The sequence below is a fragment of the Tamandua tetradactyla genome, chromosome 15 (genome assembly GCF_023851605.1).
Source record: "Tamandua tetradactyla isolate mTamTet1 chromosome 15, mTamTet1.pri, whole genome shotgun sequence".
Classification (NCBI taxonomy): Eukaryota; Metazoa; Chordata; class Mammalia; order Pilosa; family Myrmecophagidae; genus Tamandua; species Tamandua tetradactyla.
In genome coordinates, this window is record NC_135341.1 from 11,133,547 (window position 1) to 11,245,943 (window position 112,397).

Sequence of the window (112,397 nt, forward strand, 5' to 3'; positions counted from 1 at the left end):
CCCACCCCAAATGCTCCAATTTATAAAGCCCAACAATTTTCTCGTATTATACATGCAAAGAAACAATGTTACAAGACTTAGGGAACCAAAGGCATACAGTTTTCACATTTTGAATTTTGAAAGTTACTGTCCAGGCATAAGAAAACGGCCTGATTAGTCTGAATCATTTTTGCTCCCAAATAATGACAGAACAGAGCCTGATTAAAATTTACTAAGCATTCAACATGTATTATCTTTGCTTCTTTCACGGAGTTATTAGAAGATTAACAATTTTACAGATGGGGAAACTGAGGTACAGAACAGTTAAGTAATTCGACCGGAGTCAGATAACTCATTTGATTCCAGAGCCTGGGTGCTTGGTCATTCCCCGTTTAGACTGAGGGAAGACCCCAAGGCTTCCCCATACCTAACCTTGCAAGGGAGTAGTCTGGGGGAAATGGTTGATTGGGAAGCCTAGGCAGCAAGGGCCCAAGAAAGTTCCATTGTGACACAGAGAACACGAGTGGGACATGGAAGCCTCAGGAGGGCTGCAGCCTCCCTGCCTCCTGTGCCTTGGTGGTCCTGAACACCCCGACATCTGCCCATACCCACTAGATTTTCAAATCACACTGATTCCTTCCGACTGTTTTACTTATCACAACAGCATAAACCATACCACGTAGTTATTGCATGTAACTCAAACATGAATGAACAATTCTCCACTCCTTGACAACTGAAATTAACATCCATATTAGATCCAGGATCTCCGAGGTGGCAGGAAAAAAATTCCCCATCCTGCCCTGAACTTGGATTCAACCTGGGGAAATGGTTTATGCTGTTGTGATGAGTAAAACAGTCAGAAGCAATCAGTGTGATTTGAAAATCTAGTATTTTTACCATGTCCCTGACACTGGGTTAGAACCCCAGCCCTGTCACTTTGTTGCTATGTGGTCTCAGTTTGAAGAACAGTGCCCTCACTCTTTGAACCTCAATTTCTTATCAACAAAGTAGGCATAGAAAGTACTAACAGTTCCTACCATATGGGATTGTGTAAAGATGAGATGCAACAATGCCTGTAGAATGCCCACCCCAGTGGCTGGCACTGGACTATTCCTCAACATATCATCACCTGTTTGTTGAAGAGTCTCCATTCATTGGTGGTATGAACAAATTTTTTTTTTATTGTTTCTAATAACTGCCTCCAACCCATCTATGTGACATTTTCCATTGGGGAACACATCCTTAATAGCAGTTGGGTTGGATTCCCTAATTTACCAGTCCCCTCTGTTACTAAAACCATCACTTCGGTTTTTTCATGTCTTTCCTGTTCATTTTAAGACTTGAATCTCACTTTGGATTGGAAGCTCTTTTTCTACTCTTACCCCAGGTCAGGACTGAGCCATAATTCTAGGGGCCTGTAGGGAAAGTGAGGATGTTCTGCTGTCACACTCCTTCCTTTCCCCCTCCCCTTCTTTGGTTAGTTCCTCAGGGATGGGGGCCAACAGGAAGGAGAGGAAAGGCCCCTTCATCTCATCTCGGGGCTAGACTTTCTCTCCGGTCGGCTAGAGCTGGTGTTGCTACAGGATTTTGTGGGTTTCGTGTGGTTGGTTGGAAGCTCTGGTGGCAACTTGTAGGAAGCTCATTCCACAGGATCTTGCTGGGCATGGTTGGTCCCTCCTGGATCTGACCATGCCTTCCAGGTAACTCCAACATGATCTGCTGTGTGGGGGCAGCTTGTTCAGTCCCTGTGCTGAGGTGGCCCTTGTTTATCAGCTTTCCATGGTCAACTTCAGGGCCTGTGGGCATGTATGAGATCCGTCTTCTGTACTTCTCAAAAACTTGGGATAGACGTGCTTCTGTTCCCCACTCTTTCCTAGTAGACCCCACCATGCCATTCTCTCCCAATTTTTTCATCCTCCTTTCTGGTCACAAAGGGAAAAGACAGGAAGAGTGCCAAGATGGTAACTTAGTGAGGTGTGGGATTTAGTTTGTCCCCCAGAGCAGCTAGTAAATAGCCAGGAACAGTACAGAACAACTGCTGGGGCCTCGCCAGTGACCCGACACACAGCTACCCCAGTCTGGACCAGCTGGACCAGCTACGAGCCCACTCAGAACCGTGAGTCCCCCAAACAGCCGTGGCCAGTGCCCCTCCCCCACAGGCTACTTCCCAGAGGGGTAAGAAAAGGGACTTTGCACTCAGCCCCTGCTGTTGGTAACCAAGCTCCAATTATGGAATTAACAAATTCTGACTACTAAAAATAATTCCCCAGCTCAGCTGAACCTTCAGTAAAAGAGGAGGTAGCTGGTTTTTGCCCCAGTGCAGAGGGGGGCAGGGCTGATGGGGGGCGGGGCAGGTTTTTTTGGATTTGGAAAGGTCTGGGCCCTGAAGGAAAGGAGGGAGCACACAGGACCTGGAGATACACAGAGCAACATACCAACTTAAGCTCTTAATTGGCAAACCCGAGGAATGGGGGCCCTGCTCTGAAAAGGATTTTTCTCTTTCATTTTTGTGGCTGTGTTTCTATGGCTTGACTACTCTTTGGATACAGCTGCAAGGCTTCTCGGACTCCACTGCCCCAGGCATAGGCAGAATTAAGCTTGTTTGAGAGCTTGTCTGGAGCCTGTGCCTTCCCCAGGAGAGGGTGGGGCCCAGCTCAGGTGGAATCCCTCCCTCAAGGAATTCAGACCCCAGGGTCTGGAAAAGTGAGCGATTAAAACCAGCCTACAACCTCTCCTGTCTCTACCACATCCCCAGCAGGGAGAGTCTGCTGAAGTTAAAGGTACCGCATTACCTTATACCGGTGGGACTCACAGGCAGAAAAGTGCCACATACTGGGCAGGACAGGAAAAACGCAGAGTCTAGAGGTTTCATAGGAAAGCCTTCCAACCTGCTGGATCTCACCCTCAGGGAAAACCGACGCAGGTGACTCTTTCCTAGGAGGTCAGTCAGGTCTGGGAAAGTCTGGCTGGGGTCTGTAATGCTTAAGTAGACCCTCCTAAGGGGGGATATAAAAGGCACCATACAGGTAGGGCAAGAAACAACAAGAAAAATTCTGATCTGTTAAACTAAACCTAAGCTAGAGGTCCAGAATAAGCTGAACTGAAAGTCAAAGAAGACATAGACAACAAAGTCATTCAGCAAGAAAATTCTAGGTAAAAAAAAGTGAAAATCTCCAGAATAAAACTAAGGAAATTAAATGCCTAGACACCAGCAAAAAATAACAAATCATACTAGGAAAATTGAAGATAGAGCCCAGTCAAAGGAACAAACCAACAATTCAAATGAGATACAGGAGTTGAAACAATTAATTCAGAATGCTGGAACAGACATGGAAAAACTCATCAAAAATCAAATCAATGAATTTAAGGAGGATATAAAGATGGTAATGAATGAACAGAAAGAAGAAATCGAACATCTGAAAAAGCAAATCACAGAACTTAGGGGAATGAAAAGCACAATAGAAGAGATTGAAAAAAAACAATGGAAACCTACAATGTCAGATTTCAAAAGGCACAAGATAGGATTAGTGAACTGGAGGATGAAACATTTGAAATCTGACAAGCAAAAAAAAAATATAGGGGAACAAAATGGAAAAAAAGATTCAGGGAATTGAATGACAACATGAAGCACACAAATATATATGTTATGGGTGTCCTAGAAGGAGAAGAGAAGGGAAAAGGAGAAAAACTAGTGGAGGAAATTATCACTGAACATTTCCCAACTCTTATGAAAGACTTGAAATTACAGATCCAAGAAGTGCAGCATACTCCAAGCAGAACAGATCCACATTGATGTACTCCAAGATACTTACTAATCAGAATGTCAGATGTCTAAGAGAAAGAATCTTGAAAGCAGTAAGAGAAAAGCAACCCATCATATACAAGGGAAGCCCAATAAGACTATGCGTAGATTTCTCAGCAGAAACCATGGAGGTGAGAAGACAGTGGGATGATATATTTAAATTACTAAAAGAGAAAAACTGCCAACCAAGAATTCCATATCCAGCAAAATCATCCTTCAAAATGAGGGAGAAAAAAAAAATCAGAATTTGTGACCAAGAGACTGGATCTGCAAGAAGTATTAAAAGGAGTACCAGAGACAGATAGGAAAAGACAGGAGAGAGAGGTGTGAAGAGTGTAGAAATGAAGACTATCAGTAAAGGTAAAAAGAAAAATGAGATATGACATATAAAATCCAAAAGGAAAAATGGTAGAAGAAAGTACTGCCCATACAGTAATACCACCAAATGTTAATGGATTAAACTCCCCAATCAAAAGACAAAGACTGGCAGAATGGATTAAAAAACAGGACCCATCTATATGCTATCTACAGGAAACACATCTTAGACCCAAGGATAAACACAGGTTAAAAGTGAAAGGTTGGGAAAAGACATTTCATGCATATAATCAGAAAAGAGCAGGAGTAGCTATACTAATATCCAACAAATTAGACTTCAAATGTAAAACAGTTAAAAGAGACAAAGAAGGACACTATGTATTAATAAAAGGAACAATTCAACAAGACATACTAATCATAAATATTTATGCGTCAAGCCAGAGTGCTCCAAAATACATGAGGCAAACACTGAAAAGAGAAATAGACACATCTACCATAATAGTTGGAGACTTCAATTCCCCACTCTCATCAATGGACAGAACATCTTAACAGAGGATCAATAAAGAAATAGAATTTGAATAGTAGAAAAAATGAGCTAGACTTAACAGACACTTATAGAACATTATACCCTACAACAGCAGGATACACCTTTTTCTCAAGTGCTCATGGATCATTCTCAAGGATAGACCATATGCTGGGTCACAAAGCAACTCTCAATAAATTTAAAAAGATTGAAATCATACAAAACACTTTCTCAGATCATAAAGCAATGAAGTTGGAAATCAATAATAGAGTGCCAGAAAATTCACAGATATGGACACTCAACAACACACTCCTAAATAACCAGTGGGTCAAGGAAGAAATTACAAGGGAAATCAGTAAATATCGTGAGGCAAATGAAAATGAAAACACAATCTATCAAAATTTATGGGATGCAGCAAAGACAGTGCTAAGAGGGAAATTTATTGCCCTAAATGCCTTTATCAAAAAAGAAGAAAGAGCAAAAATCGAGGAATTAACTGTCCACTTGCAAGAACTAGAGAAAGAACAGCAAACTAACCCAAAAGCAAGCAAAAGGAAAGAAATAATGAAGATTAGAGCAGAAATAAATGAAATCAAGGGCATGAAGACAATCGAGAAAATCAACAAAACCACAAGTTGGGTCTATGAGAAATTCGGTAAGATTGATGGACCCTTTGTGAGGTTGACAAAAAGAAGAAGAGAGAGGGTGCAAATAAAATCAGATGAAAGAGGAGACATAGTCACTGACCCCACAGAAGTAAAAGAAGTAATGAGAGGATGCCATGAACAACTTTGTGCTAATAAACTTGACAGTGGAGATGAAATGAACAAAGGGGGCAAGTCCTCCAATTAGAAAACAAAATTCCAGTCTCCCTTGTCTGTAGGTTATTGCCAGTCACAAGAGATATTCTCTCTGGGCCTCCTTCTCCTGTCTTTGGAGGTGGAACATAATTCTTTGCCAAAGGGAAAACAGGACAGGAAAGGGCCTCTCTTCACAAATGCTCTGCTGCCCCCAAAGGTGACTTCTCTCTACAGTGGTGGGAATGGGTTTGGCAGTACAGATGGTGGTGATGGTGGTGATGGCGGACGTGGTGGAAGTCTAGGTAGCGGTGGAATGGTGATTCTCTTCAAGAATTACCTCAAAGCAAGCCCTGAGGGAAGATGGCTGGTCCTTCTGACCCTCAAAGGTCAGATAAATGAATTTGGAAGATGGGCCACTAATATTTTTGTCCTTGAAAGCTGGAAAAAATGCCTACCCTAGCTGAGCTTAGCAGTCTACTCTTTGTCCTCTTTCCCAGAAGGACATTAATCAGACCCTCTCAGTTCTGCTTACAAGAATATGTAAACAGAGTAGCACCAAGTACATCCTGGGTCCAGTCCATCAGTGGGCTTTTTCCTCAAAAGCCGAAAGTTTGACATTCCTGAGGATCAGCTAAGAAAAGCATCATGAAGACCCTACATGTAAGAACTTGCACGTCAACATCTAAATCTAATCACTGAAGCTGAAGCAATAAGATGTGCTTGAGAGAACACAGGATTGAGAAATTTGCCCTGCCTTCTTCACAAAGATCCAAAGTCATTGCTGCCCTGACAAGAATAGATCATGTGGACATTACTTTAGTTTTTGACCCCTACTCCTTTTCCTTTACCTGTAAAAACCCTAACTCATATCCCCACTTTGAACTGGTTTGGGGAAGATTCTTCCAGTCCCTTGCTTGTAGACTTGCAATAAGCCAACTTCACATGGAGAGACATGCTTTTCCTTTGTAGCGCCAGGTCAGGCTGGCACTTCCACTGGAAAAAGCCATGCTTGCAGTGTCCTCCTCAGCTTTGGCCCTCAAAAGAAACTGCACAACAGGGAAAATCTCACTCAGCCATTAACACAATCCAGTCACCTTAGCTATAAGGCTAGCAATAAAAATAATTCTTTGCAAAGTGATACTGGAATTATGGTAGTTTCCCGTCATTTCCTCAGCTATCAGAAACCAAGCATACAACTGAGGACCCAATCATACCCAAGCCCCTTGGTGTGGCCAGAGCCGTAGAGGACTCAGAGACTCCAGACAGCAGAGAGAAGTGAAAGCACTTCCACACTCAGGCGGGGCCTCCATCCTTACCTGAATTCCTGCAGCAACAGAAATAAGTTCCAACTCTACCAGCCTTGGACTCGGCAGAGAAAAGAGCCTCAGGAGAAAACTCAGAGATAAAAATGGAGGAAATGACACTTCAGTCTAAAATTACTACAGCCCCCAGGAAGTAAAGGAGGAAGACAACACTCAGGAACCAGAAAAGCTCTCAGGCCAATTAAATACTCCTTGGAAATCAGGAGCATCATTCTGGAACAGGAATCCCTTGAGCATGTGGTGATTCCCAGACAAAAGACAAATCACATGCTGTTGAAATCAATTGCCCAGAGGCTTAGTAAGAGGGATACAAAGAAGAGCTGGCAAGAGTGTCTCCACACATTAAGTCTGATGGATTTATACTGGAGGAGGCCAACCAGAAGCCACGGACCAAACCCTTGTCTTGTCCTTTTGGAGAGGCCCTGCACAGGATAATGGACTATCACTGGGAGAACAGAGTCATCTCCATGCAGACATGGCCAGCCCTTCCCTCCTGAGTTCCAGCTCCAGGCCTGTACCATTCTCATGTCCCTTTGAAGAGCCGATTGTTCCTCCCCACATCTGATATGCATGGAGAGCCCTCAGGTACCAGCATGGACATCCTGGACCCTGAGCCCTCCCTGATCGCCTCTGCACCCCTATCCTGCCATTCTCCCAGAATACCCCACCCCCAGTAGCAGTGGTCAACCTCCTCTGATGCAGATCTTGGTTGTAACAACAACTTGAACCTGGATTCCAATTCTCTCTGAGATAGAACAATATCAAAGACCCATACATTCATCAGGATCCTTTTCCTTCACCAAATCCAATGTAATGAAATAACATTTGAAGTTGAATGAGAAAAAAAAAATATATATATATATACACACAACTAAGAAGGAAGGGACTTTTGGTGCATGGACCAGGAATCGAATCTGGTCTCCTGCATGGAAGGCAAGCATTCTACCACTGAATCACCTGTGCACCCACAATGGGTTCTTTATATCTGAAAAAAAATTGGAGCCAGTACCCTGATCAGGTAAGGCAACTGTTGAGCTTGGAGTTCAGGTTGTGATTTTAGAGAAAGCAGGTAAGAGACTAAAAGCAGACTCTTGGCAGTCTGGTCAATGGGATGAACCAAGCTGGAGGTGGATAAGTTGATGAAGAGGGAACTGAGGCTCCTGGTTTTCTTTACTAATGCACTGTGGTCACTTAATTTCTTTCTCCACAACTGGGACTTCCTATAGACCCAGGTTTCTTAACCTCAGTATTATTGACATTTTGGGCCAGATAATTCTTTGTGGTAGTGGTGGTGGGGCTGGTAGGGGGGGACATAGGGCTGTCCTGTGTGTGTTGCATGATGCTTAACAGCATCCTTGGCCTCTACCCACTAGATGCCAGTAGCACCCACCCCATACCCCATTGTGACAATTAATCTCTCCAGACATTGCTGAATGTCCCCTCAGATGGAAGGGGACATCCCCAGTTGAGAATGATGCTGTAGGCCTTACCATGTGGCCAAGGGGAAGCTATGATGTTTTGGAGTCATGAATTCAAGTTGTGTATTGAACAATTTACTTTATCTTTCTATTCTCCATTTGCCTGCATCGACTAAAGATTTAGGAGCTTAAATGCTATCATGATATTGTTTAGGGAAGGGTAGGAACCAATTTCTGTTGAGTGTGAGAGGCAGTACACAATAGAACCGATTTCTGTTCTATACCATTAACTTCTGAAGTGTATAATCCTCCTGGATGCATCCTTGCATGGGTCCCCAATGACAGCTATGTTGTCTGAACCAATGGTCGTGTTTCTTCTTATCTTATTTGACTCCAAGTCAAATAGCTTTTGACAATTGGTTCCTCTCTCCTCCTTTAACGACCTTACTCTCCCAGCTTCTCTGATGAGAGATAAAGACTGTGGGTCTTCCTCCCACTTCACTGCTACTCCTTCTTTGCCTCTGTGGCTAAACATCCCATCCTCTCACTTCAAAAGGTCAAAATGACCCCTTCTTATCTACATGAACATTCTCTTTAGATCCATGTTTTGATAATCCATGATTATCAAATCTCTGCCTCCAGCAGTCATTTGGCCTTACAACACCTCACCCTTATAGTCAGCAGCCCATCTGACATTCCCACTTGAATATCTCACCCTCAAAACTCAGCACAATCAAACTAACTCTTGTCTTTTCTCCAAATCTGCTCCTGTTCCCCAGTGTTTGCCATCTCAGGACAGCATGAGCATAGTTCCTCAAGTTAAAAATTGAGCAGTTATCCTCAATCAGTTATTTCTCTTCATTTCCCTTCCACAACCCACACTCCATCTGGCAGCCAGGTCTTTGGCCTCTACCTCCAAAACACAACCTACATCAGTTCAATGAGTTTTCTCTGCTTCCATCAGGGTCTAGTTTTCCATCATCTCTTGCTGATATTACCACAAATAGCCACCTAACTGTTGTCTCCTTGCTTCCATTCTCATTTGCCCCATCCTCCAATTCATTCACCACACAGCACAAGGATAAACTTTTAAAAAATACAAATCAGATCATTACTTCCCAGTTTAAGCTTTCCCATGGCTTCTGATCACACTTCAAATGAAATCCTGACTGCTTACCCTGGCTTCCAGGTCCAACTGACTCAGCCCTTGCCTAGCTCTCCAGCCTCACCCCCTCCGATGCCCTCTTTGCTCCACTTAACTCCAGTGACACTGCCTAATTTAATGTTCTACTGCTGCAAAACAAACCATCCTAAAGTTTAGTGGCTTGAAATGGCAACCACTGGTTATCTCTCACAAATCTGTGGATTGGCTGGGTTCAGCTGGAAGGTTCACCTGTGTTCCACTGTGGTATCAGTTGGGATTACCCTTGTGGCTGTATTTGGCTGGGGCATCATTCTGACCTTATTAGGTTTCTTTCATCATTTCTCTTTCCTCTAGAATGAAAGCTCCATGAGGGTGTTTTGTTCATACTGCATCTTTCGCTTCTAGAACACCTAGTACAGAGTAGGTGGAAGCCTGATGTCACTATCGGTTGAATAAACGAGTGTAAGAGGCAGTACACAATGGAGGTGAAGGACCCAACTTTGGAATCACACAGGCCTGGGATCTGCCCCTTTCTCGCCGTATGACCTAACTTCTCTGTGCTTCAGTTAATCATTTCCAAAACAGCGTGGGGCAAATGAGCACGATCTATATCTAACTTATCAAATGTCCTGGCACTTGATAAGCTCTCATGATTATTTTAATGGAAACTCTAATTTACCCCCTCCTCCTGACTTTTCCTCCTTGAGCTCCAACACCAGAACGGGAAAATTCCATGTGACACCAGAATAGAGGAATCACATGTCATTGCAATCTTTACAATGCTTTCAGGACGCTGCCTGCCTGGTCCCAGCTAACTGTGTTCTTCAGTCAGTCAGTAGAGGACAGGTTGGCCAAGGTCAGAGAAGGACCAGAGGGTCTGGGCTCCTCTCTCCCCTCACAGGAAGGTCCTGTGGCAAGATCTACCAGATCCCTGAGAAGTTACTCTCAGATTTGAATCATGCTAAAGGCCCAGCTGGACCCCGACCTCCTTATTATCATTCATTAAGCTGCTTGGTCCATCCCAATTAGAGCCTTTTGAAACCACTGTACTCAATTTACCACCTAATTACTCTTACCTTGTTTGTTTAATGAAGCTTATACAATGATTCTGGCGATCTTTATGGAACCTTACGTGAGATTTTACTTTTCACTTTATAATTTGTGATTTTTATATTAATGTTTTATAACCTTAGGTCCTTAATCCGAAAGTCATAAGGAACTTAATTGATTTGAAACTAACCATGCCCTGGAGTGTGTACATGTCAAATTGATTCAAATTGATCCAGTGAGTTTAAATAAAGCTTAGGCCATAGAGCATGATGGCAACCTGATAGAAATTTTCCTAAAGCACTTGACTTGGGTGACTTAATTATGCTTCCATCTTAGCCCATTAAATAATTGGATAAATACTTCTTTTTGCATGTGTCACAGACTTAAAAGATAGGACAGTTAAAAAAAAGAAACCTAGGAAGAGTTACACAAGTGCAAACTGTTCTATTTATAATCCTTCCTTCTGGAAGCTACAGAGAGCTCACATTTTGAGGGTATGCTGGTTTGAAATATATTTACATATATATATTTACATGTTTTGACTCAGAGCCCGACAGTCACCATCTCAGTCTAGTTGAAAATGGTTGGAAATTAAGTACTGATAGTAGAAACATTAGGAAAACACAGGGTCATTTGGGAGGCGTTTGCTTTTTTTTGATCTTTAAGGGATGATCAGCGCAAGCATTTTTCCATGCAGAACTTTCTCTGTGCAAATGATCTCAAGGGAGAAGTCCTCAGTTTTCCCAGACAGGGTTAAGTGAGCTCCTTAAGGCATTTCTGCCCAATGACAGGTCAATTTAGTTACAATTGGCCCTAATTGGCCCTCCTACCCCCAAGTGGCTGCATTCTTTTACCTGCTTTTCCCACAGCCCTCACTCACATAGGTGTGAAATACCTTTCTGACTTTAAAAAATATCCGACATCATCATTTCCCAGTGGACCCCTCTCAACCAAATGAAACTGATTGCTGGGCCCAGGAGATGAGCCTGACTCCAGGAAAGATGCAATTCCCAGGGCTCGAGACTCCCTGGTGTTCCAGTGGTGAAGCAGCCACACCAAATTTCCCTGTAATTGATCTCTTCAAAAGCATTTTCCTTTGTAAACAGTTTGGATGGCTCCTGACTTGCTCTCACATCTCTGGTTTCTGTTTCTTGTGAATCTATCATTTTGGCTTAACTCTCTTTTCAAGGTTCTTTGATGATGAAATGTTTCTTGGGCTGGACTGTGCCTGCAGACCATCTTGTGTGCCCCAAGCTCACTGTCACTAACCACCAACCTTAGCAGGAACACTGCAGTGGCTTCCTAACGAGCCACCCTGCCTCTGGCTTCATCTCCAGGCCTTTCTCCTCTTTGTATCCCCCAAGTGGCCAGGGCCCCCATCTGCCCCATTCACCCCTGCAAATCAAGGGCTGTCCCCACATTTGACATGCAGCACAAGCTCAGGAAAGACTTCTGGATTTCTTCTATGGAGGTTTGATAATCCTATAACTACATGTATAAATCTCAAGGTAACATCTCAAAAGATTTTTAACCCGTGCAATCACTGCCTACATCAAGATATTGAACATTTCCAGTCAACCCAGAAGACTTGCTCATGCCTTCTCTCTGTCAAGCACCCAACCCTACCTCATCCCAGAGGTAACCACCATTCTCACCATTCTAATCTCTATCACCATATTTGAGTTTTGCCTGCTTTTGAACTTCAAAGAAGAAACTGTTTGGTGTTGCGTTGGCCGTGATAATGTATCTCTCAGGGGCCTGATTTTGGGAATTGACTGATGGCTAATTCTGATGGGCTCTGAAATCCATCACTGTTTGTCCCTAGGCCATGCTTCCTACAGGCTGCTTCCACCATCGCTGAGTCTCGCGGGCGTGCCAGTGCAACCAGTTCTGGGAGATGGGGATGCCTCTGATGAGAGGCCTTGGCTCAAGGGCTCCCTGCAGGCCTTGCTTGCTGGACTCGTTTCAACTCCAAGGTAATGTAACATGTTTCCACACAATCTTCCTTCTTCCCCTCTCTCCTTCACAAGGGCCAGACCTGCCTCAGAGCCTGACTGTTCTCCCAACCTCTCCCAGCTCCCTCCCCAGGCTCCTGCACAGGTGTCTACCTCAGTACATCTAATCTTGGCATCTGCTTCTTGGAGGACCCAGATTAACACAAATGTGAACTAATTCCTGTAGACTTCTTTTGTTCATCATCATGCCTGTGATTGTCACCTATGTTGTTGTATATCACCATAATTTGTCCTTTCTCTTGATTGAGTTAGTATACCCACAAACTATTTAGCTCTCCCAAAATTGATAGACAGTTGGGTTGTCACCTATTTTGGCTATTCTGAAATAAACCTGCTCTTGTTTCTTGAACATATCTTTTGGTGGACACATGTACTCATGACTCTTGGATATGTACCTGGTTGGTGGATTGCAGGGGAATAGATGTTTAGCTTTATTAGCTACTTGAGAACTGTTTTCCAATGTGATTGTACCAATTTACTTTTCCAGACACAAAGTATTTACTGAATGAATGAACAAACTCAAGCTATAAGAGTCTTTCTAGAACTTAACGTTAGTTCAGTCACTCCCCTGATTAAAAACAAGGTGTTAGGTGACGACCCATTGTTATAGGCCATCCAAATTCTAAACTCACAAGATGTCCAAGGTCATGCATGGCATAGCCCCTGTGTGATTCTCCAAGTCATCTGCTCATCATGCCAGCACCCACCACCCATAGTAGCAGCATTTACTTTGATTACATTGAATCTCTCTTCTTCAAATACTCCGGTCTTTCTCCCCTCCAGCTTTTTGCACATTGGACCCTCTGTCTGGAACAGCTCCTCCTTCTTTGTAACCATCTTTCTCATTTTGTCTACTGTATGAGTCAAATGAATTTGATTTCAAGTAATGAAAAAAATGAATTTGACTCAAATAGTCATTCATTTTTTCATTTAACAAGTAATGTAAAGACAGGTTGCAGTTAGCATTGCTTCAGCAGCATGATGACGACAGAGCTGGTTCTGTGTCATTTTCTTAACCTTTGCCTCAACCTTATTTCCTCATGGTCATAAAATGGCTGTCATAGCTCCAGGTATCACATCCACATTTAAGGTAGGCAGAATAGAAAAGGGATGGAACCAGCCATTTCTCTTAAATGAGGAAAGAAAACTTTTCCCAGAAGATCTCCTGCAGACTCCATTGGAGTTACATTAGCTGAACTTGGTCACATAGACACCTATCTTCAAGGGAAGCTGAGAAGTTATTTAGTATTTCAAGCCTCCATAATGAAGGACAAGAAGGTAAAAAGGGGTTTGGAAATGGCTACTAAGCAAACCTAACTGCAATGTCTTCCATATTGAGCCAACTGTAACTCACCTTTCCAATCTCAGTTTAGTGTCTCTTCCTCCTGGAAGTCTTCCAGGACCCCACCCTTTTAGGTTTTTCACTCTCATGTTAATCTCTGAAGTTTTCATTAGTCTTGAATTTATTTGCTGGACCTCACCTTGAAGTATATTTTAAATTGTCTTTCAATTAAAAAAAACACGAAAATATACATGACCAGATAAAAATAGATACAGGGATACCACCCAAAGCCTCCCTAGCCTCACCTGTTTCACATGTTTTACCTGTTTATTATCAAGTCCATGTGCAACCACAAGCCTAAATGACTTCAAAAGGGATCCTCCAACTCACCCACCTTCCCCAATTGGATAAACTCCCAGGAAATGTTGGCGATTATGTCCCGACATTTATGTCTGTAAAAAAAAAGAAAGAAAACCTGATCCAGAAGAGTTATTCTCAGCCTTTTTGTTTTACTGCCACTTAAAAGTTTATAAAATTCCCTCTTTTGAGGTAAACCAGCTTAGGAGATAAGACCCTGGGCTCTGGACCCAGACTGTGTTCACCGCCTGCTCTCTACACTGACCAAATGTATGGCCCTGGGGAAGTCTTCCTGCTTCCCTGGGCCTCAGTTTCTTCATCTGTAAAATGGAGATAACAGTACCTCCCTTCCAGGGTTTAAAGGATTGAAGGGATAATCCTGGGTAGCCCTGTCACAGGGCAAGCACTCAGTCCATATTACCAGCCCTTATTCCCTCTGAGCCATGTTGCCTCTGCTGCCACACTAGCCCCCTCTCTCTGCTTTGGTTCTCTAAGCTCAGTTAGTGAAATGTCTAATCCTATCACTGCCTAAACCACCGGATTACACTCCCTTAGAGACTTTGCAGTCAGTTGAGGGAGCTCAAACACAGGCCCCAATAATGAGAAAAATAGTAGCTGACACATTCTGCGTGCTGTGCGCTGTCTCGTGGCTTGCTCACGTCAGGTCTTTTCGTTTTTCCCACTTTTGTAGGCAAGTGGAGAGTTGTGTAAATATCTGGTGTCCCAGCAAGAGATCAAATACAAATGTGTCTGGTTCCAAAGCTGGGGTGCCTGACCACCATACTAAGCTGCTTTTATGTGTGCAATGGGCTCAACAGCCCCAGAAAAACACAAGATGTCCTGGGGTTCAGCAATGGGAGAAATCCCAACCAATTTGGGAGGTCTGAAAAGACATCATGGAAATTTGTGACAGGGCTTGGAACACGGGGAAGATTTTTGGGAAGCAGCTGGAGGAAGGCCAGGAAGCCAAGGAAGGCTTTTTAGGAAGGCATAAGCAAAGACATGAATCTCAGAAGCACACGCTATTTGGAGGGAACTGATATTGGCAAAACCTTAATTCAAGTCCCAGCTCTGCCAACTAGTTTAAGTTGCTTCACCTCTGCTGGCCTCAGTTTCTTCATTTATAAGACGAGGGTAGTAACAGTACCTCCCCTGAAGTGAGTCTGGAAGGTTGGCACGAGGTGATGATGTTCAGGGCTTCGTACAGTGTAAGCGCTCAGAAAGTGTCACCTGCCTCCCAGGTGCCACATAGGGGGTCACCTGCTCCCAGGAGATCAGAATGATAAGGACAAAAGAAACAGCTTTTCAGATTTCTCTCTGCTTTAGGTTAAAAAAAAAGTTGGAAGTGCTTGTTCCTCTTGATTTCCTATCACAGTGAATGACAGCACGATCACACTGTATGCAGAGTCCCTCAGAGTCTGCCCCTTGCCACTTGCCCAGATGCCACAAAAGTGAGCAAAACGCCCAGAGAAACAGGACCATAAAGAGAAAAGAATGACACTCATCCTAAGTAACTGATGATGAATATTTGGCTTCAGCAGAAGTTTCAGGCCGTTTGTTCAAGGAGAAACTGGGAAGTTGCTTTTTTCCCATAAATTATACAGACTTAACATCAATCAGCTACCCTTTCCAGGCTGCTAACAAGTCCCCAAAGCGCTACCCTACAGGGGAGAGGAAACCGGAAGTAAAGAAACTGGAGTGATTAAAACAAACAAGACTTTCATACTTCCCTTTCTGTCACATCAGCTGGATTCAACAAATGGCCTCGAGGTCCCGGGACGTCTAGGGCCATCCTTCCTGGGTGATCTTTGTGTTTGTAGAAATAAGCGCTGGATCTGTGGCTACCCCTGCTCTCGCCCTGCTGCACCCCCCCCCCCCAATTTCCCCTGCAAGATCTAAGGAGAATTTGATTCATTTGGTTTTGATTCCCTCTCTCAACAAAATGCAGTTTTCCGAGAACTATTTGAGCTCCAAGATGCTATAAGTGTCTTTTTGTATTTTATTTTTTTCCCTTAGAAAGGGAAAGCTGGCAGCATGCCAAGAGACAACGGATCTCAAACCCTTTACATCTGCCCAGGGCTCATCTTCAGACCCCGGGGAACTGAGGGGGTAGGGGGCTGTTCAGTCAGGGGGTTCGAATTTTCTCCACTGTGCTGCCTTCAGCATCCAGGTAAATCCACAGAACAGGAGCATTTCTTTTGCTTTCCTTTCTCGTGTGTGTGTGTGTGTGTGTGTGTGTGTGTGTGTGTGTGTGTGTGTGTGTGTGTGTGTGTGTGTGTGTGTGCGCGCGCGCGCACGCGTGCATGTGCACTGGCCATCCTGCCTTAATAACTGAAGAACAACAACTCCTCCTGTGAACTAAGTACTTACAAAGTGCCAGGCCCTGTGCTTGGTGTTTTATGCGAATTCTCTAATCAAGGCTTGATAATAACCCTTTGAAGGGGTATGCTCCTTCCCTCTTCCCTCTCTCCCTCCCTTTTCTTCCTTCATTCATTTGTTCTCACATTAAAATACTTATTGAGCACCTATTATGTGTCAGGTCCTGTTCTAGGTTCAGGAGATAAAGTGATGAATAAGAACATTACCTTGTGTCGTGGAGCTGGCGTTCCAGTTTATATGCAATTAATCAAGCAGACAATAGTTCCAAGTAGTAATAAGCGTTCTGAGGAAAAGAAAGCAGAGAGGTGGTGAGATAAGTGGCTGGGAGCTGTTGAGCTGAGATGGATGGCCAGGGAGGGCCTCACTGACCAAGAGCTGGAGGATGGGAAGAATTAAGCTGCAGAGAGGTAGGACCTGAACACTGGGGCAAAGGGAAAAGCAAGGCCAAAGGTCCCGAGGTGGGGACTAGTTTGGGACATTCGGGGAGCAGGTGGGAGGCTAGGACGCTGGCATGGAGGGAAAGAGGTAGAAGTGCGGTGGGAGAAGAAGCTGGAGCCAGGTGTGGAGGGTTTGCAGCCAGAGGAGTGAAAACCACTGGAGGGTTTAGGCTCAAGCGGCCAGATAGGATGGCATGCTTACACCAGCCTCCCGGTGCTGGGTGGGGAAGAGGCTGGAAGGGCCGAGACAGGAAAAAGAATGCAAGGAAACCAGTCAGGAAGCTACTGCCGACCTCAGGGTATAAGGATCCCTCACTACACAAACTTAGGAGTCCAGCGGACTCAGACACATGTTTTGAGGATGTGGCTCTCTCTCCTGGTGCCACTACTGGCCGGGGACCCTCAGGAACCAAGTGACTGTGCACACCCAGGGGAACTATGTCCTGGTTAAAGGTGGCTCAGGCCACATACTAGCAGGAAAGCCAGAGAGCGGTAGATGGATTCCAGATCCACTTTAGCAAGTGGGCTGGCTGAGGGATTGCAGGATGGGGTGACAGGAAGAGATCAAGCATGGCTCCTAGGTTAGAGGCTTGGGCCATCTGGGCTGCTCATGGGGAGGTCTTCCCCATGGGATGATCTGGAGATGCCCCTCAGGGGACTGGAACAACCTGACCGAGATCTCGTGGTGCATGTCAGGGTCGAGATTTAAATCCAAGATTTTCTGTCTCAAGTCTGATCTCTTACCTGTGATTTCATAACTCATTGGTATGACTTTCATATTCAATAAAGATTCCAGCCTTAGACCATCCTGGGCATTTGTGCTTGTGGCAAACAACTAAACCTCCTGCTCATTTTTTCCCCCAGATTATCAACTGTGGATTTTTAGTCTTTTCCCCACTTGATTGTTTAACTACCTCACAAGCATACATATACAATGTATTTTTCTATTTTAAAACAGGCAGAATACCCAGGGCTTTTTTTATTATTATTTTTATTTTTGACAATTTGCTTCTATCTACTGTATACCCAATAGGAGTTTACTAAGTATTATTGATTAGCTAAATACCCAAATGAATGCTACATCTTTGTTCGACGGTGTGACAGAATTTTTTTCATCCATTCAGTATTTCTGAGTAAAAGGGAAATGTTAACCCTTGGGGAAGCTGAGAGGCGAACTCTTTATGTGAGATGGCTTCAGAGAGGAGGTGGCATTTGTAGCGAGTCTTGAAAGACAAGGGGAAGAGTTCTTCAGGAACAGAGTAGAAAACTGAAGAGGGCTATGTTGGGAGGCATGTGGATTCTTCCCCAGTGAAGGAGATAGGTGAAAACAGCTGGAGAGGTAGGGAGTGGGATTGACAGACCTTCCCAAATCCCGCTGGCTGTGGAAGTTCCCTGGGCTGTGTTGCTGGCTGTGGGATGGACAGGCATGCTGGCTCTGGGCTGCTTTTGCTCCCTACCATCCATCCCCTAGTTCTTTCACCGACAGCCCTGGTGCTTCTAAGGGCATCGAGTTTCCCCTCGTCTCAGTCCACACAGTGTAGGAGGGGACAACCCCAGCCGATCGGAATTAACAGTCCCTTGGTCCATGCAATGCCAATCATGGGCCAAGAAGAAACAAAAGTCTGCTTTTCTCCTGGATTTGATGCTGGCGGGGTGTGGCCCCAGGAGCTGGTGGCAACTACTTGACAGTCACTTGGGTCTTATAACACAGCCAACCCCGAGGAGGTACAATCAAGACCCAGAGACGAAAGCTGGGACTGGGTGGTATCCTTTGAGCCCTGAATAATCCATACCTGCAGCCAGCCTCATCCTTGAATATGAGCCAATCGATTTCCTCGTTAGCTCTAGCCAGTTAGAGTTGGATTTCCTGCAGCTTGCACCAATAGAAGCCAGATAATACCGAGGCCAATAATATGTGAAATATCATTGCTCCAGCAAAACCTTTTCTTTTTCTCCAAGAAAGTTTGACCTTGGAATGCAAAGGAGGGAGGAAAGTCAGGCTCCAGGCATGATGGCCAGGAGGGACAGAATAGAGTTGTCCCTGGTCTTAGATGAGCTGTGCTGATCCACTGATGTCATCTACCTCTGTGTCCCAACAGAAGGTTTGACTGCAGTGGTGTATTTCAATGGAAAGAGTTTTGTAATTTTAGCACAGCTTTTTTTTTGGGGGGGTGGGGGGCAATTTTTGTTGTGGTGGTGGTTTTGTTTTTACAAATCAAAAGTAATGGTTCAGGGGGTGCAAGGGTAGTTCAGTGATAGAATTCTCACCTGCCATGCAGGAGACCCGGGTTTGATTCCTGGCCCATGCACTTCCCAAAACAAACAAGTAAAGAAAGAAAAAATAAACAAAAACTCAACAAATGGTGCTGCAAGAATGGGATACCGACATAGAAAAAGAATGAGATGTGACCCCTGCAATACAGCATACAAAAATAATAATGGTTTAAATAATCACCAAATTAGAAACTACTGTAATTTTAAGGAGTTCTAGAGGTTGCCTGGTTCAAACTTTCATCTCTATCAAAGCTTCACCCACATGAAGCCTCCGTTTCTCCGACTGTGAAATAGACATTATCAGAGTATAGACCTCACAGGGTTGTGCGTTGTCGTGTGTATTAAATTCTTTATATGGATTTACATGTATTCGTCAATAGAAATAGTTTATTTTTAATAGCTTGGGTAGTAGAAACTCATCTCATTCTAGAGAATGTCCTTAGTGCTTCTTTAAAAATTATTTACATGTATTATAGATATTACATAAATGTATTCTTGCTCTCCCTACTTTGGGCCTTAGTTCCCTCACCTGTAAAGTGGGGTAATAATAGACCCTATTCCTAAGATGGTTACGAAGATTGAACGAATCAAGCACCTTGGCCCCGCCAGAGTCACTGTCCAGCTTTCTCAGCCTGCCTGTGCTTCGAGGCTGACCGGAACATGCCGCGTCCGGGGCTTCACCCCCCTCTGGCTTCTGACTGGTGTCAGCCTGTGGCAACGCTGGCGGGAGGCCGGAGCGAGGGGGCGGGAAGGTCAGGACTCCTGCTGCGTGTCAGCCGAGCTGGCTGTGTCCTGTCAGCAGAGGCCCCAGCTCCTGCCGGGCCGCCTGCTGCCCGGGATCTGGTAACCGCTCCGTCTCCTCGTCCCTTCAGGCATGGGAGGTGACAGCCCCCCTCTTGCTGACCCCCAGGTACCATGCTGTCCCTGTGACATTGCCCACTCCCTTGCAAACAGTCCCTCTATTAAGCTCTCGTTGAAGTACGCAACTTGAGCACGCCCCTCTGCTTCTGCCGGCCGCTGACGGCTTTGTCCCACCGGAAGCCCTGGTCCCGCGCCCGGCACGAAGCAGGCGCGCAATACCGACTGCGGCCGCTGCTGCTGTTTCATCTACAAAGCCGAGAATGAAATGCATGATGGATGTGTGGTCTGGCCATTGATTTCATTGTCCTAGGTCTTCTTTTCTTAATCAGATGATGCGGTTTTACTCTCATGAATTAGGAGTGGCCTTGATGAATGACCAGCCCTCCTACCTAAGTGCTGCCAGAAAAAATTATGGATTATGGGCACAGTTTCCAATCCCCTATCATCAGATTGGGCTCTCAGTCCTCCAGTATCCTGACCTCCCTTTATCATAAGCCTCAAGACTCTTCACTAGAACCCAGGATGTTTCCTGCTTATGCAAACCTACTGTAAGCAAACTCCATTTTATTTAAAGCTTTCATCAGGTCCACATAAGTATTTCAAGAGCATAAGGACAGAGTGGGCTCTTCTGCCCCAAGAGTGTGTGGTGGGCCTTGCAATGCGCTGGGTACTCTACATGAAATCATCTCTTTCAGCTTCCACAATAAAACTGGATAGCCACTTGCCTTCAGTTTCTAAAGCGAGGCCAGGAATAAGAGGAATTTTTAAAAATACTTACTTTCTCTCATATATGAAAGGAGCTTGGAGGGCAACAGACCAGGGTTATATGGTAATAGGTCCATAGTCATCAGGGTCCTTCAGGTTTTCTACTCCCTTCTTTAGTGTGACTTCCATCCTCACGTTTACCTTGGTTACCAGAGCTAACTCAGTTACCATCTTCATGGTTACCAGAGCTCAAAATGGCTGCTGTGATGCCAGCCATCATGTCTACATTCCTGATAGTGAAGGGAGAGGGGCCAAAAGATCCTTGTGCCAGCCAGCTAAGTCATCCCTTTAAGGCACTTTCCCCAAAGTCCCTCTCAACAACTCCCACTTACATTTCATGAGCAGAGATTACTCTCATAGTCACATGTAACTGCAAGGGAGGCTGGTCAAGGTCTTATTTTGGGATGGACTTGGGGCTCATTGTGGCCCTCAATAATTCCAGGGCTCTGTTGTAAGAAAGAGAATGCAAATCAACCAAAGGTAAGCAATCTCTGCCCCAGAACTTAACTGTTGTTGTCCTCATTGTACCAGTGGTGAAACTGAGGCTCAAAGAGTCAGGCAACTTGCCCAAGTCTGCATCGAAGGTAAGACAGAATTGGCACTTGGTTGGAGGTCTGCCCGACTCCACCACCTGTGCGCTTCAGCTCTCCACACTAGCTAATGCCCCTGATGGTTACGTTTGTCCAAGAAGAAAGGCAGGAGCCGAAGTGGACAGCATATACGTGCTCTGATGTCTCCACTGCCACTGTGTGGGTACAGACGGTTCTGGCTTAGGTTCAAACCTGACTCCCAGGAAGTTTGCCAGAGAGAGACCTTACATTGATGGGGGACCATCTCCACTCATTTACCTGCCTCTCTTTCCAGGAAGAGCGAAGGCTCTGGAAGGGACAGTCACATGCCCAGTGGCCAACACAGCTCCTGGCACAGAGGACACGGTGTTTGTTCAACAAATGAAGACAGTGAACGAGTCACCTAATGAACTTGTACATCACCAACCCCCTTAAAAGCCAGTCGATTTCTTTTTCCTGCACAGTATTTACCACCAGCTGACCAATTTTGTTGAAACCACACCCGTAGGAGGGAATTTTCCCTGAGAAAACTACCCATTGTTCACTGAAAGTCCCAAGAGTCTCTGTCTGGGAAAATTGGCATGTGTTGTTCTCCTGAGATCTCTCTCGGCTAGATTTCTGAATATACTGTTTTTCTGATTGGCCTATAAAAGTGCACTGAGGAATTATGCTAATGTTGGTATCTCTCCAACCACATCCTACCGAGGATTGAATCTATTTTTCAAAGACAAAACTGAGTTTTAATTTAGTGTCCCCTTGACATTTTCCCTTTCAAGCACATGAAGGATGCTTCTGCGAAGGGAGAGGTCTTGGGAAATCTTTCACGGATGGTTACGCTTCACGCCTGGGTGGAGTAACCCTCAGCATGCCAGCTTTCAATTAGAAGTGAATAAATGGAGACAGCTTTCCAGCATGGCCAGTGCACCAAAAAAAGTCTTGGGCCTGGATTTCCCCACTGCGGCTGGAAGTTTTTCATTTACTTTTTTTTTTTTTGATGTTTTCTGAGCAGCTTTAATGTGCAAGTTGTAACGTTTAAGACTTTCTCCCCCCAGCCTAAGTTTTAAGAAAGCTGTGAGCCTGGAGACACCTGTGGAGAACGGGGATGTGCTCTTTATCCATACGAGTGGATTCAGAACTGACTTTTCCAGATAGAGGTTTGGCACTCTTGAGCCCAAGCAATGGCATATCATTGCTCCCCTGTGTGGTTGTAATTCTGTCTGGAGTAAGGGCAGACAGGAGCATCTCTTCCCTCTCCTCTGCCCACCGCATCCTAAGGCACAGGTGGACTGACTGGTAGAAGCTATAGAACAGGGGTAGGACATAGTTTGGGGAAGGACTCCTCGCTGTGATATTTCCCAACATTCTGAGACCAGAGGGGAAGGTCAGGGCATCGTTTTGGGATTCCTCTTGTTAGAGGACTGTATTGGCTACTCCCAAAACTCAATGGACTACAACCACACAATTTGCTTAGCTCCCAGTTTGCAGGTTAGCAATTGGGAAGTTCACCTGACCTAGCCTGGTCATGGATGATCTCAGATGGCCATGGTCAGCTGATGGGTTGGTTTATGATGGTTAGGATAGTTGGGACTTCTCTCCACATGGTCTTGCATCATGCAACAGGCTAGCCTGGGCTTGCTCACCGGGTGATGGAAGGGTTCCAAGTTCAAGAGCAGAAGAATGCAAAGGCCCTTGAGGCTAGGCTCAGAATTGGCACAATGCCACTTCTACTACATGTTGTGCACTCTATGAACCAAAGCAAGGTCACAAAGCTAGTTCTAATTCTAGGGCTAGAGAAATAGACACTACCACTTGATGAGAAGAGCTGCAAATCACACATTAGTAATCGACAACAAGAAACAGTTTTCCAAACCTGCTCCTTCAGCCCTAGGGCTTCCACGCAAGGCCCTCAGAGGCCACTTGAGTGTTAAGATTCGAGTTTGGGCTGCGCCTCCCACCATCAACTAGAATCATTTACTTTTACCTACAGGATGTATTGGCCTTCTAAGTAAAGTTTCATCTGAACAGCGGTTGCCATGGTTAAAACACATTTGAAAACCAATTAGTTGGAAGTCATTGTCAGGAACTTCCCTGCCTCATTCTGCCCTCTGTGACTCATAGAATTACATTTCCTGATTTCTAGTGAAAGAGAACTAGTGCCAAGAAGTAGAATGATTCTAACCTTGGTCATTCACTGATGATTCTCCCCATCCCCCATCCATGCGCAGTCTCCGTTTTCTAATCTGTAAAACAAAGGGAGCAGGCAGTAAAGCACAGATCCAGATGCTGAAGCTAGACTTATGACGTTCAAGTCTCTTCTCTGTTGCTATGTGGCTTTAGGAAAGTTACTGCTTGGCCTTATTCATGCATAAAATGGGAATAAGGATAGCAGCACATATCTCATAAGGTTGAGACATGGATTCAATGGGATCCTAGAATTTGTATAACATGAGCATCAATACATGTTTATTATTATTATTATAGTCCCCAAGTTCCCATTTGGCTGAATGCATTACGGTGTTTTTATTTATTGATACTTCACATAAATAGGTTCATTCGATCCCTTTCTCCCATGAATATCAGACTGAATCCCAGGTACTGAGATCATGTGAATCTTGATGGAAAGCTTTTCAGAGGAGATGGAGAAGGGATAGGTCTGGCTGGCCATCTGGCCAGAGGGAGGAAGGAGCAAGATGCTGGGCCGGGGCCAGAGGGACTTTGCATGTGGAGCACAGGGAAGGGCACTACGTCCCCCAACTTCACATATTAGGATTCACAAGTGATTTCAGGTCACTCAAGCTGTGCAGGCATATTCCAAGCGATCAAGGCTGCCATCCAACAGGAAGGGACTCTGTGCCCTTGGGTGGTAGAAGAGCAGGGATTTTCCCAGACTCCTTTGGGGTCTGTAGCTTTAGTTTCCTCAGGGAGGAGAATCCGCCCTACCAAATAAGTTGGTCCTGCCCAACAGGACATACCGTAGTCACTCAACCATTGAGATTTCTGCTGGAGAAGGCCTGGGCTAACAGGCTGCAGCAGGCCAGGCTGGGCCCTGGGCCCGATGGCAAGGGTCAGGCAACATGGGCCCAAGCTGGGAGGCCTTGAGGATTGGTACCTCCTCTTGGGATGACAAGTGGTGACCAGGACGCTGGCCAGCACAGTAGCTTGGTCAATGAGTACTAGTAAATACCTGACTTCCTCCAGTAACAGGTAGAAGTGCTCCTGGCTATAAACAAACTGTATATGGAGATGCCCCATCCTCCTTTAAAAGTTTCTGTACCCAAGCTAAACTGGGGGTCACTTGACCCTCTTGGAGGGAGTCCTTGTGTTGTAGAAGGATTTGCCTTGGCATTCCTTTACTTGGCCAGTTCTCTAGTCACATTTAAGAGCTGCTCTTTGTTGTTGTTGCTTTTAATATCTCATTTTTATTAAACAAGTCATCTGTGCACATTAAGGAACAGAAACAGATAATCAGATTTTTGTTTGCCATGAAAATTTCTGATATCCCAGAGATAATTATTGAAATTGCATATAAACATACTTGTATACTATTCCATTCAATGCATATTCTATAATCTACTTTTATAACCCCTATTGTTGGCCATTTAGTGGTATGGTTTTTATAGGCTCCCAGGGTCCTCATGGGATTAAGCGCCAGTTTCCTCTAGGGTAGTGGACTTGCTAAGTCACCTTTGATTTAACTGCCTACCCTTCCCTGTAGCATTTCTTCACTTCTTGAACCCTCCCCAGGGGCTGCTTCTCAGGAAATCCCTACCAGTGCACCCATATATAACTTTGGATCTATAATATCCCTCTGTATGCCAGTATCTGACGTGTACACACTTTTCAGGAACAAGTCTCTTGCCTAATGCAGCGTTCCCAGAGGACAGGGCTCCACAGATTTAGTTATGCAACTCAACCTTTGGCCTCCAAGTTTCTCAGCCCTTATTTCTACTTAGTCTTATGCCAAGGCTGACCTATCACTAATGGCAAATCCTTGTTTTTCTCTTTGTCACTTTGTCCCCGAGTTAATACTCTCCTACAGTTCTGCTATCTCCTCTCTGGGCTTTTCTTACCAATAAATCTTTATCAGCCTCTGCTCCTCAGCTATAGCCTGCAAGCCAGGAGGTCTGAGGCCACACTGCAATGGAAGTGAAAGTTTTGCCTTGGGGTTCCCTTTACCCTGCTCTTTTTTCTTGCAATCCTCTCTGGAAAGAGTTTTCTATTAGGCTGTCCCATGAAGTGACATCTCATGCAGGTAGAAAGAAAGAATTTTTAAAGCATTATCAATATTCTTTAATTTTGCTTCCCCTTCAACCTCCCCAAACTTACCAGTTTGAGGGGTCACACTTTCAGAGTCCTGCCAAAGCATACTCTAACATGCACACCTGTTTGAGCAGATATGTGGGCATTGGCTAAGGTCTTGATGTGCCGGATATCACTTCGGTCCCCGTTCCTCCAGCTCTTTACCTAGCAACTCTTTACAGCATATTTCTAACCATCCCATTGGTCCTTCAAGTGAGGATGCAAAACCAGCCCTTCCTCTAAAACCCCCGCCTGAGCCTTCCATTTATAGCAATAAAACCCGTCCCAACCAATCAAACAATTGCTCTGAGCCCTTCTCGCTCACCCCTCCCCTAGAGGCTTCACCCTATATAAGCTGGTATACTTCCTCTAATAAACGTTCCATGTGTTCACCGCCACTCGTTCCTGCGACTCTTCCTTGAGCCTCGCGCGCCCTCCAGACCTTCGAGCCCCCGGGACCTCGGCCGGATCGCGACCGGCCCAGTTCCCCCGTCACTGAGAGGCAGACCCCAAGCGGGAGCCCAGCATCCGCAGCTGAGCCCCCCGCAGTTGGCACCCAACGTGGGGCGCTCTACTCGTCTCCTCTCCAGCCCCGTTCACCGCGCTCGACAGGTAAGGGCCCTGCTCCTAACGGCCCCCCGTTTTCTCTTTCTCGCCGCTCGCCACACTTAAACCTGGCAGCCAGCCCCAAAAAGCTGCATAACAGCCTTACCCAGTCGCTACCCCGTCTTTAACACCACATGATTTACCAGCTTCTACTTATTTTCTCCATAGCCTTAGTGTTTGCAGTAATACTAGCGGAAATTGCCCCAAAAGACTGGAATAAGCTTGAAAGGGTTTTGCTTGCCACAGTATTCCTGTGCGTCGTAGTGTGCATTACCCTGCTAATTTTTCTCCCTAAAAAGGAAAATGGGCAACCGCCTCCCGGCACGCCAAGCACCCCAGGTCCGCGCGTTAGCAGCCCTCCTAGACACTCATAAGTGTAAGGTCTCCGTCCGCCAGCTCCAGGTCTACTGGGACCTTCTACTACCTTTTAACCCATGGCTCACCACGAGCCCCCTCTGGGACACCGGTACCTATGATCGCCTAATCGATCGAGTCACCTTAGCCATGGAGCACGAAGGCAAATGCTTTCCCCCCGGTTTATTGCCCACGCTAATCACGATCCGCTCCTGCCTTCAGGGCTCGCGGCCCCCGTCTGGCAGCACCTCACGGGCGGCCATGTCTGCACAGCACCCGCATAGCGCAGGAGACGCTCATTCTGATTCCGATTCAGACGCCGAGTCTCTAGTCGAGCAGTTAAACAATGTCCTCGAACTCAATCCCCCTAAACTGAGCAACCTCGAGGCTGCCAAAGATGGCGAACTTCCGCCTTCTTCTTCGGCTAAAAACCTCAAGGCTGGCAAAGATGGCGAACTTCCGCCTTCTTCTTCGGCTAACAACAAAGACCGGAACCGCCTCTACCCCGCCATCCCGCCTTCTGAAGCGCCACGTCCCCTTCCTGCAACGGACATATCCGGGGACCTCCCTCCCCCCACCCTTGCTGGGGAAAGTCCCCGGCAGCCATTTTCCGTCTCTGCCCCGCCCTGTCCGCCATCTTATAATAACACCCCACCCACTTGCCCAAACCCATGGCCGCCATCCATACCAGCCGCGTGCGCCGCCGACCCCTGGAACCCCCCCCCCCGCAGTTCTGTGTGGGAAGCCAACCCCAAGCCCCTTGCCTGCACCAACCCCTTCGCACATGCACCGCCCGCTCCCCAGGTGCCAATCTCTTGCTTCCCAATGAACATCCAGGCCACCCCCCAATGCCCTCTCCCTTGGTACCCCTTTAATGCCGAAGTCAAGCGTCTTCGTAAGGCAGTTAAAGAGGATGGTCTTAACAGCCCATATGCTACTCACCTCCTAGAGGAGCTATTCCAACAATTATGTACTCCCTTTGACTGGATCTCGCTAGCGCGAGCCATTCTCACCCCTGGTCAATACATTGACTGGCGAGCTCATTTCCACTCAGAGGCAGAAAAACAAATCATCACCAACCAAGCCTCCGGAATTAACCTCCCGGCGGACGCCTACACTGGGACGGGCCCCTTCGCCCTCCCGGCTCACTACGCACAGGCCCTGGCGGGCTTCTGGCTCTAATTACGGGAGCTAGCTTTACAAGCCTTCCATACATGCTCCGCCGCTAAGCTGGAAAAATTTGCTAAACTTACTCAAAACCGAGACGAGGATTTCGCCTCCTTTGTCTCGCGGGTCACCCACACCTGCGAGCGAAAAGTTGCTGGCGAGCAAGCTCAAATGGCGCTTGCTAAGGAGCTTATCTTTGAAGGAGCGAGCCCCACTTGTAAGCAAACAATCATCCCTATAAAGGAAAAGGGGCTGCATGACTGGATCTTAGCGTGCAATAACATCGACCCTTCCGCCTCCTCTCTAGCCCAGGCCATCGCCACCGCCATGTCTCTCACCTCGGGTTGTTTCAAATGTGGCAAAACCGGCCATTTCGCTAAAGAGTGTCCGGCTGCAAACCCCCCTCCCCACAGGCCCCAGCGCAAACCTCCTGCGCCCTGCCCTCGCTGCAACAAGGGCTACCACTGGGCCCGAGACTGCCGTTCGTCCTCCCGGCAGCCGCCTTTAAACTCCAAAAGGGGCCTGCCTCAGCCCCGCCCCCAAGAGGCGCAGGCTCGGACCAAACCAGGTCCCAAGCCATAATGTGGGCAGTTCCCATTACCACAAACAAGCCTACACGCAAACTCAAAATACTCCACCGCTGGTATACAGGCACAACCGACTCTGGCGCCAAAATTTCGTGCCTGCCAGCACATCTGGCTACACAGTGGGAGCTAGAAGAAGGGCCCTCTGTCATCGGAGCCACGGGCTCCGCCCCCTCCCTGGCGCCGCTCTTCCCTTAAAATGGGAAGATGATGAAGGCCGTTCAGGTACCTTCCGGCCTCTCTTCTTAGCCACTATTGACCAAATCCTATGGGGCCGAGACATTCTAGCAGCCGCCGGGGTAGTTCTCACCACTCAGCCCCCCCAATAATTTGCGCCACTGCTCGCATAACAGCTCCTACACCCACTCCTCTGCAATGGGACACAGAGGAGCCCATCTGGGTGGAGCAGTGGCCTTTGCCTCCCCATAAGCTGGCTGCACTTAAAGCCCTCGTCCTAGAGTGTGGAGAGCCGCCACCCGGGTCAGGCCTAGTGGACGCGCTGCAGCCTGCTCCAGAGTTCCCCCCGCCCATCGAGTGAGCCAAGATGGCGCTCACATCCTGCTTCCGTGTATGACGTACATATCTGCCAACCGTGCCCACCTATCACCACTGTATACGTGGCGTCAGCCCATTGGACCCCGATTATGTATATAAGATGTTACCCGGATGAGGTGGGGAGAATAACCCACAAGGAGCCGTACCTGACGGCCGCATAGAGGTTGTTCCCCCGTGGGGTGTCTTCCCCCGCGTGGAACCTGTATTTGAGAAAGCACGCTTAACCCCAGTAAAGATCTGTACTCATAACCGCTGCGTGTTCCGGACTCGTGTCTTCACCAAGGTTAGTCTGTCTGCGTCTATCTCTCTCTCTCCTTTTTGTCTCCCTTCCTGGCTGGAGACCCTGAGCTGAGTGAGAAGTCACGGACAAGTGGTGGCCCGTACGGGGACCCGCTCTCTCCGAACTTCCGGAGTTCGCAGTGGACTTTCTGCGCCTGATCACCGCGGAAAGGTGAGTACCTATTATTAAGTGGGAGTTAAGGGCCGCGGGCTTTCAGGTAGCCCCGGTGACTCGGGAGAGCTCCCCGAGTGAATAAAAGACAGTACCGACTGCAATCATGGGGCAGTCTGAAAGTTCACCTCTGTTAGCTCCTAAACCGTCCAAGCCAAACAACAGTTCAGACACCTCTGATTCTGAGTCAGATAGTGATGGGACCGAAGGTGCGGATGCGCCTCCGTTAATCGATTGGGAGAGGCCCCCTGTCTCGCCCACGCAGCCCTCCGCCCCGCCAGTGGTCACTGTAGGGGCGCGGCAGTTTCCCAGTGATCCCGGCAAGAAACCTCACCGAGAGCTCCCCCTAGTGTCCGAATCTGGTAATTACGCTGGTCCGCCTTTGCGGAACCCGGAACCCCTTGCAGGCGGGTCGGGGGAGGGGCACCTACAGCTGTATCCCCCACCTGAATACTCAGGCCCTCAAGACCCCATATCATCAACAAGTGGAAGGAGGCATTTCTGGAAATGGGCCCCCTCTTTAACCTTTAGACCTTTCGGTATACTAGGTGCGTACCAACCGCTTAAGCCAGAGCCAGCCCCAGAAATGTACCCGGTTATCATTAATCCCCAGGGTAACAATCAGTATGAAGCGTATGATTACAAAGTATTAAAGGAGTTGAGGCAAGCCGTCCATCAGTATGGCCCCAATGCCCCTTTCACATTGAATTTGGTTGAGAATCTTTCTGCCCTGTGCCATACTCCCGCAGATATATACCAGCTGGCCCGTGCTTGTCTGCCACCGGGCCGATATATAGATTGGAAAGCATGGTTTGAGGAGTTAGCTGAAGAGCAAGCCGCAAAAAACGCGGCGGGGAGACGCGGCGGTTGGAGTGCAGATATGCTACTAGGGAAAGGTGCCCACTCACAAAACCAAACAGGGTTCCCTACAGAAGTCTATGGACAGATCTTTCGTTGCTTCATAGGCGCCTGGAAAAAGTTAGCAGGTCAGGGAGAAGCTCAAGCTTCACTTAGCAGCATACACCAGGGCCCCACTGAACCATTCGTAGACTTTGTAGCCAGGATGCAAACTGCAGCTGAGAGAATTTTCACAGACCCAGGAATAGCAGAGACTGTAGTTAAACAAATGATATTTGAGCAGTGCAATAAAGAATGCAAAGTAATTCTAGTACAAAACAAGGGAAAGAGCTTGACGGACTGGGTTCGGCTGTGCAGGGACGCTGGCAGCCCGTTAACTAGTGCAGGCCTAGCTGCCATGCTGGCCAGCTCCTTACGAATAAATGCAGTGCAAACCGAAAACCCAGGAGCAAAGCCTAGAGGATGCTACCAATGTGGCCGATCGGGACACATAAAAAGAAATTGCCCTAATAAGGACCAACCAACCACCGCCCAACAATTTAATAAGCCTCATGCGACAGCCAGACTCTGTGGCCGTTGCCATAAGGGACCCCATCGCGCAGAAGACTGTAGATCAGCCTTCGATGCGCAAGGTAAGCGCCTTTCTGGCCGTCCTGAGCAAATTCCAAAAAACGGGCAGAGGGGGTCCGCCTTTCCGGTGGGCCCCCTTACTGGCAGTGTGACGACGCAGCACCCGTCCAGCTCCGTGCCTCCCATGGATCAGCAGGACTGGACCTCTGTGCCACCTCCAGGCTCGTACTGACCCCATCTATGGGAGTCCAATCAGTGAGAACCTCCTTTAAAGGGCCCTTACCGCCAGGTACAGTGGGGCTCCTTTTAGGGAGAGCATCTACAGCCCTGAAGGGACTAACAGTGATACCAGGTATTGTGGACCCAGAGTCCACAGATGACACCCGGATTATGATACAATCTCAGCAAGGCACCTTAGTTATTGAAGAGGGTGATAGGATAGCACAGCTTCTACTCCTACCCAGCTTGCATGCACTCCTTCCAAGCAGAAACAAGCAGAGAAAAGATAAGGGAGTTAGGTTTACTGAAGGAGTTTTTGAGGGCCTTCATATGTCCTTAGAGAATCGACCCATGTTGACTCTTAAAGTGCAAGGCCGACCCTTCTTAGGCCTGCTAGATACCGGGGCCGATCGGTCGATTATAAGACAGCAAGAATGGCCCCCTGCCTGGCCGACGTGCAAGGCGGAAGAAACCATTAGAGGAATAGGCCATGTCTCAGCACCCATGCTGAGTGCAACTGCCCTTCATTGGGCAGATGAAGAGGGACATCAAGGTAATTTTCAACCCTATGTACTAGCCTTGCCCGTGTCCCTATGGGGAAGAGATATTCTAGCAAAAATGGACATTACCTTGACCAGTAACTGTTCTCCAACCTCAAAAAGTCTGTTAAAAGGAATGGGATACGTCCCTGGCAAAGGATTGGGAGTCTCATTGCAAGGGTATACAGCGTCCATACAGGCTGCCCCCAATTCTGATAGACGAGGCCTGGGTTTTTCCTAGGGGCCACTGAGGGGAGACTCCCACCCACGCCTATAAGACTCAGGTGGAAAACCAATACTCCGGTGTGGGTGCCTCAGTGGCCCTTACCAAAGGAAAAACTTTCAGCACTCCACGCTCTAGTATCAGAACAGCTAAAAAAGGGCCACGTCATTCCTTCCACATCACCTTGGAACACTCCCGTATTTGTCATAAAAAAGAAATCAGGTAAATGGAGACTGTTGCATGATTTAAGAGCCATCAACAACTGCATGGAGTCCTTAGGACCTGTTCAAATGGGGTTGCCACTCCTCTCGGCCCTGCCAAAACACTGGCCTGTTTTTATCTTAGATCTTAAGGACTGTTTCTTCTCCATTCCACTTCATCCCGAAGACACTCCAAAATTTGCGTTTACTGTGCCCTCTCTTAATCATGAGGAGCCATGCCACCGCGTCGAGTGGACAGTCCTGCCCCAGGGCATGACTAATAGTCCCACCATGTGCCAGCTATATGTTGCTGCAAAGCTGGCCAACACTCGACAACAGTTCCCCCAAGTAAAAATCATTCACTATATGGATGATATTCTGCTTACCCATAAAAACACTGACATTCTCAAGACAGCTCTATCACATTTAGTCCTCACACTTAGAAAAGTCAACCTAGAAGTAGCCCCTGAGAAAATTCAGATGGCAGAAGTTTCCACCTTCCTAGGAGCAAAAATCACGCCTACTCATCTCTCCCCTCAGAAAGTGTCTCTCAGGCTAGATAACATACATACCCTTAACGATCTGCAAAAACTTTTAGGAGATATCAATTGGGTCCGCCCGTACCTAAAGCTGCCCAATGCCAGACTAGCGCCCCTATTTAACTTGCTGAAAGGAGATTCGAACATAACCTCGCCCCGGTGCCTCACTCTAGAGGCGAGACAAGCGCTTAGCCAGGTAGAACAGGCACTCAGTAGCGCTGCTTTAAAAAGAATAGACCCCCAAAAGCCCTTCGAAGCCTGCTTGTTGCCGACAGAATTCCAGCCCACGGCAGTGCTATGGCAACAGGGGCCTTTACTCTGGATCCACCCTGGAATTTCACCTAAAAAGAGTTTAGAGCACTATCCTACAGCGATTGCAGGGCTGGCATTAGAGACCGTCAAAAAAGCCGTGCAGCATTTTGGCCAACAACCAAAAAACCTCAGAGTACCTTACTCCACCCAACAACTTGAAATACTTACTGGAGCTATAGATCAATGGGCCATCCTCCGATGTACCTTTTTGGGAGAAATTGATAACCAATACCCAAAAGATCCCCTCTTACAATTCGTCACCCGTCACCCAGTAATCTTTCCTAAGGTGACTTCATCTAAGCCACTAGCGAACGCTCTCACCGTGTACACAGACGGTTCCAGCTCCGGTTCAGGAGCATATTGCGTAGAAGGAGGTTCTCCTAAAACTGTGTTCTTCCAACCACAGAGACCTCAATGGGTAGAGCTGCAAGTTGTTATCACAGTCCTGAAAGAACTTACCGACCCCCTAAACATTGTATCCGATTCCCTTTATGTAGTGAACTCTGTAACAATTTTAGAAACGGTGGGAATTATAAACCACTCCTCCTCAGTCAGACCATTCTTTCTCAAACTTCAAGAGACAATATATGCCAGACGATGTCCTTTCTTCATAACCCATATTAGAGCCCACACAGGCCTGCCAGGCCCCATGGCACAGGGAAATCACGTAGTGGATGTGGCCACTCGACAGCCACATATCTTCCCTGCGCTGACACCGTATCAACAGGCCCAAGAGTTTCATACTAAATTTCATGTCAATGCAAGCACCTTAGCCAGACGGTTTCACATACCGCGTGCAGCTGCCAGAGATATAGTCAGAGCCTGCAATAATTGTGCAGAACAGAGGGTAGTCCCTTCAGTTGGAGTTAACCCCAAGGGCCTCATCCCGGGGGACATTTGGCAGATGGATGTCACTCATCATCCAGAGTATGGCAAAGCCAAATATCTACATGTGTCAATAGACACATGTTCTCAAATTATATTCGCATCTGCTGAAACAGGAGAGAAAGTCCACCAGGTTATTGCTCATTGCCTCGCCGCTTGGGCGGCTTGGGGCAAGCCAAAAATATTAAAGACAGATAACGGACCTGCTTACACCAGCAAAACCTTCCAAAAATTTTGTGAAAATATGGAAGTACAGCTGAAGCATGGCATCCCGTATAACCCCCAAGGGCAGGGAATCATTGAAAGAGCACATAGGTCCCTCAAAACCTTCCTTAAAAAACAGAAGGAGGGTATAAGCCATGGCCTGTCTCCAAAAGCTCAACTATCTGTGGCTTTATTTACATATAATTTTCTAAATGAAAACTCACAAGGAATGACACCTGCCCTTCAGCACACCGCTCCGAGCCCTCAACATAGAGGCTTGGTGCGATGGAAAGATGTCCTGTCAGGACAATGGCAAGGCCCTGACCCGGTGCTCAGCTGGGCCAGAGGCTCTGTTTGTGTCTTCCCCCAGGAACCAGGACGCCAGCCGGTGTGGATTCCGGAGAGACTGGTGAGAACCGTGACACCGCCCGGGGGCGCCGAGAAACTGCTGCCCGACAAGTCAGCAAGCTTTCGACCTGAACCATCAGGCCCGGTCTCCAGCCCTACTGATGATGGCGACGACCGAAAAGATGACAACAACAGTGCAAGTGACCCTCCGACCGAGTAGAAGAGAAACTAGCTTTAACCCCACTTTTCCCACTACGAGCTACTGTGGGACCAAGTCACCTCATGGTTCTCTTGGCCCAGGTTGACCCCTTGGATTCTTTTAGCAGTGGGACTCTTAGTAACTCTGCTCATTGTTAAATGTTTGTTAGAACGCTTGTTCCAGACGCAGCAACAGCTACGCGTCACCACTATGTTGGCTATGTCACTTGCCCCTGATGCCCCTGGCGACACCCGCACCGTAGCCCTGTCCTCCCCCCCACTGCGTGGCCCGTCACGGCCACTCAAGGCGGGACGCTCGAAAGTAAGGTCTGCCGCAAAGCCCATGGCTGTATCCCAGGTATAAGTGGCGGCACCAGAAGTCATAATTTTGGTCGAAAGAGGGTCTCTAGGCAAAGTCGCGGTCCTGGCCAGACTAGACTTAAGCCATTGCACAGAGACACCTACGACACTCTCGACTCTGGTTGCCGCTCTCCTGCCCCCCTCATAACCCGGTTGCGAGGCGAAGCACTGCAGGGAGGGTCACGTGGTTTCCGGTTCACGGGCCCTCCGGTCTCTATATGAGGAGGCATTCTGGTTGGTGCCTAGCAAGCCTAGTCCAGACTCCCCAAAGCACCAAAACATGTAGTGGACCGTTCCGGCCCACGGGAGCTCACTCATCAATGGAGACACCGGGTCAAAATAAGTAAAAAAGGGGGAGATGTGGAGAGCCGCCACCCGGGTCAGGCCTAGTGGACGCGCTGCAGCCTGCTTCAGAGTTCCCCCCGCCCATCGAGTGAGCCAAGATGGCGCTCACATCCTGCTTCCGTGTATGACGTACATATCCGCCAACCGTGCCCACCTATCACCACTGTATACGTGGCGTCAGCCCATTGGACCCCGATTATGTATATAAGATGTTACCCGGATGAGGTGGGGAGAATAACCCACAAGGAGCCGTACCTGACGGCCGCATAGAGGTTGTTCCCCCGTGGGGTGTCTTCCCCCGCGTGGAGCCTGTATTTGAGAAAGCACGCTTAACCCCAGTAAAGATCTGTACTCATAACCGCTGCGTGTTCCGGACTCGTGTCTTCACCAAGGTTAGTCTGTCTGCGTCTATCTCTCTCTCTCCTTTTTGTCTCCCTTCCCGGCTGGAGACCCTGAGCTGAGTGAGAAGTCACGGACACTAGAGCAGTTAAAAGCTGGTCATATCGAGCCTTCCACCAGCCCTTACAATTCACCTGTGTTCATCATTCACAAAAAATCCACAAACAAGTTCAGACTTCTACAAGACCTGCGGGAAATTAACAAACACATTCTGCCCGTGGGCTCTCCGCAGCCCGGACTCCCGCACCCGGTGGCCATCCCCTCCCACCTACACATAGCCACTATAGACATTAAAGACTGCTTCTTCTCTATCCCGCTGCATGAGTGGGACCGACCGAAGTTTGCCTTCACGGTCCCAATCCCCAACCTCGCCGGTGCGGCCGAGCGCTACCAGTGGAAGGTGCTTCCCCAAGGTATGTGCAATAGTCCGACCATTTGCCAGAACTATGTCAACCTTGCCGTGGCCCCCGTCCGCAACATGGCCCACGTCATCCATTATATGGACGACATCCTTTTAGCCTCAGAAGAGCCTAAAAAACTTCATTTAGCACTTAACCTACTAAAGTCCAACCTAGCAGCTCTAGGCCTAAGAGTCCAGCCAGATAAAGTCCAGCTCAAGCCTCCGTTCTCATTTCTGGGATTCACAATTGGCAAACACGTCACCCCTGCCACCCCAAAACTAGACATTCCAGGGCGAGTCTCCCTTATGGAGTTGCAACGGCTCTGCAGGCAAATTAACTGGGTCTGCTCAGCCCTACCAATCACCACCGCTCAGCTGCAACCTCTCTTTAAACTCTTATAAGTCTGAGAAACGCCCCCCCAGGCGGTGGGGCGGTCCATCAAACTCACATCCAGGGCAAAAATGGTTATTCAAATCATCAACGAGGCTCTCCATGCTTGTCACCTCAACAGGTTCAATCCCAGCCGCCCCTGACTAGCCTTAGTCCTGGCTACCTATGGCACTCCTTCGGGGCTGCTCTGGCAGGAAGGCCCCTTGCTCTGGGCGCACCCTGCTAAAAGCAGGCTCAAAAAAATCTGCCCAGCAGTCCAACTGTGGATTGAACTAGCTACAGACCTAATTACTCTAGCCCTTCAAGTTTTCGGAGTCCAGCCCAACACCATTGTCTGGCCGCTAAATGCTAAGCAGACCAATCTCTTAATCCGTGACAATGCCGAGATGCAAGTCCTTCTAGAAGGGTTCTCTGGCAATTTTGACAATCACTACCCCAGCCACCGCCTACTCCAAGGCATCTCCTAACTTCCTTTTCAAAGCCCTTTTCATCCATTCCCCTCGTCATCACCCTTCCCTAAGGCGGTCACAATATTCACCGACGCATCCAAAGCTAAAATTGCTCTTCTGGCCTTCCATCCCAATAAAAATGAGCCCGAACACTTTACATATACCAATAACCACTCTGTCCAGGTCGGCGAGATCCTCGTGGCGACACACGCTCTCCACATCCACCAGCAACAGCCCATAAACATATTTACTGACAGCCTCTATACCTTTCAAATTTGCCGCGTCATCGTCCACGCCACCTTCTTTCCCGAACCAACCGCTATCGATGACGCTCTAACCTGCCTAAAATGCCTTGCAGAGCGCTGGCAAGCACCTTGGTTCATTGCCTACATCCGCAGCCACTCGGGCCTACCCGGGCCCCTTGCTGCCGGTAATGAAGCAGCTGATCAGGCGGTATCTGTCTCTGCTTTAAATACACTCACTGAGGCCATCAATACAGCCAAACTACTCCACTCAAAGTTTCACTTCTCAGCAACCTCATTGCACCACCTCTGTGGCCTTCCTAAGGCAACCTGTAAACACCTGGTCCGAAGCTGCGCCACTTGTGCGCCGTTTGCACCGCTTGAGCCCCTGCAGCTGCAAGGGGTTAATCCCGCGGCCTTAAACCCAATGCTAGATGGCAAATGGACGTCACGCACGTTCCATCCTTTGGGCGCCTTAAATATGTGCATGTAATCATAGACACCTACTCAGGCATGTGCTATGCCGTCCCCCTCCCAGGGGAAACCCCCAAACACTGCATTAAAGCATTACGCCAAGGAATCCTTTTTATGGGAGTTCCTTGGGACCTCAAAACAGACAATGGCCCCGCCTACCGCAGCGCCTCCTTTGCAGCCTTCCTACGCCTCTACAACATTACCTATCGCTTTGGCATCCCCTACAATCCACAGGGGCAAGCCATCGTTGAGGCCACACACCGCAGGCTAAAAATTCAAATTAAAAAGGAAGAAGCAAACCTCCCCCGGTCCTCACCGAGCGACCTCATCACAGCCTCCCTCATACATCTAAATCTCCTCACATTTGACGAAAAAGGCCTATCTCCCCTACATAAACACTGGGGACCCTCTCTTAAGCCCACAAAGGCCCCGCTGGTTTGCTGGCGCGACCCGGCCACAAACTCATGGGAGGGCCCAGCCCCCCTCCTCGCCCAAGGGCACGGTTTTGCTTGTGTCTTTCCAGAAAATGCACCGCAGCCAATCTGGATCCCCGGAAGGAACGTCAGACCCGCCACGATGACCGAGCAGGCGCCTTTGCCACAGAATGAGAAACCTAGCTCACCAGACTGCCCAGATGTCCCTGGGAGACACACCTCAGCAAAACCAGCGAAGCAACATTGCCACACCTGAACAGCTTCTGCAGCTATATGCGAGGGCCCGCCGAAACTGCCCTCAAACCTCCCCCACCCTCATTCAAATCCTTATTGCCATGCTCGCCCTTGCCTCCACAGGTCAAGCCATCGAACTCTGGGCCGCAGTGCAAAACCCGCCAGGAGTTCTTTTCCTCACACCGGACAGTCCGTTCTTCCCCACTCTACTTCACTCTTCTTGTTCTCTCGGCCTTCCTTGCAATCCCCACCTTTTGCCTACTCAAGCCCCCCTTAATGTCTCACTCACTCCACCCGCTCCCGCTCTCTTGTTCTTCACCGATATCAATGGCAAAAACTCCAATCTTTCCTCATGCCCCCCTCCAGTCATTAACTGCCTCAATATCACCTCTGCCAACATCTTGGAAACCTATCGCCCCACTGACAAAAGCAAAAATTGGACTTCATTAACGCTGCTTGGCGCCTCATGGCCCTCTGCTGAGCACTACCGCCAAAATGGCTCTATGCCATACCTCAACTTAACCTCTTCCCCCACTGAGGGCACCAAACCCGCTGGCACATACAGCTCCCCAAAACATCCATATGCCTCACCCCCTAGCTGGCCTTGTTCTACCCACCACCCGGCTTTAACCCGTGAACACAAATCCCTCCCCATCACTCATCTTACTTGGTACAGTTGTCACTTTCCCACCCCCATCCTTTTCGACCGTGTTAATAACTCCTCCCTGCCTTTTCTACCCAACTCCTCCTTTGCATTTTATGTCCCCATGATTGGCGTTCAGGCCGGACTAGTCGCCTATGCAACCTCCGTTCCCACCTTCTCAGACATGTTTCTATGAGGGGCTTGGGCATGCCTTGACCTCCGACCCCTCATTTGCCTCGAAAACTGCACAATAACAAACGCAACCATAAAACCGCCAGACTCTTCAGCGTCAAAACCATCGATAACGCCCGGCCCCAACATTACTATATACACCCACGTTTTCGTTCAACCGCCTTTCGCCTTCTTGCTCTGCCCCTCCCCACCCTTCCAATACTCCTTCTACCTTGCAAATTTCTGGAACATTTCATTCCCCTACGCCTTTCTAGTCCTACAGCCCCGCCTACTCTGGATTCCTGTCAGTGTCACCACCTGGGTCGCCCCGCAACTCTTTCAGTCCCTGCAGAAACTCTACATAGCAGAGCGAAAAGAGATTTCAGGGTCACCGCCACCATCACGGCTGCCTTCATCGCATCCGTGGCCGCCGCCACCACCGCCGCTGTTGCGCTTACCCAAACCTCCACCACCGCCAATGTCCTCGAAAACATCACCCTAACTGCCGCCCGCACCCTCGGCGACCAGGACGCCAACCTCCTACAACACCATGCTATCTTCCCCCTGCAACACCAAATTGACTTAATGGCGCTAGATATCAAAGCGCTCTACGAACTCGCTTCTTCCACATGTGATGGACGCTACCCCTTCTCCCACCTCTGTGTCACCCCAATACCCGTAAATAGGTCTCAACCCCACCCTACCCTTCGCGATTGGATCTTTACTGCCTATAACGAGTCCTTCTGGAACCGTACCCGCCAGCTCCAAGCCAAAATTCTTACCCTGCAAGAAACCACCGTCCCTAAACTCTTAACCACCCTTCTCTCCAAATTAGCAGCAAAATTCTCCTCACTCTTTCAACCTTCAAACCTAATTTTCTATAGTATTCTACTCCTTCTCCTAATTTTACTCATCCTAATTATTGTGTGTTTAGCCCGGCGTGTCTCCGCTGACTGGCAAAAAACCCAACTACTCGCTCTTGCTACCCTACAACTAATGAGGGGCACCGCCTGCCCGGAGGAGCGCCGCCAAGCTCAGGTATGGTTAGCCAGTGTTGCCCGCCCTGACACCTAATCATCCGGCCGGCGAGGGTCTCAGGGGGAAGTCCATGAGTATGGGTCTGTACTGCCCTTCGCGACACTTCCTGGGAGCCTGCTTCCCTCCTAGCTTTCTGGTCGCTCTGTGCCTGGCAACGCGCCCCTCTACCTCATTTCCCCTCCAACCCTTCCTCCGCAAAATATAAAGAAAAAGGGAGGAATTGCCGGATATCACTTTGGTCCCCGTTCCTCCAGCTCTTTACCTAGCAACTCTTTACAGCATATTTCTAACCATCCCATTGGTCCTTCAAGTGAGGATGCAAAAACAGCCCTTCCTCTACAACCCCCGCCTGAGCCTTCCATTTATAGCAATAAAACCTGTCCCAACCAATCAAAAAATTGCTGAGCCCTTCTCGCTCACCCCTCCCCTAGACGCTTCACCCTATATAAGCTGGTATACTTCCTCTAATAAACGTTCCATGTGTTCACCGCCACTCGTTCCCGCGACTCTTCCTTGAGCCTTGCGCGCCCTCCAGACCTTCGAGCCCCCGGGACCTCGGCTGGATCGTGACCGGCCCAGTTCCCCCCGTCGCTGAGAGGCAGACCCCAAGCGGGAGCCCAGCATCTGCAGCTGAGCCCCCCGCATTGATGCTAATCCTTGTTGAAAGACATTTATTATCTGGGGGGCTTAATCCAAAGACATGAGTTTGTAAGTGGGAATTTCAGGCACTTTCATAGGAAAAGTTTTTAGTGACCCTCCAAATAGCAACACTAACATTCTGGCAAGGGAATGGATGGCTTGGCCCAGGGTAAAGAACCAAAATTCCTCCCTCTCTCCCTCTCTTGAGGGGTGTACTACAGATAACTTTACCAGCTACTTTACTAATATTACTCTGTGATATTGGACAAGTTACTTAGTTTTTCAGGGTCCATTTTCCCATGTGCAAAATGGGAACAGAAAACAGGGAGGACTCAGTCCCAAAGGGCCTGGTGAGGGACGATAGTTCAAGATGTGATTATTCAACCTGCCTTGATATGGAAGCTACTATTTTTATGTTCTTTTAATTCACTACAATAGGATTCAGATGATTTTAGCTAGGAAGGTGAGCATTCCTGGAGAAAGGCATCAATGATTAAAAGCAGGCAAATGTGACCTTTTAACTCAGGAGTGTTTGAAAGAAGAAAAGCAGAACCAAGTTTTTGATAGCAAATGATTTGGGCCCTAGTTTTAATGTCTCCAAAGGTCTAGTGGGAAAGTAAAGAGAAGGATGAGGATGTAGGATAAAAGAAAGGTGATGGAGTGGACTGGAGCTATTGTTACTGGATGGGGTTCCCAGACGCCTGTGATGCTGGGATGGATGGCCACAAAAGCGGTTCTCAGCAGTCCTGGGTAGATAAAGGGAAGGAGTACAGCAAGGGGCATGCATCCCATGCTCAGCCTTCTGGTAGCCTGAAGGCCTTGCTAGCCATCTCCCCTCCTTCCTCTGAGGAAGCACAGCTGATTAGTTAAGAGGATGGACCCTGACTGTGCAGGTTCGAATTTCTGCTTCACCAATAACCAGTTGTGGCAAACAGTATTTTCCAAAGATGTCTACACCTATACATTTATGCTATCCCACAATGTGACTTTTAGTTTGGACATTTTCATGGCCTTAGAATTGTAAACTTGCAATTTAATAAACTCCCTTTTAAAAGCCATTCCATTTCTGGTATATTGAATTCCAGCAGCTTTTGTAAATTAAAACGCTAAGGTACCAACATGAGGTTAACACGAGGTTACCTTCACCCAAGAAAGGTTGATGCCACCCAGAACAGCTCTGTTGGCTGGGAAGTCACGTGGCTGGCATCTACTGGCTGGCATCTGCTGGGGTTTTAAGGTTCTGGACACCTTTCAGCTGGGAAGGCACATGGGGACATCTGCTAGCTTTCTTTCCTGGCTTCTTGTTTAATAAAGCCCCCCCCCCCCCGAGGTCTTTTCCTTCTTCATCTCTCAAGGTCTGTGGCTGTGTGGGCTCTGTTGGCTCTAAAGCTTTTTACAAAATGGCTCCCTCTTAAAGGGCTCCAATAAGCAACCCCACTTGAATGGGTGGAGACACGTCTCCATGGAAACCATCTAAGCAAAAGTTACCACCCACAACTGGCTGGGTCACATCTCCATGAACAAGATCCCATCCAGCAATATTGAATGAGGATTAAAGAACATGGCTTTTCTGGGGTATGCAATAGCTTCAAACTGGCACAGTTTCTTAGCTGCTATGACAAATACCACCCATCAGGTTGGCTTAACAAGAGCAATTACTGCTTCATGGTTTCAGAGGCTAGAAGGCTTGCTTCCTCTGAGGATAGGTACTATTCTGGTTATCTGGCCATATTTGGGCTCCTTGGCTTTCCCATCCCAGGTGATGTTCTCTCCTTTCTCTTCTGGGTTCTGTTGGTTTCTGTTTTCTCCCTGTGGCTTTATCTATAATGCCTCCAATAATGGAATTGAGACCCATTCTGATTCAGTTGGCCACACCTTAACCAAAAATAATATCTTCAAAAGATCCTATTTGCAATGGGTTTACACCCACAGGAATGGATTAAGAAGATATTGGTTTTAATTGTTTCTTGGGTTACATCAACCACAGATGACTGATACTGCTCCAATGATAGAAGTATCTGTACTACTTCTTCATGAATTCAAACAGGGACTTGTGACCCTGATCAAGGCGGTATGGCAGAGGAGATGCTGTTATTTCCAATGCTAAGTTATAAAAAGGATACAGCTCTGCTTGGCTCTCTCTCTCTCTTTAGGGGCACACACCCTTGGAAGCCAGCCATCAAGTTGTAAGGAAGCCTAGGCCACATGGAGAGTCTACATCTGGGTATTCTGGCTGACACCCTACCTAGGCCCCGAGCCAACAGCCAGCATCAATCCCCAGACATGTGAGTGAATGAGCCTTCAGGTGATTCCACATTCCAGTCTTCAAGTTTTCCAGTTGAGGCTTCAGACAGTATCTCTGCTAGACCCTGTCTGATTCCTGACTCACAGAAACAATGAGAGATAAGTGACTATTATAATATCTAGTCACTAAGTTTAGGGGTAATTTGCTATGCAACAATAGATAACTACTGAACTACATGTGATCTTAGCCAGTACTTACTCTCTCTATGCCATTTATAAGATGGGGGCAATAACAATATCCAGTGTGCTGGTAAACCACCTCTCCCAGAAAACAATACAGAACAGAAACCAAAATACCAGTTTTTAGCATTTGCTGCTTTCCATGGGGCAAATGCTTCCACCATGGCCAATTTCAGGCTTTCAATGGTTCAAAAACCAACTGGCAAAATTCCTGATTGGTGCTCATGAGCCAATACAAGCCACCTCTACCACACTACTGCAACATCTATACCTAAGAACAACCTATGAATATATGTAAAGAGTTTAGCCTAGTATCTGGAACAAAGTTAAGTGCTATGTGTTTGTTACAAGAAGGGGTGCTGTCATTAATATTACATGTAGCAAGTTGATCTGCAGGTATCTACAGAGGTGCTCCACCTACAGTGGGCCTCTCCATCTGGCTGCCAATACTGGCCATGCCACCTCTGACAGAACCAGGTGAGCTCTACCCTACAACGCCTGAAGTCACCTAAGAGCCCAAAGGCAGACCCTGGACATAGAGTAGGTGATTTAACAAGTGGAGGACAGCTGTGCAAAGCTCATATATGTATCTCTTGGGGGATCCTGAACTGGGCCAAGCTGGGGTAGTAGTCAGTGATGCCCCATCACACAGGTAGGACAATACTATTTTGATAGCTGTTCAGATGGGATAAGCTTGGGGTATTATAGGAGACCATGGGAGGGGCATTTATCCAACTCTTGGGGAGCCATGGAAAGTGTCTCAGAAGAACGACTGGGAATTAGCCAGGTAAAGGAGAAAGGGAAGGGAATTCCAGGTGGTGGGAACAAAAGCCTGTTGGAGCATACCAGTGTTCATGGCATAATCACAATGGACAAAAGGTGGAAGCAGCCCAAGTGTCCATCAACAAATGAATGGATAAACAAAATGTAGTATTTACATGCAATGAAAAAGTCATAAAAAGGAACGATTTTCTGATATATGCTTTAAAATAGATGAATCTTGATGTTGATATGAAATAAGCCAGATATGAAATAAGCCAGACACAAATAGACAAATATATGCTCTCACTTATATGAGATAGTTAGAATGAGCAAATACTCTTAGAACAATAGACCGAGATTGAATTACAGATTACTAGGGGCTAGAGAGAGTTCTAATTCTTGATAGGTACAGAGATTCTGTTTGGGGTGATGAAAAGTGTTGTGGTGGTAGTACAATATTGTGAATATAATTGATATCATTGAATTGTACATTTGATAGGGATTAAAATAGGAATTTTTGCATTGCATATATTACCACGTGATAGTTTGGAGCTGTCATGTGCCCTCAAAAGGCCATGTTCTTCTAATCCATCCCTTTGGGGGCAGACCTATTGAGGATGGGACGTTTCAATTAGATTGTTTCAATTGAGATGTGACCCAGTCCATCCTAGGCGAGTCTTAGTCCTTTAATAGAATCCTTTATGAGAGAATAAAAGGCAGAAACACCAAGAGAGCTGGACGAGAGAAACACCCCAGAGATGCTCTCAGATGACCCAGAGATGCTCAGGAAGAAAACCACTTCAATCAGAAGCTGAAAGCATTGGAACCTAGGAGTGAAGGACCAGCAAATGTTGCCAACATGCCTTCCCATGTGAGAGGAACCCTGGATGCCAGCAAACTTTCCTCGGAGAAAGTATCTTCTTCTGCCTTGAGTTGGACATTTTCATGGCCTTAGAACTGTAAATTCATAAACGAATAATTCCCCACTGTAAAAGCCAACCCACTTCTGGTATATTGCATTCTGGCAGCTTTAGCAAACTGAAAACAGTAAATAAAAATTATTTTAAAGGAGTTAAGAAAAATGTGGTAGAGAGAAGACATCTCTCTTTTGGGTACTTGGAAACATCAACGTGGCAAGAGTTTCGAGTTTTGCAAAACTACCGGCCTTACTTGTAGACAAAGAAAGCCCAAAAAACTGTTTCAGATTAAGAAAGACTTTACAAACATGACAACTAAATGCAATGCCCACGACTGTGTCCTAGATAGTGGCAGGAGGGAACACTAGAAAAGTCATCATTGGGACAACTGATGAAATTTGCATATGAACTGTATTTTAAATAATTGTATGGACATTAAATAAAATTGTATTGCCTCTTATAGGAGAGTGTCCTTGTTTTTAGCAAATCCATGCTGAAATATTGGGAGTAGAGGGGCATGATGTCTGTAATAAACTCAAGTTTTACAGGAAAAAAAATTCCATATTTAAGACAGGAGTAATGAAACAAATATGGCAAAATGTTAACAGGTCAAGCTAAGCAAAGAGGATAAAGGAGTGCCTTATTCTGTTCTTGCAATTCTTCCAAAAGATGAAGATATTTCAAAATAAGAAGTTTTAAAATTGAGTGGGGAAGAAGAAAGTGTAGGCAAAGAGGTAGAGAGAGGGAAGAGAAAAGCCTGGAAGTTAGTCTGCCTGTTTTATTGGAAGGGACATTGAGTCGTGGAAAGGTGAAACAGCTAGTCAAGGGTCAGTGAGCAATTTGCACGGGCTTTGTGCCCTGGCCGTTACTTCTGAAATCCAAGACTTGGTTCTTTGTAGTAAACTGGGGGGCCCAAGAGGGAAGTGTATGTGTTAATATATGGCCTCTGACGTGGAGAGGACCTCAAGGGTATAATTTCTGCTTGCTGTGCAGGAGCTGGACACAGAACTCCTATTATTTCAAGTTATCATTAATGTGAGTTGTGCCCTCAATTCCCCATGCACTGCCCTGAAATCTGCCGCATATGTTTGTAAAGGTTGATTACATCTTTGGGGTCTTTTTCTAATGTGAGCAGAAGCTATAAAGTTTCAATTGTAGCAGCTCATGGGGACCAAGTATCTTTCCTGGAGAAGGGTTGTGCTTCTGAGATCTGACGTCAAGTCTGGGTGTGTGAACAGTTGGTTGATTTCAGATGACTTGTAATGCTATCATCTCTTAGATAGGAAAATAAGGAGATAATCTTTCTTTCCCCTTTTCAGAGGGAAACTCAAAGAGCAGTGGAATCCTGGCTATTTTTAGGGACCAACTTAAAAAGAGACCCTCACACGCTTTTGGCAGAAGTATAAAAATGGTATAACCACTTTGGAAGACTGATGGTAGCTAATAAAGCTTAATGTATTCTGAATAAAAACAATTCCATGGTTGTACACTTGCCTAAGAGAAATGAGTGTACACATCCACCTAAAGATGTGTACAAAAGTAATCAGAGCAAAAAGAAAAAGGGTGGGCCACGGTGGCTCAGCAGGCAGAGTTCTTCCCTGCCATGCTGGAGATCTGGGCTTGATTCCTGGTGCCTGCCCAAGCAAAAAAAATTAAGTGACCAAAGCAGCTACTTGATAGTAGCTTCCTGAGGTTTGATTGGTGGCTATACCCGGCACATGTCAGCAAAAGCATATGTGACTGACTAATACCGAATAGGGTTGAAACACAGTTACACCCAAGGTTCAGTCTAGGCCTATGCTACAATCCACTAGCCTCAGAGATGAAACCATTCAAGCAGTACGCTGGTATTTATCAGACTCCAATGTATAAAAGACTCACCTGCCCATCTTGTTGAAATTCAGATTTTTATTCAGTAGATTTGGGACAGAGTCCAGGATCCTATTCTGCATTTCCAACAAAACTCCCCAGTGATGCTCCCAGTGCTGGACCAGCTGTGAAGAACAAGGCTTTAGGAGCAGACAGGCCAGGGTGAGGACACTGGTTCTGCCACTTAGAACCTCTGTGACCTGGCCAGGTTCCTCAGCCTCTCTAAACCTTAGTTTCTTCTTTTGTAAAGTATGCAGGATGGGCAAGATGGCCATTTAGTGTTTTTCAGAAAACCACGTTCTTAAATTTAATCCATTCCTGTTGGTGTGGATCCATTGTAAATAAGATCATTCAATACATTGACGACTTGAAAAAAGCTAGGTACCAAACTCATCTAGAAGGGAAAGAGACACCCAATAGCTAAAAAAAATTCTAAAAAAGAAGGATGAAGTAGGAGGTTTAATACTCCCCAATTTTAAAAATTATAAAGCCACAGAGGTCAAAACAGCATGGTACTGGCACAAAGTATTGACCAGTGGAATTGAATCAAGAGTGCAAAAACAGACCACCAAATCTATGGTCAACTGATTTTTGGCAAGGTCCCCAAACCCAATGAACTGGGACAAAATAGTCTTTTCAATAAATGGGCATGGGAGAACGGGATATCAATAACCAGAAGAATTAAAGTGGACCCTTATCTGTTGCAGTAGTTAGATTCAGTTGTCAACTTGGCCAAGTAAAGGTGCCTAATTCTATTGCTGTGGACATGAGCCAATGGCATGTGAACCTCATCTGCTGCTGATTACATCTGCAGTTGGCTAGGAGGCGTGCCTGCTGCAATGGATGATGTTTAACTTAATTAGCTGGTGCTTAAATGAGAGAGCTCAACGTAGCACAGCCCAAGCAGCTCCCCATACCTCATCTCAGCACTCACAGCTCAGTCCAGGCCTTTAGAGATGCAGAAAGAAATCACCCTGGGGAAAGTTGTTGGAACCCAGAGGCCTGAAGAGAAGGCCAGCAGAGATCGCCCTGCTCCTTCCCATGTAAGAAAGAACCTCAGTCAGAAGATAGCTGCCTTTCCTCTGAAGAACTATATGTTAAAACTAAACAAATCCCCTTTTATTGAAAGCCAATCCACCTCTGGTGTGTTGCATTCTGGCAGCTAGCAGACTAGAACACCTGATATCCTATATAAAAATTAACTCAAATTGGATCAGACATCCAAATATAAGAACCAGTACCATAAAGCTTCTAAAAGACAATGTATGTAGGGAAACATCAAGGCCTAGTAATAGGAGGTAGCTTCCTAAATTTTAGGTCCAAACACAAACTACAAAAGAAAAAATGGGAAGTCATCGAAATAAAATTTTAAGCCTCAAAGACTTTGTTAAAAAATGTGAAGAGGCAGCCAACTCAACGGAAAAAATATTTGAAAACCCCAAATTGGATAAATGTTTGAAATTCTGTATACATCAAGAAGTCATTCAACTCAACAACCAAAGAACAAGCAACCCTATTTGAAAGTGGGCTCAAGACATGAATAGGTATTTTTCTGAAGAGCAGATACGGATGGCTAAAGAGCACATAAAGAGATGTTCATTCTCATCAGCTACATGGGAACTGCAGATCATGACTACAACGATATATCACCTAACATCTATAAGAATGGCCGCTATTAAACAGGAAACTACAAATGTTGGAGGATGTGGAGAAACTGGAACATTTATCCACTGCTGGTGGGAATGTATAAAGGAAGACAGTCTGGCTGTTCCTCAGAAAAACTAACGAGTTGCCCTATGACCTGGCAATACCACTACTCAGTATATACCCAGAAGAGCTGAAAGCAGTAACACAAACAGATTTGCACAACAATGTTCATAGCAGCACTATTCACGATTGGCAATAGCTGGAAACAACAGATGAATGGATTAACAAAATGTGGCATACACATACGATGGAATACTATGCAGCTGTAAGATGAAATGATGTCCTGAACCACATGACGAGACAGATGAGCCTTGAGGATATAATGCAGAGTGAAATAAGCCAGACAAAAGAATAGATACTGTATGACAACTTTTATGACCATGGTAAAGGTAAAATCAGAGGCTTGTAATACAGAATATAGGGGGCCTAGAAATACACAGAAGCTTGAGATAGGTGAACAGTTTGCTAATGAGGTTGATCTTAATTGTAAAGGGAATAGACAGAATTGAAGGCTGTTCACTAGCATCTATAGGTAATATTACCATATTGAAGGTGAACATGATTGAAAGGGGTTGTATAGACTCATGTGTCCCACCAGTTAACACTACAAATATAAATAAGTTCTTGCAGGAACTACTGCAAAGGTATGAATCTTGAACAAAGAGTGTATAAGTTTGGGGTATAGGGGGAAAATGCTTTTGCGTGCTATGGGCAATGTTTAACAGGAAAACATTAACAGTACCACAACAATTCCAGGGGTACATAATGGGGGAAGGGACAAGAGTTAAGGGGAGGTTTTAATTTTCTATTTGGTGGGGGAGGTTTTAATTTTCTATTTGGTGAGGGTGTGTTTATTGGCTATCTTTCTCTTGGGAACAATGAAGTCATCTAAAATTGAGTATGTGGATGGACTGTTGACTTTGGACATTATACATGAGGCCCAGCAGATAGAGGTGGCTGAAAGATGCAGACTGAGAAGTAGATTTGCGAACGATGGTGTAAACATATGATTGAATATTGTGGTACTACAAAAAGGAATGAAGTTGTGAGGCATGCAACGATGTGAATGAACCTGTGGGACATTTGGTGAGGCAAAATAAGCCAGAAACGAGAGGAAATCTTGTATGATCTTACTTAGAAAATACTTATAAGAAAATCGCGGCCTAGATTGTAAGCTCTTACAGCAGTAACATTTAATCCGGTCATAATTGTTATTCCTGGATTTTGAAATTCTGAAGTTTCTGGGCTGTTCAATGTATGTATAACCTTGCATTTAGAGATAAAAATGAAGCCAAAGCAGCTAGGAGAGGCCACCCTGTGCATTGTCGTGTGACAGAAAAAACAAGGACCAAGGATCGCTGGAAGCAGCCCCAGAACACCGGTCTTCTGGGAGAAAGAACTACTTTGATTTTATATTTTTCCTAGTCTCAAAACCACAGGCCAGGACTTCTGGAGAAGATGGCGGCTTAGTAAGACGCGCGGGTCTTAGTTCCTCCTCCAGAAAAGCAACTAAAGAAACAGAAACAATACGAAACAGCTCCCGGAGTCACGACAGAGACCAAAAAGACAGCGTACTCCATTCTGGAACAGCTGAACGGGCAGGGAGAATCTGCTGCGGTGAGATACCCAAGGGGCGCGCGTTTTCCTGGCCGGGGCGGCTGGCGACTGGGGTCCCCTCCACGCACGTGGCTCCCCGGTCTGACTGGGAACGTTGGATAGTGGGGCCCTCCCGTCACGCTTGGCGTTTCGGGCCAGCTGGGCAATTAGGACCGGCACTCTCCCAAGCCGTGGCGGCCAGCGACCCCCGCCTCCACACGCGGTTTCCCGGGCCGACTGCCGTGCAGACAGACGAGCGCCACGAGCGCCACCTACTGGGCAGGAAAAGAAAAACAGAGCCCAGAGATTTCACAGAAAAACCTTTCAACCAGCTGGGTCCCACACCCAGGGAAATCTGATCAAATGCCCAGACACCAGCAGAAAATAATGGATGACGCTCGGAAAATTGAAGACATGGCCCAGTCAAAGGAACAAACCAATAGTTCAAATGAGATACAGGAGCTGAGACAACTAATGCTGAATATACGAACAGAAATGGAAAAACTCTTCAAAAACCAAATCAATAAATTGAGGGAGGACATGAAGAAGACATGGGCTGAACAAAAAGAAGAAATAGAAAATCTGAAAAAACAAATCACAGAACTTATGGGAGTGAAGGACAAAGAAGAAAAAATGGAAAAAACAATGGATACCTACAATGGTAGATCTAAAGAGACAGAAGCTACAGCTAGTGAACTGGAGGATGGAACATCTGAATTCCAAAAAGAAACAGAAACTATAGGGAAAAGAATGGAAAAACTTGAGCAGGGGATCAGGGAACTGAATGACAATATGAAGCGCACAAATATACGTGTTGTGGGTGTCCCAGAAGGAGAAGAGAAGGGAAAAGGAGGAGAAAAACTAATGGAAGAAATTATCACTGAAAATTTCCCAACTCTTATGAAAGACCTAAATCTACAGATCCAAGAAGTGCAGCACACCCCAAAGAGAATAGACCCAAATAGGCGTTCTCCAAGACACTTACTAATTAGAATGTCAGAGGTCAAAGAGAAAGAGAGGATCTTGAAAGCAGCAAGAGAAAAACAATCTGTCACATACAAGGGAAACCCAATAAGACTATGTGTAGATTTCTCAGCAGAAACCATGGAAGCTAGAAGACAGTGGGATGATATATTTAAATTACTAAAAGAGAAAAACTGCCAACCAAGACTCCTATATCCAGCAAAATTGTCCTTCAAAAATGAAGGAGAAATTAAAACATTTATAGACAAAAAGTCACTGAGAGAATTTGTGACCAAGAGACCAGCTCTGCAAGAAATACTAAAGGGAGCACTAGAGTCAGATACGAAAAGACAGAAGAGAGAGGTATGGAGTAAAGTGTAGAAAGAAGGAAAATCAGATATGATATATATAATACAAAAGCCAAAATGGTAGAGGAAAATATTATCCAAACAGTAATAATACTAAAAGTTAATGGACTGAATTTCCCAATCAAAAGACATAGAATGGCAGAATGGATTACGACCCAGCAATACCACTGCTAGGTATCTACTCAAAGGACTTAAGGGCAAAGACACAGACGGACATTTGCACACCAGTGTTTATAGCAGCATTATCTACAATTGCAAAGAGATGGAAACAGCCAAAATGTTCATCAACAGACGAGTGACTAAAACTGTGGCGTATACCTACGATGGCATATTATGCAGCTTTAAGACAGACTAAACTTATGAAGCATGTAATAACATGGATGGACCTAGAGAACATTATGCTGAGTGAGTCTAGCCAAAAACTAAAGGACAAATACTGTAAGGTCCCACTGATGTGAACCGACATTCGAGAATCAGCTTGGAATATATCATTGGTAACAGAGACCAGCAGGAGTTAGAAACAGGGTAAGATAATGGGTAATTGGAGCTGAAGGGATACAGACTGTGCAACAGGACTAGATACAAAAACTCAAAAATGGACAGCACAATAATACCTAAGTGTAATGTAACTAGGTTGGAATACTGAATGAAGCTGCACCTGAAATATGGTTTTTTGTTTGTTTGTTTGTGTGTTTGTATCTTTTTTGTTTTTTTTCTTTTTCCTTTATATATATATTATTAGTATTATTATTTTAATTCTCTTCTCTATATTAACATTCTATATCTTTTTCTGCTGTTTTGCTAGTTCTTTTCCTAAATCGATGCAAATGTACTAAGAAATGATGATCATACATCTATGTGATGATACTAAGAATTACTGAGTGCATTTGTAGGATGGAATGATTTCTAAATGTTGTGTTAATTTCTTTTCTTTTTTTTGATTAATAAAAAAATAAATAAATAAAAAAAAAACCCTTTAGCAGCCAAAAAAAAAAGATGTAATGGAGAGGCTGGAGGGAACTGCCTGAAAATGTAGAGCTGTGTTCCAGTAGCCATGTTTCTCGAGGATGATTGAATAATGATATAACTTTCACAATGTGACTGTGTGATGGTGAAAACCTTGTGTCTGATGCTCTTTTTATCTACCTTGTCAACAAACGAGTAGAATATATGGAATAAAAATAAATAATAGGGGGAACAAATGCTAAAATAAATTTAGTCTGAAATGCTAGTGATCAATGAAAGCAAGGGGTAAGGGGTATAGTAGGTACAATCTTTTTTCCTTCCCTGTGTTCATTTTATTTCTTTTTCTATTGTCTTTTTCTTTTTCCAAATTGATGCAAATGTTCTAAGAAATGATGACTATGCAACTAAGTGATGATATTGTGAATTACTGATTATATATGTTGATGTTTTATTTGGTTTGCTAATTTTTAATTAATAAATAAATTTAAAAAAAAAGAAAAAAAAAGAAAAAAAAAAAACCACAGGCCAATAGATTCCCATCATTTAAGCCCATTGCATGATATTTGCTTCAGCAGCCAGGAAGCCAAAACCACCATCTTTCCGGATAGCATGGATTAAACAGAATCAACATCAAGTGCTTAGCACATTTCCTGGACTAAAGTGCTCATTAATTGGTAAACTGTTATTTCTGTTCTTTTTAATAAAGATGAAGGCTGGTATCAGGATTTGGGAAAAAGCAGTCAGGTGAGGTTTGTAGGCGAGGTTTGCCAAGTCTGAAACCAGTGAGCATTTGTTTTATAGCCTGTTGAAAGGGAAAATTCTCACTATCTTCTCCCACCCTATCCCATTAGTTCCTCTCCTTTATTCATCCCCGTGGCAATCATAATCTCGATGAAATGTGTTCTCTTCACTCTTCTTTCTACCCCACATCATCCCAAGTCTAGCAAAACCTAAAGAACTTGGGCAGAACTGAAGCTGGAAGCCAGGCAGGCATTCGAGAGCTGAGGCACAGGCAGAGGTGATGTGCTTGAAGAAACATCTGCCCCACGTAGGCTTTTTCTTATGGGGCAGGACTGGCCCCTGGAAATAGAGATCTGTGGCCCCAAGCCCAGCTGTCCCTCTTTGGAATCTGCCCATGTGTCTTTCCTGCGTGCACAGAGTCCCTCTGGAGGAGGACATGTGGTTCTCAATCTGTGGGGCTGCCAGTTGGCATCTTTCCCAAGAACCTTATTAACTTGTCATCGAAGCAGGTGAAGAAAGGAAGTGTTTGGTTCTGTGTGGTCTGGAGGGTAACTGGACTGGAATGGGTCCAGATTTGGGGATATCCCTCTTCAGTTTGGAGGCGAGAGGGCCATTTGATTGGAGCCGAGTAGATCTGAGGTAGATGGAGCTCTGCATCAGCGCAGAGCTGTTTGGTTCCATTCCATGAAGTGAAATTGTACACAGTGAGTGTCAGGCACCAAAGTCTCACACGTAACCAAACAACTGAACAAAGGCATCGAGAACAGAGCAGGGAGACAACAGAGGAAGCAGTTACCCTGCCCTAAGATAAATGCTTATATAGGCATCCTTAGGGATCTCAGAGAAGAGGTAAAGTCAGGGAAGGTGTGGTGGCCAGCCATCAGAGGTGGTCTCCCAATGAACCATACCGTTTGGCATTCACACCTTCATGTAGAACCTTCCCATATTGAATCTGGGTTGGCCTGTGTAACCCAGAGAATTTGGAAGTGATCCCATGTGACTTCCAAGACTAGGTCATAAAAAACCATGCTGCTCCTGCCATGGTCTCTTGGAACATATATTCTGGAAGAAGCCAGCTGTCATGTAAGGCTATTTACCCTGGGACCACACCGTGATGTGAGAAAGCCTAACCTAGCCATCTTTATTTGCCGATTTGTTAGACTAGTTGGCTTAAACAGTAGCAATTTATTATCTCACGATTCTGGAGGCTAGAAGTCCGAGATCAAGGTGCCTACAGGTTTATGCTTCCTCTTAGGTAGCGAATCCATTCCATGCCTCTTCTAGTGGGTAGCTGGCAATCCATGGCACCCCTTGGCTTGTGGGGGTATAATTCAATCTCTGCCTGTCACATGGCCATCTTTCTCTCTCTTACTAGATCCAAATTTCTTCTCCTTATGAGGATACCAGTCATATCGGATTAAGGTCCACCTCAATCCAGTTTGGCCTCATTGTAACTAATAATACCTTCAAAGATTCTACTTACAAATAAGGTCACATTCACAGGACTGAGGTTTAAAGACTTGAATGTGTCCACTGGGGAGACACCATTCAATCCATAACCCTAGTCACGTGAAGGCATCACCAAGAGAGAGATATGTGACCGGTAGCCAGCTGCTCCACACACCTCAGCCAGGTAACAGCATAGACTCTTCCTTGCATGTGCAGCCCAGCTGAACTTTCAGATAACTGCAGCTATGGCTGCCATCTAATTGTAACTGCACCAGAGACCCCAAACGAGAATCACTCCACTGCACTCAGTCAATCCACACCACCAAGAATAACTGAATGAACCATTTTACTCTGCTATGTTTGGGGTACTTTGTCACACAATAGATTACTAGAAGAGAAGTGTTTCTAAAAGAAAGGGTGCCTGAGGAGGGAGTTGAGAAGTAGGTGGCGACATGGAAATGGGCATTCCGTGGAGCAGGACATCTTGAAAACCACTTAGAAAGGAAAAACACTTAGAAAGCTCAGAATGGGCTATTGAGGATTTAGAAGCAGTTAAATATTAACAGAGAGCAAAAGGCATGGCCGAGAGAAGTGGGAGATGAGCCAAGAGAGGCAGGCAGAGGCCACAATAGAGAAGATTCTGTAGAAGGGTTTCTAAATGCCATACCATGAGTTTTGCAGGACTTTCATATTTACTTACAATTTTGAGATGTGGAGAGGTGAGCTTCACATATAAGTTTCTTCAAGGCTGCTGCTGTTATTGTCCTCAGCAGCTGTGATAAAAACCACTCCAAAGGCTACATAAAAGCAAGAGCTAAGATGGTCCCATTGGCTCAGACAAAGAGGAAAAGGGTTAAGCACTATTCACAGCTCTTCAGCAGCTCTTCCTAAGTCCAGGAAATGTTATGGGCCTGCCCTGGATTCCATCTTAGTAGCAGCCAAAAGCTGCTTTCCCTGAATTGGGGATTTATCCACCAAGTACCTGCCCAACAGAGTTGAGATACTTGACTTAATTTACACCAAAACCAAACAAGGCCTTCCCTGGAGTCTGGGCTACCTCCCACCCATGATCAAATCCTATCTCCTTCCAGGCCTACCTCCAGCTAGAAATGGGAGGGAAGGAAGGAAGGAAGATGCCCACAGCTGCTGCTTCCCTTCTACCATCCCATCTACTTACCCTCTTGGGCCTCCATTTTTCCTACTATAAAATGGGGACAATGATGCCTACTGTAAAATGGGGACAGTGATTGCCATTGACTAGAAATAACTGGATGAAACACTCAGAGTCAAGTCAGCAGCACAGGACCCCAACCACAGGGCACACTCAAACAGCAACTACAGTGACTCTCATCCTTGCCTTGGTGCACTGGTCTTGTACCCGAGCCTGCTCTTGGGGCAACAGATACAGGCTGTCTGAGCTGTCCACGACAGACATCCCTAGTGGCTCAGGTCACTCTGCCCCAGTGGGCAGGCTCAGCCTAGCAGTCTCCAGCACCCATAATGTTAATTAATGGCTGACATTTCCCGAGATCACACTAGGCACAAGTGAGTTTCTTTCATTTAATCCTCACAAAACTCCCGTATATCAGGAAACATTCTACATCGGCACAAACCGAGGTGGATGAGGTTGACTTGTTCAAAGCAACTTAGCCAGGAAGTGGCCGGGGGTTAGAATCTGAAAACCCCAGAGCCTGCTGCTTAACTACTACCACTCTGCCTTCCAGCAAGTTGGTCCTGGAGATGACGGCACCCCCTTCCAGGCCGCAATGGAAGCTTGGGCAAATTACACCTTGGTCTTTGTTCAGACCCTTCCATTAGCATGTCTGATGACTTGGATTTACTAGGAAAGGGCAAAGTATAAAAAAATGAGGGATGGATCCTTTTAATCCCACATCCCCATAACTACCAGCAGAAATCAAGTCTTCAGAAAACTATATACCCTATTCTGTGGCTTTGAGGGATGATATGGATGGGGCTGACACTAATAGATAAGTTCCTGTCCTCATAGAGCCTGTTTTCTTCACCACTGAGCCCTCTGTGCTTAGAACAGCACATAGCATATAATAAATGTGTTGAATGGGTACAGGGCCAACTTCTACATTATGCCCAGTACTCAGTGTCTAGGTCCCAGGGCACTGCTAGGGAACCATGATAATGTTGTAGCTTTGAGTGTTTTGAAAAACAGAAACTATATGATAGTGAATCTAGCCCAGAGTATATTCATCTTTGTACCAATGCAGTCATAAAATATGTACTTTAATATATTTTAATAGAGGAATGGCTCACGAAGAACCGAGTCCCTTAGGCTCACAAGAGTCCTAAGGCACCCTGGGTGGGTGGGCATCAGGTGTAAATGCCTCGAGTCTGGTGCCAGGCAGCACTGAGACAAGGTTCCTTTCTTTCCACCTGTGCTTTAGGAAGCAGAAGGGCAGAGCAGGGGTTTGTGATGCCAGATGAAGAGGGCTCCTTAATTGTCTCATATGCCCACAGCCCTCTATCCCCATTCCATTCCATCCCACCTCCCACCCACTCCCCTGTTAAGGACCCATCTCTCCTGGGTGCCACTGCTGATTGGACCCAAGTGAGCACTTGACCAAGGACAGATGACAGGAGCTGTTTAGGTACATAGGGCAGCCGGCATGAAACTGTCCATCCCAGGGGTGTGGTGATGATGTTCAGTGAGCCACTTTAATCATGTCTCAGAGGATTCAAAGCAGAAACGTGAGGAAAGAATCAGTTTCTAGTGAGAGGAGAAGTTCAAAAAGACACAGACATCTCCAGGGAAAATTGACTGGAATTGAAGCTCCTTTGGCTTTGGAGAGCTGAGTGCTAGTGCAGTCCAGGTGAGACCTGCTCCTGACTCTGATTTCCACATATCATCTTGGCCTACCACAAAGAACAAGGATTCAGATGCCCTGCAAGCAAGCCTTGCAGGAGGCACTTGCCCACTTGGCCTGCAGGAACTATTTCATAGACCCCCATCACCAGAGACTGTGGCCATAGCTTTTGCAGACCCTGTTCCTGCCTCTGCTGGGAGGACACCCACACTCCAATCTGCAGTCCTGTGGTGCAGGGAAAACATCAGAGAAGCCAGACTTCACAACTATCGTTCTGAAGGTGGCGGCACTCCTTGCCAGAAAGGCCAAACCTCGCCCCAGCCAGAGCTCTGATGCACAGATCCGTGGAGCACACAAGGAGGCAAAGGGGCTCTTCTGTGAGGGTGAACAGAAGCTGCTCTGTGGGGTCTGCTCCGAGTCCCCAGAGCATGCTGGTCACAGCCACAATCCAGTCGAATGGGCTGCTGAGGAATAGAGGGAGAAACTTCTAGAGAACATGGGCTCTTTATGGAAAATGCCTCAGGAGCCCCACAAGAATCTGAGGAAAACTAGCAAAAACAAGGTATTAAAGAGCTATGTGGTCTTAAGCTGATGATCACGTCTCAATACCGGAGATGCATCTCTGAGGAGGAACACCTCCATTTGGAGATTGGAGAGGGAACACAAGGGGTTTTACAACAACTCAAGTATAGTGAAGAGCACAGGATTCAACAGAAAGAAAGCCTGAGAGATATGTACACAGAGCTGACCAAGACCTGCCACACGCCCGGCGTGGAGATGCACCAGGCGTGGGAAACATACTAGAAAGAGCTGAACTGGTGCAGATGCAGAAGTCACAGCTGGTGACTTCACAGCTCCCTTCACAGGCCATCCCTGGGCTCCTCGATATGCTGCATGGCTTTCAGAGCGGATAATCCTCTGGGAAAGGACATGGTCAGTGGCCGTCAGCTTTGCTGAAGAGGTTAAGTATGAGGTTTGGAATTGATCATCATAGTCTAAAGACCAAACACTCTCGAAGGACTCCAAAAAGGAGACAAGACTTGGGGACAGACATGAGAAAAGAAGCCCTTGAAGGTCCCTGTATTGGTGAAGAAAGCTCAGTTTGCCAGGTTGAGGTCAGAATGAGCTTCAAGTGCTACCGGGTGAGGCCAGATCACAGGGAGCTCAATAAGCGAGTCCAAAGAGGTTGTGCTTTTCCCTATAGACAAGTTCCCGAGCAGGGAAGACGCATGTACAAAGTGATGTTTAGGAATCTTCATCTGGTGGCTTAGCCAGGATGGATCGTCCGACACAGAGGGAAAAAGACGATTTGTTCAAAGCTAAGAGAACAGCAATCTACTTTTTGTTTTGTTTTGTTTGCTTCTTGCAATCTAGTTTTGAACTCTGGTGGTAGCATCAGCAACGGGGAAAGAGGGGCATTGAGAAGGAGGCACCCACAGGAGTAACTAGAGATAGGCAGGGTGGGAGGCAAGGGCGGAACCTTCTGCAATAAGGACCAGGAAGGAGAATGCTCCGACAGCAACCATGCACGGAAAAACAGTGGCAGAGATTGCTAGGGGTCACTGTATGCTCTTGCCCCTTCTAACCTAATCGAAGAACACAACATTTTTAGCCGGTTACAAGGCTGCCCTAGCTAAACACTAATTTCCCCAGCCTGCCTCGCATTTGGGTGTGGCCACGGGCCTGCTCTCGTATCCCTGCCAGTCAGTGGCCAGGAGCAGCCACAGAAAGATTGCTCTTGGTCCCAAAGCAGTGGTGCATTCAGAGAACAGCAGCTACAACATCCGTGGGTTACTGCAGCAGACTCGAGTGCTGCATGGTTCCAACACCCCGTTGCTCTCCCTCCATCTTTGGTTTTGCATTTTCTGCGCTGGTTCCCTGCTCAGCCAGGGTTTCCGCTAGTGATGGGAAAATGGCTGCACAGCTTCAATAGCTGCTCTCAAGTGGTAAGCCAATGGGAAAGATTGTTTGCCCTTGTCTCAACAGCCCCTGCTTAAGCCTCCTTGTTTCTTATTCGTTGTATTACGTGCCCATATCTGAGCCAATCACTGCATCAGGGGAAATACGACTTACTGACTGGCTGAGATTTAGATTGCAAGCTCTAATCCTACAATTGTATTTGTGGCGAGTTCTCCAAGGGTGCCATGCGTTTTTCCATCTAGCACACCTATCTCGTAGGAATGCTGAGAGAATTAAATGCATCAGTATTTAAAGATGTTCCCTCCCTGCAGACCAGCCAGACTCCACCGTCAGAGAGTGGAGGAAGGTGGGACCCCCAAATGAAAATGGAAAAGGGGGAGTGGACAAGATGGGTACAAGATGCCCTCAGTAATAGTGTTCAAGCGTCCTTACATTTGTTTCACCCTGGGACCCTGTTTTCAAGAAAACATTTTGCTGCGTTACTTCTGCAGAATACATATTGAGAAAATGCTGCACTTCAGAAATAGAAGAAAGGCATTGTATCTGCATAATTACACGTTTTGGTTATTCATTTGGAAATGGGTCATTTAGAGTTCGGGATATTAGCAGGGGGTAAAAAAAAAAAAAAGTCTCCAAATTAAGTGGATCCACACAGTTGGTTGAAACCTCCAGTTGCCCATTCTTGATATATCCTATTTGCAGATCTTTTATTCCAAAGCAGATGGAGAGTTTGCCACATTTTATGAAGTTGTAATAGAAAAGTAATCAGATCTCAAAACAGACCTCAAAACATCTCCCCAAAGTGTCCTTAATCATCTCTGTTGCATCCCAAGTGCCTTGCAACCTTCCCAGGAGAGAATCCATTATTATTGGTCTTCTTTCTCCTCTTATCACTGAGGGCACCCACTGGAAAAGAAGGGTGAGCTTCCCCTCCCATTCTGCTCTAAGGATTAGTGTCTGGACGAGATCCTCACAGAAAAAAAGTAGTTTGGATCTGGCAGCTGTGAACCAGTAGGCTAGAGGGTCAGTATTTTTTAATACTATGTCACAGGCATATGCACGTTTAGAATCACATCTTCATTGATTCTGAGGAGTTACATGAGGATAAAAGCATATTTTTTTAAAAAATTCTTGCACTGTTGTGAGTTTTACAAAGTACAAGTCATAACTATGATTCTTAATGTTCTATAATTTATCTTTGGAAGATGATTATAAGGAAAATACTAACAGCAACTGTTATTTGAGTCCTCTTTGTGACAAATGCTCTTCTGTGTGACATGCTCTGCCAAGCACTTTATATGCATCAGCTTGTTTAGTCTTCACAATCATCCAACAGGGTATGTAATATTGTTATTCCCATTTTACAGATGAAGAAATTAAGACTCAGTGGAATTAAGCAGCAAATTCAAGACCATATAACTAGGAAGTGACAGAGTCAGAATTTGAAATTAGATCTTATTTCAAAACCATGCAACCCCTGGTGAGCTCTGTTTTCAATATATTTACTCCACCACTTACTGGTACCTAAGTCTGATTTTTTGTTGCATTCTGGCTACATTGAAAGGAAGTAAGATAAGAGAAAAATTGCAACTATGTCCTAGTCTACTGCAAACCTTATCTAATCAGAATCCCAGAACTGGGTAATCAGATTAGTACAGCTCAGTGGAGAAGAAGCAGAGGCTGGAGTCGAGACGGCAGGGTTCAAGCCCTGGTTTTGACCTTTTTACTGTTTGGGTGAAACCCTTTGTGTCTTTATTTCCTCATCCATAAAATGTAGTTGATGGTATAAGCATTTCATAAGTTTTAATAAAAATTAAATGGGAACCTTAGTTCCCAATGTTTGGAACTAAGTTCTTAGCCCAGTGCCTTGCACAAAATAAGCACTAACTAAATGCTATTATTACGAATTCGTGTTTTCTGGTGAAAAACAGTTGTGAGCAAGGATGCTTAAGAACTATTTGCCCTCAGAAAAGCCTTAAAGGTTTTAGTAAAACTTGCTTTCCGCCCCCCTCAATAGCCATGCCCCTGCACTCTTAATACAGACACAGGTCTGTGGGAAGGCAGGCTGGAGGATAAAACTGAGAAACAGACCTCAGGGTTTCTACTTCTGCCTTTAATCAAGCTTTATTACTGGGCTGAGTGAACCTAGGGACCCCAGCTCCGTTGTCCTTAGGGTGGGGTCCTCTCCCAGATGTTCTCCTAGCCCACAAGCAGAGTTTCAGAGGCCCATCCCATTAATTTACCTGACACGCCCAGATCAGATATGTTTGGAGCTCAAACTGGGTTCATGGCCCTGCCCAGCAGCTAAACCCTGGCTCTTAGACCTCTGGTTGGAGACACTGCCAGGTGCTGGAGCACATCCTCCAGACCTTGTAAGTCAGGACATCCGAGGAAGAGGATGTGGCCTGCCTTCTCACTGAACGTTCCAGCACCCCAACTTCATCTTGGGGACAGGCAAATGAGACTAACATCAGATGCTGGCCAGGGGCCAAACTGCTATGGATTTTTCTTGCTAGGTTCTGAGGCTGAAGTAAGGGACTGTTCTTTGCTACAGCTGCATCGGCCAACTAAGGAGAAGGCTGCGGGAGGGTATGGAATGGGGGCGGGGGAGTCGGGTCCTTTGCAAGAGCCTTGGTCCCTGGCTAAAGTCAATGGAGGCGAGGACAAGCGTCAGAAACCCAATAATGACTCTCTCCCACTAGCGCGTGTTACGTGAGCAAAACAAGGATGCCTGTGAAGAACCAGCAGTTATGCTCTAGGCAAAAGGGCTCAGGTAGTTTTGTTTTTTTGTTTGTTTGTTTAGTACAGTTTGCAAAAATATCCACTAGTGTCTGGCCTCATGTGGGGAAGGGTTTGACACTTCCAACTGCCTTTTCTTCCGCCGCCGGGGGGGGGGACCCAAGCAGACCAGAACCACATACTCCGTGTTCAGACTGGCCCCTGATATTGTGAAACTTAGCAAATGGAGGCCCACATGTGCTGTGTCTGAATATTTTAAGCTACAAAAAAAGTGTTAGGAACAAGAAAAAAAAAAATCATTCTACTCCCCATCAAGTAATATGCCTTCATAGTGCTCTGCAATGCCAGAACTGGATGTAGATTTCTCAGGATCCTTGGAATTCCGTGCCAGATGTAGTGGAGGGAGCGAGCCGGTCCCTGGTGCCTGCCCATGCTGCCCTTTTCTTCCACCCCTCCTGCTGCACTCTGCCCCGTGAGGAGCCTGGGGTTCTTGCTTGTGGACACTCCAGCCTGCGTGTCCAAGCCCTTCCCTCAGTTTCAAGCAGAACAACTGCCCCTGCACAGATCTCAGACCCAGGGATGTGCACACTGAGGCAGAGCCTCGGTGGCCCAAGGAAGAAAGAAGGGACGAGGCCCACAGTTGTTGGATGCACAACCAGGGCCACCTGAGCAGGGAGTAGTGGGCTCCTAGGCTCCCAGAGCGGAGGCTAGAAGGGGGAAGGCCCAATGAGCACATTCCCTGGCCCCAAAAACTCCTCCTCCCTTGGGCAAGCACGAGGCCAGAGGAAGACCACAGAGGACACTTTGGAGGCCAGAGCAAGACCCCCGTGGCCTGGGTCTAAGGGCTGTTCTCTCCTGATGATAGCACAGCAACTCCAGTCTCATGCCAGATCAGGGATCATACCCATGAGGCGGGGAACTCTGGGCAGACAAGTCTTTGACTTCCCTTCCTCCCAGGGGAAAAGAAAAAAAAAAAAAAAGAAGGCCAAGACAGCAGGGACTGCCCTAGAATCGGGAAGGCAGAGGGCAAGCAGTGGCTGCACGGTGTAAAGCGCACCAACATTGGCCGGCACCTTCACCTTCCCCTTGTCTGGGTCCGAGGATTCCTCCCGCAGGCAGGGCTCGCTTCTGTGTTCCCGGATGTGTCCTAAGCCTCTGTTGGGCAGGACCCCGAGTGTTGCATCCATATTTGTCTGCTCTTTTGTCTGACGAGCTTCTTCCTACATGCCTGAGCTGGCAGCAGCTAGACTGCAAAATGAAGCTCTTGCCCCTTTACAAAGAAGATTCATCGTGTCCTTCTTGCAAAAAGTCACTCCAGCCTTCATATTTTTCCCCCCCTCCTGCCCACCACCCCCTTTTGCGTTTAGTCCTATTGCATATTTTCTAGCAGCCATGAAGGTTGACTGTTATGCAATAGCCCCGTAGACCTGCCTCCCAGAATCTAAACCGTCTGTTGCTATAACTACAATGCTCATAAATTCTGCCTAACTTAAAATTGTGTCTTCCAACTCCCCAAGTAAAGACTCAGAAGGGTGGGGCTAGCTGGATTTTTAACCATAAAGTTGTTGTCTACATCCCCAAACCTTTATATGTTTGTTTTTTAATTGATATACATTCACATATCATCCAAAGTGTACAACCAGTGGTTCAAAATATCTTATAGTTGTGCATTTATCACCTCAAGCTTGTGTGAAAAACAACATATGAAAAAACAATAAGTTTCAAAGGACAAAGTAACAGTTGTAGAACAAATTTCAGGGTTACAATTTCACAATTCTAAGTTTTTAACTTCTAGCTGCTCTAAGAACACCGGAGCCTAAGAGAGTTATCAATATAATGATTCAGCAATCATACTCATTTGTTAAACCCTACCTTCTCTGTATAACTCCACCATCTCCTTTGATCTTTCTCCCACTCTTTAGGGGTATTTGGGCTATGCCTATTTAAGTTTTTCATGTTGGAAGGGGCTCCCGATACTATGGGATGGGGGATGGAACTAGTTGATGTTCTGGAGAGGCTGGCTGGGCCCTCTGCACTTCAGGACTTATCTGGTCTCCAGGGACCCATCTGGAGCTTGCAGGTTTCTGGAAAGTTACCCTAGTGCAGGGAATCTTTGTAGAATCTTATATATTGCCCTAGGTCTTCTTTAGGATTGGCAGGAATGGTTTAGGTTGGGGGTTGGCAAGTTATGATAGGTTGCAGTGTCTAACTGAAGCTTGCATAACAGTGACCTCCAGAGAGAGTAGTCTCTCAACTCTATTTGAACTCTCTCAGCCACTGATACTTTAAGCTTCTTTTCACCCTTTTGGTCAGGAAGGAATTGTTGATCCCCCAGTGCCAGGGTTGGACTCATCCCTGGGGTTCATCTCCCACATGCGGTTTATTTTTAAAGCCACTTATAAGAGGACATGTGTTTCTGCAGACATTTAAAAAGAGCAAGTTTTATTTCTGCAGCTGGAATACATTCTACAATCCCCAGTAACTCGATTTCACTTTACCACCAGGTTCTATAAAAAATGAGATAAGATAGAAGAAGTTTCCGATTTTGAACTAGCCCGTGGCTTTGTCCCCACTGTGTTTCCTGCTAGACATTGTGTCTCTAGTTTGAGCTCCTGTTCTGAAGTTCCATGTGGGAATCAGGTCATGTACAGAAGGCTAAGAGGACCTTGAAAACAGGTACTAAGCCACCGTTACTGAGCGAAAGGAGGCCTGTTCTAAATGAAATAAGGCTGCTGCTCGTTAGTAACAAGGAATCCAGTCACTTCCCCCGATTCCTGCTGCCACTGCCTCTGCTCCAGGACCCCAGCTTCTCCTCCTTGGAATGCCTCAAGAACTTCACTGAGATGACTGTTTTCCCAGCAATATCCATTTTCCTCTTTTAAAAAAAGAAAAGGAAAAAAAGACCTCCATTTAGATTGGGGTGACCATGCTAAAAGCTACCCTCATGGCCTCCCTTGGAGGTTAGGGTGTGTGACGGTTATTTATTACTATATAACAGATTGTTACAAACTTAGAGACGTAAAGAGTACACACCTGTTCTCACTTTCTCTGGGTTATGAATCTGGCACCACTTAGTTAGACCCTCTGCCTCAGGGTTTCTCACTGCCATCAAGGCGTGGGCCACGGCTGAGAGCTCGTCAGAAGACTCACATGGGGGAGCAACCGCTTTCCAAGTTCATGCGCCCAGTGATGGAATTCATGTCCTGGAAGGCTGTTTGACTGCGGGCCTCAGTTCTTTGTTGGCTGTTGGCAGGGGCTGCCCTCAATTCCTTGCTGCATGGACCTCTAAAACGGTAGCATGTGCCAAAGTGTGCAAACTGAGAAGGCAACAGAGTCTGCTACCGAGATAGAGGGTACAATCTCTTATAGCCTAACCATGTAAGGGACATCATATTGTCTCTGCTATATTCTTTGTTTGAGGAAACTTGAATCTAACCAATATTCCATGATGCCATTATCTGAGCTCAGCCATGCTTGAGGTCCCCTCCATCTCTGGACTTTCCAGTTACAGGAACACACTTTTTTTTTTTTAAAGCTCAAGTCTTTTTATTTATGTCACTTGCCTTCAAGCGAGAATAATACGATGGGCCTCAATGAATGGATTTAAAGAAGTACTGAAGCATTAGTGAGCAGTTGCAGAACCCTGAAGTCTCCAGATTCTAGAAATAACACCTAGGGAGCAACAATTTTCCCCATAAAGAATGAGATAGTAAATATTTTAGGCCTTGGGGACTATACAGGCTCTCTTCTACCAAATCAACTCTGCCATTATAGCATGCAAGCAGCCAGAGACAATACATAAATGAGCATGGCTATGTTCCAGTAAGACCTCTTTTCCAAAAATCAGGCAGCAGCTGGACTAGTCCTGCAGGCTGTGCTGACCCCAGTGCCTTAAGGCAGGGGTGAGCAGTGTCACTTGTTTAACTTTTGAGAAGTTTGAGCAGGCTGGTGCGCGTGGGGGATGCAGTTGTATGACTGGGTTAGGTCTCTCCATCTCATTCTGTTCTTCAATCGCCTCTTCTATTCCTGGTCCTTTCAGTGCCCGAGTGCCTTGGGAAGCGAGTGTCCAGATCCTTTGTGACTCGGCCTTAATCCCACTCCGATTCTAAATTGGCCCCAAGTGTCATCGCCCACAGCCTATCTTTGTTCCCTTCACTCATTCACCCTCAGACTCCTCCTTCTCTTCACTAACATTTTATTCTATTCATCTTCCCCCTTCTTCCATCCAGATAGGAAGAAGGAGTTCAAGAAGAAGAGGATAAAGGAAGCTAAGGAGAAAAAAAAAAAAAAAACCCGGGGAGAGCAGGTGGAAGGACCCCCACTCCCACCCCAAGGCGGATCGTGTGTTCAGGCAGGGATTCTCTCTCGACTGGGGACCATTCTCCAGGAGGGCGAGGACCCCATCGCCAGGCCGTGCCAGGCCAAGTCCTAGCAACTATATTCCGCAGACACAGCAAATACTTGAATCAATTAACCAAGCCCTTGCACCTGGTATTCTGAGTGATTTCTCAAATGAAGGCTCATTGATGTTCAGGCTGCTAAAGACTGCTTCCTTAGTTTAGCTCCAGGCCACCAGCAAAGACTCTCTAAGCTGGAGGCAGAAGGGGCAACCCTATCCAATGTAATCTGTTTAAGTGACTTCTTTGAAAAAGGCTTTGTATGTATTTAACACTAGGTCGGCAGCGTTTTAAGCATCTTTCAGAAGTAGCGTCAGGTAGCCTATTGCCAATAGGGACCACAAGAAAATATACAGGGCTTATTTCCTTTCCATGAGCCAAGGCGGGGCAAAAATCAAGGGCTGCTTAGAACTGTCCGAAGGGTGACCAGGCCCTTAAGTTCCAGAAGACACCCTGTTCCTCCTCTCAGGCAACAGTGTGGTCCCGCAATCAGGAACACTCGCTTCCTACCTACCACGCCCCCCATTAGCTGTGTGACCCTGAACAGGTTACATCCCCTCTCTGTGCCTCTGTTCTCTTATCTGTGTGATGAAATAAGCACGCTGGCAGTTCCATTTTATTGTTATTATTGTATTATTATTTTTACATGGGCAGGCACCGGGAATTGAACCCGGGTCCTCTGGCATGGCAGGCAGGCATTCTTGCCTGCTGAGGCACTGTGGCCCGCCCGGGCAGTTCCATTTTAACACAGGGTTAGGTTCTAACATCAGCTGGAACTCATGCACAGCCCTAAATACCCTTGAAAAATGCCTTAAGTCACCATAAAATTCAGCCTATGCGATTATCTACAGCACTGTACGGAGTTTTTCAGGCCCACTAAAGGAGCCAGTGGGAAGTAAGCGTGCAAGTGTCTGGGCCACCAGCCTTCCAGAAAATTATCAAAACCCTGGTGAGGAACAGCAGTGGGGTGGGATGAAGATTTCTCAAGTGTTCTTGTTTGCCTACAGGCCTTTCTACATTCCAGTTTTCATATTAAGCTTCTTCATACATGTTAACCCATTTGTTTGTAACTGGAGAGATCAAAGGGATAGTGGCATTGCATGGGCTGGCACTAGAGTGGGCCTTGGGAAGGCTAAAAATCCCTCAGAGTTGCCCCAGAGATTAGGTGAGAGGTTGTGTCAATGCCTAGGGCAGCGACTTGCATGAAGTGCTAAATAAAAGATGGGTTTGAAACTAACATTATTATTATATCTTTGGAACCTCAATTCAGTCTGGCTTATAGTTATTTGGAGAACAAAGTGGGAATCATCAGTGCTCCCTCCACATGCCAGGATCCCTTTGCAATATTTCTGTGCACCAGCTCCCAATAAGCTCTCGCTCCCCACAGCCTGCACCCGAGTCTTTGTCCTCAGGGGGCTGTAACCAGCTCAGTTTGTGTCAATGAAGAGCTGGGAGTGCCTGGGAATTTATGGTCCACAGGGGTTCCTGGCCCGGATTTGTGTGGAGAGCCGCCTCCCGGGTCTGGCCTAGTGGACACGCTGCGGCCTGCTCTAGAGTTCCCCCCGCCCATCGAGTGAGTCAAGATGGCGCCCGCATCCTGTTTCCGCGTATGACGCACGCGCCCACCAACCCTATCTTCCAATCACCTCTGTATACGTGGCACTAACCTATTGGGTTTGGGCACAGTATATAAGAGGTTACCCGGACAGGGTGGGTGGAGACGACCCGCAGGGAGCTGTACCTGACGGCCGCATAGAGGTTGCTCCCCCGTGGGGTATTCTAGCCCGCGCGGAATTTGTAACAGAGCTTGCAAGCTTAGCTCCAGTAAAGGTCTGTGCTCACAACCGTCGCGTGTCTCGAACCCGTGTCTGTCACTCGAGTCGGTTTGTCTGCGTCTGTCTCTCTCTCCTCTGTCCCCTTCGCCGGCCGGGGGCTTGACGCTGAGCGAGAAGTCCCGGACAAGTGGTGGCCCGTACGGGGAACCTCCTCGAACCTCCCTCCTGCGAGGAGCGCTGTGCTGTCCTTTCTCGAGCTGGTGAGGACGCGCATCCTGAGTTCGCGGCGGACTTTCCACGCCTGATCACCGCGGGAAGGTGAGTGCTTCTTGTTACGTGAGAGCTAAGGGCCGCGGGCTTTCAGGTAGCCCCGGTGACTCGGGAGAGCTCCCCGAGTGGTTAAGGTACAGTGCCGACTGCAAGCATGGGGCAGTCAGGAAGTTCACCTTTGTTAGCTCCTTTAAAGACCCTCTTGAAGCAGCGGGGTATCTCAGTTAAGAAGAGTTCCCTCCTGCGGTTCCTTGACGATGTTGTTACCTTTGCCCCTTGGTTCGCCCATTCCGGTAGCCTCAGCTTGCCTTCTTGGATAAAACTTGGTAACGACATAAATCGGGCGCGCCGGACGGGCCTATGCATGGACCCGATCCTAGTCCCCATCTGGGAAACCGTCCGTGCTTGTCTTGAGGCAGAAGCTGCTACGGGCCTCAGTCCGTTCCCTGCCCTGCTAGAGGCACGGCACGCGCTTCAGGAAACTCGGTCGGCTTCGTCTGCAGACGGCTCCTGTAAGAGTGAGCCGCCACCTCGCAAGCCGCCAGAGTCAAGCACTAGTTCAGACACCTCTGACTCAGAGTCAGATGGTGATGAGACCGAGGGTGCAGACGCGCCTCCGCTGATCGATTGGGGGAGGCCCCCTGTCTCACCCACGCAGCCTTCCGCCCCGCCAGCGCCTGCTGCAGGGGCGCGGCGGCTTCCGGTGAATGGTTTTGGTGATCTCGCCAAAACCCCTCACCATGGGCTCCCTCTGGTGGCCGAATCAGGTAATTACAGTGGCCCTCCTTTGCGAGACCCGGAACCCCCTACAGGCTGGTCTAGGGAGGGGCAGTTACAGCTGTGCCCCCCGCCTGCGTACGCAGGCCCTCAGGGTCCCACGTCATCAAACAATAGAGGGAGGCATTTCTGGAATTGGATTCCTTTTTCAACCTTTAGACCTTTCGGTATGCTGGGTGGTTACCAACCGCTTAAGCCAGAACCAGCTTCAGAAATGTACCCGGTTATTATCAATCCCCAAGGTAATAATCAGTATGAGTCATATGATTACAAAGTCTTAAAGGAGTTGAGGCAGGCCGTCCATCAGTATGGCCCCAATGCCCCTTTTACATTGAATATGGTTGAAAACCTTTCCGCCCTGAATCATACACCCGCAGATATATATCAGTTGGCCCGTGCTTCTTTGCCACCAGGCCGATACATAGATTGGAAAGCATGGTTTGAGGAGTTGGCTGAGGAACAAGCCGCAAAAAACGCAGCGGGGAGACGTGGCGGGTGGAATGCAGATATGCTATTGGGGAAAGGTGCCCATTCCCAGAATCAAACAGGGTTCCCTCAAGAAGTCTATGGACAGATTTTCCGCTGTTTCATAGGCGCCTGGAAAAAGTTGGCAGGCCAGGGAGAGGCTCAAGCTTCACTCAGTAGCATACACCAGGGCCCCACTGAACCATTCGTGGATTTTGTAGCCAGAATGCAAACTGCGGCTGAGAGAATTTTCTCAGACCCAGGAGTAGCAGAGACCGTAGTCAAACAAATGATATTTGAACAATGCAATAAAGAGTGTAAAGCTATCCTGGTACAAAACAAGGGAAAGAGCATGACGGAGTGGGTTCGTCTCTGCAGAGACGCTGGCAGCCCGTTAACTGCTGCAGGTCTAGCTGCCATGCTAGCCAGCTCCTTACAAGTAAATACAAAGAAAACCAAAGACTTAGGAACAAGACCTAAGGGATGTTATCACTGTGGCCGGTCGGGACACATTAAGAGAAACTGTCCCAATAAAGACCAACCACCCACCACTCAACAATATGATAGGCCGCATGCGATGACCAGACTATGTGGTCGTTGCCGCAAGGGACCCCATCGCGCAGAAGACTGTAGATCAGCCTTCGATGCGCAGGGCAAGCGCATTTCTGGCCGTCCTGAGCAGGTTCCAAAAAATGGGCAGAGGGGGTCTGCCCTCGTGGCGGGCCCCCGCCCCCTTGCTCACCATTCGACAACGCAGCACCTGTCCAAGTTCGTGCATCCTCTGGATCAGCCGGACTGGACCTCCGTGCCACCTCCAGACTCGTACTGACCCCCTCCATGGGCGTCCGATTGGTGGGGACCTCCTTTAAAGGGCCCTTACCACCAGGTACCGTAGGACTCATAATAGGAAGAGCATCCACAGCCCTAGGAGGGTTAACAGTCATACCAGGCATTGTAGATTCAGATTTCACAGGCTATGCCCAAGTTATGGTACAATCTCAGCAAGGCACTCTGGTCATCGCAAAGGGTGATAGGCTGGCACAGCTCCTGCTCTTACCCAGCCTGCATTCATTCTTTCCGAGTAGACCCGGACAGAGAGGAGATAAAGGATTTGGATCTACTGGGGAAGTTTTTGAAGGCCTCCATATGTCCCTGGAGTCTCGACCCATGCTAACTATTAAGGTACAAGGCAGACCCTTCCTGGGCCTGCTAGATACCGGGGCCGATCGGTCGATCATAAGACAACAAGAATGGCCCTCCGCCTGGCCAACGTGCAAGGCGGAGGAAACCATTAGAGGAATAGGCCAGATCTCAGCACCCATGCTGAGTGCAACTGCCCTTCATTGGGCAGATGAAGAAGGACATCAAGGTAGCTTTCAGCCTTATGTGTTAGCCCTGCCCGTGTCCTTATGGGGAAGAGATGTCCTAACCCAAATGGACATTACCTTGACCAGTGGCTGCTCTTCAACTTCTAAGCGCCTGTTGAAAGGAATGGGGTATATCCCTGGCAAAGGCTTAGGAGCCTCATTGCAGGGGCGCACAGTGCCTATTCAGGCTGCCTCCAATTATGATAAACAAGGCCTGGGTTTTTCCTAGGGGCCACTGAGGGGAGATTCCCACCCACACCTATAAGACTAAGGTGGAAAACCGAAACCCCGGTTTGGGTGCCTCAGTGGCCCTTACCAAAGGAAAAACTCTCAGCGTTACACACTCTTGTGTCAGCACAACTAAAAAAGGGCCACATCATTCCTTCCACATCACCTTGGAACACCCCCGTATTTGTCATAAAAAAGAAATCAGGTAAATGGAGACTGTTACATGACTTAAGGGCTATTAATAACTGCATGGAGCCCTTAGGACCTGTTCAGATTGGGCTGCCCCTCCTCTCAGCTCTGCCAAAACATTGGCCTATTGTCATCTTGGATCTCAAGGACTGCTTCTTTTCCATTCCACTTCACCCTGAAGATACCCCAAAATTTGCTTTTACTGTGCCCTCTCTAAATCAAGAGGAGCCCTGTCACCGTTTTGAGTGGACAGTCCTGCCCCAGGGCATGACTAACAGCCCTACCATGTGCCAGTTGTATGTTGCTGCAAAACTGGCCGATACCCGGCAGCACTTCCCCCAAGTAAAAATCCTTCATTACATGGATGACATTTTGCTGACCCACGAAGACACAGATCTCCTTAAGACTGCGCTGTCACATTTAGTTCTTACACTCAGAAAAGCCAACCTAGAAGTAGCCCCTGAGAAGATCCAGATGACCGAGATTGTCACCTTCCTGGGAGCAAAGCTTACGCCCACTCACATCTCCCCCCAAAAGGTGTCTCTTAGGTTAGACAACATACACACCCTAAATGACTTACAAAAACTCATGGGGGATATAAATTGGGTTCGCCCGTACCTAAAAATACCCAATGCCAAATTAGTGCCTTTATTCGACTTACTGAAAGGGGATTCGAATATAACTTCGCCCCGACACCTCACTCCCGAGGCTAGGCAAGCACTGTGCCAAGTAGAACAAGCACTCGGTGACGCTGCATTAAAAAGAATAAACCCCAATGAGCCTTTTGAAGCCTGCTTGCTGCCAACAGAATTACAGCCCACGGCAGTGTTGTGGCAACAGGGACCATTGCTCTGGATCCACCCCGGAGTTTCTCCTAAAAAGATTCTGGAGCACTATCCTACTGCGATTGCAGAGTTGGCCTTAGAAACCATTAAAAAGGCCGTACAACATTTTGGCCAACAGCCTAAAAACCTCAGGGTACCCTACTCTTCCCAGCAACTTAAGGTACTTACTGGATGTATAGATCAATGGGCCATTCTCCGATGTACCTTTTTAGGAAGTATTGACAACCAATACCCAAAAGATCCCCTCTTGCAATTCGTTACCCGACACCCAGTAATCTTTCCTAGAGTGACTTCACCCAAACCACTAGTGAACGCACTCACCGTGTACACAGATGGTTCCAGCTCCGGTTCAGGAGCATACTGTACAGAAGGGGGTACTCCCAAAACAGTACTCTACCAACCACAAAGACCTCAATGGGTAGAATTACAAGTCATTATTACAGTCCTAGAGGAATATACCAATCCGCTAAATATTGTATCCGATTCCCTTTATGTTGTGAACTCTGTTGCAGTTTTAGAAACGGTGGGCATCATAAGGCATTCCTCTTCAGTTAGACCATTCTTTGCCAAACTTCAGGAAACAATATATGCCAGACAAAATCCTTTTTACATAACTCACATTAGAGCCCACACAGGCCTACCAGGCCCCATGACACAGGGAAATCATATAGTAGATGTGGCCACTCGGCAACCACACATCTTCCCTGCGCTGACACCATATCAGCAAGCCCGAGAGTTCCATGCCAAATTTCATATCAATGCAGCTACCCTAGCTAAGCGGTTTAGTATTCCGCGTGCAGCGGCTAGAGATATAGTCCGAGCCTGCAGGGATTGTGCAGAACAAAGAGCAGTCCCTTCGGTTGGAGTTAACCCTAAGGGCCTCATCCCAGGAGACATTTGGCAAATGGATGTCACTCATCATTCAGAGTATGGTAAAATTAAATACCTGCATGTGTCAGTAGACACATGTTCTCAGATATTATTTGCCTCTGCTGAGACAGGAGAAAAAGTCCACCAAGTCATTGCACACTGCCTTGCCGCTTGGGCAGCGTGGGGTAAGCCAAAAATATTAAAGACAGATAATGGACCTGCTTACACCAGTAGAACCTTCCAAAAATTTTGTGATAATATGGAAGTACAATTAAAACATGGCATCCCTTACAACCCTCAAGGGCAAGGAATCATTGAAAGAGCACACAGGTCTCTTAAAGACTTGCTCAAAGAAACAGAAAGGGGGAATAGGTCACGGCCTGTCCCCAAAGGCTCAACTGTCTATAGCCTTGTTTACGTACAATTTTTTAAATGAAAATTCACAGGGAATGACACCTGCCCTTCAACACACCACTCCGAGTCCTCCACATAGAGGTCTAGTCCGATGGAAGGATGTCCTGTCAGGACAATGGCAAGGCCCTGACCCAGTGCTCAGCTGGGCCAGAGGCTCTGTTTGTGTCTTTCCCCAGGAACCAGGACGCCAGCCGGTGTGGATTCCGGAGAGACTGGTGAGAACCGTGACACCGCCCGGGGGCGCCGAGGAACTGCTGCCCAACAAATCAGCAAACCTTCAACCTGAACCGTCCGACCCGGCCTCCAACTCTGCTGATGATGGCGGCGACCGACAAGATGACAACAAAAGTGCAAGTCACCCTCCGACCGTTCAGAGAGGGGACCAGTTCTAATACCCCCCACTCTCCCGTTATGAACTTCTTCCTAACTTGCCTTTGCTTTTTTAGTACAGTCACAGTGAGCAAAGGAGAAGAAACCCTCCTTTGGGGCCTATGGCATCACCCCCCGACACTGGCCCCCTTCTCCGCTGGGTCTCCCGCCTCTCCTCAGTTCTACACTCGTAGTCAGTCTCTAAGCCTTCATCATCTGCCTTTAACTACCAACATTTCGCATATGCCTTTTAATAAGTCCTCCCCCTCACCGTATGACCCATCCCAGCCACTCAAGGTGGGACGCTCGAAGGCAAGGTCTGCCGCAAAGCCCATGGCCATGTCCCGGGTATAAAAGGCGGCACCAGATGTCATAATTTTTGGTCTTAGGATGATCTCTAAGGCAGAGTCACGGTCCTGGCCAGGCTAGACTCCGGCCATTGCACAGAGACACCTAGTGACACTCTCGACTCTGGTTGCCGCTCTCCTACCCCCCTCATAACCCAGTTGCGAGGCGAAGCACTGCAGGGAGAGTCACGTGGTTTCCAGTTCACGGGCTCTCCGGTCTCTATATGAGGAGGCATTCTGGTTGGTGCCTAGCAAGCCTAGTCCAGACTCCCCAAAGCACCAAAACATGTAGTGGGCCGCTCAAGCCCACGGGAGCTCACTCATCAATGGAGACACTGGGTCAAAATAAATAAAAAAGGGGGGAGATGTGGAGAGCCGCCTCCCGGGTCTGGCCTAGTGGACACGCTGCGGCCTGCTCTAGAGTTCCCCCCGCCCATCGAGTGAGTCAAGATGGCGCCCGCATCCTGTTTCCGCGTATGACGCACGTGCCCACCAACCCTATCTTCCAATCACCTCTGTATACGTGGCACTAACCTATTGGGTTTGGGCACAGTATATAAGAGGTTACCCGGACAGGGTGGGTGGAGACGACCCGCAGGGAGCTGTACCTGATGGCCGCATAGAGGTTGCTCCCCCGTGGGGTATTCTGTCCCGCGCGGAATTTGTAACAGAGCTTGCAAGCTTAGCTCCAGTAAAGGTCTGTGCTCACAACCGTCGCGTGTCTCGAACCCGTGTCTGTCACTCGAGTCGGTTTGTCTGCGTCTGTCTCTCTCTCCTCTGTCCCCTTCGCCGGCCGGGGGCTTGACGCTGAGCGAGAAGTCCCGGACAGATTTGGACAACCGAGATACAACCCACACTGTGTCCAGCATTCCCCCCAGAGGGGACTTCTGCTTGCTTCCTTCCTGTCCCATTTCCCCAGTCCCACTTCCTAGTAGTCACTTTCACATGAATCATTTTGCAATATGCTTATAGCAGACTGTCTACTTGGATTACTCACACAATGAGGATGGAAACCAATACAGGGAACGGTGAGGGGGAAAAGAGTACAGAAAAGGAGAAGACATTGCAGGCACAGAAGGACAGTTACTGTATGGCCTCAGCTATAGAAAATAAACAGGATATGCAAATGCATTGAGTCAGAAACTAGAATACAGGTTACCAGGGGCTGGAAGGGTAAGGCAAGTGGGAAGTTAGTGCTTAGTTGGTTCAGAGTTTGTTTGGGGTGATGGAAAAAACTTTTGGCACTGGATGACAGTGATGGAGGCTCAACCTTGAGCATTTTTTCCCCCTCGGGGTGCATGGTCTGGGAATCGAACCTAGGTCTCCCGCATGGAAGGGGAGCCCACCCATGCACCCTCAACCTTGAGCATCGTATATTGAAAAGGGATTTTAGGTTGAAAGTAAATTACTATACACACACTCAAAACCATAAAACAATAGAGTGAACCCTAAACAGTGGGCTAAAGTTAATAGCATAATATAGTTTCATCGATTGTAACAAAGACCACAGTAATACGAAGTGTTAATAGGGAAAACTGTGTGTGTGAGAGGGAAGTATATGGTAATTTTGTACTTAATGCATGATTTTTCTGCAAGCCTACAACTGCTCTAATAAAATAGATAGGAAACAGGGAAAGAAGGAAGGGGAACCAGAGAGTGTTGGTGGCATTTAGATATCAGGCATATTTGACCCAGACTTGGAGAGCGGAGAAACTGAGGACCAAAAAAGAGGTAAGTGCCCAAAGTCAACAGCCTCCCTCTGAGCAGAGCCTGGCCGAGTGGCCAGGATTGCACACCCCTGTCCCAGAGAACCAATAGACACAAATGTGGCTTCTGGAGAGCATCCACTCTCCAGGCATCTGTCCTGCCCAGCAGGTTAGCCTCTGTGGCTGGTCCTCACATACTGAGGACCCCGTTTCTGGATGCCCCCAGCCAGGGTTCCAGCATGGTCACATCTAGATGCCCTTGTCATCAGTCCAAGCATGTGAGGAAGTCATCTCTCCTTCCTTTGCCAAAAGGGCATTTTACAGAAAGAGATTCTCTGTCCTGAGCGCCTGGAGCTTTGATGCACACACAAACCTTCTGGGGATTTTGTTCAAAAGCCGATTATGATCCAGTTATTCTGGGGCAGGTTTGAGAGTCTGCAAGCTCCCAGGTGATGCCTCTCATCCATGAGCCACACTAAGTAGCAAGGTTCTAACAGCACACCTTCATTTGCATGGCCTCCTGCTCCCAAACAGGAAGACCTTTTCTCTTTATTCATCATTTAAGGCTCAGCTCAGATGTCACTCCCAATCCTCTCGAGTCTCTCTCATTCTTTCAGGAGAAAAGTCTCTTGCCATATCCGTTTTTCTGTTCTTGTAATATTTAATTAACTTCTTCAGGGTGTAGTTCTTTATGTCCTTGACAGAGCTTCTTAAGGAGCTCTGATTTAGTTTTGTACCCCTTGTAGCACCTTTTATACTTCGTAGCACACCACAGCTTAGCAACTGTTCACCTGTACCTCCAGGTATAGGACTCAGTCCCTAGTGAGCTTTTTATAATCCTCAAATGGTCATTTAAAGTAGTCATTAGCATCCAGAGGCTCAGAAAGGTCGAGTGAAATGCCTGAGGTCACATTGCTATTAAGTGGTCAAATCTATTGAAACCCATCTGTCAACAGCCAAAGCCCAAGTTCTTAAGGCATTTAGTATTTGAATAAGTGTATGGACAGATTTCAGATGAAAGTACTGATTTTGTGTAAAATGCAGTCACGTGAAACTCAGGAATTCACATGCGCTTTGGCTTGAAGTGGGGCCGAATCTTCCCCAACCTCTCCCTTCTTTCAATCCCAAGGTTTCCTTGAAATTCTTACTTGTAATTGAGACCCTGCTAATAAAGGACAGGAAACTGATGCATTCAGCCCCAGCTATTGCACTTTTCACTACCCTCAGGTTTAGTCCTCACAACATCTCGTCACTAAATAGGATCCTCCCTTCCCAGAAAGGGCAGGGGGAGAGCGCCCTGCCTCCCGGAGGTGGAATTGGAGGTGGGTTCTGAGACGCAAAGCTGCCTTTTAGAAAAACGCAGCGGCTGACGTGGAACCAGGCAGCTGTTGGCCTTTATTTCACTAGAGCCACTTATCTCAGATCATCTTCTCAATCACAGGTCCTTAAACAGCTTCTGACAATCAATTCATATTCCAACTGCTGCTGCTGGGAGGCGGAGGAAAAGAATTACCATATTTGCCTGTGTATAAGCCTTTCAGCTGCCAGTGGTTCTCTGGGGGGCGAGCCAAGCTGCCCCTGCAGGAGGGCAGCATGGAAACAATAGTCGACATTACACCCTTGGATATGGCAGGGGCACAGGTAAATCCTTCTGGTGCCTCATCTCCTGGAATTTTTGCCATGTTCTTACCTTATCACTTTGGTCTTCACACTCCAGCCTCACTGACCTTTCCGTAACTAAAGTTCACCAAGTTCTTTCATGCCTCCTGACCTCTGCACTTGCTGTTCCTGTTGGCTGAAAAGCTCATCCCTAGATGTTGCATGGAGGGCTCCTTTCCCCCGCCAGGTCTCAGATCCCAGGTCACCTGCTCAGAGAGACCCTTCCTAACCCACTTGTTGCTATCGGCCACCTCCCACTACCCCATTACCCTGTTTTGTTTTCTTTACTATCTGAATGAGGAGATCAAGACCACACATGAATATAAACTCCCAGAGCACAGGGTCTTGTCCTATGTACATAGTCAACTCCTAATACCAAGCCTGGCAATTGTAGGTGCTCAGTATAGCTTGCTGAGTAAATGAATGCAGAACCCTATGTTTTGAAGATGAGGAGATGGAGGTTCAGAGAAGTTAAGCGACCCGCTCAAGATCACACAGCAGATAGGTAAACCCTGATACATCTCATTCCAGAGACAAAGAAAGTCTGCAGCTGAACCACCTCCCTGTCTGAAGGAATTGTGCCCAGGGTACCTAAGCACGAGTCCTTATTTTACTATGTATCCCATTTTAACATGTGGTCTCAACCGAGTAAGTAGGTGGCAAGAGTGGCTTCCATTTATTGTATGGTACCAGGTGACTGACACCATGTTAATAGCTTTCTGTGTGTTGCCCTATTTAGTTTCCCTACATATTTTCACTCCTATTTCACTGCTGAGACAATGGAGGCCCTAGAGGCAGGTCTTGTGCATCATATCAGAGCTAGGCCGTCAGTGGTTAAGGGCAGGGCCTGCAAACCCTCCCCGCTTTTGCAGGTGTAGGATTTCCCTGGGGATCCTGGGCTTTCTGAGGAAGCGAGACCATTGCTTTCAGGCCCCAGTTTGCTTCTAATGATGGGCGTGGAGCAAGTTCTCTTTACCAGAGTCAGGTGGGAGGGAGGTTCAGCATAGAGGGGGTAAGGGAATGGGTGAGCAGAGCAGCATCCGTAACCCGGGCTCAGGCCATAGCTCTGCTGCTCACAAGTCATGTGAGGTTAGGTCAGTCTTCTCTCTCCGAGCTGCAGCTTCTAGAACATTAGCTTGCAGGATGATGGCGAGACTGAACGAGGTGGAGCACGGAAGGGCTTGGCACTTGGGAAATGCTCAGAAAGGGGAAGTTATCTAGAATCGGAGCAGAAGCCGGGTGGCTTTTAGTTCTTACTGGTCTTCAGGGAGTTCTTAAGGCCTGGGTTAAGTGCGCCTCTGTCCCCATGGCTTAGCGCCTCCATCAGACATTTCACGGTATCCCTTCGTTTTGTGCTTCTGTCCCTACTGCTCAATTCCCTACTCTGAGCCAGCACCTGACACACAGTAGTCCTTCCATATATATTTGGGCAAAGACTTGTCAGATGGAGGAATTGGCTTGGATAAGGACAAAAAGTGACAAAGAAGCATGCAAATCTGGAAGGGTGTTCGGCTTGAGTGGGAGTAGATGGGAGGATGAGGCCAAAAAAGGTGTTTGGGGCCATATGCAAAAGGCAATCTGAGACCTACCAAGGAGCTTCACGGAGCTATTCAGATAGGGGTTCAAGAACATGGACTCTCCAGCGGCTGAGTGAGGATGGATTGTGGCCCGAGGAGAGCCGATAGAAACAATGCTAGAGGCAGGGCAATATTCAAGTTATTTAACCACTGGTACCAGACCAGGAGAACACCTAGATCATGGACATCAGCCAATCAGAAGGGTCTTGGAGGATATCTGCTGCACTAGCCATTAACACTTTAGTTGCTAGATTGTGGCATGTGGCAATCTAGGGGTTCCTAGAGAGAGGTCAGAGTGGCTATAGTAGGAAATGGGGAGTTGGGGATTCAAGATAGTGGACATTTTCTGACAGATAAGGAAATACTGCAATATCTTAACAGTGCTAACGGCCATATTGATGCATGCATGCTGATGGTCAGCCCTAGCTAGTGCCTGGGGAGGCTCAGGTAGGCTTCAGAGAAGTCATGCAGGCACACACAGTGCCCTCCTTGGTTCCCACTTCATCATAAGGAAGCTATCCTCAATCAGAACTTGAGGGTGGGGAGGGGATGGGAGGGGGTGGTGTAGTGGTGGTGTCACCCTAAGGTCAAGTTACCTTCACCTGCTCACAGCAGAAGCCTTCCTTCTGAAAGCAGCTCCTCTGTTTTTGTTTCCCTTTGGGGAAATATCTTCCTCCCACACTTAGCCCACCTGATCTTTCACTACTGACAGTGATTGGTTAAGCAGTGTGGTTAGTAATGCCGATTGGCCCAATGAACTTCTAGCAGCAGGAAGTGTCTATTGGGAAAATTAAATTGGGAGGCTCTAAGCCCAGAGGGAGGCAGTCTCAGAATGAAACCAAGTCAAGACAAAATGGAACAGAATCAGTCCCTAATGGAAGAGCTCAAGTCCCTAGATCAAGCTATACCTGAAGCCTATGACTAGGCTTTTAAGCCAATGAATTGGCTTTTTTCCTGAAGCCAGTTTGAATTGAGTAGATTAAGGATGTTCTATTACTTAATAATCAGATTATCCCTCCCCTGAGGATTAGGAATTGAGTTACAGACCAGAGCCCATTTATACTAGTTTAGACTAAGGTGCCAGGTTAGAGCAGCCAAGTGTTCATGAAAGCAGAAATACCAGAGAGAGTAGGGCAGAAAGGAACAAAGATGAGAAATGGGACAGATGAACAGGGAGAGGTAAATATGAGAGAGCATATAGCCTCAGAGAAAGGTCTTTTCTCTACTGGGGGCTTAGTGGCCCCCGATTTGGAGAGCGCACAGAGCTTGGCAGTATTTCCTACCCCAGTTCTTAGGTCCTTGCAAAACAACTGCTTCTTGAGCTTAATTTAATTTGAGATATTTCACTTCCTTGCCCCAGAATAATTCACAACCTATCCAACAGGTGACTGTTGTAGGAGAAAGGGGTGAGGAGGAGAGGGAGGGAGGAGGGGGGAGAGGCAGGGAGGACCGGGCAAAATGGAAACTGGGTCCCAGAAAACCCAGTAAACCTCTTCCGGGTTCTATAACCAAGCTTGGTACAAATACCGCAAGTTTCTCTCTTCGAGCCAGAAGTCCAGAGATTCAAACGGCCAGAATCTCAGGACGCTACCCTGCAGGGAGGGACCCTCAGTGCTGGCTTATCCTGGGGATTAAAGGTTTCCCTTGTAGTTGTTCGTGCCCCAGGTCAATGTCCTTTACGTTGTCCTGCTCCTTCCCACCCCACTCACTGGCCATTCTTAGGCACAGTTGGCTTCAATCTTTCATTCGCTCACTGGATAAAGACCTAGTCTCAGCCACTGAGCCTCACTGTTGGCGTGTACCTGAAAGCTTCTTATCAAGGTGCTTGCTGCTCTCTGCCAGGAGCGTTCTCTGGTCGCGAGCATGCATGCAGGGGCTGGGGGTGGGGGGCTGGCTAGAACACCGGGGTGTTAACCCCCTCAGGAGCAACCAAAGTTGGGCTAGAGCTTGTGAACAAATACTCCAGCTCCTTCACTCCAAAGAACAGCCCATGCTACTCAATCTCTTGTAAGCCTCAGGGGAGTGGAGGCCCAGTTGCCCACAGTGGTAACCAGCTCATGAACGCCTTCCCAGCCTCCCTTCCCCCACTCCCTTACGGGTACTTCCTGGGATCACACCTCAAATAGTTCATCCTTGTTTCAGAGTCTGAGGTAGCCCAGCTTCAGTCAGGCTGATTTGCATTCGCCTGGATTCCTGCCTGACTGCTCCCCAATCCACTCTGCGGTCAAAGGAGCTTTCCAAAATGCTAAAGTAACCTTGTCGCTCCCTCCGTTTCAGCCGCTCATGGCTCCCTATCGCCCTTGGGTAAAGCTCCAACCCCTTATGTAGGTGACAAAAGGCCCTGCGTGGCCCAACACAGGCTTTCCAGCTCCAGCTCGGTCTCCAGCACCACACTGCTCTCTTCGCTCTCAGTTCCCCCCTTACGTGATGTTTGGAAGTTTTCCTGCTTGCAGTGCTCGCCTATCATACCTGAGTCTTTCTCGATCTTTCCCCCTCCTCCGGAGACCCTCTTTCCCACTCTCTTCTCCCAACACCTTAGCTCAATTCCGCACTGACTTGTGGCTTTTAAGATCTTAGTTCTTCCAAAAAGCATTCCCTGACCGTCATGACCGAGGCCCTGCTCCCCCAGCCCCGTGCACTTGCCCTCTTCAACCTTGAGCCTGGCTGCCTCCCTTCTGCCCCTCCTTTTAAAGCAGTGGGTCTTAGCCCCTGATTCCCTATGAGGAACACCTGGGAACCCTGGAAAACTCCAAACACCTGGGCCCCACCACACACCCATGAAATCAGAATCTCTGGCGTGGAGTCAGGCAACAGCTTATTTTAAGAGCTCTCCAGGTGATTCCAGTATGCAGGCAGGGTGGAAACTACCTTCTGATGGTATCCTCTCCATAAAGCAAGGGCTGGTCTTATGTATTTCATCTCCAGTCCCTGGGACATAGTAGGAGGTTGCTGATACATGTTGGTTGTGAATGCTGATGACAGTAGCTAACGTGGCTTAGTTGTGTGCCAAGTCCCGTACTAAAAGAGTGAATGAATAAATGAATGAGCTAATGAATGAATGAAAGGCCCACTCACAGGCATCTGCCAACTGAAGGCTCCAAAGAAACGTCTGTCCCTTGAGATGGCTAATTGTCTAAGAGACAGGAGATTAAGAAGTCAGCTAGCCTGGGGCACAACCGTGGGTGGTCCCTACTGAGCTGCCAAGTCACCAGCACGTAGCAGACACAGAACTGGAAGCAAGGGGAGAGGTGGGAGGTGGGGGCTGGGCAGTAGCAGGAGAAGGGAGCCAAACAGGCTCCTCATTAGAAATAAATGTTTTGAGGGGGAAGATAGGGAGTGTTTAAAATACATGGATTCCGGGGTTGCAACGAAGAGTTGCAACCCCAGAATCGGTTGGGTCCAGACCCAGCATTTCAGGAGAGGGGTGTTAAGAGGTTGCAGGGTCTGGATTTGCAGCTCTCCTTCCAATGAAAATGCACTGGAGAGTACAATAGAGAGGCTTGAACATTTTCTCCCAGCTTCGTTGGCAAGAATGAAAATATATGGTTTAATAAAAACAGCTGATTCAATTTCAAACAAGTGGCTTATACCCACCCCTAAGTGGCTGCTGTTAAAACCAAGACTCCTGCCCGGTTCTAAATGAGGCCTAAAATGTGGGGTGGGGGAGGGAAGAGGCTGATTTGGGGGCGCTCCTGGATTTGTGGTGAAGCATGTTTCAATCTGAGTTGTTTTTGTTTTAATGGAGTCAAAGCAAGGTCTTGATGCTGCTTTCATTTTTCTTCTCTTGCACAAAGTCGGCTCTAAATGGCATTCACTATAATGAGGTTCCCCCTTGCGCGCCTGGGTGGGAGGGCCTGGGGGGGGGCGCCTCCAGTCAACTGGCTGTAGTCCTGGGAGCCGCTTCTCTGGCTCTGAAGTGGTTCATAGGGCCGCTGCATCCTTTTGTTCGTCTCCATGGCCAGAACGAGCCCAGACGGAGAGGGGGTGGTATTCAGAGCCGCCCCAGCCCCAGCTGCCAGTTCCCTGGTTATCTGAATTGAAGAGGTCAGAGGTTAAGTGAGAGATCAGAGTCCCCGGGTCAGGGAAAGAAAAACAAATCCCCAGGGCCTTTGGCTGCGCTCTTGAAGCGTGTAGGCTGTGCCCTCAAGTACAGATGGGGGAATATTTTATACACGGCCCTGTCCTTTTCTGTTACCATGTAAATTGATTGATTTTTTTTTTCCTCCTTTAATTGAGTTAGGGGAATTTCATGGAGGGAAAACAAGGATTGCATGGGTATTTGAATTGTGCTGGCAGCCCAGGAGTAACAAGCTGGGATTTCCATTTCCGGCCTCAGGAAACCATCAATAATTGTCTGCCTCAGTTTCCCTCTTTTCAAGGGGGGGAGCCCAAGAAGTGACAAAGTGAAAAGGGATTTGAGAGGCACCATGAACTTCTTCAGAAACCCGGTGATAAAATCTGCTGGTTTGAAGGACGAGGCACATTTAAGTGCTTGTTATTCTCTGGTTCTAATAAGCTCCTCATCATTAAGGCTCATCAATCAGGAAGCAGCTGAGTCTCTACTGGGTTCTTAGCCCCGTGCAAAGAGTTGTGAGGGTTACTGAAGGGTAAGACAAGATAATGCCTCTCAAGGGGCATTTTAGGTTGTTTTAGAGCCAGAAAGACCGGTTCTTCTTGGCTCTCTGACCGGTCCTGGCCATGTGACCCTGGGCTAACTTCTCCAAACCTCAACCTCCTAATCTGTAACATGGGAGTGGTTTTCTGCCCTCGCCCTTACTACGTCCGTGCACGGCAGCCCCTTGCCTGCCCTTGCAGGGGCCAGAGGTGCGAGGAATTAATACCAGCCCCCACTGACATACTCAGCCTTCAGCTGATATCTGATGGGAGTTGACAATTAAATACCACTGCTCCCCACTCCTTGGATGGGATAACTGCCGTGCATGTGCTGCACATTTCCCAGAATTTCCTCATAGGGATGAAGCTCCAGTTGCCCTGGGGTGGAGAGGGGGTGAACTTGCCTGATAACATGCCTTTCTTCTTTTGCTTTTTTTCTCTTAATGCAATCTTACTGAGATATCATCACATACCCTATAATCATCCAAAGCACACAATCAGTGGCTCACAGCACTATCATATAGTTGTGCATTCATCACCGCAATCAAATTTTGAACATTTTCATTACCCTCTCCCCCAAAAAAAAGAAAAATAAAAAAACACCCAGAACATTCTATACTCCCTTATCCCCCACCACTATTTATTTATTTATTTATTTATTTATTTTTCCTCATTTTCTTACTGTCTGCCCATACGCGGATAAAGGGGACATCAGTCACAAGGTTTTCACAATCACATGGTCACATCTTCAAGAATCAAGGCTACTGGATTACAGTTCAACAGTTTCAGGAATATCCTTCAAGCCATTCTAATATACTAAAAAATAAAAAGGGATATCTATGTAACACACAAGAATAACTTTCAGAATGACCTCTTGACTCCATTTGAGATCTCTCAGCCACTGAAACTTTATTTTGTTTCATCTCTCTTCCCCGTTTTGGTTGAGAAGGCTTTCTTTCCCACAATGCCAGGTCCAGGCTCATTCCTGAGAGTCATGTCACACATAGCCGGGAGGGCAGTGGGTTTACTTGCCGAGCTGGCTTGGAGAGAGACCATATCTGAGCAACAAAAGAGATTCTCTGGGGGTGACTTTTAGGCATGATTATAAGTAGGCTTAGCTTTTTTGGCAAGAGTTAGTTTCATAAGAGCAAGCCCTAAGATAGAGGGCACAGCCTATTAAATTGGGTGTCCCCAGTGCTTGTGAGAGTATCAGGAATTCCCCAGATGGCAAAGTTTAATATTTCCACATTTTTCCCCAGTCCCTCAAGGGGACTTTGCAAATACAGCTTTTATTTTCTGCCCAGATTACTCTGGGATGCATTGGAGCATCACACTAACTTTATAAACCAACAAGGATCCCTATTCAAGGTTCCATATAGCACATCTTTTATTGGCTGCCTCCCATTCCTGTCTCACCTCCCCACTCTTTTGTCCATGTTTCCTTCCATTCCCAAATAAACCATGTGTACTACAGTCCCTGCCTCAAGCTCTACTCCTGGGGAAACCTAGGCAAAGGGGATTATAAGAAAAGCACCTTGTGGTTATTGGAATTACTGAGCAGTGCTAGGGCTATACAGAACCTGTAGAGAATGTGGTAAGCCCTCACATAAATGGTAACTGTTATTAAGACTCTTATGGTTTATCTGAGAGGCAATGCTTTACAAGAAGAAAGAAAGGTGGTGTGTGATTGAGTGGCTTAGACAATGGATATTTTAGACATTCAGAGGAGGAAGTGGAGAGAGCGCCCAAAAGACAGGACTGCAGGAATGCTTAGCTGGGGGCCTGGGAAGAGCAGGGTGGGGGCAATGTAAGCAGCTGTGCCCACAGGGTCTTTAGTACCTCTTAACTGGTTGTCTTTTTCGCTCTGTGCTGGTTTGAAAGGATGTATGCCCCCTAGAAAAGCCATGTTTTAATCAAAATCCCATTTCATAAAAGTAGAATAATCCCTGTTCAATACTGTATGTTTGAAACTGTGATTGGATCGTCTCCCTGGATGATGTGATTTAGTCAAGAGTGGTTGTTCAACTGGATTAGGTGACGACATGTCTCCACCCATTTGGGTGGGTCTTGATTGGTTTACTGGAGTCCTATGAAAGAGGAAACATTTTGGAGAAAAAGATTCAGAGAGAGCAGAGCAGAACGACACAGCTACAAGAAGCAGAGTCCACCAGCCAGTGACCTTTAGAGATGAAGAAGGAAGACGCCTCCCAGGGAGCTTCATGAAACCAGAAGCCAGGAGAGAAAGCTAGCAGATGATGCCATGTTCACTGTGTGCCCTTCCAGATGAGAGAGACGCCCTGACTCTGTTCGCCATGTGCCTTCTCACTTGAGAGAGAAACCCTGAACTTCATCGGCCTTCTCGAACCAAGGTGTCTTTCCCTGGACGCCTTTAATTGGACACTTCTATAGACTTGCTTCAATTGGGATATTTTCTCGGCCTTAGAACTGTAAACTAGCAACTTATTAAAGTCCCCTTTTTAAAGGCCATTCTGTTTCTGGTATACTGTATTCCGGCAGCTGGCAAACTAGAACACGCTCTCAATACACCTGGATGTTCCCTCCTTGGCACTAGTGTTAATCAAATACCTGTTTGGCAAATGATCTGAATAATGTTCATCTTTCTTGTTAAATTAATAAGACTCACATACATTAGGCCCAAGATAGAAGAGAAAATAAATAAATGAATGCATGAACAAATGAATGAAGGGTAGGCAGAGTCAAGCAACTAAACCTGGCTAGGCTGGAAGCAGGTTGGAGCAGATCAGAGTCCTAGTGATGGAACTAGCTTAGAGTAAAAAAGGAAGTGTAAAAAGGGAGGCTCAAGGCAGATTCAGGAGAGTCTTGAATGCTGATTTAGGAGTCTGAGCTTTTATTTTCTGAGTAATTGGAAGCTATTCAATTACTTTGGTCTTTGAGCTAGAAGAGGATGCCACAGGAACCTTTTTTTTTTTTTTAGGAAGAATCTTCCAGCAGCTGCCTGGGCTGTAAAATTGAGTTTTAATAACACTACACTGTGGGTTGCTGTGAGCTTAAATGAGATAGTATATTGGAGATGCTTAGTGCAGTGCCTGCCATATAGTCACAATAAGCACTGAATAAATGTTTGGTAGAGCTGTTGGTTCTTAAGGTTGTTAGGGTAAATAGAGAAGAGCAGAAGGCCATAGCCTGAGGCCAAGGTTGAGGGGCCCACCTTGACAGGAAAGGAACAGGTGAGGAAAAAGCAGGTGTACTGAATGCTGTAATGTTCTGCTCAGATCCCCTTTTAGGGAAAGGCTTATTCCCTCAGCTGCTGGGAATACTGTTGAAATATCCTCTTGCTTCATCAAGCCCCTTCCTCCTTCCAGGGATGAACTTGGACTCTGAAAACCTAGCTCTTCTGCTCACCTGTGAATGGCTGTTTCCTCTCTTGAGCTCCCCACAGGGCTGGCTGAGGCCTTTGCTGAATGAGATTGTCTGAACTTCTCCCTCTGTCAACTCCTGCTTCTTGCCCTCCCGTCCACCGGTGGTGGAGTTGAGAGCACTCCCTAATCATCTCCAACTCTGAGTCGGCCTCCCAGGGAAGCCAACCTGCAACAGGGAAAGTAGGTAAGAGAACGGTGTGTGCAGGCCTCCAGAGGAGAGAGATCCAGAAGGAAGAAGTGGGCCGCAGAACCCAACGCTGCCATGAGACCAAACAGAGCAAAATCTAAGAATAAGCAATTGAGTCTAGCAACTAGGAAACCAGCAGGGGTCCCAGAACCAGCAAATAGAATTAATGCGAGAGGCTGAGACTGACGAGGTGAAATGAGGACTGCAGGTGCAGAGTGACTAGAAATTAGACCAGGAGAAGATGTCCTGAGAGGTGGTAAGGTCCTTAAAGTAGCCTCCTCTTCCAGTGCGTTTCATTCCACCCAATTGAGGATTCTCGTCAGAAAACCCTCTCAAGAAATTTCAAATATTTCTTACTTGTGACATTTAAAAACAGTGCTTTGGTTTTGCAGGATTTAGGAGGTAAGCCTCAGAGACCTTATTCCTCCAGCATGGAAAAGTCTGTGGCAATCCTGATACTAGGCATTTTGTAAAATGAGAATCGTGCATCAGCCCAGCCAACAACCTCCCACCCTCCCCTCTCCTCCACCAGCAATTCAGAGTCTCTCTCTTTGGAACCCAGATTCCCCTTTAGGGAAAGCCTCTTCCTTTTTTGCTCCCTTGACATTCATTTATCAGTTCCACAAATATTTATTGGAACCAACAAAATTGCATCAACTCAAAAGCAGCTCATTGGAATTCTTTTCTTCTTGCATTTCCACAACCACTCCCTTGGACTGGACAAAGAAAGCGTGGAATAAATTCATAGCCCAGCAGCTTCCCAGCCGGGCTGGCCCTTCCCATCTGCTTCTAGATCACCACTGATTCTACACACCACTGCATCCGCAGCTCAGCCCGGCTCTCCTCCCTGAAGACACTTACGTAAGGGCAGCCCTCCTACAGCCTTTTATCTAGGTTTAAAACAAGGTCCAGATGCTTCTACGCTGCCTGTGGGAGTGTAAAGTGGTACAACCACTTTGGAAAGCAGTTTGGCAGTCTCTTAGAAAGTTAAGATGCACACCTACCATATGATACTAGGTGTTTACTCATGAAAAATGAAAGCATATGTCTACGCAAAGACATGAACACAAATGTTCACAGCAGCTTTATTTGTAATAACAACAAACTGGAAATAATCCAAATGCCCATCAACTGGAGAGTAGATCAACAAGCTGTGCACATCAAATAATAAAAGGGATGATTACTGACGCTCTCAACAATATAAAACTCCAGAAAATGTGAACTAGTCTGTAGTGACAGAAAGCAGATCAGTGATTGCTCACATGAGAGGTTGGGAAGAGGTGGGGAGGAGGGATTTAAAGAGGTAAAAGGAAGCTTATTTGGGGGGTGGATATGCTCATGATCTTGCTTGCGGCTACAGTTTCATGGTTGTCTGCATATATTAAAACCCATCTAATTGCACAGTTTAGATATGTGCAATTTATTGTGTGTCAATTGTACCTCAAAGCTGTTTTGTTTTTTTTTTTAAATCCAGGAGAAGGAAAACAATGTGGCACAAAGAGTAAAATCTCTCTTATGGAGAGAGTTCTTAGTTATGGGTTTGACATGGGTTGAAGTTTCAGTCTCTTCTTGGATCCTCAACCAGGAGGCATGTCTGTGGAATCATCTTTCTCGTTTTGGAACTGAATGAATTTGCTTTCTATTTGAGATTTATGCTCTGAAAGAGCCAGCACAGAGTATTTAGGAAATATTAGGTTTGAAAAACTGAACCAACAATAGAATTGAGGATAATTTTTAAGAGAAAAAAGTGCCCATCCATATTAGTTAAAATCCTAGAGTTTTCAACCTGGTCAAAACCAAATTGGGTTTATTTCTATCTGCAACTCTTTTCTTGAATGTTTAGAAGAACTCATTTACTCCTTTCAAAATAAATGTATATTTATGTTACTTTAAATGGAGGCATGGCATCCATCATATTGAACCATGATTTATTTAGCTTCTTTATTAACCCTCTTGTTGGACATTTAGGTTATTTCCAAAGTTTTAATGTTATATATCACAGCAGACAATGTGATCAAGAGCAATTTGGTCAAAAGCAGATTAATTAAGCTGTCAGTGTTGAGTTCACTGATGGTGAATATTTAGTCACTGTTTTTAAAAAGAGGAAATTTTTGTGTGCCAAGGGGAAATTTTGCTAAGATGATTGTGCAATTTTTTCCTGTATCTTTGAGAATATTTTAAAAATTAAGAAAATTTTAAACATTTTTGTTTCTGCAATCAATTGGAATTTCCACTTGTAATTGTTTAAAAGGGAACTAACCTAAATAACTATTACCTAAAAAACGGAAACAACTTAAATGTTCATCATTTCATGCCTTATGGGAAGCACTCAAAATCTAAGACAATGTGCACTATTGATTAGAAAATTCATTTTGGCCCCATTTGTTAAACAAAAACTTTTAGTAAAATAAATATGGGTACAAAGAATCCATTATTAAAAATAAACTTTCCTTCCTTCCCTGCAAATAAAATTCCCATCTTAACCCTGTCCACATTGAAGAAAGGGAACAAAGCAGCCCGTGATGTCCAGGAACTGTCTCACTGATGCGCACAGCTAAGCCATATTGTTCTGCTGGATAGAAGCAATCTCACAGCACGTCCACATCAGACAAGGTCATTCTGATACCAAGATAAAGTGAACACAAACAAGGTCACTGTGCAGCCCACAAAATACCAAGCGTCCCCCTCTCCTAGTTAATATGTGGGACAGCTACTTCATCAATTAGAGCTTTATCTTCCCTTTCCTCTCTCTTCCCTGTAAGATTTGTTGTGTTACAGAAATTGCCCCTGCTTTCTGGCAGCACCTAGAGCAAGCCTCACTTTCTAACAGCTACCCCCAAATTACTCAACCAAAGCCCAGATCCCCTACAATGGGTCCTTTCTAACACCGTCTTGCTGAGACTCCCCACAGTTCCCTGTGCAACAAGTAAGAAACCCAACCTCTCCAACAGTAGGTGCGCTCCTGGTGGTCTTGGGCTGGAGGGCTTTGATACGTTTCTCTTCTTTGACTCATTGTTTCTTTTGTTTGTTTCTCTCTTTTCAATAGCAACATCGTCTCTCTATAAGCCAACAGAAAAGAGACATGCAGAAAGGAGAGAGCACCAGTGATCCCACCTCCACACACAACCACCCTGAACATATTGGCGAAGACCTTCTCTGATTTGTTTTCTGTGCACATGGTATCCCAGTTTGTAACCTGACTTTTTTTCAATTTACAATATATCATGACCATCTTTGATGTAAATAGAGGCATTTCTAGCATATGACATATAATGATGAGCATTATATGCTTGCGCTGCATTTAACCAATTCCCTATTGATAGACATGAAACTTTTCTGCTTCTTTTTAATATTAGCAGCACAGACCCTGCTTAGTTGGCTGAAATTTTAAATTCGAAATTTAAAAAACAGAAAAAATAAACCCCCAAATTTCTGAAAAATATTTAAATATTTTGTATCTAAAGATGCAAAAGGTCATACATCTGCCCCACAATCTATCAAAATTACCCATATCCATGACTGGAATATTTTTTCCAACCAAATTGTCATCATGACCAAACTGCCATCAAAACCAGCCTATTAGCAACCAAATCAAACAGAGCCAGTGAAAACAAGGCCATGATAGGCCATTCTTGTCACTAAATTTTTGCACACATCTGGAAATATTTCCTTAAATTCTCAGAAGTAGAATTGCTGAGTCAATATGCACATTTTAATACTTGAGATCTATATTTATGCCCTTGAAATTTTGTTCCAATTCATGAATTTATTAGAGAAGGTTTTCAAAATATTTTTAAATTAATTTTTAAATTTTAAAAAATATAATAAATTCAAGCATTCTTAACATGATCATTCCGTTCTACATATATAATCAGAAATTCACAGTATCATCACATAGTTGCATAGTCATCATGATCGTTTCTTAGAACATTTGCATCAATTCAGAAAAAAAAATAAAAAGACAGAAAAAAATTCAGTCATACCATACCCCTTCCCCCTCCCTTTCATTGATCACTAACATTTCAATCTACTAAATTTATTTTAATATTCCCCTATTATTTATTTTTATGCCATATGTTTCACTCGTCAGTTGATAAGGTAGATAGAAGGAGCATCAGACACAAGGTTTTCACAATCACACAGTCACTTTGTGAAAGCTATAGCATTAATACAATTGTCTTCAAGAAACATGGCTACTGGAACACAGCTCCACATTTTCAGGCAGTTCCCTCCAGCCTCTCCACTACATCTTGACTAACCAGGTGATGACTATTTAATGGGTAAGAATAACCTCCAGGATAACCTCCTGACTCTGGAATCTCTTAGCCATTGACACTTTATTTTCTCTGATTTCACTCTTTCCCCTTTTGGTCAAGAAGGTTTTCTCAATCCCTTGATTCTGAGTCTCAGCTCATTCTAGGATTTCTGCCCCATGTTGCCAGGAAGGTCCACACCCCTGGGAGTCATGTCCCATGTAGACAGGGGGAGGGCAGTGAGTTTGCTTGTTGTGTTGGCTGGAGAGAGGCCACATTTGAGCAACAAAAGAGGTTCTCTGGGGAGAAATTCAACTTTCCCAAGTTGAATTCTTGATATTCTCACAAGCAGTGTGGACAACCAAAGCTATAGGCTGAGCCCCCAATCTTGGGGTTTGTTCATATGAAACTTAACCCCACAAAGGATAGGTCAAGTCTACTTAGAATTTAGGCCTAAGAGTCACCCCCAAGAGAGTCTTTTTTGTTGCTCAGATGTGGCCTATCTCTCCAGCCAACACAACAAGCAAATGCACCACCCTCCCCCTGTCTACATGGGACATGACTCCCAGGAGTGTGGACCTTCCTGGCAACGTGGGACAGAAACCCTAGAATGAGCTGAGACTCAGCATCAAGGGATTGAGAAAACTTTCTTGACCAAAAGGGGGAAGAGTGAAATGAGACAAAGTGTCAATGGCTGAGAGATTCCAAACAGAGTTGAGAGGTTTCCTGGAGGTTATTCTTATGCATTAAGTAGATATCACCTTGTTATTCAAGATGTAGTGGAGAGGCTGGAGGGAACTGCCTGAAAATGTAGAGCTATGTTCCAGTAGCCATGTTTCTTGATGATGATTGAACAATGATATAGTTTTAAAATGAGACTCTGTGAATGTGAAAACCTTGTGTCCAATGCTCCTTTTAGCTACTATATCAACAGAAGAGTAGAACATATGGAATAAAAATAAATAATAGGGGGAACAAATGTTAAAATAAATTCAGTTTGAAATGCTAGTGGTATATGAAAGCAAGGGGTAAGGGGTATGGTATGTATAATCTTTTATTTCTCTATTATCATTTTATTTCTTTTTCTGTTGTCTTTTTATTTCTTTTTCTGAATTGATGCAAATGTTCTAAGAAATGAAGAATATGCAACTAAGTGATGATATTGTGAATTACTGATTATATATGTTAATGTTTTAGTTCATTTGTAAATTTTTTTTAATTAATAATTAAATTTAAAGAAAAAAGAGGTTCTCTTGAAGTGACTCTTAGGCCTAATTTTCAGTAGGCTTAGCCTATTCTTTGCGGGATTAACTTTCATATGAACAAACCCCAAGATTGGAGGCTCGGCCTGTTGCTTTGGCTGTCCCCACTGCCTGTGAGAATATCAAGAATTCTCCACTTGGGAAAGTTGAATTTTCCCCCTTTCTCACCATTCCCCTTAGGGGACTCTGCAAATGCTTCCCTAGTCACTGTTCAAATCACTCTGGGATTTATCTGGACATCACTCTGGACAAACCTACAAAAGCTCATGCCCTACACAAGGTTCCAAGTACTATGGTGTTTGATTAAGCTGTCCATATAAGTTATATTAGGAAATGCACTAGTCAACATATAAACTTTGTGCCAAATAAACATTTTTTGCTTGTCACACACATATGTTAAAGTTTTAAAATATTAATTACCATCTGTTTTCAACACCCTGCATTATTGACATTCCTTTGTTCTTCCTCATGCAGAAACATTTTTAAATTTCCACATTTAGTCACTATCATTATACACTGTAGGCATTCCTAGATTATACCATCTCAGTCTTTATCATCTATCTTTCCTTCTGATTTCATTCGTGCCCCCAGGCCTCCTCCCTCTATCATTCTCACATTCAGCTTCATTCAGTGTTCTAACATTATTCTATTACAGTTAGGTAATATTGTGCTGTCCATTTCTGAGTTTTTATATTCAGTCCTGTTGCACAATCTGTATCCCTTCAACTCCAATTACCCAATATCTTACCTTATTTCTATCTCCTGATGGTCTCTGTTACCAATGAAATTCTCCAAGTTTATTCACTAATGTAGTTCATATCAGTGAGACCATACAATATTTGTCCTTTTGTTTCTGGCTAATCTCACTCAGCATAATGTCCTTAAGGTCCATCCATGTTGTTACATACTTCATAACTTTATTCTGTCTTACAGCTGCATAATATTCCATCGTATGTATATACCACAGATTGTTTAGCCACTCGTCTATTGATGGACATTTTGGCTGTTTCCATCTCTTCGCAATTGTAAATAATGCTGCTATAAACATTGGTGTGCAAATGTCTGTTTGTGTCCTTGCCCTCATGTCCTCTGAGTAGATACCTAGCATTGGTATGGCTGGGTCATATGGCAATTCTATACTTAGCTTACTGAGGACCTGCCATACTGCCTTCCACAGTGGTTGTACCATTTGACATTCCCACAACATTGGATAAGTGTGCCTCTTTCTCCACATCCTCTCCAACACTTGTCATTTTCTGTTTTATTGATAATGGCCATTCTGGTGGGTGTGAGATGATATCTCATTGTGTTTTGATTTGCATTTCCCTAATAGCCAGGGAAGTTGAGCATCTTTTCATATAACTTTTGGTCATTTGCATTTCCTCTTCTGAGAAGTATCTGTTTAAGTCTTTTGCCCATTTTGTAATTGGGTTGTCTGTCTTTTTGTTGTTGAGTTGAACAATCTCGTTATATATTCTGGATACTAGAACTTTATCTGATATATCGTTTCCAAATATTGTCTCCCATTGTGTAGGCTGCCTTTTTACTTTCTTGATGAAGTTCTTTGATGCACAAAAGTGTTTAATTTTGAGGCGTTCCCATTTATTTATTTATTTCTTCAGTGCTCGTGCTTTGGGTTTAAGATCTAGGAAACTGCCTGGAAACCGCCTCCTATTATAAGATTTATAAGATATTTCCCTACATTTTCTTCTAACAGTTTTATGGTCTTAGATCTAATATTTAGGTCTTTGATCCATTTTGAGTTAATTTTTGTATAGGATGTGAGATATAGATCCTCTTTCATTCTTTTGCATATGGATATCCAATTCTCTAGGCACCATTTATTGAAGAGACTGTTCTGTCCCAGGTGAGTTGGTTTGACTGCCTTATCAAAGATCTAGACAAGGTTTTTGAGCACCTCCTATGTGTCAGGCTCTGTGCTAGGACTGGAATACAGAGACAAATAACTTTCATCCTTGGCTGCAAGGGGCTCATGGCCTGATTCAGTTGTCTTTAAGCCTAGCTCAGTACCCAACAGGAGGCACTAAATATTTATAAAATGAAAAAATGGATGAATGAATGAATGAGTGAGTGAGTGAGTGTATATCGCTTGGCTTTTGCTATATTTCAGTTGGCTTTTGCTATGTAACAAACTGCCTTACTGGCATTATTTTTCACAATTCTGTGGATCAGTTGGGTGGTTCTTCTTTTCTGAGCTGGCTTGACTGATTGTGGTCAGCTGGTGGCTCAGCTGGGCCTGCCTGACCTAGGATGACCTCACTGGCATCTCTGGCATTCAGCCTGGCAGTTGGCCTTGAAGGGCCTCAGCTGTGATGCCTCAGCTCTGTGCCACATGGCCACTCATCCTCCAGTTGGTTAGCACAGGTTTTTTCACATGGGGTTCCAAAGAGCAGCAAGAGAGGGCAAATGCAATGGCACAAGTGCTTTGCAAATCTCTGCTTGGGTCCCATTTGCTATTGCTGTGATGGCCTCATCAGGTCTCATGGCCAAGCCCCGAGTCAGTGTAGAAGGGTACGGATTTAGGGAGGGGAATATGGCAGCCTTTTCAGCAGTCTATTTTGAAAGGAGTGCTTCTGTTTCCAAGCTTGCAACCTGTGTCCATTTACCTAAATGTCTGTCTGGTTCATAGCTTCTGAAATTACACCTTGGACTTTTCACTAATATGTGTTTAGTTGAACCTTCAAAAAATAACCTAATGGGTGTCTGATTCTGGCGGCCAGGGTAAGAAACTGTTTCTGGGAAGGCTGAATGTGGGTCTTAAATGCATGATCTGTGTTCTGACCTTTATCTTAACAAGTGCAGAGAATGATAACTCGGTGCTGCTGGACCACCAGTGACTTATCTGATCTCTCCTCACGCACACCGAGAAAGGTTGGGTCATTCCTCATCCCCCGTCACAAAGCCAGTTGGCACCACTGGCCTCACTGTTCCACCTGCTCAGCATTTGGGAGGTGATTTAATGTGAAATTCCTTAGCATCAATTAAAAATTTGCCTCAGGAGAGCAATATGAGTGACCACTTGGGAAGAAAAAGGGGGCCGCTCACAAAAATCTTTGTGCAGATTTTTCAAAGCACGGTTGACGGCATGTTCCCTTCGCTACCACTTCTAGTCTGGAAATCGCTGCCTCCTTTTAAACACATGTGGCATGTTCGAAACAGGATAAAATAGTTGGTGGAAATCTCTCGCATTCTTTACTTGAGAGGGCACGGAGGTTAATTTGGGAAATAGTTCTCTAATGGAAGCCAGATTTGGGGAAAGTTAGAAAACAAATTTAAAAATCATGTCTCTGGTGTGGGTTAGAGGGACACGTTTTGGTGATGCTGTGAGCCCCTTGTGCACGGGCTGTCGGGTTGGGTAGGCCAATAGGGTCATCTTAATACCAGCAATTATTTCTTCCTTCTTCCTTTTGGGCTCAGGGTTCAGAAGACTGTCCTAGGGATATTGCCTGGATTGTTGGATTTTGAGAGGTTTTGATGATATTATATGGAAAAACATTCTCTGGAAACACAGATCACCAGGTTTAGCTTCTAACCTTTCCCTTTCCTATCCAGCCCCACTTCCCATCCTATAAGCACCACAGACACACACAAACAAACCCAGCACTGCTACTGCTCTGTTGTCACTCCAGGAAGGCTATAGAACAGTGCTTCTTAAATGATTTGGGTAAAGGGCCAGTTTTTTAGACTTCCAATGCAGACCAATACTTTCATAAAATAAATAATTAGAAGCTTTCTCTCTCTCTCTCAACATATATATGACATAAATAATGCAAGACCAAAATTTTTAGTATTATATTCAGAAGACACCAAAGTACTCAGTTAAGTTGCTACAGAAGTTTCTGAATACTTCCTCCCAATTTCTATATTTAATTTGTTGGAAACTGGCAGCAAACAGTTCACAGCCTGGCAAAACATCATTTCAGTGGTAGAATGAAGTGCCTAATAGAGGCTCATTCATTCAGTTATTCTTCCCGCATCTATCCTTGTCTCTGCTCCACACAGGGACCCTGTGAAACACTGCCAGTTAAAGATTAGATTAAGAGCCCATCCCTGTCTGCAAGGAACTCTTGGTCCAGGGGCGGACATGGAAATAAGCATGCCCTAATAGTGGGGTGAGGCTTTTACTCGAACAGCAGAGGCAAGGGAGGGGCCCAGGGGAGAAGCAGCTCATCCAAGTGTAATGGGTCAGGAAAGACCAGCTGGAGGAGGGGGCATCTAAGCAAAGTCCAGAAAGCAGAGGAAAAATTTGTTTGGTGAAAAGAGGGGGTTGGCAGGATAAGGGGGTGGAAAGAACTACTTTCCAGGCAGAGGAAAGGGCATTTGCAGAGGCCTCAGTGGATCAGAGGCACGGCAGGCAGTGGGGTTCACCTGGGTGTCGAGTCTGATGAGGGGGGAGAAGAGGCCGGGGAGCTGGAACATGGGGTAGGGGTGGGGTGGGGAGGGCTCTGAAGGCAGAGCTAAAGGACACTGGGGATCCCCCAGAAGGCGTTCGGTAGGGAAACTCCCATGACAAGGTGTGCATTTTAGGAGGCTCCCCAAGACTGGGGTGTGAGAAGTTGGAGGGAGCCAAGACCCAAGGCAGAAAGGCCAACCCAGGGCTGCCTCTGTCCTCAGCCCTGAGATATGGCCTGGGTGGGCTTCAGCGCTGAGGGCCGGGGGAGAGGGACCTGGTGGGTCCAGGAGACAGAGCCGGCCTCCTGAGCCCAGAACAGTATTGGATCTGGGCTTCCCAGAGCGGGGCTCCAGTTAAGGGTGGGGTTGACCAAACCTCCAGGCAGCGGCTTCTTCCCCATCAGTTTAGTGCCATTCAGAAGCCACCACGTGGCCAAGACCCATCGCTTTCCTCTAGGATTCTTATTAAAAACTGTTAATATCCCCTTCACCCAAATGAGAGCAAAGTTATAAAGGTCTGATCAAAAGGATTCACTCACGATGCAAATGTACTAAGAAATGATGATCATACATCTATGTGATGATATTAAGAATTACTGATTGCATATGTAGAATGGAATGATTTCTAAATGTTGTGTTAGTTAATTTTTTTTAATTAATAAAAAAAAAGGAAAAAAAAAAGGATTCACTCCACACTACATTGGGAAAAAGAAAAAAGATCAGGACAATAGACTTGCAATCCTCAAAGCTGTAACTGGGCCTCTTTTTAATTTTTAAGCAACTGCTACAACTACCCAAAGATGAGTGCTTGATGTCATTAACTTGTGCCATGGGCTTATCTCCACCTCTCGTTCCTAAAAGATGCCTTGACCAAAGAGAAATTTGTTTCACGCTGAAATCACACAGCATACTGCCGGGCATCAGTTAAATGATGACTCTTGTGCAGATAATTCATTCTGTGTTTATGAGGGAATTGAACCAGTTTGCTGATTTCTTTTAGATACGAGGACAAAGTTTGGGAGTGTCGAAGTAGCTGGAAGGAAATGGGAGTGTGGGGTGGGGTGTGGTCTCCAAGTTCGGCCCCTGTCTCCCCTCCTCCCTTTGGGCAGCATCAGGGTTTTTCCATGCTTCACACGACCCAGGAGAGCCAGGGTTTGGGGAATGGAGCCTGACGCCACAGAGCTCATCCCTCTGCTATAATTGTTTCAGGAGCAAATTCAGTTCCTTGAGGAAATTCCTTACAGTCAGTTCACAAACTAGAGCTGGCACCGCTGGGGGGCCATGGGTTGGAGAGGGGCTTCTCTGCTAAACCTAAGTGATGGGCCTGCTATGTCTCTCTGCAGCAGGATTTCAATGCCTCATCGCCCATCTGCAGCAGAAAGGACCTTGATTAGATTTTATCCTTAAAAAAAAAAAACACGAATTGCTTGAGGACCTCTTCTTGTTTCATGTCTGTAGCTCCTGTCTCTAGATTTATGGCCAACACAAAGCAGGTGCTTAGTAAAATTCTGACTAGGTGATTAGATGGGTCATAATTTCTCTGACTGTTGCAAGTTCATTTCCCTGATTTTTTTATTTTTCCCCACCTGTAGGGAACAGGGATCGTGTCTGTCTTGATGAGATTTATTTCCCCGGTACCTCACCCAGTGCCTGGGCCCCTGGGGACACTATATAGAAACTGGTTAAATGACCGAATGGGTGGGTGATGGTGTAGCAGATGCTGCTGCTGTGCCAGGCCGCCTGCCACCTGCCAGGGGGCCTTTCTCTGGTTGCCCCTTCTCTCCTGCCTGACACCCAGGGGAGCAGCCCCATCTCATGGCTGAATGGTATGAGAGGGCCCCAGCTCTCACATGAGACATGTCCCACATGGCTCCCAGAGTCCCCCGCAGGGATTACACTCCCTTTGCTCTCACCAGTACTGTCTCCCTGGGTTCTCTCTGTGGGCTGCTCTGTTCCCTGCCACCCTTCCCCTCTGGAGTTTCTGGGGATCACTTCCCGGACAAACTGCTGGTATTTGAATCTTTATCCCAGTGTCTGCTTCTGGGGGAACTGAAATTGAGCAAGATGGACAAGTTCTCATGTGCCAGTGGTGCCAACCCACTGGAAAGGGCGGTACACTCCTCCCTCCCAATGTTTTCAGCAGCAAAATTTCAAAGCAAAGAAAAATTGAAAGGATATGTATATTTCAACTAGTTTCACCAATCAATAACATTTTTTTCCCACAATAGCTTTATCTACCTACCTACCTATCCATCTAAAAATGTCCTTCAGAGTCTTCAGAGGAAAATAATTAGAAGACAAATATGCCTCTCACAAAATTGTGATGCATTGTATGTAAATATATAGTTTTCCCACCATTTGAAAATAAGTGGCAGACTTCCTGATACTTCCCATGTAAATCTGCTAGCATGTATCTAACAGAACAAGAGGCATTCTCTTAAATAACCACAAATTCCATTATCACACCCAAGAAACTTAACATTGATTCAACAATATTATCTAATACTCAAATTTCCCCAGTAATGCCCTTTATAGCTGTGGAACAATGTACCTTTATATGTGCCAATCAATAATTCCTCCCCTCAAGGGGCCTAACAGTGATCTATGGATATAGGGACTATCCATTAAATTCAGATATTGAACAGAATGGAATGGATTCCCTAAGACCAGAGGTGGAGAATTTTAGTCCTGGGCTGCTTCTGGCAGAAGGGCAAATATCAGCCACGGCTTGCAGGGCTCTCTGCCTCCCAGTTAAAGTAGCAGAAAGTGCAGAGCTGGGTCCCTTCACCAACCCTGGTTCCTTCACAGACAACCCCCGCTCCCCACCCCCCCACCTTCAAACCCTTTCCCAGAGAGCCCCATACTAGGAAGAAGCAATTCCTCCCATCGAGAGCGTGTAGCTCTCAGCCCAGTTCCTAATTTCTGATGATCTTACCGGGAACAGACTTGGAATTTTGTTTTAATTGAAAGGAAGAGAAAGGGCAACCCAGAACGGCGGGTGGAGAAATCCAAGGACCATCCTTACTATTCAGTACTGATCACAGAAGTTGTGAGACCCAAGGCAAAGCTTGTTCAAAAATTACCGTTTCATAATGATGACAGCAGAGCATTAAACTAGGTGTGCGGGGTCCTGGGGGCTGCACGGGCCACCCGTGAAGCTGGGTCTTTGGTATTTGTGTCTTGCGTGGGTTCCCTGAAGGCCTTTCTGCACTTAAAGACTTACACAGAAAGCTGGGAATGCTGGCCAAAGCCTTGTTGGTCTTTTGGCACACCTGAAGGAATTAAAACTGAAAGATTTAACTCGGCTCCAAGCAGGTCAGTGATTATAACCCATCATTTCCTTAGGAAAACAGCATCCACAGTTCTTATCAACGCAGCCACAGTTATCACATATTTGCTGTCACCTTGTAGGATGATGTCAGGTCTGAGGGGTATTTCCTGCCTTGACCTTGCTCCTTCTGTCCTCAAAGGTTCTTGTATACTGCGATCTCCCTCATTCTTTAGGCTGGTTCCGCATGAGCCCATTCTTCTCCCCTGTTAGGACACGCTGCAGGCTGCTCCATCCCATCACGCCCACCCTGCAACGCCACGTTTCATCTGGATATTTTAGGAGAGGCTGGGAGACAAACAAACGTTATCATTAGACTTGCAACAAGACACACCCGGAACGGCAGCCTTCTTCCTTTCCCAGGCTGTCTCCTGGAGTTGTTTTCTGGCCACTGGCAGATGTCTACCGCATCTGGGAGTGATTTGCCTCTCAGAGTCAGCTGAGCTCAGGAAAGGTCGGCAATTAAGCCCAGAAGAGTGAAAAGGAACAAATTCATAGCTAATAAATGAGTGATAGCCGAGACTGGTAGGAGAGGCTGGGCAAGCCTAGAGAGCTACAGCAGAAAAATAATCCCATCCTGCAGAAGGAGTGGCATCCTCACCACCTGAACTCCAACTGAGAGACCAGAGAGTTCTCAGAAGGATCCAGAAGATACAAAGGAACAGGGCACAGGCAGAAAGGAAGTGGGTGGAGGAGAAGGAAGCAGGACAGCTGTTACTAAAAGGTCATGCGCACAGCAATTAGCTTGCTGCTCCCCAGGCATAACATCAGGACGAAACATTGAGTCCACCTGTTTCTCAAGCACCGACCAGGGCCATGCTGGTACTCCAAGGTAGACTCAGAGGAGCCAGCCAGAATCGCTGCCCTCCAGGTTCCTGTACTCTAGGAGGGTGGGGAGAGGCTAGCCTAAACCACACGAATAAGGAAACCCAATAGTAAATCTGCCAGGTAATACAAGTTTACTGCTACCTACCAGTGCTACCCCGAAGAGGATGGGCACAGAGGGTGTGGGAACAGATAACAAATGTTTAAAATTTAAAAAGGAGGGGAGGAAGATGACTACCTGCTTCTCACCTGGATGGAATGCCAGGCCTCCGTGGGGCAGAAGGCAACCAGACGTCTGGAAATGGAAGCAGAACTCGTTTGGCAGCCTGAGGCCTGGGGAAGAATTCCTGTCACTTCCCAGACCTGCTCCCAGGGCATGCTCTGTGTTTGGGTGCTGGAGCTGGCTGGGTGCAGAGCCAGGAAAGATGGAGGAAAAGGTCCCTGCACTTTGGTTAATCATTGCTTGGTTTGCTTTTTAGTCCTGTGCGTATACCCCAAGCCTCTTCTGCTCTTCACCTGGCCTTTGCAGGTGACCAAGTGGGCGTGGATCCCGAGAAACGGAATTTCTGCTCAGTGACACCAAGGAGCCTGAAGCACTAGGGACCCTTCTTAGCTTTGTTCCTGGTGTGGTGCTCTAAGCTCACTGCTCAAAGTGGGATAAGCAGACCAGCATAAACTGGGAGCTTGTTAGATTTACAGAATCGTACACCCCACACCAGATTTTACTGAATTCAAACCTGCATTTTTAACCAGATCTCCTGGCAATTCAGGTGCACATTCAAGCCTGAGAAGTGCTGGGTCAGAGCACAGTCTTACAAATCAAATCGACCTTCCAGGACTGTGTGCCCTTGGACAAAGCTGTGTAGCCCCTCCGAGCCTTAGTTTCCACATCTGTAAAGTGGGCATAAAACACTAGAATCTATCAGATCAGGCTGCCTTCAGCGTTCCATACCATGACCCACGTGCAGCTCTTAACCCAGAGTCCAGCAGAACAAGTGTTTAAGACATCGTCATTATTAACCTGATTATTCTCTGGCCATATGAGTTTGAGCCAGTCACTTTATCTTCGTCCAGGGTTGGGCAAAGGGCACTGTTTACAGAGCCCTTGTGTTAAGTTCTTGCTTCATCATGACCCATTTTCCTTGGCTTAATAATTGGTAGAATCACAAAGGGCCAGAAAGAAAGCTTGCGATGACCTCAGAGCCTACCCACTTTGCCCCTGAGGAAACCAACGCCCAGGACCGCCTTGCCCGGGATCACAGAGCCAAGGGTTGGCTGAGCCGGGTGAGAGGAGCATTGCCGAGCTCCCAGTCCAGAAACTCTCTGCCATAATAAAAACACCAATTACTGTGCTTTGAGCACCTACCAGGTGCCAGGCACTGGGCTCAGAGTTTATCAAAAGAATCATTTCATTGAACCTGCACCACAACCTTCCATTTTAAAGACAATGAAATAGAAGCTCAAAACTAATGTGCCCCAGCCCGAGGTAAGCTGGGCTGAACTGTGTGGAATCTGATTTGCTGACTCCTCTGCTCCCTCCGTCACCGTCCCCTCCTCCCCCCCCTGCCCGTCCCCCCTTCCCCTACCCTTACTCCCCCCCCACCAGGTGCTGTAAGCGCCCTGCAGGAAAGGCAGGCAGATGCGTGGGCGCTTCTGGGTATGGAATGTTCTGTTTCTTGGTCTGGTGATGGATGCAGGAGTATTTATTTTGTTACTACTCTTTAAACTGTACAAATGTTTTCACACATACATGTGTTATACACCCACAACTTAAAAACAAATAAGAACGAATAGAAGGGGGATTTGCTCAGGTATTTTGAATTCAACCCTGGAGTGGTCTCGGGCCGGAAGGAAGGGACTGGGGCTTGACAAAAGAATAGGAAAGCACACACACACACCAATTTAGGGAGTAGCCTGGGAGCCATCCCTTGTGGTTAGTTAGCACTTTATCTCAGGATCAGATAAACTAGTACTTTGGAAGGCCTGAGGGGGCAGGGAGGCTTGGGGTGGGGTGGGGAGGCTCATGTTGGAAAAGAGGGGTGGCAGTGAAGGCTGGGGGGTGGAGGGGAGAAACAGTTTTCTAAAACTAGGCTGTGAAGAAAATGATTTTTCCTTTGCCTCAAAACTTCTGGGTTAGGGTAGGCAGGTTAACTTGTTCTTCATTGGTTTCCCAAAATATCAGTGGAAAATATGTATAATTACATTAATGGCAGAGTCATTTATGATAGTGAAAATTTGGAAACCACCTAAAAGCCCAACGACAGGTATGAATTTAATAATGTAGGGAGCCCCCATATGAGGGCATATTCGATGGCCATTAGCCGTGACGTCCGTCATCAGGATGATGGCAGCTGCAGCTGTGACCTCGCTCTGGTCATTCTCACGGTACATCCCCACCACAGACGACAGAACAGAGGTTCAGAGAAAGGCAAAGTGACTTCCCTCAGCTATGACATGGCACCTTCAACTGAAAGAGCAGTTTACACCGTCTGTGTAGTATTGCAGTATTATAAAACATGTCCAATAATGGGGAATTGTGAAATAAGTTGCATCACATGTGAGGCTGGCTACCTGACGGAAATTCTGCAGCCACCACACACGATGGCATAGATTGCCAATAGTTGACAGGAAAGATGTGCACGGCGTGGTATATTTAAAAGAAAAGGCTGTATTTGCAATAAAATTCCATATATAGAATCACACATATAGCAATAGTTTACACACTAGGGACAATTTTGCCCCTCAGAGGACATGTGACAATGCTCGGAGACACTTCTGGTTATCTCACTGGGGGTGGAGTGGTGCCTCTGGCAACTAGCACACACGAGTCCCCCCACAACCAAGAATTATCAGCCCCAAATGTCAATAGTACTGAGGCTGAGAAATTATATCATACACATACATGCAGAGAGACAAAATTTAAAAGGAAATATTTCTTGACATTAACCTTGTTTTACTTTGGGTGCTGGGTTTTTCTTTTTTTCTCCATATCTAGATTTTCTAACTTATTTTTTTAAGTAAGGAGCGTGATTAAGTATGGGGGAAAAGGAAAATTATATAGTTACAACTGCCTTAGAAATGGTTCAGTTAAACACAAGCAGCCGAGGGGAGGAAGGTTTGGGAGGGAAGGATTTCCAGGGGTTCAGGTGGATGCCATATCAAACCCGGCTTCACGGGACGATTTCCTTCTGATTGTGAAGCTGGACTAAACGCTTCCGTGTTGAGGGCCCTGGGGGAATGTGTTCCCGCCAGGGTGGGGCCAACCCCGGAGGAGAGCCATCCCCCTCAGGAGAGCCCTCCCCCCGGCAAGAGAGCCCCCCCACCGCCCATGCGCAGGGAGGTCAGGCCCGAGCGGAGCCCCAAGATGAACTTTCCGTGGGGCCGGCCGGTGTCGTGCGCTCACAGGGAGTCAGGCCCAGGCTTTGTGGCAGTTATTAATGACTGGGCTCTCAGTCCCCTCACCTGCTCCTCATGCTGTTAGATGGCTCTGTTTGCTCTTTGCCCTTTTACAGGCCAGTAACACTGCAGACTTGGGGCGGTGCTGTAACCACCTGGGTCATGGCTCCTTATGAGAAATAAAGACATAAGACAATAGTGCCACAGCTTGAAAACAGAGAGGCTCCAGCAGCTGCTTAGCAACTCTTGTGTAAGCTCCCTCCCAGCACCGAGCAGCAGACATAAACCATCCCATAAAAAAGCGGGCATGAGGGGCCCAGACAATGGCTGGAAACCTTCAGAGAACCTCTCAGGCAAGTTTTCTGAAAGCATGGATGCAGGACCAGACAGGGAGAAACAAAGGGCCACCTCCAGAGCCACCTCATAAACCCTGGCCTCTCATTCAAGGCAAGACCGTGTCTCTGTGCCCAGCCCTTTACTAAAGTGTTCCAAAGTTTGAACCCCACCAAAGGCTCCAGGGCTGAGTGTGGGTCAATTGCACCTCCCCGCCCCACCCCCCACCCCCACCAAGATCCCAACCCCCGACCTTCCCATCCCCTGACCCCACTAATTATGGAATACATAAGAGCTATGCTGGGCTCCTTCTCAAAGCCTCCTGGAAAAATCTCTTATGGTCCAGAATTCTCCAAAACAGTGCCACGTGAGGCAAGAGGCTCTGGACTAAACTGAGTCCTGGACATGTGGCCTTTGATCAAGATGGCAAATAGCTTCCAAGTTCCATGAGGACCCTGAAGGGTTAGGGGAGGTTGTCTGGCTTGCTGTGCTGAGAAGCTCCCTGTACTGGGTTGACTAGTGTTTCCCCAAAATTCCCATACCCCTGGAACCTCAGAAGGTGACTTTTTAGAAAACGGGGTTTTTGCAGATGTAATGACTTATGATGAGGCGAGACTGGATTAGAGTGCGTTTTAATCTAGCATGACTGGTGTCCTCATTAAAAGAGGGACATTTGGACACAGTTACAGAAGGAAGATACCATGTGAAGAGGGAGCAGAGTTTGGAATGGTGCAGCCACAAGCCAAAAAACTCCCCGAGCTACCAGAAGCTCAAAGAGGCAACGGAGTCTTTTCCCTTAGAGGCTTCTGAGGCAGCATGGCCCTGTCAACAACTTGACTTCAGACTTCTGGCCTTTGCAATTGTGAGAGAATGCATTTCTGTTGTTTTAAACTACCCAGTTTGTTGTTTGTTATTATGGCAGCTGGAGGGAACTAATGTAGTCCCTGAGACTATGTCCGGGAGAGTGGGAATGAATCGTGTTGGCATAGCCTAGCTCTGTCTGACATGGGTGTGTGCATGAAGAGTGGTGGTCCTAGTGCTGTCCCCTTACTGTTTTACATCTGGCCCAGACTATCCACTCGTAATTACCAATTACATCAGCGGCAGTATTTTCACAGATTACCAGCATCCACAACTTAATAACCTTGGGGAGCTGTCAAAATGCACATCCCTAGTCCCCAGAACCTGCATTACAATACCCTTTGGGGATCATAAAAAAAATGCAAGTTTCTAGACCCTACTCTGGAGCTCCTGATAGAGAGTATCTTGATGATGGGCATAGGAATCTCCACTTTAACAAGCACCCTTGTAATGCACACCAAAATCTGAGAACCATTTACCTAGAAATATTGTTTCTACCAGGACGTCACACCTGGGAACACCCTTAAAATCACCATTCTAAGTTGAACTAGGTTGAATGTAAATGTTTGGAAACTGATGGGAGCATCTTCTTGTGAGTGTAATCAATAGCGCTGAATTGTGGGTGAATGCGGTGAAAAGGAGACAAAGTTTAGAGTCATGTTTGTCAACTGTGGGAAAGCTAGAGGTTGAAACACGGGAATGTACAATAACACAGTGAATCTTGTGGTGGGCAATGACTGTGATTAACAGTATAATATGAAAAAAATTATTACATGAACTAGAACAAATGTATGACACTCTTACAAGGAGTGACTTATAGAGTGGTTTATGGGAGAAAATGGACTTATCGCAAACTATGGACTATAATTAACAGTGATATCTTAATATTCTTTTATCAACAGTAACAAATGTACCGCACCAGTTCTAAGGCTCAGCAATAGGAGGGGATAAGGAGTATGGGATGTTTTGGGTTTTCTTTTATGCTTTTATTTTATCTTATCATTATTTTTTGGAGTATCGAAAATGTTCTAAAATTGATTGTGGTGATGATTGCACAACTATGTGATGAAACTTGGAGCCCTTGGTTGAATACTTTAGATGAATTGTATGGTGTGTAAATATATCTCAATAAAATTACATTAAAAAAGCATTCTACATTAGGTTATGGTGGTTTAAAAATATGTCAACAAATTCTACGATCTTTCTTCCTTCAGAAGGTGGAGGCTAATGCCCATCTCCTTAAGGGTGGGAGAGACTTAGAGAATCACTTCTAATAAACACAATGTAGAGGGTAGGATGGTGTATAACATCCAAGATTATTGCATAAAAAAGCATTTAGGGGCAGTGTGATGGTGGCTCAGTGGCAGAATTCTTGCCTGCCATTCTGGAGACCTGGGTTTGAGTCTCGGTGCCTGCCCATGAAAAAAAAATTTAGGCTTTCTCATCTTGGCTCACCTGCCATGTTGTGAGGACATTCAAGAAACACTACAGGGAGGCCCATGTGGCCAGAAACCAGCCATGCGAGTGGGCCTTTTGGAAGTGCCAGTCAAGCCTTCAGGTAATGGCAGCTCACCTATTCTTTTGACTGCAACCTCATGAGTGTCCTTGAGCCAGAATCACTCCACTCAGCCACTCCTGAATTCCTGACTCAAAGAAACTGTGAATTAATAAATGTAGGTTGTTTAAAGCCTCTAAGTTCTGGAATAATTTGTTATGTAGCCATAATAACTCATGCAAGAACGAAAAGTCAGTTTCCATTGATTTCTTACAGGGTCACACTGTTAACCTAGTAAGCTACCCCTGAACAGGTAAGCTTAACTTCTCCAAGAAGGTGGCTTTATTTTCCTCTAATGAGTCCTCTGGACAGAGCTTCCAGGGCTCAGGACTCTGCTGAGAGGCTGTCCCAGGCCATCCCATCCGAGCCCCAGTCAGGCTGTCGGTCATCCCGACACTGAGGCCCGGCACTGTGTTTTCCCAGAGAAGCTTTGTTTGATGTCCCCCCTGTGTGTACACAGCCTCTGCCCTACCTCCTGGTGTGGGCTCTGAGTCCTTAGAAAAGCTTACAAAGCCTTGAAATTTCAGCTCCAACCTCTTCCCAGCCTCATCCTCTACCGTTTCCCTACTCTAACCACAGTGAATGCTCCCCAGTCCCCTCATAACCCAAATATATGCCCTCCTCTAGAGCCCCCCACAACTTCTCTGTGTCCCTTCCCCGTGGTGCTGATCATTTCTCCTCTGCTCCACCAGCGCTTTGTACACCCCAGGAATGGTGTAACCCTTATTTCACATTGTGGTATTTTGGTTTGGGGATCTAGGTCATCGTTCCTTTAAAGCTAGGGTAGTTTGAGTTCCCAAATACCTGCGTGTAGAATTTGTTTTGTTTCTTCTTTAAATCAGCCCAGTGACTTTCAAATGATAGATAGAGTTTTCGTTTCCTTGGGCTGCCGAAACAAACTACCACAAACTTGGTGGCTTAAAACACCAGGCATATAGGGTTTCATCATTCTGGAAACGACATGTCCGAAGTCAAGGTGTCAGCAGGACCTTGCTCCCTCTGGGGCTGCAAGAAAAGATCCTTCCTTGCCTCTCCCCTGGTTTCTGGTTTTTGCCAGAAACCTAGGTGTTCCTTGGCTTGTTGCTGTATCACTCCGATTTCTGCCTCTGCAGAAATCACATGGTCTCTTCTCTGTGGTGTGTTCCTGTGTGTCCAAATCTTTCCTTCTTATTAGGACACCAGTCATTGGATCTAGAGCCCACCCTAATCCAATGTGACTGCAGCTTAACTTGATTACATTGACAAAGCCCTTTCCCAAAGAAAGTCACATTCTGGGGTTCCAGGAAGACATGAATTTTGAGGGGACGTTATTCAACCCACTATAGATAATATGCCTAAGAACTTCTAAGTGCAAGGTAATATAAACAACCTGAATTTATATACAGTTCTGTATTTTTTTTATATACTTGAAAAGCCTAGAGCGATTTGACTTCCATGGTTTGTACTTTCTGCCCCTCTTTTGAACGCAATCCTTACAGTGACTTCACTGTCATCACTCAGCTAGAATCGCAGAATGCGAGCGCTAGAAAGAATATTCAAGATAATCCAGGCTGCAGGGGTGTAAACCTCGCTGGCAAAGTGGGACAGAAATCCTAGAGTGAGCTGGGACTCAGCATCAAGGGATTGAGAAAACCTTCTCGACCAAAAGGGGGAAGAGAGAAATGATACAAAATAAAGTGTCAGTGGCTGAGAGATTCCAGAGTTGAGACGTTATCCTGGAGGTTATTCTTACTCATTTTATAGATGTCCCCTTTTTTGTTTAAGGTGTATAAAAGAGGCTAGAGGGAAGTGCCTGAAGCTGTAGAGCTGTGTTCCAGTAGCCATGTTTCTTAAAGATGATTGTATAATGATATAACTTTTGCAGTGTGACGGTGTGTTTGTGAAAACCTTATATTTGATGCTCCTTTTATCTACAGTATGGACAGATGGGTAAAAGTGGATTAAAAATGAATAATAGGGGGAACAAATGATAAAAAAAATAGATAAATGGGGAAAAATGTACCTATTGCAAACTATGGACTACAGTTAAGAGTAATATTTTAATATTCTTTCATTAACAGTTAACAAATGTACCCCACCAATACTGTCGGTCAATGGGTGGGGGTGGGGGAGGGATAAGGGGTATGGGAGGATTTGGGTTTTATTTTTTATTTTTATTTATTTATTTTGCATGGGCAGGCACCGGGAATTGAACCTGGGTGTCTGGCATGGCAGGCTGCCTGCTGAGCCACTGTGGCCCTATTTTTTATTTTTATTTCCTTTCTGGAGTAATGAAAATGTTCCAAAATTGATCATGGGGATGTATGCACAATATGTGACGATACCATGAGCCAGTGATTATATACTTTTGTGTGGTATGTGAGTATATCTCAATAAATCTGTATTAAAAAGAAAAGAAAAACAAAATAAATGAAAAAAACTGGAAAAAAAAGATAACCTAGGCTAGTTCTTAAAATTCGGGGGTTACTTAGTCTCCTGAACATCTGATGAAAACTATGGACATTCTCATTAGAAAACTGAGGCCCCTTGGAATTGCTACATAAATTCTAGTTTCAGAATATACCTGAAGAAAAAAATGGATTTTAATCCAGTTAAAATCCATTTTACAGATGAGAAAAACAAGGTTCAGAAAAGGTAAGCAAACTGGCCAAGAGTTCACAGGCCCTTTTGGAAGAGCTGGGGCTAGAATTCAGATCTCTTTACTCTCACATCTCTGGTTCCTTCTCAGGCCAGGCTGTGTCTCTTGCAGCATCCTGGATCTGTGCCATTGTATTCATTTCCTGTGCTGTCATAACAAATCACCGCAGACTTGGTGAGTTAAAAGAACAGAAAGCTATTCTCTCCCAGTTTTGGAGACCGGAAGTCCGGAAATCAAGGTGTTGGCAGGCCATATCCTCTCCCATGGCTCTAAGGAATCACCGTTTGCCTCTTTCTGGCTTCTGGTAGAGACCAGCGATCCTGGGCATTCTATTAGAGCTGCATCACTCCAGTCTCTGCCTTTGTTTGCACATGGCCTTGTCCCCTGTGTGTCTGCCTCTGTATCTCTTTTCCTCTTATCATAAAGACACGAGTCGTATTGGGTTAAGGGCCCACTCCACTCCCATATGCCCTCATCTTAACTATTTATATCAGCAACAACCTTATTTCCAAATCATGCCATATTCTAAGACATTGGGGGTTAGGAAGTCAAAATATATTTTGGAGGGGCATAATTCAACCCTTAATAGCCAGTCCAGCCTTTGCTTGGTGATGTCCAACGATAGAGAATCCTTACTTCACAATTCTAACCTGCTTGACATTTCTCCCAAGTTTGGCCTGTTAAGCCATAGCCTCTGCCCTGGGACCGTATCATCACCCAACGACTTTAGGTAGGGGGAATGTTATTCCTTCCCAGGTCTCCTGAAAGGGGCAGATTTAGGTCCAGGTGTTCTAACCACATTGACATATGTGAAATCCAGGCAGAGGCTGCAAGCTGAGCTGAGGTTGGCACATTAGACCAGTCAGGATTTATAATGACAAAATTCAAGACAAAAATGGAGACCAGTAGTAAGGCAGAGAGCAAAGAAATATGGGCTGAAATAAAGTTGGAAAATTGTTCCCAAAATAAACTGACCGGAATCAGACTCAAACCAGATGGTTAAGGACACAGGAAGCTGTGGTTGACTATAGGGAAGATGAGAGATGTGAGAAATGAGATGGCTAAGAGCCAACTGATTCTCCCAGGAAGCTAAATTGAATTAAAGATTGGATACTTCTACCTTTTAAAATAGTACGGTTAGATGTGACTGGCTGGTATCTGCTAGAATAGTTTTGCTTTAAAAATTAAAAACAAAACAAAAACACCCTAAGTCCTTATAACACCTAAGAGGAATTTAGTAGGTTTATAACTTAAAGATAGAGTGTACATTTGATTTCAGGAATAATTTGATCAAGGATATGGCTACTTCTCTGTAAATTTCTCACCTCTAACCTTTGTGCTGGTTTTGTCCTCAAACTGGCTTCTTTCATGGTGTAAAATGTCGACAGCTGCCCCAGAACGCACCTTTATTCTATACAAGAGACAGCTGGGAACTTTTTCTCTCCAGTCACTGAACAAAAGTCCTAGCCATCATGCTAATTATACCTGACCCAAACACTGTGGCAAGGGAGATGGGATTATACTGATGGGCTCGGGCCGACCACAGCCCATCTGGAGCCAGTGCTGGAGCTGGACCGGGTCCACGCACGCCCCCAGCCACCACGCTGCAGGGCTACGCAGATCAAGGCCAGGGAGGCACCCACAGGGCTCACTCGTGGATTTAAGAGGGCTGAAGTGCTATCTGCTAATTTGGACCACTTTCTCTTTCTCAAAGGCCCTAATTTGATATGGTCCACACTTGATTTACAGAGATTTCTTTTGAGTCCTCCTATAGGCCTAAATGAACTCCTCTGAGTCTTGCCTGGTCTTCTTGAGAGTTTATGAACCTGGCACTGAAATAGGATTTGAAGTTTTCTAATCCAACTTCTTATCCCCATTTTCTAAAGAGGCATTTCCTGACTGGATTGAAAATACAGTACTCTTTCCCTCACCCAGTGGAAGGGTCTACAGCACAAATTTTAGAAGACAGATTTGATCTAGTTCTGTCACATGACAGTGGGAAACTTACTTCATTTGCTTGAGCCTCAGTTTCCTCCTATGCAAAATAGAGACACAGAAAATAGTGCCTACTTTATAGGATATCGTGAGGATTAAATCTCTATTAGTTTCTTAAAAAATTACCACAAATGTGGTGAC

At 46.2% G+C, this 112,397-nt stretch overlaps 1 long non-coding RNA gene across 2 annotated transcripts; it reads left to right on the plus strand.

The window, feature by feature from the left end:
- The first annotated feature begins 517 nt into the window (after window positions 1-517).
- LOC143657853 (uncharacterized) lies at window positions 518-90,628 on the plus strand. Of its 2 annotated transcripts, none has more exons than XR_013162980.1 (3): window positions 518-1,139; window positions 12,179-12,329; window positions 90,444-90,628. It is a non-coding gene; the product is annotated as an uncharacterized LOC143657853 (long non-coding RNA). The 2 variants fall into 2 exon arrangements; XR_013162979.1 differs by lacking the exon at window positions 90,444-90,628 and adding an exon at window positions 21,588-22,138.
- The last annotated feature ends 21,769 nt before the right edge of the window (window positions 90,629-112,397 follow it).